The 134,053-nt window shown below is 31.1% G+C and overlaps 9 protein-coding genes, 1 non-coding gene and 1 pseudogene across 21 annotated transcripts; 4 read left to right on the forward strand and 7 right to left on the reverse strand.

Annotated features, from left to right (window-relative positions):
- Positions 1–2,848: 2,848 nt before the first annotated feature.
- TRNAM-CAU (transfer RNA methionine (anticodon CAU)) lies at positions 2,849–2,933 on the reverse strand. Its single transcript is given in 2 exon segments — positions 2,849–2,884; positions 2,896–2,933. It is a non-coding gene; the product is annotated as a tRNA-Met (tRNA).
- A 76-nt stretch (positions 2,934–3,009) lies between these two features.
- Positions 3,010–6,909, forward strand: LOC114173690 (FAM50A-like protein). 10 transcript variants are annotated; one of them, XM_028058220.2, is made up of 5 exons: positions 3,011–3,166; positions 3,613–3,726; positions 3,846–3,958; positions 5,121–5,340; positions 5,959–6,909. In XM_028058220.2, the coding sequence occupies exon 5, from the start codon at positions 5,979–5,981 to the stop codon at positions 6,471–6,473; it is 495 nt and encodes a 164-aa protein (XP_027914021.1). In that variant the 5' UTR covers positions 3,011–3,166; positions 3,613–3,726; positions 3,846–3,958; positions 5,121–5,340; positions 5,959–5,978; the 3' UTR covers positions 6,474–6,909. The 10 variants fall into 10 exon arrangements, with proteins under 10 accessions (XP_027914027.1, XP_027914021.1, XP_027914023.1 ...); XM_028058222.2 differs by having other exon boundaries at positions 5,151–5,340; XM_085669959.1 differs by having other exon boundaries at positions 3,012–3,166; positions 3,846–5,340; positions 5,959–6,502; positions 6,591–6,909.
- A 1,503-nt stretch (positions 6,910–8,412) lies between these two features.
- LOC114166390 (uncharacterized) lies at positions 8,413–9,408 on the reverse strand. The gene has a single exon (XM_028051118.2). It carries the CDS (start codon positions 9,040–9,042, stop codon positions 8,653–8,655), a length of 390 nt encoding a protein of 129 aa, XP_027906919.1. The 5' UTR covers positions 9,043–9,408; the 3' UTR covers positions 8,413–8,652.
- Positions 9,409–27,542: 18,134 nt separating this feature from the next.
- Positions 27,543–30,066, reverse strand: LOC114169516 (transcription factor MYC2-like). Its single transcript, XM_028054703.2, has one exon. The coding sequence runs from the start codon at positions 29,871–29,873 to the stop codon at positions 27,909–27,911; it is 1,965 nt and encodes a 654-aa protein (XP_027910504.1). The 5' UTR covers positions 29,874–30,066; the 3' UTR covers positions 27,543–27,908.
- A 13,291-nt stretch (positions 30,067–43,357) lies between these two features.
- LOC114174737 (putative ADP-ribosylation factor GTPase-activating protein AGD9) lies at positions 43,358–46,942 on the forward strand. 2 transcript variants are annotated; one of them, XM_085670149.1, is made up of 7 exons: positions 43,359–43,750; positions 43,830–43,948; positions 44,047–44,476; positions 44,652–44,903; positions 46,023–46,145; positions 46,491–46,595; positions 46,694–46,942. In XM_085670149.1, the coding sequence occupies exons 1-7, from the start codon at positions 43,682–43,684 to the stop codon at positions 46,799–46,801; spliced, it is 1,206 nt and encodes a 401-aa protein (XP_085526275.1). In that variant the 5' UTR covers positions 43,359–43,681; the 3' UTR covers positions 46,802–46,942. The 2 variants fall into 2 exon arrangements, with proteins under 2 accessions (XP_085526274.1, XP_085526275.1); XM_085670148.1 differs by having other exon boundaries at positions 43,358–43,948.
- A 7,538-nt stretch (positions 46,943–54,480) lies between these two features.
- On the forward strand, positions 54,481–58,999 carry LOC114173926 (ubiquitin carboxyl-terminal hydrolase 20). Of its 2 annotated transcripts, XM_085669456.1 has the most exons (9): positions 54,481–55,158; positions 55,247–55,367; positions 55,654–55,764; positions 55,976–56,142; positions 56,307–56,636; positions 56,754–56,876; positions 57,334–57,913; positions 58,006–58,203; positions 58,739–58,999. In XM_085669456.1, exons 1-9 carry the CDS (start codon positions 54,772–54,774, stop codon positions 58,744–58,746), a joined length of 2,025 nt encoding a protein of 674 aa, XP_085525582.1. In that variant the 5' UTR covers positions 54,481–54,771; the 3' UTR covers positions 58,747–58,999. The 2 variants fall into 2 exon arrangements, with proteins under 2 accessions (XP_085525582.1, XP_027914408.1); XM_028058607.2 differs by lacking the exon at positions 58,739–58,999 and having other exon boundaries at positions 54,484–55,158; positions 58,006–58,527.
- Positions 59,000–65,207: 6,208 nt separating this feature from the next.
- Positions 65,208–66,964, reverse strand: LOC114174586 (uncharacterized). Its single transcript, XM_028059419.2, has one exon. It carries the CDS (start codon positions 66,765–66,767, stop codon positions 65,433–65,435), a length of 1,335 nt encoding a protein of 444 aa, XP_027915220.1. The 5' UTR covers positions 66,768–66,964; the 3' UTR covers positions 65,208–65,432.
- Positions 66,965–68,618: 1,654 nt separating this feature from the next.
- Positions 68,619–69,478, reverse strand: LOC114174587 (uncharacterized). Its single transcript, XM_028059420.2, has one exon. It carries the CDS (start codon positions 69,447–69,449, stop codon positions 68,700–68,702), a length of 750 nt encoding a protein of 249 aa, XP_027915221.2. The 5' UTR covers positions 69,450–69,478; the 3' UTR covers positions 68,619–68,699.
- A 7,222-nt stretch (positions 69,479–76,700) lies between these two features.
- On the forward strand, positions 76,701–77,641 carry LOC114171972 (uncharacterized). The gene is made up of 3 exons (XM_028056729.2): positions 76,701–76,843; positions 77,060–77,212; positions 77,329–77,641. Exons 1-3 carry the CDS (start codon positions 76,797–76,799, stop codon positions 77,531–77,533), a joined length of 405 nt encoding a protein of 134 aa, XP_027912530.1. The 5' UTR covers positions 76,701–76,796; the 3' UTR covers positions 77,534–77,641.
- Positions 77,642–77,758: 117 nt separating this feature from the next.
- LOC114174588 (putative gamma-glutamylcyclotransferase At3g02910 pseudogene) lies at positions 77,759–78,277 on the reverse strand (annotated as a pseudogene).
- A 14,621-nt stretch (positions 78,278–92,898) lies between these two features.
- LOC114169480 (DUF740 family protein) lies at positions 92,899–93,926 on the reverse strand. The gene has a single exon (XM_028054646.2). It carries the CDS (start codon positions 93,801–93,803, stop codon positions 93,120–93,122), a length of 684 nt encoding a protein of 227 aa, XP_027910447.1. The 5' UTR covers positions 93,804–93,926; the 3' UTR covers positions 92,899–93,119.
- Between the last annotated feature and the right edge of the window lie 40,127 nt (positions 93,927–134,053).

The raw sequence follows: 134,053 nt of genomic DNA on the forward strand, positions 1-134,053 counted from the left end.
AAAAATAATAAAATTATATGTGGCGACAAATTAACAAGTAACATAAGAAAATAACCATCCAGTCATTTAACACATCACTAAGTTAATAAAAAATGCAAAAGAATGTTAAAAGTGATAGAAAATTAAAGTTATGGAAGACTCGAAATTTATTAGAAATACAAATAAAAGTCTTCAAATTTATCAGGTGACTTCCAGCATAATTAAACTAGGGTTAAATATGTTTTTGTCCCTCAAGTTTGAGCGAAAATTGGGTTTAGTCCTCATCAAAACTTTTGATCAATTTAGTCCTTCATCTTCTAAAATGCGTGAATTTAGTTCTTTTAACCAAATTTTATTAAGTTTATCTGACATTTCAAGCGCATTTCATGATAGTATTTAAATTATTTATACTGTTTAACACATTTTTGCTTCAATGTTAACTTAAATACTATCATGAAATGCGCTTGAAACGTTAGATAAACTTAACAAAATTTGGTTAAAAGGACTAAATTCACGCATTTTGAAAGATGAAGGACTAAATTGGTCAAAAGTTTTGATGAGGGACTAATTCCAAATTTCGCTGAAACTTGAGGGACCAAAAACATATTTAACCCATTAAACTATTACGTATAATTCTAGATTAGTATAGTATTATCATCAACATTGATTAAAAATATATATTTAATAATCAAATTATTGAAATAAAATTAGAAAATGATAATAATAGTGGAAGAAAAAACATGTAATAGAAAAATATTGTTGAAATTTATAATGGAAATAACAAAGAAATGATGAATATAAAATACCCCACCAAGTGAAAGTTTGAATAATTGATTATGAATATCATTAATATCTCTATAAGTAGTGAATCTTTTTTCATTCAGCTTGTTTCCTATAATATTTCACTCCTTCGAGTTTAAGTTATTTATGCTATCTAAATTGACATTAATGTTATTATTGGCTTCATTAACTATAATGTTAAACAATAAATTTGTTCTCTTCTTTAATGAATGATCTCTTCGAACGATTTCTCAGTTATGATTACTGCCAAGTCTTTTGGTCTATTTATAAGAAACATATAACAATTTCTTGCAAAAAGATAAAACTTAAAAAGATCTTAAAAATAAAATCACAGTTTAAATATTTTCTATTAATATTTAGATAATCAATAAAGATAGAAAAATACTTTCTAAATATTTAGATAATAAACAACGGTTAATATAATAAAAAATATATTAAGATGATAAGTCTAGATACTAATTTTTAAAATAAATAAATATTTGAATTTTAACTTTTTTTTATGTGAATTTTCTTAAAAACAATTTTAGCTATTAAAATTGACTTATAGATATATTATTTATCTCAATATTCCAAAAACATTAAATTCAATTAAATTTAAATTATATACATTTTATCTTATTTTAAATTTTCAAATCCCACATTCTATATCTTATTTTAAATTCTACATCCCACATTCTTATAAACAGGTACAAAAATATTTTGTAGTATTTATTTTATTTTAAACTACTTATATAAAAAAATTACTGCAATTATTATTCTCTAACATATATAAAATTTTGAACATAAAAATAATTACGATATATCTATAATTCTCTATAGTGGTAGAAAATCACTAAAACCATGTGTTATAAAATAAGACTTTAATTAATATAGTTTTACTTTTTTTTTTATTAATTAGTGTCTCATTTGAACTGAGAGGTTGGATTAAAAATTATTGTTTCTTGCATTTTGTTTTTATGAAATTATGAAAATTTTTAAATTTACGGAGAGAAAAGATGTCAAAATCCCAAGAAATATGAAACCGCTATTTATAAATAAAATATTTTAGTTTTACAAAATATACTTAGTTAAAAATAGCTACTATTTAGTATTATTATATATTAAATCATGCGTGACAGAAAATATATTACTTTTAATTATTACATTTAACTTATATATTTTTATTTTAATTATATTAGCCATTCAAAAATAATTATTGAGAAAACTGAAATTTTATATATGTTTTGTTGGATATAGAATGAGCAACGAACTTGTGAATTAGATAATTATTAGCTGTGATTGTTTTTTTTAATGTGATTTTTGAAACCTTTGGAACTTGTGTAAAACATGAGATGTATCATTAGTATGGTTAACATGGGTATTTTGTAGGTTTGTATTATTTGCACATCAATTTTGTTTGTTAATCAATTCCACTCTACTTGTAATTTGTTACCTAAAAATCGTGTTATCTGCAAGAAATTGGTTTTGACAACCAATTTGAGTTTGTTGGTAATTGATTATTAGTCGGAGAGTTGAGTTTTTCTATTTTTAATACTCTACAGATCTTATTTTAAAAATAAAATTTTCTTTGGTATCTTGAAAGGTTTATGGTTGCATTAATTTGTGAAATAATAGCCTCTACTTTTAAAGACTTATTATTGTTGTAAATTAATTGTGAAATAAAGTTGTTCCGAAGTTGACCAGGGCTTCAATGAAAAGTTTTGTAGGTAACATTGTGTAATTCATTTATGGGTTTTTCTATAGACAAAAATGTCAACAATCCTTTCAGTGTGGAAATATTGTTGTTTGATGGTAAGTAAAATCATTATATTTGAAAAATTAGTATTGTATCTATGAATTTTTGTTAAATACTTTTTTTCTGTACTTTCTACCTGACAGTATGAAAAATATTCATATATGTGTGAGGATACTTTTAATTCCAAAGTTTTTAGAGCTTGCTCGAAAAATGATATATTAAACATGCTATATTCTTTAAAGGAAAACTTTCTGTTTTGGTAGTTTTTTATTCGTCATAATAACAATGATAAATTTTACAAAGTATATGTTTATAAAAAAATGAAAAAAGAATTGGGGTGAGAGAGGCTCGAACTCTCGACCTCAGGATCACTCAGAATCTATGAGACCTACGCGCTAGCCAACTGCGCCACCACCCCGTTTTGTTACTTGGAAAGAATCTTTATACTAATTAATTTATTAATTTGAACAGTGATTTCTGTTCCGAAAACTCTGTAACCTGAACAAGACCAACTTTGTGTGTTCAGTCATCTTTTCTTCTGTCTTTGACGAACCTAACTACTCATTCATCACTGTTTCCAACACTTATTCTTCTGCTGTCGTTTCGGCGGTTTCTTTATCTGTGGATTGGTGTGGATCTTTACCCACCAAGGTAATTAACACAACTTTTTTCTCTTCTGCATTTTCTTCCACCTTTCAGCCACTCTTTAAATACACATCTATAGCCATTTCACCTAGGAATCTCAAAGATCAAAGCTTCTATGTTTCAGAGCCACCTGTGCCAAACCTGTGTTTGTGTGTTTTAAAATCTATTCTATAATCAAATTCGAGGATGACACCCATGTCACTTTAACCCCTCTGGATGACTAAATTTAGAGGGTTCAATTGCAATCTATTTAGCTGAATGACCCCATGACTGCAACGCTGTTGTCACTAATTAAAGTTCCTATTTTTCTTTAGTGGTTTATTACCGGTGCCACATTATACTGTTACTGGGGTAATTTATAGTTCACATAATTTGACTCAGATTCTTTGTTTTTTTTTTCTCTGTGATCTGGGTTTCTGTGACAGTTTACTTGTTGATTACTGAAATTGCAGGGAATGCATTCTGTGTTTTTTTTTTCATAAAAAAAAACTGACTTGCAGGAGCTGCATCTCAATTTGCACTGCGTCTTGGGAATTGTACTGTCCAAATCTCATTGGAAAGTTTTGGTCTGTACTTTAGTTAACTCTCACTGTCCCTCCATATAAGAACTTGTAAACCTCCTTTGAAGGTTTTATTTAATTGTGGTGGTTGTCATAGTCGTTATATTGTAATCCCTGACATGCAGAAATTTGCGCACAAATGCAGCGGATGTGGCTGCAATTACAGTCATAAACGGTTAATTTGAAACCTTGCCTCCTTTATAACTGGAAAAGGGGGAAATCTTAAAATTGGTCGACGGTATGTTTGCAGGTGGTCGTATTTACTTGTTCAAGTGTGCCTTGTTTTTTGGTTTTTTTATTTTCCTGTTCAGAAGGGAATACAAAATGGCAGCTACTTGCACATATGTGATAAAGTATTTGGATGGATTTATATTCAAATGCTTGTTTATTTGTTTTTTTTTTTTTGTATATTTATGTCGAATGAAAACCTCTATGGGTAAGATGAGTGGTTGATGAGATATGAAGATCTCATGTCAGTTGAGTGTATGACCAATGTTGTCCTTGAGCTGTTATTTGTGGCTGAATTAGGTCTATTCCTTTCTCATCTAATACAATCTTTTGAAAGTATTTCAATTTTGCCATAGTTAACAAATGTTTGGTTAAGAAGAAATATTGTGGAGGGAGAGGAAATGAGGGAAGAGTGACAAGCAGCAAAATTGGAGCTGTTTGGTAGCGTGAAAAGGGCAATGAAATACTAACAAGCAGTGGATCCCGCAGTTTTGAAGTTCCATGATTTGCATGCAATCTTTGGTGTAATTCTCATTCGACAAAACTGGCACTGCACGAGTTGCTACTGGAGCTCAGCGGCACTGCTGGTGGTCGTCATCTTTGTGGAGTCAATTTTCAATGTTTTTGGTTGAAGGCATAATCCATTATGGTGCCACCTCATCAATTATACGTTCAACAAAAATTGGTTATGAAATAGTTGTTGGGTTTCTTGAGAGAAGATCACCGGAGAGATACAACAATGAGACATTAGTCCAATCCATACATAAAGGATTGACACCATCTTTAAACCAAAACCTTAAGACAATGGGTTTTCATCCTTATATGGTGTTAAACTTTCTTATTTTTACTCAACTTGAGACTTAGACGTACACTTAGATTTCCAACCGTACTATACCAATAGATTCCTACCATAATGTTAGCTACATGTTGGATCTTGGTTAAGTTTGATTTGTTTCATTTTCTTTTTTATTTTACCTGTCAATAAGTTTCAATTCTTTAAATCATGCATTTCATTCGATTCTGATTTTTCATTCCTTGTAAATTAAATGACACTAAGAAACATTAGGTCTATCCTTTCTACAACTTTAATTGGTAATTTCACTTATCTACAAAGTCAGTGGACTCAGGATGCATACTTGTTAAGAGCCTAAGTGATTGTTATGAAATTGCAGTTCCAGATTCTGATATTAATCTTCCATCAGATACACATACGATCAGACGAGAGGTGGTCAAAGGCAGAAGCACCCTTAAGGCACTGGAGGGGTTTTAAAACCTTGAAGCAAGGCGTGTTAGAAAGTACATGCCATACCAAAGAAAGGCATATTAACATTAGAAAAAGAAAACAGAAAAATATCTTACTGTTTCAGTATTCAGCATTGGTTTTCATAAAAGGTAATTACCAAGCATAAAATTCGTTGTAAAAATAGTTCTTTTACAAACGGTGTAAGTTCTAAGTTAGAAAGTCAGGTGGCTAGTTCTAAGTTCTTTTAATATTCTGGTTATTTGCACCTTTTAGCATCACAATTAGCCAGTTAGAGATGCTTCCAAAGTTATTTCTTGCATGAACTAGAAAGGCTGTGACTCTTTTGGTGCTGTGTGCCTTTTCATGCCTTTAACTACCCTTTTATGGTGTTAGGAAAGTTACATAAAAAAGAGGGATGAAAGACATTAAAGAGGACAGAACCATGAGTTTAGGCAGGATAGTTTGTGCATTTGTTTTCTAATTTTATGCTTGTTTACTTAGTTTTGTTTTTGTTTTATTCCATGTCTCAAATAAACAAATCTGTTATTGACATTTCTCTGGCATTTATAACTTGGCACATTTATTTAAAATTTCACCATATCCATTTTTCTTGAGGTTATTGATGATGCTCTGCCAGGAAAGAGGCCTTTCAGTGAAGTACAGAAACAGACTAAAAGGCTTGCTCACTCTAACAAAAGTATCACATGCATGCATCACAAGAAGAGTGATTTTCTAGATTCCTTTCTAACCTGAAATGAATACTGCAGATGCTAGTCCTAATCTGAAAATGGAAAACGATCAGAGAGCTGGTGGTACACAAGATAGTTCAATAATGAAATCTGTTGATCAAAGAGTGCGCTCTAAGGGGCGCAATGACATAATGACTCGCCGGCTGAAGAATCGAGAGAGGCAACGAAGGTACAGGGCACGGAAGCGGCTAGAAGCTGAAACAAAGAAGTCATTTGTTGTCGAAGAGACACCAACTGTGAAAGTTGAACAACCACCAAATGGGAACCACAACAACAACTTCATGACCCGAATATATTGCAAACGAGATTGGAAGAAGGATGCTAGACGTGCCCATGTGTTAAAACATCAACAAATGAATACCATAACTGGCATGCCTGAGATGTCTTGCTTAGCCATTGGAAATAAGTCAGAAACAGTGCCAGAGAAGAAGGAAATTCAGTCTGAATCTTCTAGTGTTGTTAGTACTGAAACTCCTAGAGTGGTGTTGAGTCGAAGAAATTGGAAAGCAGAAGCTAGAAGAAAGAAAAACTAGTTGACTCTTCATTTCGCGTTTTGAAAAGAGTACTTATCCTATTGGACTTTCTGTTCTATGATAGACATTATTATATAATGCTAGAATGCTGGATAACCACTGTTTCATTAATGGCAGGCTTTGAAATTATCAGCACTGGAGAAAATCTGCTTCATTTTCTACGTTATTCATTCATATATTTCATCACAGACGTAGAAAGGCCATTAAAGAAGATACCTGGCTGAGTCTATCTCATTGCTTGATCTTTGTCACAGAGTTAATCAGAAGATCATCTCCACAGTGAAACGGATTTTTTATGACACGTTGAGTATGCAGGTAGAGTTTTCAACTTTAGTGCAATGTATGCTTGAGAAACAAACTATCAATCCTATTTATGAATTTGTAATATATAAATCTTGATTTACGAAATAAGATGCTCTTAGAAGTCAATCTCATACTTTTTGTCTCTTACCATTCTCACTCACTCATCTTTACAGATAATGCGTTGTTGCCTTTCCATCTTTTTTTCATAGCCATTGAAACTAAGGAACCAATGGATTGTTAAAGGAACTGGTTGAGTATCGTACCATTTTTGCAATTTATGTTATTATTGTCACAATGACATCAACACTCTAATATTACACCCTATGAATAGAAATCGATGTTGAACAGACAATAAAACATAATCTAAACTCATTCTTTCTCAGATGAAATTAACAAGGTTCATTTCAACGATTCCCACTCATTTTAAATGACAATGCCAGCTCCTAGATCATAAGACATAAAAAATTTATAGATCATAAATCAAGAGAAGTATATCCAAATTACTAAAAGCTCATTACACATTGACTGTTTTTCCTTTTGCAAGCATGTTGGCTTATCCTTTAATAACTTTTCAATTGCATTCCTCTGGCCTTTGTTTTGACTTCAAACAAAATAGTATTCATAACATTTACTAAAGTTAAACACTATTTTTAGAAAACTGTGTAAAAAACTGAGATAACATCCAGACAAATTTTTAGACGCTATTTCGAGTCATATCCTTATTCTGCACATTTTTTAAATTCTAAGTCTATTAAATTTATGAAATTTACAAATATGGAAAATAAAGTTACTTTTGCGACTCAAGTTGTAATATTGTTATACCTACTATAATATTTGAAAAAGGTGTAAAGTGAATATTAAAAAAGGAAAACTTTTGTCTTTAAAAATTTGATTAAACTTATATTGATATTAAATTCCTCACAGACCACGGGTCTTTTAGTCGATTGGGTCTATTATCACTAGGGGTGGCAAAACGGGCTGGGCCCAACGGGCCAGCCCGTCAGCCCGTGCTAAAAGGAACGGGCTGGGTTGAAGATTTCAACCCGTCAGCCCGTTCTGGCCCGTCCCGTCCAGTCCGTCAACTTGACGGGCCAAAGTACGGGCTGGCCTGTCCTGGCCCGTTGGCCCGTTTTAAAAAAATAAAATAAAATAAAAATAATTAAAAAGATTAACTTTTTAGATTATATATTTTAAATGTAGAAATATATAATAGTATTGTAATTTAAATCATTAACACCTACAAATTAAGTTTGAATTATTAGTTATAATTGAATAATTTAATATGTAAATTTAATAATTATTTTACCTTATCTAATTAAAAACATTAACTAATCAATTAAAATTTAAAATAATATTTTATTTGATTAAATATGACTTTAATAATAATTTATATGTATATATAAACAAATTTAAAAAATAAAACAAATTAAAAAATTTGAAAACTAATTAAAAAAATTAAAAAAAAAAAACTAGACGGGCCAGCCCGGCCCGGCCCGTTAGCCCGTCCTATACGGGACGGGTTGTGATTATTGGCCCGTTTCTATTTGACGGGCTGGCCCGTCCCGGCCCGTTTTTTGACGGGCCACATACAAGCCGGGCCAAAACGGGCCGGGCTGGCCCGTTTGCCACCCCTAATTATCACTTTCGGCTAGAACAAATATAAAATGTGATAAATAAATAAATAGAACCAGGAATTACAAAGAATTCATTGGAGAAAATGTAAATAAAAAGAGTACAAGGGATGTGAATCATCATTCTTTAATAATGTATGGCCCTTGTACAATCTTTACAACATTCCTCACAAAGAATGTATAGAAAAGGCAGAAAAGTGGGAAATGCATAGAAAAGGAGACATAGAAGAATGATGTGAAGAATCTCAGCGGAACCTCACACTATGCTCTGGTTTTTCAGCCAGATCTTCAAAAGTCCAGTTTCTTCTCATTCCACTGCTCCTCATCAGCTTTGGCCCTGAGGTTCCAGGAGGATAAGGAACATCTCCTGTACTATAATTGCGGCGGTGATCACCCTTAAGCTTGGCCACAGCACCAACTTTTGGTAGCTCATGTTTTGGTAGCTCACGTTTTGGTGATGATGGTAACTTCTTGTTTGACCAGCTTCTATCAACCTCTTTGCATGTTTCCTTGGATTCCTTGTGTTCCTTGTATTCCTTGTATTCCTTTTCTGGAAAGAACTTTTCTGGAAATAACTCGTCAAATGAGTCTGTCCTTTGAAGAAACTGGCTGCAGGTAAGGCAGTTGAGACTCATTGTGTTGGTAGTTTCTTGAGTCTCAAGCAACCAAAACCTGCTTTGCCTGTGTTGGTAGGAATATTGGTGCAATGAAGTGGGAAGAAGGTGAGTTTATTATATAGATTAGGCCAGAGGGAATGAACTGGGATGAAGACATGGTGTAGGGTTGCATGGTTGGATTTGACAATGGAATTCATTAGTACAAGCTGTTTTTGCTCTATTTTGGCATGGATTCTCACCAATTTTTGTTTCTAATTGTGGCGTTTGTTGTTGCATGAGCTATTCACCAATGAATAATCACTCATTGATTCCGAAAGCTTTTTACTGCAAGGGAGTTATTCTGGCATTTATGACATGTCAAATGTATGATTATTCATTTTTATCTTTTTTTTTTTATCTTTCATCATGATTTTCCGACTAATTTTATATTTTTAGCAAAAAAGAAGTTTGGAATTGTTGTCACCAACTCAATAATGCTCTATAGAATTGGCGTCTGTTGTGTTATTGTTACCCTTAAAATGGAACTATGTTTTTGTTCTCTGTTTTAACTGGTTTTAACACTAACAATGTTTGTAGCATATGGCAGTTTTTTAATATAAGAATGATGAAATTAAGTGTCTGTTCTAAACGTATATTTTACTTAAGTAAAAAAAAATATATTTTGATACCGATTATTTAAAATATTGTAAAGCAGACACTTCTCATGATTATCGCATAATTTATACTGAAAACAAATTTATTCAAATGTAAGATTGGCCACTATCTTCGGCCTGTAGTGTTGAACTACGAGGTTCCGACAATTTCTTTCTAAACTTCTATAATTTCAATATGCATCGTCGTAAGTTTATGTATTTTGGATGATAAAATTTAAAGTATATTTTGTATTTTAAAATATACAATTTAAAATATATTTTTTATTTTGTATTTTAAAGTTATTTTTTATATTGAATATATAATTCAAAATATTAAAAATTGTATTTTTGATTGTATTACAAAATTTTTTGAAAATGCATGTTGAAATTATGGAGGTACAAGTGGATATTATGGAAGTATAGGAAGAAATGACCAAAGCTTGGTCCTCATTGTTTTTCACGGTTAATAGATGGTCAAAACTATTTCTACCCAACTTGACATAATTTCATCTTACACTCCCACAACTTCTTCGTCACACCTAATAAATTTTAAACTTTTCACTTTCTCATTTAATTTTTAAACGAGAATAAAGCTTTCATTGCTCCATTTTTATTCCTTCTTTCTTCATTGAAATTGTTGGAAGTGTTTGAGATCAACATTTCGGCCCGTTAATTAACTGACGATCAATATATTATGAAGTTTAAAGGTGATTAACTCTTTGAGTAAGCATATTATGATTATATTTTAAATTTTTGAACATAATCGAGTTTCTAGGTTGATTTTTTTTTCTGATTTTTTAGATTGAGTAATCTGTAAGAGGAAAAAGCAAATTAACGGTTTTCTTTCAAATTATTCAATCAAAAATTTGAAAACAATATTATAAATTACATAATGTGGAATACTAATCTGACTTTTGAATTGTATTGTAATTGCATAATCTGTAACACAGATTTGAAATTTCATATTACGTAATTCGGAAGTCAAAACTATTATTGGACATAAGTGATTCAGTGTTAATGCTAATTACTTTTTACAAAAGTGGATTCCAGATTTTGGAGTGAAATATTACATGAAGTTTTGAGTGAAATATTTGTTGTTCGGAAAATGATTTTTTTTATACCACTTATACCGGTTGACAATTCATTTTTAGAAGTATTGTGGATATTAAATAATTTATTTTTTGTATTTGTAAAAAAATTAAAAGATAAAATAATATATGTAAAATATGTGTAAAGATTTGTTTAGTGTCAAAATAATACTACCATGGATAACAGGGCTAAGGGTAATTTTACATGCAAGAGAAGGAAAAAGGGACTGAATTTAGCATGTACGGAGTTTAGTAACAGCCCAAAATACACCTTTTTCTATTTATAAAATATAAGCGAATTTCTCTTTGCAACACCTTTTCTAATTATTCCCACCCCCATTATTTTTTTTTCTTAAAAAGCACTCAGAAATTGAATCTGGGTATATAAAGGTTGCAATTAGCGCCTTCTCCATGCACCTTCAAAGACTTTCTTTTGTACCCCCAACTTTTTTTCGAATTAACTTACCTACTCTCTCCAATCTCTTATTTAATTCCTTTTAACATACCTCACATAGACATGTCAAAGTGAGTCAACTTGACTCATATGGGTTGGCTCACCACGAGCTGGGTTAAAATTGAGTGAACCCAACCCGATTCATTTTATGGTGAGTCAAAAATTTTACAACCTGACTCAATCCACCACAGTTTGGTGGGTTAGGTGGGTTGGCTCATCATCCCACATAAAAATAGTTTTTTTTTTAAATATTTAAATGTTTAAATAATTTTTTAAGCAATCCATGAGATGACAATCACAATAAAGTCAAATGTCTTTATCATGCTTACCACCAATATGGTATGAATTGTTTCCAAAAAAAAAATGTCCATATAGTTCAAGAAAATATGGCTAATATTACACACTTTCTGTTATGCTATTCAACAAAATATAAATAAAAAAACTACACATTTTTGTCATGCTGATTTATAAAAATTTGTTTGTAAAACAGTTGTTTGAGTAATTTACTATAAAGATTATAGTTAAATATTAAAGTATCAACGTGTATAACTTGACAATCAAATTAATTAAATATTCAAACTATTTAAATATTATTGAGAAACATTTTAGCATTTAAAAATATGAAATTGTGAGCCTATATAATTAGGAGTAGTAAATAATTATTAAAAAAAATTAAAAAAATGTTGGTGGGTTAAGTGGGTCAACCCACCTTCAACTCAACTCGAACCCGTTTAACTCGTAGGTTAAGTGAGCCGGGTTGAAATCAACCCACATTTGAAAAATCTAAAATTTTCTCAACCCAACCCGGCTCGAACCCATGGTGAGTCGGGTTGGCTCACGGGTTGAAACCCATTTTGACATCTCTACATATTAGAGATGTCAAAATGGGTTCCAATCTATGAGCCAATCCGACTCACCACAAGTTCAAACGGGGTTGGATTGAGAAAAATTCAGTTTTTTCAAAAGTGGGTTGAACTCAACCCAACTCATTTAACTCACGGATTAAATGAGTTCGAGTTGGGTTGAAATTGGGTTGACTCACTTAATCTTGAATAGCTTGAATGTTTAATTAATTTGATTGTCAAGTTATTTACGTTGATACTTGAATCTTTAACTATAATCTTTATAGTAAATTTTACTCAAATAATCGTCTTATAAACAATTTTTTCTAAATTAGCATGACAAAAATGTCTTGTTTTTTCATTTATATTTTGTTGAATAGCATGACAGAAAATGTGTAATATTAGTCATGCTTTATTAGACTATATGGACACTTTCTTGGAAATAATTCATCATATATTAACGATGAACATGATGAAGATATTGATTATTGATTTTACTGTGATTATCATCTCATGCTTAAAAAATTATTTAAATATTTGAATACTTAAAAATAAATAAATAAATAATTTTTTTATGTGAGTTAGTGAGTCAATTCATTTAATCCACTAACCCATAGTGAATTGAACCAGATTATAAATTTTGTAGCTCATCATAAAGTGAGTCGAGTTAGACTCATTTATTTTTAACTCAACTTGTGATGATGAGCCACAGTCTAATTTATAAGGTTATTGATTTTGAAGTCTAACATTACCGATAAACATATTTCACAGTAATTATCGAATTCTGAAATCTATTGACAACCATTTTCTTTATGTATACCAGATTTTTAAATTTTATTAACATTTTTATTGAATTTTCAAAATCTGGTTATGTAGTTTATGTCGACATGTAGTTAATTTTATTTATATTTTAACTTTTTTTAAATCTTACATAAAATAAAAATAAAAATAAGAAATTATTTATATATATATATATATATAAACAAGCAAAATAATTATGTATTAAAAAAAATTAGAATTAAAAGAGATAATTAAAAACTCAAACGTTCATCCTTTCAAATCCTAATCCTTAAAAATCGGGGGAGTGGGTGAGATAGACAAAAAGAGAGATTAAATAAATTATATTTTAACTGGTCAGTGGGGTCAGACTGGGAATTCGAAAAAAAGTTGGGGTAGAAGAAGTTTTTGGAGGCGGTGGGAGAAGGCCCTTCTGATTATTCAGTGTTGTGTCCAAAAACGAAAAGAGAGTCTGTCTCATGTTATAAGCAAGATGCAAGCAGTGAAAAAAAATAAATGAAATATGAAATTTATAGAGAAAAATACAGAAATTTATATCGTTGCAAAACACTTCCAAAAGTAGATAGATAATAAGTTCAATTCAACACAACTCATCTTCAAAACACTCACGAAATAAAGAAAGAGACGGCAGTAATAAAAATTAAGTTTATCTTTTTGTGAAATTAATTTCTAGACATACTATAAATTTTAGTTTCACAATTTAATTTCATGAAATATGTAAACTTTTCGTATTTTAAAATTTAAGGTTCAAAGTTATACTAATCATCATGTTAATAAATACATTATTTAGGCTTTAAAAAAAAATCTAGCAACATGTTTGAACTTGAATTTCACGGCTTCTCTTATTACCCAAGCTAGAAAAAAGAATGCATATTATATGCGATATCAATTTTTTATTTTATTTTATATTTAAAAGTAAAAAAAAATCAATGTAGTAAAATAATTAATTGTTAAATTATTACACCTAAACATTTATGATCTTTGTGCATTGAATAAAGGATTAAATATGTTTTTGTCTTTAAAGTTTCAATAAATTTTGAAATTAGTCTCTCTTTAAAATTTTATACTAATTTAGTTATTTATTTTTAAAAGTGCGTAAATTTAGTATTTCTTACCAAATTTTGTTAAGTTTATTTGAGATTTTAAACGTGTTTTATGATAATATTTAAATTAACATTGAAGCGAAAATATGTCAGACGGTGTAAACAATTTAAATACTATCATAAAATGTGTTTGAGACGTTAAATAAACTTAACATGATTTGGTTAAAAAGACTAAATTCACATATTTTGAAAGATTTTGATTAAATTAATTAAATTTTTTTAAAAAAACTAATTCTAAAATTCACTAAATCTTAAATGATAAAAAACATATTTAACCTTTAAATAAATTATCACGTACTAATTTCAATATTGCAAACTATAACTATTATACTTATTTGAGAATTTTATGTTAAAGTAAATTTAATAAAGCAACACATAGTCTGCAATAAGTATAAACTGATGAGTGTAGATCAGACGCAGCCCAAAAACATAACTGTATGGAATCCAAACAATCCTCCATAAATGAAGAATTTAATTAGCATTAACTACAAGCTTTTTATACTCTTATGTAGTATATGGCTATTAATTTTTAAATAATTATTTTACATGTACATAGAATGATTTTTAATTAATTAATTAATAATGTCAAAGTTTATACTTACAATTTCTGAAAATTAAAATAATTGATCAGTGGCGGATCTTCACCAAAAATTTTGGGGGAGCCAAAATAATATACTCAAAATTTATATATTTAATATTATTGTGACTAATTCAATAAAAATGAATACATAATCTAGTACATATATAATTATCAAAGAAATTACACAATCTAAAAAAATGTCTATCGTTTTTTCATATTTTTGAACTCATGGAAATTGAATTATAATTACATTTCTCAGTTAACTTTTTTCAATGTAAATAATCATATTATCTGCAAAATATTTATCTTCCGTTTTATTAACATACATTTGATTCAAAAAATATTCACAAGCTTTCATTTCATTATGCGATAAATAACCATATTATCATGTTTTCATCTTCACCAGTAGTTTCTCTATCAATTTTAAAAAATAAATTTATTATTTTGTTTTTCATTAATATACCTATTTAAAAAATAAGTTTAAGACTAAAAAATAATTTATCATAATCTAATCAAAAGTTAAGAGACATAATTACTAAAAAAAACTATGATAATTAAGTTACAATTAAAAATTGACTATGAAAAATCACATAGTACACTGTTTCTTCTTCTATATTAATAAAAAATTAATATACAAAAAGGTCATGAGATAAAAAATAATACTAAATGTTAAGCAAATAATTCACTATCAAGTGAGACAAGAGAAAGTTACCTTATTTATTTATTTAACAATGAAAGAGAAAATATAAAAAGATGAGGATAGAAATATTGAGTTTATGCCTAACTTTTTTTAGTAACAAAAGAAAATAAATAAACATAAAAGAAGAATACAACATATGAAAAACTCAAAAGATAATAAAAGAGAAAATAAAAAATATCTTAATAATTTTGTTTTCTTATATATTTAATTTTATATTTTATTATTTATTATTGTACTTTATAAAATAAATAAAAAAATACTTAATTTAATTTTTATTAATTTTAAATATAATATTATTTAATTTAAAAAAAATTAAAAAATTTTAAAAAAATAAATGAAAAAGAATGAAAAAAAAGAATTGGGGGAGGGTGGCACCCGCCTGCCCCTTGCATCCTCCGCCACTGGATACGTCGATATGTTTATTTTTAAAATAATAGGATACGATACGTGATAGATACGTTATATATGAATAATGAAAAGTGTACAATAATTCTTACAAACATAGTAAATATACGATTGTTAATGTGTGAATCAAATTTTCTAATTAGAAACCAATTATTTTGGTAGTCAAAACCTTGTAGCTAATGTTAGTGACCAATTTAAAAACCAATTTATCATTAAAACTATTTTAATTATCAATTTAGAGACCAATTATAATTTTTTTAAACTATTTTAGTTGTCAATTTGGTTACTATATAGTGACTAATTATTTTTTGTCACTAAAATTGGTCACTATTCAAAGATTTTATTGTAGTGCAGTACTACTTTGTAAATTAGATACTTCATTGATAAATATCGTTAAGGTATCCTAAAGTATCGGACACGATATGTGTCAGATACGGATACGTGACCCAAATTGAAGTATCAGTGCATCATAGGTTATGAACATTATAAATAATTTAATGTTTTACTTCGTTTATTTATTTAAAAAATCATAATAAATATTATAGCTTGTCTATAAATTTATCATAAATTTAATATGATCTATCATATTTTGTATTTTTGTATTTTTAGTTTTAAGTTTTAAAATTTTATATAATAGTAAATTATTGATGAATTTTGGAGTACCAAGTTGACATTTTAAAGTTGATGGTGATGTTTAATGTGATAAGAATGTATAAAAAGATTTAATTTATAAAATTTAGTATATATATATATATATATATATATATATATATATATATATATATATATATATATAAAGAATGATTCAAACTTTCAAAGAAAAAAAGCATTCCTTATTGAAATATTTATAGGATTATATTTATTTCGAAGATTTACTAAAAGCAACATATTAAAAGAATTTTTTAGACAACATAATTAATTATGCAGTATTGAAAGCACACGGTTGACAAGTTGGTGTAAATATTTATGAATAATATTTTTGCATTTTATGTTCCTAAAGTTTTTCTTATCAAAATAACTCGTCTAAACAACTCTTCTTTCTTCTGTATATTCTTTGAAAATATACTCTTCCATGTTTCTTCTTTTTCATGCCTTCCATATGAAGGCTAAGTAAAATGTTCAGTAAACAATTTTATTTTATTTTATCGAAAGTGCTGAAACTGATTTAGCATATTTGTGTCCAGGACCAGCGTATTTCGACAATAACTTCAACTTTACTCCCTTAAAACTCAGTCTTTATATTTGTCAACTCTCATTCTTAATACATGCATCATAAAAAAACGCTGTGTAGGTTTCATTATTTAGAGATGATTATTTTTCATTATAACATTCTAACTACAAGAGTCTTAATCAATATTTTAAATTTAAGATGGTTGAAATGTATTAATAAAATAGTTAATAACCACATTCAATGTCTGTATTAAGGATCGGACTTTTGCTACCGTTTTGTTTTTAAAATACTTTTGAAATAATTAAATGAAAGAGAGAGAAAAGCGTATTTAAATTATTCATAATTAATATAAGATTAATGTATACAAAATAAATAAATAAAAATATTTTATATTAACATGTATATAATTATTAGAAAAAATAAACATAAATTTATACCCATCATGTTCTTTCTCTCTAAAGTAATAAAATTCTATTGACTTTTTGTATATATAAGTGTGTAGCCTCCTTTTATAAGTTTGTTGCGTTTGGACATGACAAGTTCTCCTATAATACTAATGTTTAGTGCTTCTAAAGTTATAATCACACATCAGAGTCCATACTAACTAAAACAAAAAGAAAAAGGTTATGCTAATTGCACGCACATTTCAATCGTGTTTAGACAGCCATCGTGCTTAATGTTTTTTTAGCAGATAACTAATATTATTTATACATCATCACAAGTACTTATTTAATATTTATTTAAAAAAAATGGCTTATACGAATGTTATTATATTAGTATTACTTATTTAACTATTTATTTTAAAAAATATTGGCTTATACGAATGTTATTATATTAGTATTATTGTTATTACAAAAAAAAAATTAGTTGTGTATAAAATAAAATTGTGAAAACAACATTTTTTATCATATTTTCTTTTTCTAAAATTTGACAACAGATCATATTAGGATAACTACTAATAAAAATTCCACTCTTTTGAATTGAGGTTATCGATTTGTGATTCAAAATTAAAATTCAAGATTTTATTTAGGAATGTATTATTTGATTCGTTTTTAATTTTAAATTTTAAAACACATATAACACAAAAGAATAAAAAAAAAATCTCTACTCACTTAAGACTTAAAGTTAAAAAAAAAAATCAAAAGTTAATTTTTTAGTCAACTTCAACCCTGCTCTTATATAAGTCTAGCCTGGAAATTGAATTTTCATAGCACCAAAACCACATTTTAAAAATTTGAATCGAATTTGTTTAATGTGTTCAAAGTAAAATATTTTAAGGAAAAAATTAAATTTAAAATTACTTTAGCAATAACCATCATATTTTATAATAAAATAAATATTTTAATATTAATTTATTTTCTATATTTAAATATATGATTAACTTTGTTTCTTTTTATTATTTTATTAAGTCTTAATATTTGTTAAATAAAATTATTCTTTTTAAAATTAATATCAACGATTATCTAAAAGGGTCAGTTGTCAAAATTTGAATTATCTTTTACCTTAAAAACTTTTTATTTAATTTTTTCTCCTTCTACCTTAATTCATCTCTATATATACACCTTCCTCCACCCTAATCACTTTCCTTTATCTTCCTCCAGTTTTCATAAAAGTTTTATGTTGAAAATGTATGCTTTTTTGTGTGTTTTATGGTCAATTCTTACATGGAGTGAAAATTTCGGATGAAGAATATTTAGAATCTTGAATGAGAAAAACAAAATAATATTTTGATGTGGTGGTGTTAATTGTAAATAAATATTTTATGGCAAATGGAGGGAGTGGATGAAGGTGAAAGGAGGTGGAGAAAGGTAAAGAGAAAAAAAATAATAGAAAGTTCTAAAATAAACTAAACTTAATTTAACAAATATAAACTTAATTAAGTAAAAAAAATAGAAATCTCATTTGAATTAAATTATTTATAAATTTGGTCTCTTTTTATGAGTCCTAATCCCAAACTAACAAGTTAAATGTTTGTTAGAAGTAGACTTTAAGCCTAACTCAACCCTACAAAATTGGCTTATAAGGTGAAGTTTGCACCTCACTTATATATTATGAATTGGCCTTATCTCTGATCGATGTGAGACTTTCAACAATGTTAGCTTCCACTTTGCTTTTGGAACAACAATTAAATAAGAACAATTTTTAATTAAACCATGATTAAGTCCGGAAAAAGTCCCCCGTATATCCAAGTTTGTACCTTATGTTGGAAACCTAAGCTAAATATGATTTTTTTTTTACTAACTTTCTATTAATTAACTCGATATCATATCATTGAACAAATCAAATGCATACCTAGAACTTAAAAAAAATAAAGTTAAACATTTTTTGAGATGAAAGCTTTTGGAACATAATTATATATTATCCCTTTTGATGCGGTGTTCGTTTAAGGATCTTCAAATTCACTCGTTTGTGTGGATAGATAGTTAATTTTTGTCAAGTTCTTCTGCAATAATTTAAGAGAAAATGAAGAATGAATTTGTGAAATAGTATACAAAATCCATTCCTCATAAACTGCGAAGATTTACAATAATAAACAATGTTTTTACAGTTATAACCTCATCCTCTCTGTACTTTACTACTATTCACGATGTTTCAAATATTCATCATAATATACATTTTTTTTTCTTTTCTTCAAATATTTATATATATTATTAAAAATTATATATTATATATTATTATTATTATTTTATTTTAATTTTATAGTAACCGGTTACATAACAGTATAATCATTAATAATAATAACATATACAATACAATAATTAATAATAATAGTATGTAATAATTAATTATGTATATAATTATTATTTTTAATATATATATATATATATATATATATATAATGATAATAAATAATATATAGTAATTAGACATAATAATAAATAATAATAAAATTTATCTATATAATAATTATTAATAATAAAATAAATTATTAATAATTATTATAAGTAATATATTTTTTATAAAAATAATAATACTAATTTAATATAAATTAAATTTTTATTAAATTTTTAAAATTTATCAAATAATAGTTTTTAAATTTTTAAATTTTGACTAATTTAAAAATTACTTCATATATTTATAAGAGTATTTTAGTAATTTTTAATTTTGATCTATTATAATTTTTTATTTTATCTATCATATTACTCAAATCATTCACCAACTCTCATAAAATTCATTATTAAATTCATTCACTTTATCTTCTAAATCCACAAAAAAAACACACATATCTATTCGCACAAATTCATCCTCATTCTCTCTCCCAGATCAAAGCCTGAAAGTGTAATAAATCATATAACAATATAGTCATTTTTTGTCATAAATATAATTTTCATAAAAAATAATTAGTTTCTTTTAGACATAAACTACCCGACTGTTCATAAAACATCAATGGTGAATGTTACCTATTTATAGATAATTACTTATCAAATTCTAACAAAAATAATAGATTACAAATATTATTATTGATAAAACAATTTAATGTATCTTTAGAATTTAAAAAATGAGAGATTTTAAATTTATTTCTAATAATTTTTTTGAAGGCAATGATCATGTAATTTTATTTATCATGACATGAAAAGTAATAAAGATGAGTGTTGATTGAGCGAAGGAGAGATTTTCAACAAATATTTTAAGAGTATCAAAATACAGATGTATAAAATTTTAGAGATATCAAATATATTAAAAATATATTTAAATTAAAAAATAATTTAAATTATATACTAATTTATATAAATATATATAATTAGGGGATAAGGTCTTCATGTGTCATTATGAAAGTTGATCTCTTGATTAAACGCTTACCATCAGATAAAAACTATCAATTAGGATACAATTGTTTTTAGATTAAATTATTTTATTAGTCTCCATTTTTCGTAAAAAAATTTCAAATAGGTTTCATTTTTTTGTCTCAATTAGGTCCATGTTTTAAAAAATTTGTTACAATTAGGTTATTTTCATTAATAGATTAACTACGTTAATTATGTGTCACATATCAGCACGTGATTTTTTTATTTTTTTTTCTTTTAATTACCTCGAATTTTTCCAAAATAGAAAGCTAATGGAGAAAAAAAAAATAAAGAGACTTACTTTATATATTTTTTTTTAAAAAAATTGAGACAAATAAAATAATTTATTTATTTTTATTTAAAAGCTTAACTGTTCAAATTCGATTGTAATTCTATTCATTTAACTTCCACCACATGAATATTGATGTCTCATGTAACAATAGAGGATAGTTATTTTATAGCCAACTCCGAAATCATCATATTATTAAAAAAATGTGGCTAAAACTTGATTTTGATATTAAAGAATATAAGTGGAATGTAGCAGGAAGACAAGAACAGGTATGAATCAGTTTTCCATGGGTCCATGGGATGTCAGCACTGTAATGACAAAACCAACTTGTTTGTGGATTTTATTGAGCTGTTGTTAAAACAAATACTTAATTAAGTGCCACATTTGGTGGCATGTCATATGCTCTGCTCCACTTCTTTAATTTAGAATCAATTCTTCTCCAATAAACGGTTTCTTTCAAATCAATCATTCATTATACAAAACTAATTTTTGATGTGATGTAAATTACACAGGTTCAATGTTTTAATTCTCCGGTTAAAAAAGTTATTTTCAGTCCACTTTTTTAAATTTGCTCAAAATTCACGTGTTATCATGGAAATTTTAAATTATTTGCGGAGATTCTTAGATAGTCTTTGATGTATTTTGAAGTATAATACAAGTAAAATGTTATATAGCACAAGTATAATACAACTTGAAGTAATCTATTCACGATATAAATTTTTAGGGTTAAATATGTTTTTGTCCCTTAACTCTGAATTTTGAAATTAGTTTGTTTTAAAATTTTAGACAAATTTAGTCTTTTTTCTTTCGAAATACGTGAATTTAGTTTTTTTAATTAAACTTTGTTAGTTTTATTTGATGTTTCGTACGCACTTCACGATTGTATTTGAGTTGTTTATACTATTTGACACATTTTTGTTTTAATGTTAAGTCAAATACTAATATGAAACACGCTTAAAATGTCAAATAAACTTAGCAAAATTTGATTAAAATGACTAAATTTGCGTATTTCAAAAAATGAAAACTAAATTGGTTTAAAGTTTTGAAATGGATTAATTCTAAAATTTACTGAAAATCAAGGGATAAAAACATATTTAACCCTAAATTTTAACATATCATAAGAATGAAGATGTAAATATATAATAATTATTAACCAATATTAAAGTAACTTATTTGATATCTAATTATAACAAATATATAATAAAATATATAATTGAAAAACTATTTAACGCTTATGTAATCTATAAAAAAAAAATACAATTACAGTTCTCTTAATAATTGTGGGTATGTCTTACCGGGACATTATATTACACTCTATTTTTTATCATTTTTATAAATAGTCAATATGATACACACAACATAAATTAATGTTTCACGCTAATATAAAAAATCTAAAAATTATTATCATTACTTAAATTAAAAATTACCATTATTATTTTCTTAATAATGGAATTCTCCAATCTCTCCTTAAATTATAAGTCAAGTAACCAAATATCAATATTTGATTGAATGTAAATATGTAAAAATATAAATGATTTTAATTACTTTAATCTTCTGCTCTTTTGAGTTTCAAGTTTATTAATACAGAAGTCTCTAAACTTATTTATGATGTGTATCCATAGACTTATTTAAAACATCAAAATGAAATATATTTTTAAATAGACTAAGTGGGTGTTTAGAATTTTGATGAACGTGTCATATAAATCATTAGGTATAGTTTTCGCAAATATCATATAAAACTTTATATGAATTTTAGTGTGAATTATTTCCAAGCACGCTAAATATGCCGTGACAAACTTAAACAAAAGCCTAACTAATTTGGCCAACTTCCATAGGAAATTAGCTATACACACATTAATTAGATTTAGACTTATTAATTGTTCTCTGAATATTTATAGAGGATTTGATAAAATCGATCGACACTTTTGACCATTAATTATAATATTATGTATAAAAAAATCAGGTTGTCTATCATACGGAAAAATATTAAGATTTCTATTTTTCAATTTATTGTTTATTTACCTTATTAATCTTTTTTATTTTACATGAGATTGTTTTTTTAATCCTTCATGTTTATTATTCTATCAAATGTGTACTCATAGACTAGATTTGGATTTAATATGAATGTAAAGGGTAGTCATTTGAATTCTTGTCGGTTGTTCTTCTTTTTGTGCTTTGTCATCTACACTCTACAGTCCATCATTTAGTGATTTTATTTAAATAATTAAGGTTTCTCAAAATTTTATTCACATTAAACATTGAACAACTCTTATTACGTACTAGTTATTAAAGAGCCATGTGTTGATGCTTTCAACACATGGAAGCACCTAACCAGAAATTCAAGTTATGTATCACACATGAAGAATGTATATAATTATATAACCCTATTTTCGCAATACAATTTCTCCTATGAGAATTTATTTGGTCTACTAAATTGCAACTGAAGTCTTATTCTTTGTTCCATGTATTTAATTTTGAAAATAGTGAGACTTGTACAGAAATTTCAATTTCAATTAAGAATAAAGAGTGTATATTAAAAATAGTTAATTTGAAAGTATAAGCATTCCTTTAATAATAAATATCTAATCATTTAATAAATGTCTTATTAGTTGTTGTGGTAGTCTCATATCCAACTTGTTTTAGTCTAACTAATTTGTGTTAGATTGCAACAGATAGGATTTTTTAAGAAATTGATTAAAAAGAGTTTACTTAACCTAATTTGTTTTCTAAAACTAATTGATTGATTTTTCTTTTTGGAAAGTGAAATTACCAAATTTGGAGTTGATAAGTTGTTTATATTTATAGATATATTAACATTGTCTCTCTCATCTAATCTATTGTTTCTTAATTACTTTTTATATATTTTTTAACTAAAGAAACTCATTTAAATTATTAATTGAACTCGAGGATTTAATTTACTAGAAAAAGTAAATAGATGGGTTCATAACTATTAGTACTAATTTGATTCATTTAAATATTTTAATTTAGTCATATTTGTATTTAATGTGAGATGTTTAATATATTTTCTTCTTACATTCAGGACATCAAGCGTGAAAATAAAAATAATCTAATAAGAGACAAAACGGTAAATCCAACGAACTTAGTTAAGATAAACTTGTTGTAAAATCTGACAAGAAGACGAATTATATGATTTTTTGATATGTGTAGAATCATCGCCCTTAAAGATTTACCTGCGTTGTATGTGCAAATTCTTCGGGATATAACAGAAACTTTTTAGATATTTCCAAGGATTCAGAATTGGCAAGAAGGATCCCAATCTTTAGCAATGAATAACCCCCTTCATTCATAGACAAATATTTGTTGTGGGGTGAACAAGTCAAAGGATGGTCACTTTTTGAAAACAAGCAAATGCACAGTTTAAACTCACTCCTAAAATGTGGGGTACCTTTAACTTTGAAATACAATAATTTACAACAACCCCCACATATATCAAAAAGTTAAAGGATAGAAAGAATAAAAGTAGAAAATTTCTGGGTCTCATAAAATATGTAATGCATTAGAGTTGGTATAACAAGTTATATGAATCAATCATATATTGATAAACTTAACACACATAATAGTTTATGTAAATGGTTATATGAACCAAAGAAACTTTATGTGTGTTAGTGGTTTATCAATCGAAATACACCCCCCCCCCCCCCCCCAATTCTTGTTCGTATTGTTATGTTGTGCTTATTAGGTTATGCACATGAGTGCTTACAAATCATGTCAAAATCTTATACAAACAACCTCTCTCGACACTCATATAAATGATTTCATCAAGTGTATGCTACAAATCATACACCACCCGTAAGTGATATGAAAATCACAAAAAACTTTGTTTAAACTAAAATCATCACCCTAAATAGAATTCTAATTACAAAGTTTAACCTCTCAATAATGCAGTCTCTAGTACTTTCACATACACACACTATAAAAATGGACTTAGTTGATTTAAAATAAATTTAGTGTTATTAGAACTAACAAGTGACTTATTTTTAACCATATAAACTTTATTCACATAATCTCCACTCACTAAGGTGGGATTATCATCACTCATTTGTTTCCAAATGACTTAAGTCTCATTTCCTTCGATGTTTCTAAGATCATGTTTCTTATCTTATCAATAATTCAATCAATCATTAGATCTATCAGTGATAAGATCGGTCTTTGAATCTATAACCACACAACTCCAAATTTTAGCGTTAAGAAGCATGAGACTTTGTAATTCAGCCATATTATATTCCACCGGTAATCAAATGGACCATTGTGCCTATCACACAATTTGCTATTCGACTCCAAATTCAGAATAGTCGGAATGTTAATTTGCATTATTGTGGTGTACGTTGCAAATGCCTACCAGATTATCACATAACTTCTATTCTTTATAATAATTAGTCACTGGACACTTTTTCTAGCTTTGTGTTTGCTCACATGTGATAATCAACTTTATAATAATTGTGGTGGCACTACCCATTGATTGCATGCACTCGATAATCTTAAAAGTGGTATTGGGACAATTCTCATCAAGTCATTACACTTGAAAGATTTCCTGGTGATGTAATCCGACATTAGTCTTTGTGCAAATGCCTCCGATTGGAGAAGACCATGATAAACACAGAAAACAATAATGTACCTGAATTTTTATCTTGGTCATTTTCTGTCCTACTTGTAATGTTATATTTTATGGTCACTGTGTTTATAATATTAACATATTGTAACCTGCTCTTACCAGTTCAACTAACTTTAATCATTCAGCTTGGATCAACACAAACCAAATTGAACCCCACATAAATTAAATATGATACACCTCAATCTCATCATATTAAATGAACAAAAAAGGGAAAAAACGAAGCACCTCAATTTTCTCCGGAACACGCAATCTTTTGCATCAGCTAATGAAAATTTCCCTTGCTTGACAATGGCATCTATTCATTTATAATCCTGAAAGATAAATTAATTTAGTAATCAAATGGTGAGAACATTTGTATTTTTGTGTGTATTTCACTGAACATTGATGAGGATAGCTTATCTTTCCATTTTTCTGCAGACAGCTACCACTATCTACTTCCCATCCTCCCCTAGCATATCTCTACATTCTACTCCTTCAATTTTAATATATAATGTTTTAAAATTAATAATTTTTTTTTATATACCTAATTCCAAAATTTGTCACTAGGAAACTTACTAATGGGAAAAATGATACAAAATGTACACTAGTTTTTTTAAAATATTTGGTATGATAGGAGTGGCTTAAATTGAAACCCTAGAAGTTTGGTAGAACTCATGATGATTTAAGAAATTTTGGAAAATTAATTATTAGAAGGAAGAAACATAAAGGAACCCATTGCTGAGTTGTTATTCCAACCCTTCAAAACCAACTGTACAATTCCAATGATAGACGTATAGCGGTTCGGTTGTTGAGTATCCATACGGAATTGTATCATGCATCTTGTCTCTGTTTGGTTTTGTCAAAGCCAGATGGATAACTTTTTGCTTCAACGTTTTGTACACTTGTGTTCAAAAAGCATTTATCACTTTTTTTCCCTTTTCTAGGTCATCAAAAGGAAATCCTGGATTTTACAACTATTCCAATATCATTACCAAAGAACTGTAAAATTTACAGTTGTGAAGTGTGTTTTAAGTTAAGTTGGGATGGATTTATTTGCTTGTTTAAGTTGAGAATTCCATAATTACTACACATACAATTCAATTGAATGGAACAATAACTTATAACAGTTAAAGCTTCTCGGATGTTTAGAAGTAGTAAGTTTTACTTAAAAATATATTTTTATCCAATTCTGCTTGTATCCCATGATTCCTGAAATGCCAAAAAGTTGAACTGTGCACAAGTACATACCCATACTGCTATAAACCCCATTTATAACCATTTAAGTTTAACATAGCAAAAATAGTTGCTAAATGAAACAAATTCCATGTTTTTTAATGCAGCTTAAGAGAAAGAGTCATTCATTTGGGTCTCTTTCTAAGGGTGAACTTCTGGCTATTCCCGTGCATTAGCACCGATTCAGATTCCACAAACACATATATGTCATAGCCTCGTACACAGACAACTTGGGACTAAAGTAGCATTCGATACCCATTTATTCCCCTCGATTCTACCATGCATGTCGGTAGACATTTTCATTGTCAAAGTTGGTAGTAGGGTCAGAACATTAGTTAGCAGAATACCTGATCAGGAAAATCGCTAACCAGATGGAAAAAAATAAGAGAGGATCTAATACAGCGCGAGCAAGTCAAAAACTTCAAAACGTAGCATAGATGTAGACGCTCAAAAAGAAAAGACAGAGAAGCACGACCTTATTTCTGTTGGTATGCATTTTTCACATGGCTTAAAGGAACATCAACTCAAAGCTGCAGGGAAATTTTGGTTCCAATGACAACCAAGCTATCAAAAGCTATCAGCTCAATCACACCCATCAACACAAAATTCACCTTGTTCCCATGATAGATCAAACAGCAAAAGCACAACGACTCCATGATATCAACAAAAATTAAAATATTCTTCAAAACACTGTAAAAGGTAGACATGCTCTCTTGAAAAAGAATAGCTTTAACTTACGATCTCTTGAAAAAGGCCGAAACAAACAACCAAAAACTGGAATGGCAGCCATGACCGGGAGTGAAACTCGTAAGATGAAGAATAAGAATATTGAGAACTTGCATGATGTTCGTTCACATTTATGATTATTAATATATACATGATCTAGACAGTAAAAATACCCTATTTTACTTGGCTCCTATCTCCACTCCTCCACCCACAGATTTGGTGAGAATTGTGCCTAGCTGGTTCTACAACTCCATGAAGCTTCCCAACTTGATTATCTCAAAATTCATACTGAGCTACTACCCAAAAAGAAAAGACATTATCATTATTTTACAGAAACAGCTACCGGGAAGGCTTAAAATATCCCAGAGCAGCACAACTTACACAGAGCTAGCTAGCTAGCTAACATGCATAACCACAATTCATATAATCTCAACTCAACTCAACGCCGCAAAGTGCACACCCGTTATCATCGTACATCCCCAACCTTAGCCGACAGGGCCGAACGAAGCTGCTCCTGCGTGTAAAACCTACTCCCCATCTTCACCGTCGCTTGCTGGATCATCAAATCGTTAACTACCGACACGCTGGCGTGGTGAACGTCCAAGTCCAACTCCATCAGCGCCGCCATCAACCTCGCCGCGGGGTGGTTCTTCTTGCTGCATTGGATCCTTATCATCGCGTCCCATCCAATAATCTTAACGTCGATGTCCAAGTCAATCAACGCCTGATTCGACGACTTAATGTTACTATTACCCGCGTGTTTCATATGATTAGAAGAAACGTTGTCGCTTGATTTCTCGAGTTCCTTCTTCACTCCTTCAAGTTGCTTCTGCAACCCATCTTTATCTGATTCCAGAGTTTGAAGCTTGGACTTCAGCTCCGTTATGTAAGATATTGCATCACCGAGAAGCGACGCTTTGTCCATCTTGGACACGTTGGGAACCACAGCACGAAGCGCGTAGAACCTCTGATTCAGTTTCTCCCTCCTCTGCCTCTCCGCTTCCACGTGGTTCAACGGTTCCTCTCTTCCGTTCGCCGGCTTCCGCCCTCTCTTCCGGGGACGCTTCTCCGGCTCCACAACAGGGTCCTTTACCACTGACGCTTCCAGATCCGAGTGGTCGGAATCGCCGCCACCGGCAGACTTCAAATTAGTGGCCGGAAGAATCGCGCGGGAGGTGAACGAAAGCATTCCGTCGTCGTTGCTGCCTCGCGAATTCGGTGACCTTCGCTTCCCGTTGTTGTTATTGTTGTTATCATCCGCAACAGCAACAAACGGTGATTGACCAGAGAAGAAATTTGAATTTGAATTGGAATTACCATTGACGCCCCCGCCCCCGCCCCCGCCGCCGTAAGAGGTTCTCTTGCTATCGCTGAAGCTGAGAATCTCGCAGGATTCGGGCTTCAAGGAATTCTGATTGTTAGTATTGGCACTCTTGGGGTCAAAACCGTACTCAGAGAAGTTCAATTCTCTGGAGAACACGCTCTGGTTCTGTGGAACAGCGTGGATAGAGCTTGGGGTTTCGGTTAAGGTACTGGAACCGGGGGTTTGAATAGAACTCTCCAACTGCATCGTCTTTGAAATCCCGTGAGTACTGTTATGAGGGGGAACAGAAACGGATACAGAAGGGGTAGCTGCGACAGTGTTAATGGAATCCCTAACTTCAGGATCGTTGAGCCAGAGCGTGGAGGGGTCGTTTTCTCCTTGATCGGCGCTGTTAGCAGGCCAAGAAGAACCCATATCGAAGTTGTTGTTGCTAAAATTGAAGAGCACCTTGACCTTGTTCATCAGATCCGGGTTCTGGTAAATTAACTCGGTAGACCCCAGCTCAACGACGCCGTTTGCGGAGGGTATGCAGACTAGGGTTTGGAGGCCAAAGACTTGTCCTTGGCGGGCTCTCTCGCAGGGGGAGGCGGAGAGGCGGTCGCAGCCGGTGACCCAGACGGGGTTGGAATTGAAGAAGGCCTGGCCGGGCAAGCCGGCGCCGTTGACGAAGGACTGGGTCATGGAGACAAGGAAGAACCACTCGGTGTCTGTGACCTCCTCGTCTACGTCGTCGGAGGCGGTGGCGGAAGAGCCGGAGATGAGGGAGTTGAGCTCGCGGAGGACCTTCTTGCGGTGGTCCTGCTCGGCGGCGGAGGTGGCTTTAGCTTTGGCCTTGGCCTTGGCCTTGTCATCGTCGCCTTTGTAGTAACCGTCGCCCCAGCCAAGGAGCGTAGAGCCTGAATAGTCGTAAGAGGACTGCCAAAAGATAGCGTAGGTCCAGCTCTCCCTGGCGCCCTCGATGAGGGCCTGGAGGCGGTGCTGGAGCGTGTCCTGGTTGAAGACGGCGGCGGATTGCGGCGGCGCTGGTGGAGGCCATATGGAGGAGAGATCGGAGGAGGACATGAAAGCCTCCATAACAGAGGAGTTATCGTCCGTCCAGAGATTCATCCACTCGCTGACGCTGAGTTGTTGTTGATGATGTTGGTGATGGAGTAGTAGTGATTGGGGTTTGGCGTTTGGAGAATTGAAATTGGGTTGGATTGAGAAGGCAGAAGTGGAGAGAAAAAAGGAAGAGAAAAGGGGATAAACACAGAAAGCTAGCTGCTACCCAACAAGAGAGAATGCATTTGGGTTTCGAATTTATTTGGAGTGCATTTAGGGTGAATTTTAGTAGTGTTTCGTTTCGAGAGGACTAACTGAGAGTGAGCAAGTGCGAGCCTTCCGCGAAACCCAAACGCCCACACCGAGTTTTTCGTAAACACGCCGCGTTCTTTTTTACTGCTTTAATATAAATTTATTTACTAATTATTTTTTTTATTATTAATACATAATTCTTCCACACTATTAACTTCTTTTAAAGTAATTTCTTTAAACAAGTTATATCGAATTACCAAATTCAAATACTCCCTTATCATTACACCACCAAACTTAAAGATAGTGTTGTTTTAAGAGCTATGAGTCTTAAATGCGTATCCTATGGATTACTTTTATATCAAAATACTTTTATTTAAAAGAGAGTTTTAGAAAAAAAAATATTACATATAAGGATAATTTTAAAAAATTAATACATATTTATTGTTATCAATTGAATTAGCATTGTTTAACCCCGATGAATTAAGCAACTGAGTCTTATATTTAATAATAACTGAAGTATTAAAATATATTTCAATCTAATTTTAGACAAGTGTTATCTTAATGAATATTAAAAAACACCTGGTTAAGAGGTTTAATATCTTTCATTAAATAATCTTAGTTGATAAATAGTAAATATTAATTATATTTACCACAATAAACATTTTATTTTATCTGTACGGAAATAATTTTAAAGAATTTAAGATTATAGTTGTATAACAAAAAGAATAGTGGGGGGTGGGGTAAAGTAGGACCTGCTTCATCTTGATTTTCACAATTATTTTTGTTTTGTCTTGTTTTTCTTATAATTTTGTGGACGACACAAAAGTCTGCATTCCACCTGTAAATTGTCTTTCTCTCTGGTGCTTCGTGGGATTGACAACCCACACATCAATTCAAAAGTGATGTGGCTTTAAAACCATATAATAATAATATATTAAAAAAATATCTCCATCACATATATATCTTTTATATTTTATTTTACCTTTGTATTTTAAAAATAAAAGATATATATATATATATATTTCTATATTACTTTTAATTATATTTTATAATTGAAAAAGTAAACAGAAATAATTCAAATGATATATATATATATATATATATAGGACGTAACTCATTTTACTTAAGAGTGTAACACAAGTCTCAGCGTCACTTTTGTGACCTGGCCTACTTGGTCTCTACCCATGAACAATTGATACAACTTGCAACAATCTCCCCCTCAATAATTGTCCTACTAAGAATTCTACTTGGATTATGACTTGACCCACCTGGCCTCCGTCACGGGACAAATTGTGCAACTTACAACAATTAATGTTGGGCTGATAAAAATAATATGTCTTGAAAAGTCTCACATCGCTTAGGATAATGGATTCTAAGTCCATGATGTTTTTTGCCCGGATTCAAAGAAACTCCAAGCTTGTATTTGACTATTCTTTCTCTTTCTTATTTCTTATACTCTTGTAATAAGAACGTTGTGTGAGTGTAATTGGGGTCAAAGGACATGAGAGAGTTGTTTATATGTTTTCTTGTGTTTATTTTATTTCAGCAGCTTTAAAGAATTCAACAACTTCTACAAAGATTAAGGCATTGTTAGACATTATGTTGTCCTTATGCTTCACAAAATAATAGGGTAACTAAAAGGATGAATAACATCCCATTAGAGAGAGCAAGGAGTATATTGTCTTGTTCTAGATTGGATTAAAAACATTAGATTGAGATTTTCCAGCACAACATCCTTCTTTGGCAATCAATCTTCATATACAACTAATGGTTTCAATACTCCTATATTAAGGTGTGATTTGGTAAACCAATAAATTGTTTGATGTTAAAGGTGTTTTGTTGTTCAATATAATAATATCTCGAAAACAATGGTGTTCCTGCGGAGAACAAATAAGAGATGTCAGACATAAGTGTTACCTTACTTCAATCCGCAATCTTCTCAGTAGGCTTCCTTCCAGTTGACATATATTATCTGCTGGTGTCTCGGCTTGGACCAATTTGAACCCAAGAGGGGTTACCTGTGGAGAAGGCTACGACGCTCAAGTCAACAAAGAATTCTCAAGAAAGTCAAATCTCGTGATTAAGGGATTAATGAATGTGTACCTTTAATTCGTGAGATCCATGTATATTTATAGATTATTTATGTCTAACCACGTCGTAGGTTGGGCTTTTGATTGGCCCACAGATGGGCCCAGGCCCTACAGTTTGATTATTGTGGGCCCTAAGGGCCTGGTTAGTAGTGTTTTAGGTCTATCAAGTTCTTGTTTGATTTTCTTAAGTTAGCGGCTTAGGCCGCTTACTCTCGCTTGTTCAACATACATGATGATTGTTTGCATCCTTGAGGGGTTATGTAGGCGGATCTCATGGTTATAGTTAGGTTAGGCCGCCTAGGTGTAGTACACCAGTCCCCCAGCCTGTGTCGGTGTATCTATAGCGGCAAAGGATGAGAAGTGTTGGTGTGTTGTGTTAGGCCGCCTAGGTGTAGTATACCAGTCCCCCAACCTTTAAGTGTGATGAACAGTGTTAAGGCTTGGAATATAAATAGGTTTGTGGGAGGTGGAGGGGTGGCAAATGTCAGAGGTCTTTTGCGCGTACAATAAAAGTGTAACCTATTTTACTAAACATTTTTATAAAGATAGTAGTTGAAACTACATAACTTAGCAAACAAATAAATCAAATATCCAAACTATTAAAACATTATTAAACACATTCAAATAAATTAATTGTCAACCTACATTATTATAAGTAATAAGAGATTATAATAAAAAAATTGTGAAAATTTATATGAAAAACTAATAAAGCATTGGATCAACTCACCTTCAATCTGGCTCAAACATGTTTAACTTGTATGTTAAGTGATTCAAGTTCAATTTGACTTACATTTAAAAATCACTCTATTTTTTCAACCCAACTCAGCTCAAACTCGTGGTGGACAAGGTCAGTTCACATGTTATAACTCATTTTGGCATCTCCAATGGATTGAAAGTGAAATTATTCAAACTCTTACTATTGTACATAAATAGTAATTTGTGAGTACGAATGTGACTTTTGATGAATGTTCTCTGCTAAGTTGTGAAGAAAGTTCAAGTCCAAAAAGTGATTCAAAATGTGAAGAACATTAAAACATTTCAACATTCTCTTGTTATGGTTAAGAGTAATTACATTGGTAGCTATAAAAGTCAAAAACAATATAATGTTGATTCTTATATTACTTCTTTGATGTGACATAAATGATCACTATGAGAAAATATTTCGTAACAATCAATATTAGTGGTAAAAAGTTGTTAGTCAGTATAGTGATCAATCTATATACAAATTTACAAAATAAAAAATTATTGGTTACTAAAATATTCACTATTATAAATAAAAATTTATAATTGGTCACTATTAATTAGAGACTAATTTAGAAATGAATTCCTTTGGTAGCAGAAACCTTATTAGCTAATGTTTAGTGACTAATTTTCTTTGGTTGCTAAATTTTATAAACAAAATTAGAGACCAATTATAATTTTTTATTCATAATGGTATTATTTTAATAACCAATAATTTTGTTAGATTATAAATTGGTATCTAAATTGATCACTATAATGACGAATAACTTTTGATCTATAAAATTAGTTGTTAATGAGACATTTTCGTATGGTAGATTATAGTAATATATTTTTAGTAAATAAGTTCATAAATGTTCTTCTTTCATAAATTTTGAAAGATATATAACACAAATTACTACAATGTTTCATAATTTTCATTATAAGAAAGAAGAAGAGATGAAAGAGACTGAATTGTCAAAAAATATCATATACAAAAAAGAAAATGAGAAATATAAAAAAAAATTGAAAAAATAAATAGAACTATAGAAAGAAAATTGTAAGTAATGGAAATTAAATTAAAATAAAATTGAATTTTTTATTTATAATAAAAAGTAAAATTTAACTGAATTTATTATTATAATTATTATACATATTTTCTTATATTAATTTTGGATAGATGGATATATTAATTATTGTTGTTGCTATTATTAGTGTTATTAATATAAGTGATGTTGGTTTAGTGAAAATTGTATAATTAAGTCATAGAAAACAAATTAAAATTAGTCCACATACAAGGCATAAGGGAATTTACTGCTTGCAGACAAGGAAAAAAAAACATTTTTTCAAATTGAAATGAGGACATTTTCGTTATTTTGCATAAAATGAACAGGAAACACTCTTGAATCTTGGCATAATGAACGGATGCATCTACCTCCCTCTCACGGAAATTTGCACTCTCAAATTTTTTCACAATCATAGATCCAAACGGAAGTGTTAATTGCAAATTCATCCTTCCACAACAACATAGACGGTACCACCATGACTAGAAACAAACATACCCTTTAAGAGTGAGAGTGTGTGTCGTAACTTATAATTCTCCTTATACCAACACACCTTTTGAAAGTTCTCTCTAGGTTTGGGTTACCCTAGGTTTTACAGGTTTTTTTTTAGGGTTTGGCATGAATTTAGTTTCCTGTTTGATGATGGAGACATGGGGTCTCCTTTTAGAATTCTATCTTCATGGTATGCCTCTACTTTGGTATGATCTCTTTGGTATACAATTAATATAATTACAGCATCCAAGTTAAGAATTTATTTTACTTTACTTCAATTTTATATGAACAGACAGTAATTGGGTATGAAATTATTATATAATTAATTGTTTTAATAATTTTTTTTCTAAAATTAAAAAAAACACTTATGGAATATTTATAAAGCATATATGATTGAATATTCTATAGAAACATTGATTCCACAATTATTTTATCCAAGTTCCATCAGGAAAAGGTTGGCCATGACAAATAAAAGGTGGGGTCGTAATCTACCAATAAATAAGAATAGTCATCTCCAAATAGTCTCTCTCAAACACAAAAATAAAAAAAAATAAAAAATCTTTTTTATTCTCACATGTTTGGGTGAAAAACTAAAATTAGGAGCAGAAAAAAGAATGATGAAAAAGGACTTGACAAAGAAAAAGTTAGGGTCTTGGTAGTATTGTAGTAAACTGTTGTATTAAAAAAAAACTTATTTGCATACTAATATATATATATATATATATATATATATATATATATATGACTAAATAAGTAGACAATTTTTTCAAAGATTCATTTATGTAAAAATTTTCATCTTAGTTGATGCACTCATTTATTTTAGTTTAAATCAGAACGAAGAAAGCCACGGATAAAAAGAATATGGCTAAAAAATAAAAAATTTAAATAACAAAAAAATAAAATGTTAAAACTTGTTTTGGATAAAGAAATTTAGAAAAAACATATACAAACTTTTTAAAAATGTCACCTGCACAAAAAATATACTAAAATGAAAATAAATTATAGTTTTTATATATATTAGTGTACAGACACGCGTTATCATGTCTATGTGTACATATTTTTTTAATATACGTAATATCATATTAATAGGTAATGATAATGTAATGTTATTAAGTTAATATATAAAATAAAATTATATATATTTATTAAAAATAAAGTGAAATATATAAGAAAAGATGAGAGAATAACGTTGATAAATAGAAAAAAAGAAAATAGTAGAGATAAATGATTTTATAAAAAAAATTGTAAAAGCAACGATCAATTTTCAAAAATTTAATAAATAATTATATTTTAAAGGGTAAAATTGATATTTTGAAATATAGACACAAAAGAGGAAATCTCTTTATATATTACTAGCGTCCACACAGGCGCGATATAACGTCTGTGTGTACGCAATTTTTAGATATGAATGATTGTATGTTAATAGGTGATAATAGTGTAATATTATTAAGTTAATATATAAAATAAATTTGTATTTATTAAAAATAAAGTGAAATGAATAGAGAAATTAATTGTTGATGAATAAAAAAAAGATAAACAGTTTTATAGAAAATAAGTAAAAATAACCATTAATTTTAAAAAATTTAATAAATAATTATATTGTAAAGGATAAAATTGGTATTATGAAATAAAGAGGGAACCATCTTTATATATTGTTATAGATTATAGATTAAACAAAAATTGGGCGACAAAATCATTTCATAATCAAGAAAATATATATATATATATATATATATATATATATATATATATATATATATATATATATTATGTTTTAATAACTTTATATTTTATTATTAATCATCAAAATCTTATAAATATATGCTTTATATTTTCATGAAATAAATAATTAAATAAATAGTTTTGGTATTTTGTGAAAATATTTTAATTAATTTTTATTTCGAAATACACTTTTTATGATTTCTAATGATTTTTTATTTTAATTTATATTTATATTTATATTTTTTAAATTACTTTTTATATTAAACTATTTTATAATTTTTTAGTTGGTTTCATTAATTAATTTTTTTTTTAATTCCACACCTTCTTACTTTCTCAAATCTATCTCCCATCTAGTGCTTATTTGTTCTGTTTCTTTTTCTTTTACTTCCTAAATTTCCTTTATAGTTTTGTAAGTTTTAAAATTTCAATATATCACCTAAAAGGATTTTATTGTAGCTTTGAGACTTGAACAGAAATCTGGAAGACGTCCCAGAAAATTATTTAGTTCATGAATCAAACAACACTTTAATACTAATCACTGTATATACCTAAAAAATTGAAGTTGTATTATTACACAATATAAATTTATATTTTTTTAGATAAACTCCAAATAATTTCATAAGTATTTTTATGAAAAAAGTAAAGTAAAAAATAATAGTTTTTTTCACAATTAGTTCAATTTATTCACAAAAATAATAATTAAGATTTTGTTATTTTTTTTCTCTGATGTTTATTAAATTTTATTTGATTTTGTGAGTAAAGAGGAAAGAGTAAGGAATAGGATCCGGTACCAACGAGTATCCATAAATGGGTAGTTGTGAAGAGGATGAACACTCAAAATGGCATAAGCGTGACGCACAGTGTCAGACACAGTCTCACACTGACTTAAAGAGGCCAATCATTTCTCACTTTTAATTACACGCAAATTTGAAAAAAAAAAAACACACACACACACACAGCTGCACCCACGCACCTCACGTGTTTCATATTTTCACCCCCCTTCCCTTTATTCTCATCTTGCACGCGGAACATCTTCTTAATTTCTTTTATTATATTAAGTTGTTTTCAGCCGCCGCGTGTGTTCCATTCCGTTGCCAAAAGTCAAAGCATTCCAACTTGGCGGTGCTGTGCCCAATGAATGTGGACTTCTCCGTACACTTTCTCTTTCTTCTCGTTTCCTCAAACTTCAAACCACACGCATTAGTTGCCCCGTCACTTCACGCCTCCCAACACACCCCATAATATATAATAATATAAAAATAATACATAATTTCAGATATTTCTTCATTTCTACGAATCCTCATACTTCACACCAATTATTTAATATCTTAATCCATCTTATCGTTAACATAATCTAACACTAAGCTATTTTGTTTTAATAAATTATTGTCTAAGACCAGTTTATGACTGGAATTATTCCATGCAGTATCCATGTTTTAATTGTGTTCCATTCTTACACAGTCGATGATCATCAGCAGCATTAAGAAAGTAAATAAATAGAAAGGTTAAAAAGGTTGTCTTTCTGTGTAGCTGAGTCACCATTTTCTGTAGTTACTACTATAATATAAAACTATTAAAATTTACTGTTTCTGTACTTGTATTATTTTTCTAAATAATCTGAAACTTTCAAAGAAGACAGTTGCACCAATTATGCAAAATATCCACTTTTGGATCGTCATTTTCTTTCAGACATGAGTGTCTGGAGGTCTGTCTTCTAAATCCAAGTTTGATGCTTGAGTCATGTGTGTTTGTTGCTATACCATAACATGATTAAAGTTTTAAGGTTTGATTTGTTTAAGATTCTACACTAACCAAAGATAAAATATTTATAGTATAATTGAATGAAAATATATTTTATAAATCAATAATATAAGATTGAATAAGACTTATAGTCCACTTTTTAACACCATATCACAATTATGAGTTAGAGTATATACTACTAGTGAGTTTTTGTTTGTTTAGTTTACTGTCTCATCTATTATCGAAATATTTGTTATTTGTTAAGATTTATCATATCACTCATTATCGAACTATCCATTAATATCTAATTTTATACTTAATATCATATGATTCAGTACAAGAAGAGTATGTTGATCGAAAATTTCACATTAAGTATAAATAAAACGATTTTGTAATATATATATATATATATATATATATATATATATGTGTGTGTGTGTGATCCTTATTATAAAATTAAGACTTTTTTATATATAAACTAATACATAAAAAAAAAAAAAACTAAGACAAAAACAATAAAAAGGTACGAGTGGACGGTGTCGATTAGAAATAGTACATTGAGGGTGAGGGGTGATATTGCATGTCTCCCACGTTTGAGTTAGTAGGAACATATGGGGAAGAGGTTGATGTAGCAGGGTGAAGTTGAAGAGAGAAAGTAACACAAAATTTGGGTCAACCACGTGAAGGGTGCTGATGGTTCCCTACAATGTGTTAAAAAATGCGACCCCGCGTAAGACTTAGTGGTCACTAACTACACACTACATTTTTTTTTTTCATATAAAAAGAAACACACAAACTAATCAATTTTCTTTGTCCCTGAAAATAGTTTTGCCATGTTTTTGACATCATATTACCTCTTCTTCAACTTTAGAAATAATAAACAAGAAAAAAGGGTACACTTGAAAAAAAAATGAATTGATTAATTATTGTTAAAGGTAAAAAATACAATGTGGTACTTTTATAACAGATCTACGTCAAGTTCGAACCGAGTAAGACATTTTGAGAAAGTGCACGGGCGAAGGGAACCGTGACATGGCTTAATGCACGTGACCTTTTGAGTAAAAATATAAATAATATTTTTTTGTTTGAATTAAATTTGTTATAGTGTATCAAAATCATATTTTTTTTATTAAGCATGTTTTGATACGTGTAAAAATTAATGAAATTATGAAAATATAAATTTATACTTTAGTTAAAATCTTTATAATTTTTTTTATAAATAAGTATTTAAAATGATACATACATTACATAATAATATAAAAAAAATTGCAATTCTTAATCATCCTATTTAAGCTGATAATACAATGAAGCTACCTATAATTTAAAATTCTTATAATAAAATATCTTTTAAATAGGCTTTCATGTAATACAGGCTAAATCTTTAAGAAAATGTCTATAACAAGTAATTGACCAGATTCATGCATTGTTTATTTAAAACATGTCGAACTTAGGTATACTAAAATTTGACTCCGTTTCTTCTGTTTTTCACCAGTAGTTATAACAACCAAAATGCTAGAAATAAAATATGGTAAATCTCACGCCTAAAACTTAATTAATCCTTCTCTTAATTTAAAGTGTTCAAGCAATGGTAGCATTAAATGTTTCATTTAAATAAACTATAAAGCTTTCTTGAAGGGAAAGCGATCCACGTGAGTTTAAAATTCTAACTTAAAAATTGCAGTCTTAATTAAAAAAAAAAAAAACTAAAATATTTCTCTCGTTATTTTTTTTAATTATGTTCATAAATTTGTAGTAATTAATAGTAACAAATTTAGACATAAATATAATGATATATTTGCACACCCCTCAACAAAATTATATTTCTTTGATATAATTTATGTGATATTTAATTATTGTTGTTACTACTATGAAGTAAGACATTGTTCTAAGAAGCCTATTGTTAGATTTAATAGAAGAAGTTTTATTGATAAGATACAACACTAATGAGACCTATACAATCAGTTTATGGGTCTTTATTTTTATATAGTGTTCTATTTTTTTATTTTTAGCAAATGTGAGACTTAGACTCATATTTGAATTCCTAACAATCTTTCCTTCAAGAGTGAATTCTTTCAACCAACATTGGTATTTCTCTCTCTTGAGCTAATCGAGTACCCCTTTTTTTGTATCGCCGTTATTCTTAACGGGACTCACTTACCTAATCCACTATCATAAAGATTTTTGATACAAGATCTCGTTTAAATCGGTTACTACACGAACCTGACTCTGATAATCTAAAGGAACTAATTGTCCTATGATTATAAGTTACTATGCTTCTTGCGTCTCCCCAACAAACCTTGGTTAACACCTATATCATAATAAGAAAAAAAAGTCCAATCTGACACATTGCCATGAACGAAACAATGCATAAAAAGTGGTGTAAGGAAGGAAAAAGGGCTAAAAGATGTGATTAGTGAGATTTGACACTAAATTGTTTGGGAAATGGTGGTTAGTGAAGATAAAGAGTGATAATAAAGTTAGATAATATGTGAAATGTGAAAGAGATGTTTGAGGAGGTGAGTCAAGATGAGTCGATAATGGCGATGTGTGGTGCGCAGTTAGACACGTGGACCCCCACGTTCTTCACGCATTCAATTCTGTCGCTACTTAAACCATCAACTTCTCCTCCAACCTCCTTCATTAATACTCTTAATTATCCCTCTTACTTAAATTAAGCCTCATAATTTTTAATATTAATGCTTCTCTGTTTCAAATCCAAGTCATTTTTTAGTGAAGATTTTCTTTCTAATTGTTTTTTTTTTCAAATAAAATTGACTCAAAACGTAGTGCGGAATTTATTCCATTCCATTTCATGGTTTGTGCTAATGATAGTGATATCGTTGCTGTCTTCTCAACAAGGACTGCACAGATTTCAATTGATTCATGTCTAAAAAATATAAAGAATAATTTCTTGTAGAAAAAATACATTAACAAATAAGTCCCAATGTAGAACACACAATAAATTTAAAATGTAATTTAATCCCTGAAATACTAATCAGAAAGTTTCTTATGACAGATAACTTCTCATATTTCCCATACACCTAAAAAATTATTAAATTATGGCCACAATATGTAAATCAAATTTTCATTTTTATACTTTTTATATATTATACAAATTTTAGGTGAATATCTAATTGAAAAGAATAACTCTATATAACAGGTATGACATATGAAATGTTAGGTCCAAAGATTTGCAGCATAACGTAAACCACAAATATACAGCATCAAGTGTAAATACGTGGATTCAGATGTATCACCAAAAATATGCTATTAAAGTACAATCACATTATTTTTTTCAATTACATTTGATACAAGGACAATATCACTACGGTGGGTGTCATCTAAATAGACGCAATGAAAGTGCAAAACATGTCTTTTCTAGCTTAAGAGAGGACCAGACATGTTAACTAACATCAATTGTGTGGCTCAGCTTCACTGGATCCAAACTGTTTTAGATTAAATTGTGATTTTAGTTTTTTATGTTAAAAAATTAATTTTAGTTCCTTTCTTATTTCATATATGTTTATTTCTTTTTGTTTTTAATTAATTAAATATTTCAATTAAAAGAGCACACTTACTTCAAATTATCCACTTTTAACTTTTAGTTTTTACCTGATTTTGTAATTCATAGCCAAATGATAACTTAACTTGGGTACTAAACACGCCTAATATTTTAATATTTCACTTTAAGGCGTTTACAATTTGCCCAATAAGCTGGAGGACGCTCGCTCACTGCTCGTAATATTTTTTTTTTTTTACTGATCAACGACTAAAAAACAAAACAGGTCCGAGAAATTAGGCCCATGTCCAATAAAGAGCAAGCTAATGCCTAACATGACACAGACTTATATGCCTGCTACTTACGGTTTTTTTTTTTCAATAGGTATAAGCGTTTTGGTGTTTAGGTAAGTTGTGTTTGTTCTTGGGTCTTTCTTTCTGCACCTTTAAAATTTCTTCTACACCTCCCAACAAAAGTTTAAATAAAAAAATATCCTTTGACCATTTATGTAAAGTCACACACATCACACCTAAAAAATTATTTTCCAATGTTGACTTCTGGTGAAGAATATTTCTGAAAGTCAAAATATATAATCGGAAGTCGACTTCCAAAAGTCAAAATATATAACTCAAAATCGACTTTCGAAAGTCAAAATATATTATCAGAAGTTGACTTTTGGAAGTCAAAATATATTATCAGAAATCGACTTTCGGAAGTTAAAATACATTATTGAAAATCGATTTTCGGAAGTCAAGATATATTACCGGAGTCAAAATTAAATTAAAAAAATTAATTTTTCGTTTTTTTATTTAAAATTTAATAATATTTTATTTTTATTTACTTTTATATGTCTATTTATTTTTTCAGTAAAAATAAAATTATATATATTATTTTATTTTTCAAATATATATTAAAAAATATGAAAACATAAAAAATAAATAAAATAAAAAATAATAAACTAAAAAAAATATTTAGAAAACATAAACTTTAAATAAAATTAAAAATAGTTAAAACAAAATTAATATATTTTTAATATAAAGTTTAAGTATTTTTAATTTAATTTATTTTTTAATTATTTTTAATATATATTTAAAAAATAAAAAATAAGATATATATATATATATTAAACTAAAAAATAAAATTTAAAATCAAAACTTTAAATTAAAAAAATTAAATGAAAGAGAAAGAATATATACATATATATATATATATATATATTGGAAGTCGACTTTGGTAATATATTTTAACTTCTGGAAGTTAATTTTCAGTAATATATTTTGACTTTCGAAAGTTGACTTTGAATAATATATTTTGACTTTTGAAAATTGACTTAGGATTATATATTTTTGGGATGTGATGTCATGAACTTAAATGGTCAAAAGATATTTTTGAGATTTGAAAAAATGATCGAAGATATAGAAGAAATTTTTGCTGTGCAGAAAGAAAGATCCTTTGTTCTTTTATTAAGCTCAATAAAAAAAACCAGCCCGTCAATAAACACAATCTTCAATTTGTTTGCAGAAAAGTTGAGGAGAAAAATTCAAGGAAAAACTAGGAGTGTTCAAAATTTTCAAGATTAATTCAATTGTGTGAAAACTAAATTTGATTCAAAGAACATTTTGCCTGAACTGCATTGATCTGTAAAGCGACAGTTTTGTTAGAATTTTTAAAATATTAAATAAAAGAATATAACACTAACATATTAGGTGAATGTAAGAAGATACTAAAATTATTTGAAAATAATTTTGAGAAAACGTTGTATTTCATTTTTATCATTTCTTTTCTTCTAATTTAAGATTTTAAAGTCAACTCATTTATAAAGTAGAAGGTGAATGGTAGAAACAAAAACAACTATTTTAAAGTTAACTTAACTCCTTCTCTAAAAAGTAATTTAATAGACATTACACTATAAATTCTTTATCACTAAATAATTAAAAATAAACATGACATACAAAAATACCTGAGTCCGAGTTTAAAAGGGACAGCATTTGACACTATAACAAGTTGGTGGACTCAAATAAAACCAAGAGAATACAGAAATTCCATGTCATTTTCTGATTAAAAAAAAGAAGACATAATGAAAGATTTAGTTTTTAACAAAGAAGAAGAAGAAGGAATGACTATAAAAGATGATTGGTTATTTTTGCTCAAAGGAGGAACGTGCTTTCATTCACCAAAACCAAGCAACCCCGTTTACTTGAGAAAGTCACAACCCCCAATTAATTCATTCCATAAATAAACTACTTATCTAAATACCCATTTCCGTTCCCATTTTCTTCATTTCTCTTTCACGTTCCCATGGCCTCGGATGCTTCCTACGACAAGAACAATGTGTTTCGGAAACTCAAGGCAAAGTCTGAAAACAAGGTTAATAATCATCATCCATGTCTTTTCTTATTCCTCATGTGTGTTTCTACTTCACATCCTTCTCTGCATTTTGTTTCAGATGTGTTTCGATTGTAATGCCAAAAATCCAACTTGGGCCTCCGTCACCTATGGGATCTTCCTCTGCATCGATTGTTCCGCTGCACATCGTAGTCTCGGTGTCCATGTCAGTTTTGTCAGGCAAGTTAATGTACATGGATTGTCGTTTTTGCATCTAACGGACATACAATACAACGTTAAAGGGAATTAAGAACATTGATTATGTGTTTGTTTTGTAGATCTACAAACTTAGACATGTGGACTCCAGAGCAATTGAAAACCATGAGCCTGGGAGGAAACAACCGTGCGCGAAATTTCTTTAAGCAGCATGGTTGGACTGATGGTGGTAAAATAGAGGCAAAATATACATCGAGAGGTGCAGAGTTATACAGACAAATTCTTTCTAAGGAAGTAGCAAAAAGTATGACAGATAAGGAGGTAGATTCGCCATCATCACCTACTGCTTCTCCGTTTGAACAAGTTGTTGAAGGAATTTCTCAAGTAAAGACTAATGAATCACCAAATGCTTCGCAAAGTCCTGGGATTCCAGAGAGCCCTTCTTCGCCCAAAGCTTCACACACAACAGTTTCTAATACTGTCAAAAAACCTGTTTCTGTTAAGAAAACAAAAAAAGCTGCGGGACTTGGTGCTAGAAAGCTTTCTGGAAAGGTATACTTTTTATTTGCATTTACATTTCAATAAGGATAATGATATTTTGATTGTTTATTCATATTTCAGGGTTCGTGTTTGTGTGTCTGTGTCGTATTCGTGTACGTACTTCATGGGTTTTATATAATTTGAAAATGTGTTTTTTCTTATTTAAAATTATGCCTATGATACACAGTCATGTGAGTCTCTGTATGAGCAAAAGCCAGAAGAACCACCAACAGCAGCAAAGAAGCATACACTTTCAGGGTCTTCATCTACATCTCGATTTGAGTATGTAGAAAATGACCAATCATTTGATTTGAATTCTAAAGCTAAGGCTCGCTTAGTAAGGCATGTATCCTTGCCAGAGTCATCAAGCGTCTTTGCAGACTTCGTAATGGATAACGGTTCTCCAAAGGAATTTGGGTCAAATTCATCAAAAGACAAAGTAAGACATTCTTAGAAAACTTAACTTTTAGCTACAAAGAATATTTGGTTTGATCTATATAATTTATTTTTTCTCATAACACTTGCATGCATTATCATAAGTATTACTACTAGGAACAATGATACTATGACTTCCATTTTTTGATTTACATTATTTATTCTTTGACGCAACTGAATGTGAACCATTGATTAATGTATCATTATCCTTTTTTATGAAAGAATCAATAATTCATACTAAGTCACTTTAAAAAATAAAAATAAAGGACACGAAGAAAAAAATAGGAGTCATGGTGTAATTTTTCTATTATTAGTGTTGTTTGTTTAATTATAATATTATATTTTTTATTTTATCATGTACATTGTATATGGTAAAACTTTAGGTAAGATTGGAAAACGGCACCATCTACATTTTTTTAAATGTCTTTAACATTTTATTCCTAATTTAGTGTTTTTTATTTTGTTTTGATATTTTTTTTACTTGTTTTAGTCTTATAATATTTTATTATATTGAGTTAACCCCTTTAAAAGTATTTTAGATGGACAAGAAACAATTAATCTACTTTTTATAGGGACAAAAACAATAAATAAAATGTGCTTTAGAGAGACCATGAAATAAAATGGAGAAAGACTAACAAAATAAATTTTGTACTAACAAAAAGTTAAAAAAATGATAAAAACCAAAATATGACCATTCTATAGGGACAAAAACCTATTTAAAGCATCATATTTTATTTTTGGAATCTATAATTTTGATTACACATCAAACATTAACATTTACCTCAAATATTATGACATTGAAGGAAATTACACTCTTCAATGTCCATAAACGCATTATACTTCTTTACTCTCATAAACATTTAGTAATTTTTGTGGACTCTAATTTCATTGAATTTATGACAAAAAACCATATTGAATTTTAGTAACTAAAATATTTTATGTTTAAGGATATATTGTGTTTATAATGCATGATCCCATGACATATCCCGTAGACACTAAATATAATTTTTGTATAAGTATCTCATTTTATCTCAAAGCCATGATTAATGTTCGTATATATTTTTTGGTTATTTTCATTTTAATTCGTTTCTTATGTTTTGTCTTGGATTATCACCCTTACTAGATTGAGGAGTCCAATGAAGCAAGAAGGAAATTCTCAAATGCTAGATCAATTTCTTCCTCTCAGTTTTTTGGAAATCAAAACAAAGATGCAAATGATTCAAAAGTTATCCTGTCAAAATTTTCAGTAAGTGTCTCTATTATAATGAATGATTGAAACATCGTCTGAAATTGTTAGAAAAATTAATTGTGAGTTTAAATTTTATATTCGATAGAAATGAAAAAATTGAACATTTAAAAAACAAAACTTACAAAATATTTTTTTTTTTAAGTTTTAGATAAAAATTGATATCAATTCCTTATACATGTTCCATTGTTTTTAAATTTCCATATCTAACTCGAAATATTCATCACAATTTAGATAAAACATGAACATTTATTCCGCTGACATGGAAATGGAACAAAATTAGATAATTTATTTTTCATTTCTTTCATCTTTTAAACGTCATAATGGATACTCTTGTATTTTCAGTCTTCAACTTCCATTTCTAGTGCTGATCTTTTTGGTAACTCGAGAAACAACTCTTCCAATAATGATGCTGATGCTAATGACCTCCTTAATCGACTATCTTTCCGTGTATGTTTTCTGGATTTATAAACTTTATTGTTCATGTCACTAATAATGTTTCTTATGTTCACATCACATATTTCTCTTCTTTTTGTGCTATTTTGTAGGCTTATGAAGACATTTCTTCTCTGAAAAATATTGCTGGTGAGACTGGAAAGAAACTCAGTTTCTTGGCCTCCAATCTGATAACAGATATTCAAGATAGAATAATCTAAGAGTATAAGTTTTGTATATAAACTATCCATTAAATTTGGTGTAGGTGACAACCACCTATGTATCAAATGTAATTATTGTACAACATATAACAATTAAATATTTTTTAACAAGGTGTTTTACATCATTAATGAGGAATTATTTCCAACACAGACTGAAATGTTATCTTGGGAAAATTCTTAATGACATTTAGAAAATTATAATACCCCGCTTTGATTGTTTCCAATTAAAAAAAATAGTATTAACGAAAATTTAAAAGATGAGTAAACTATATATATATATAGTCTATAATAACAAGTTATAATCCATAATTTTACAATTTCCTTTATAAGATAATAAATGTTGTCTTTTTTATTTATTTTTAATTTGTTTGTCGTAGTTTATATTTTATCTTTATATGCATTCATATGTATATTACTTTCACAACTAATAGTTTGTTTTTCATGAACTAGTGATATTTTGACACCACAAAAGACCAAATCATTTGATAATTTCAAATAAGAGTTAATATGTTTTTAGTTTTTTTAACTTATATATGCAAAATTGAAATTTGGTTCCTTTCGAAAACTTCATATAAAATTGATCTAGATACTTTAGTAATACATGGAATAGATCCTCTTTGACTACCGAAAAGTTAATATATAATTTCATTTGAAAAGTTTTTTTTTTTACATGTGTAACAATGATGTTGACGTGGACGTACTTTATTTGACACATGGATTTTTTTTATTAAAAGAAAAACTTTGTGCACATGTGGGAGGTTAAAGAATTTTTTACTAGTGAAGGAACTTTCATTTTTGCCTTGATTAAAATAAAAGTTGAAACTCTAATATTAAATTTGTTGTTGACAATGTCAATGTGCATTTTGAAAGTTTGTCTTGGGTTCGTGTTGTTGCCCTTTAGGTGCAACTTTTGTGGTGAGAGCAGTTAATAATAATTTCACCAATTGTGGACAACATTGTTCAATTGAGAAAGGTAGATTTTTTTTTGTGTGTGAATTTTTGTAGAAAAAATGGACTTCAAATATGGTGGTGAGTTCAAATTGTGGTGGAAGCCGAGGAAGGGAAACATGAACAAAAATTTAAAACTACTTAATCTTGTTACAAATGTTGTAAAGTTAACAAATTTAAAGAGACAGTGTGAAAATAAAAAAGAAAAACACGAAAAACAAGATGTGCAGTTCACCTTTTTCTTTCTTCACATGTTTGAACAAATTTGTATAGAAAATGTGTGAAATGTCTTAAAAATATTTATATTATATCATAAAACTTTATATAATAATACTTACAATAATGATAATATTTATGTGTATATTTATATTACATTTATCATCAAGGGTAAAATAGTAATCATATAATTTTATCTATTAAATTTGTTTTTTAATTTATCACACCTATTACATCATACACACACTTTGATCTTAAATCACAACATCTTTTTCTTAATCCAAGCATCTTTCTTTTAATTCAAACAATTCCAGACACGGACAACATTAATCATATGAAATTCACTCTCTCAAATTCATCTCTTAATCCAGATACAGACAACATTAATCATATGAAATCTCATCAAATCAGTGGTAGCAACACATGCAAAATTATATTTTTGCATTTTCTAAGCCCACAACCTCAAATTCATGTTTCTTTTAAAGATTGTTTCTCTTACATAATTTAAATTTCTCTCTCCCATTTTTTTACATTAAATATTTATTATACTAACCATATATTATTACTTCAACTCAACCTCTAGCCATGGTTCATATTCTTTGTATTTCTTTTCCCTTGACATATAAGAAAGGATGGTAGTGGGATATTTTTCCGAAATGGCTCGAGGTGGCCTATTTGGCTTTGGGTTAATTTAAGCACAACAAAAATTGCCTTTATTATTTTTAAGACTTTGCCAACAAAGTGATAAAAAAATGAAGGAATCAAGCAATACCGGTTGCAAACAAGAAGTAATGACACTCAACTAAACCGTTTCGGACACTCTACTCCCTTATACTGTACCTTGCTTCTTCAAATAAGTTACTTTCTAGTTTCCAATGTTAATTTCTTTATATGTGAAATAAACACATTTTTTTTGTGCTTAGAATTCTCATTTAAGATTTTTATTTTGTGCTAGATTAAAATTCAAAACATTCAATGAAACCTCAAAATTTATAAAGCACAAACTAGTATACTATACATGATAATTTCCACTAATGAATCCTCAAATCATTACATGCTCTAGTGGATGTAAGATGTAATATGAGCAATATGAGCGAGAACCATTTAAAATGATTTCAGTCTCAATTCAACGACCTTTTACAATAAAATTAGATCATTACGAGGAACAAAATTAGAGGAATAAATATATGATGAGTGAGAGGACAAAATAATTTATTTTTAAATATTTGATAAAAATGTTTAAAAATCAGGAGGTGAGATTGTCCACTCTCATATACACATAGGTCCACCACCAAGATAATCGTGCTTCGTATATTAAGTATCTTGAAGAAGCTTGGTCTTCAACGACAGATCTTGATAAAAAATATTGGAGGGGCCAAAATGATATACTCAAATTTTATATATTTAATCATTGTCATTGATATAACAATAACAAAAGTATATATAATTTAGTATTGAAATGTCCTTGTATGTTCTTCCTTACAAAAATTATAGTTTTGAGGTTGTATTTGATTTGAAACCCATTTTAATTAAGTTTTTCTAATTTCATCTCTTTATAGTTGAGAACGTTTTCCTATAACAAGTTCAAAATAATTAATATGAAACTTTCCACCTATAATTCTTTGAATCTTAAGAAATTATTACTCTAATACAACAATAGAATAGTATCATGCTTATAGGTGAAAAAGTGAATTTGTATTGTTTTGGTATCTTTCATGTTATCACCTAAAAAATTAATCTATGGTTTTATTTTTCATCAATATACCTATTTAAAAAAAATTAAGATAAAAAAATAATTTATCAAAATCTAATAAAAAATTGAGAGACGTAATTACTAATAAAATTTACGATAATGAAGTCACATTTAAAGAGTGATTATGAAAAAACATACAGTACATAACTTTTTTTCTATATTCATAAAAAAATAAATACACAAAAAACTAATAAGATGGAAAAAAAAATACTAAATATCAAACTAATATTCTACCATCAAGAAACAAAAGAGAGTTACATTTTTTTATCTTAAATAATAAAAAAAGATAATCAATAAAAGACGAGAGAGAAGAAAAATTTGTGTCTAACTTTCTATTTCCTTTTTTTTAAAAAAAAAAATGCAAGCGTAGATAAATATAATGCGTGAAAAACTTAAAATGAGAAAGAACAAGAATAATATCTCAATAAATTTTATTGTTTTTAATTATATTTAATTTGATATATTATTATTTATTATATTTTATAAAAACAAAATAAAAAACAATCTGAATTATTTTTTAAATAATTTAAATAATATTTCAAAGAAAAATTATTTTTTTTGGAGGGTCATGCTTCTACAAGCCATCTAAGTTCCGCTGTTGTTGGTCTTGCTAGCGAACATGAGGTAAATTTGTTCTATCTTTTTGCTAAAGTTAATTAGTATGTGACCCGTGCATACGCATAGATCTTTTTTTCTTCTGTTTTATATAAAATATAATATAATATTTATTATATTTAATTAAATAAATTTAAAAAATATATATTTAATAATTAAAAACACAAATAATAATATTATAAATAATTATAAATTATAATTTTTTTAAAGATTCAAAATTTATTTAATAAAATTATGTAGTACAATAACATTTTTTATAATTAAAAAAAATACTTATAATAATAACAACATTATTGATAATAATAATAATAAAAAAATTTATGCTGAAATTATTAATATAAATATTAATATTAAGACTAATATGAACCACAATAATTTATAACTATATATAACAAATATACATATTTTTGTGTTCTCTTTTCATTTTTTAAATTTATCTTCTTAACTATTATTTTTAAATTGAAATAATTATTTTTATAAAAAACTTACTTTTTAGTTTTATTATTTTACTAATTCTAGTAATTAATTTTTTATTTCAAATAATTATTTCAATATTAAGATAAATCATCAACATTGAAACGATATTATCTATATTTCAGAAACTAATTAGTTTTTGTGATTTATAAAATTCTTATTATTTAGATCTTGTTTTAAGTTTTTTTTTATATATATAAAAATTTATTCGTATTTAAGTATGTTAGTTAACACCAGACTGTTAGTTCATAACAAACTTAAACTTTTACTGATTTAAGTTTCTTCGATAATAGAGTTAAAAGACTCTAAATAACGGATTTTAAAAACCTGTTCTGCATTGATGAGAATTAAATATTTTTTAACAAGTGTTTCACATCATTAATAAGGATTTATTTCTAACACAAACTCAAATCCAATATTTCGAAATTTCTTAATCAGATGCAGTAATTCTACTATTCCGCTTTAATTATTTCCAATAAAAAAATCTAATTAGTATCTCAAAAAATAACTAAAATGTAAGGTTTAAATACTTTAATTATTTCCAATAAAAAAATGTAGTGTTTAATTACTATTTTAAACAATTTAAAATAATAATATGGTTAGACAGATTGAAGATAAATATGGTTTGGATAGATTGAAGTTTGTTTATGTTGAGAGATACCTGTAGATCACACTGATGGTTAGATATTATTTAATATTTCGCTACAAAATGTTTAAGCGTAAAATGTAAGTAAAAAGATACATTAAAAAAAAAATCATGTATTTGTAATCTTGATTGAGTTCAGTTAGATGATACTCATATTAACAACGCTTAAATTAATAAAATCAAATATGTAACTCAATGTAGTAAATTACAAAATTACTCTAATTAAAAATAACTTAATATATGTATATTTTACACTTAAAGATAAAACTTGATGTTTATAATATAAAACTTTTTATCAATATTTTTAAAATAAGCTCTTCTAGAAAAACTAGAAAAGATTGATTGAAAGAAAAATAGAAAAGACATTTTACATATTTAAAATGTTTTAAAATTTGGGTTAAATATGTTTTTGGTCCCTCAAGTTTCAGCGAAATTTGGAATTAGTCACTAATCAAAACTTTTGACAAATTTAGTCTTTCATCTTTCAAAATGCATGAATTTAGTCATTTTAACCAAATTTTGTTAAGTTTATTTGACGTTTCAAGCGCATTTCATGATAGTATTTAAATTATTTACACTGTTTGACACATTTTTGCTTCAATGTTAACTTAAATACTATCATGAAATGTGTTTGAAACGTCAAATAAACTTAACAAAATTTGGTTAAAATGACTAAATTCACGCATTTTGAAAGATGAAGAACTAAATTGATATAAAATTTTAATGAGGGACTAATTCCAAAATTCACTAAACTTGAAGGACCAAAAACATATTTAACCCTTAAAATTTCAATGATTAGTGTAGGTGATAAACTTTAATATTATTTAGTATGAGTTGAGTGAAACTAAAAATGTTAAATTTAAAATATAAGTTCTTTATCATAATAACACTTTTATAGTCTGCAATTTATGCATTTATATGATATGATTTTAATCTTTTTACTGTAAAATGCTTAAAGGAGCTTTATGAATTTGTAAATTTTAAAACACTTCAATTAAATTTAGAAAAATATTCAAAATCATTGTGGCGAATGAAAGATAATAAAAGAATATAAAATTTAGATAAATATTATTATCTTTTCATTATCACGATGTGTTACCGCAAGAAACTATGGAAAATCTTTAGAATCGCAAGATTTATACAATGATCTTTTATCTATTATCATATATCTTTTCTTATTATCATATAATTTAGATTATGATGATCTTTTATTCCGGTGAAGCAGCAAAAATAAAAAATATGATATTTAGTTAACTAATATTTTTTGTTTTCATTATGACAATCTATTAATGCACGCTAAAAGATCATTTGATAAACAATATTTGTTTATTTTTATTTTCCCGATTTTTAATCTTTCATCCAAATAAAATTATATTAGATATCACACTCAACTTTGACATCTTAATTATATTGATATCCTAAAGTTCATCGTTTGTTATTATATGAAAATTTATTAAAGAAAAATTTAAAGAATACAAAACAAGAGAACCATACCAAATTCATGATAAAAAATTACACCAATTATATTATTCTCTATGAACAAAACTCAAATTTATGAGCATAATGATTTTTCTTTTACGAAAATCATGAAATTTTTTGAATTGCATATATGTACAAATTAAATAATAATTACTATCCAACCAAAGTTGTAAAAAGTTCTCATTTTAAATATGTTTTCAAGCATAAATAACCCATAAACTTAATATAAGAAAAAATTTATACATCTAAAAAGATTAAAAAACTACCAACATATTCGTCCATACTTCCTTTAAAGATATCAACACATGAGGCCAAAATAAGACAACTCTTAGATACATAATCAATATTCAACTTAAGTCAATTAACATATGAAACTTGCCATATTTCATTCATATATGAAACCACCACAGTCTTCTTAGTTTGAATATTTATATGTTCCTTAAATCTATTTTTCAGTCACAAATATTAATTTCTTAATTAAAAAAAATAACGAGGAAAAGTTAGATATTAAAATCTACTATATGCTTTTTCTCATATTCTAAATCATCTAAATAATTCCAACAAATAAAACCATTTTAATTACTTTAAGAAAAAAATTGCAATTCATAAACTGAATAACAAAATTCAAAGAAAATTCGCAAAACTTGAAAAATTTCCTTCAACCATTTTTAGATACATAAAGGAATTGAATAGTACAATAACAAATAAGATAAATATTTAATATTATTATTACACAACAAAACACATAAAACATAAAATAATTTTCTTTTAACTTCTAAACCGATAGGAAAACGATCTTATTAAAATTTTCAAATAACCAAAATTTTAGTTAATAACATCATGTTCGACCAAATCAAATTTTACCGATCCACATGTTTCAGACCAGAAAAATAAAACTTTTTCGCTAATTTCTTGAGCACAATCTTTCGTTGCACAGTGTTAGATTAGTGTAAAACAATCAAAATCACAATAGTTAGTTATTCATTATTTTCTTTTTGGTACGAGAATTGTTTGATAACCGGTCACTGTATTTTACTAAATTATATTTGCTAGAAAATAAAAACTAAATATTATATATTTTTTTTGAAAAGTACTTTTTTAAAATATTTCTAAATGTTAAATAATTAATTGTTCAAAGTCCACTGTAATTAACATATTTGAACTCCAGCTTGTCATTTCTTTTAATTTAACTATTATTTTATTAGGAAATAATTGTCATAATAATATTGAAAATTTTCGTGTGTATATAAAGATAAATAATGTAAAATAACTTAAGAATATTTATTGCATTAAATAGAAAACAGTTAGCTTTTTTGTGTAATTTAATTTAATAAATGCATTTAATTTTAATTGGCAACGCACTTTGACAGATAATTAATCATTAATTATACATTCATATTATTATAAATAAATATCTCAGAGGCTTGTGTTTGTATTAAGATTAAGAAGAGTGTTGGTTTAGTTAATGTATTGTCTTTGGCACAAAACCAAACACTATACATGTACAGTATCAGAGAGAGAGAGAGAAAGAGAGAAAGCATACCCGCGATGTCACTTTCACTAAAATGATTTTGGTGCCAAAATCTCAAAACATTGAACCCCTTTTCCCTCTCATTTCAAACGAATTTCACCTTCCCTCCTCTTCTTCTTCGTATCAAAACCCTAACCCCCAAACCCCGCTTTCCCAATTTGTTATCCTTTGATTTATAATCCAAATTCCCCCCAATTTTTTCCAGTTCAAAAGCCCCCGCCTTCATTCGTAGTCATTGTTCAATTGTTCAACATCATTTAAACCCCCAATCTTTTCAACCCTAACTTTACTCCGCGTCGCGAAATTCAATGTGTTTCTCACTCCCTTCACCGGCTAGGTCCGCAGAGGGTCCAATGGAGGTTTCTCCCGCTACCAATTTCGTTTCCGAAACTCTATGTCCCTCTGAATCGGTCGGCGATGGTTGCGATCATTCTGGTCGGTTATCGGCCATCGGCGAATCTACCCTTCCGGGGGTTTACGGAGTTTGCGGCGAGGAAGCTGCGCAAGAGAATTGTAATACGGACACGCAGTTCCGGCAGCTCAACAACGATTCGACTTTGCTGTTGACTTCTTGTTCACCCGTCTCGGCGGTGGCGCCGGAATCGTGGGTTACTACCCAAGGGAACTGGCTCTTAGATGAGAACGAGGGTTCAATAGGTGCAGAATCCTTCTATGCAATTGGGCCTTCTAACATGGTTGTGGTCGTTGTTTTCTTTGGCTTTATTTTTTTAATGGTTTTTTCTCTTAATTTTTATACTGATGATATTGTGTTCCGTTTAACAGGGAGCAGGACTTTCGAATCTCGGCAATACGTGTTTTCTCAATGCTATACTGCAATGCTTTACACATACAGTGCCTCTAGTGCAGGGTATTCGTGCGTGTACTCATAATTTCCCTTGCGCTGGTGAGTTATGCTTGTTTGAATTTTAAATTTGGTGTTGCTTATACATGTTTACTTCTAGTGTATAGGGTGATCTGTAGTATTGTTGAGGGACCTGTCAGTTACTGATGATCAGCTGTTTGTTCATTACTTTTGTGGTTGACTGACTGAGTGGGTGGATTATCTTTAGGATTGAAATTTGTAAAGCAGCGCCTTTACAGCTGTTTGCTCCTTGCTCTTGTGTGTATGTTTTGAGTGTCTGTCTGTTTCTCTTGTATAGTTTCTGATTTTTAAGATTTGGAAATTTCAGGTCATATGGATTGCTTCTGTGTTATATGCACTTTTCGTGACCAGGTTGAACGTTCCCTGGCCGCATGTGGACGGACTCTCTCACCTTTGAAATTTGTGAACAATTTGAGTTGTATCCTTCTTTTATGACTTTCATGATGATTGTTTAACTACCTTGTAGTCTAATCTGGATCTGTGCCCACTCATTGGGTTGGAATAATTAAGGATTGTCACTAGTAGTAACTTTTGCATGATTAGCTTGTGAAATATAACCTTTGAATACTGCAAGATTGATTTATTTTTTCACTAATGACTGTTGTAATCCATAACTATCATCTTTATAGATTTTTCTTCTGGATTTAGAAGATATCAGCAGGAGGATGCCCATGAATTCATGCAGTGTGCTTTAGATAAACTGGAAAGGTGTTTCCTAGATTTGAAGAAGACTGATTTAAATTTTGAAGATGATAATCTTGTACAGAAAGTATTTGGTGGTCGTCTCATTAGCAAAGTATGGCAGTGAAGTACATTGTTCAACACTTTGGGTTTTGACTCCTTTATTTGTCTTGTGTTCGCATAGTTATCTTTTGTTGAAATTTTTGTTTTGGTTTCGATTAACAGTGTTGTGTTTGGTAAATTGCTAATATTTAGCTGTTCATTGTGTTTGTGTTTTAGCTTCGATGTTGTAGCTGTGGTCGCACTTCTGACACTTATGAGCCATTGATTGACATGAGTTTAGAGATAGAAAGTGTAGATTCTCTTCCGAGTGCTTTGGACTCTTTTACTAAGGTGGAAAAGATTGACGCAAACTTTAGATGTGATAACTGCAAGGAAGAAGTGTCCATGGAGAAGCAGCTTATGTTGGATATGACACCATCAATTGCAACATTTCATTTAAAAAGATTTAAGACAGATGGGATACTTGTTGAGAAGATTGATAAGCATATTGATTTCCCGTTGGAGTTAGACTTGCAGCCTTACACCATTTCTAATCAAAACAATGATGTGAGTTGTGGTTTTATTGCCGAACTTACATTTACTAGATCTTTGCACGTGTGTAGTTTTTGAGTTCTCTTGTTTCCCTCGTGAATTCTGTTTTCTGACTCATTTTTACGCTGATAGGTACTGATGAAATATGATTTATATGCCATTGTTGTGCATACTGGATTTTCTTCTACTTCAGGGCATTACTTCTGCTTTGTGCGCTCTGGTCCAGACACATGGCACAAGTTGGATGATTCGATGGTATTATTGTTTCCCCTTTAGATGCTTTTAGATATTTTGCATATTTGTTCGATGATAAAATGTTAGTTCTTCCTAATGTTTCTTCATGGGACTAGATAATTCATTGGCTATTGTGTTATTAAGTTGAAGAAATATATTTGAATTTTGTTTGATAGTTCATGCCTTTTGGTTTGGCATGTTCAGTAAACAGTTGCCTATAGTTAAAAGTGATACTATCATAGATAGTTTTGTTTAGTTTAGTTTAATATTACCTTATTTCCTATATAAGCATGTGGAATTGCTATGGTTGAACTCTGTTAAGATTCCATGTTCTATTCTCCCAACATTTTGTCTTCCATATCTTAAATAAGTTCGTTTCTTCTGAAGTTTCTTTTCATTTGGTTTGTGCTTTTGTAATTATTGTGTTGGTTAATGTTCTCTAAAGTTAAAACATGTTGTATCTGGGGGTTTTCTTCAGGTTACTGAGGTATCAGGAGACTCTGTACGGTCTCAGGAAGCATATATACTGTTTTATGCAAGACAGGGTACTCCATGGTTTTCTAGTATCATGGAATCTCAAAAGCAATGTTTGGATCCAAATATTTCAAGTACATCTCCTACGTCTGTTTTAGACGTTGGTGATGACATATCTAAATCTAATCCCAATTTGGTTCCAAGTACTGAGGAAGGCGGGGCTGCTGTATCCAAAGGATGTTCTGATCCTCCGTTTGATTATTTTTGTCCAGACGAACTTGCTTTTTCTGAACCAAATGACTCTAAAGATGCTACTCATGGCTGTGGACAATTTCTCTACGGGTCAAATCAGGAAAGCGTTTCTCTCCATAGCAGCTCTAAAGACGTTGAAACCCAAAAGTTGTTCAGGAACAGGGTGACCTTGGATTGTCGTTCCGTATTTGATGGAAAATCATATACTGAGAATTCTAGTCTTGATAATAACTATGACTGTGAGGAAGAAGTTGATTTTAGAGAGAATTTTGGTGCTTGTTCACCATCTCTGCCTTCGCCTCCGCCCACCTCCCCTCTTGAAGATGCTTCAGGTAGCTGAATATAATTATGCTAATTGCCTTCTTTTTCAGCATTATTTGTATGAATGATTTGTTTTTTAATAAGCTTGAGTTGGATTTGTCAGATAAATTTCATGTCTCACGTGATAAATCGGAGAGTAAGCAGAGCCGTAAAAGATCACTCAATCAGTGTAACGAGAATCCTGAACGACGAGAAGCTGTGAAATATCTGAACAAGACTGGTTCAAGGAGAGGGGCACTTTTGAAATATGTTACTCAAGATGAAGCTTCAAACAAGAGAAAAAAAGTGGATTCATTGCAGTGTAAGAAAACCACCTCTCTTGATCGCAAAAAATCAAACCAAACATCTGTCAGCCGCCCTGTGGCAGCTGGAATTTCACAGTGAATGGTGTTTTGTTTATGTACTTGAAGTCTTGTGGTGTAAAGCCTGAAGCAGTGATATATATGTTAAGACTTCTTAATATCACCACCGAATTGTATAGTTTCACACTCGAGCGAGAGTGCATGGATGTACTGGTTATCCGTATATGTTCCCTTTCTGCACCGGTGTAAAACATGTAGCCAGTGAGGACAAGAATGTATAATAAATAGTAACATGATAAATAAGATAATCTTGACGTTGGTTATGTCTGTTGGTGATTATATCCGGTCTAGAGATATGCATATATATAAGTGAGGGCAAAGTTCATGTTATAAATCAATTGAGGCATTCTGTGAGGCATGCTTAATTTCTATTTCGCAGCTGAGTTCCTCTAAACAAAAACTCGGAACTCGAGTTAGTTGTTCTTTTGTTGTCTAATTATCTAATTCATTGTTGTCATTATTTGGTTGTTACAGATGCCTAGGCTTCTTATTGTCTTGATTTCATCCCTAGACGCAATGTCCATGGCTTTTCTCAAGCGCATTATCATCGACATTTTCGCGGTGCACCGGCCTCTACTCTTTTTAGCTGCACTGGTCTCGACATTTTTGAGATGCATCAGTAGCAGCATTTCCAAGGCGCACTTGCTAATCATTTTTTAGGATTTTCTGACCTCAAATTTATTTAATTTTTCTTTTATCTTTTTTCAGGCTAAATAAATTGTTTCCTTCTAACAAGCTAATGTTTAGCAATATCTTCAAATATTATCAGAGTTATAGGATTTATTTTTCTTTTATACTTTTATCTATTACAAGTTTTATAAACACATCATATAATGTATATTATTATTTTTTCTATAATTATTTGTTGTTATTGTATGTACTATATATAAAGTGGACTCAATTGCGTAGTCTAAACATAAGTTTTGAGCATCTCTTCCAAACATTTTTATCTGAAACTAGAGTTTAATATATATATATATATATATATATATATATATATATATATATATATATATATATATATATATATATATACACAAACACACGTTGATTATGTACGAAATCAAATACATATTCACTAAGAATTTGATTAAATTGTAGAATTCATGTGTGAATATTATTTTACAAGTTGCTCTCGTGAGAAATTAAACTTTTAAATTTATTTTTTTAAAATATCTTCAAAATTAGTAATTGATTTCTTGATCTATCCTTCCCATCTGTGGATGACATTTGTATACGAGATTTGAGTGAATTCTTATTAGCTTGTCATTTAAGTATAGTAAACATGTTTAAGTTTACATTCATTTAAATTTGCATTCCGTTTAAATTCGCATTTGATAAGAAAAAAAAATTCTCGGATCAATAATTTTATGACTTATTTTCAGAAAAAAAATCTTGTAAAAGTCATTTGACTATATATTTTATTACATATAGGAATAAAATAAAATCAGAAGTTTCTCTTGTAACATATCTCTTGTATTTATCATATATTTTATATTTTTATAATTTTTACAAATTTTCAACACTCATACTATTTTATAATGTAATTATATGACTTATAATACTTATAATATTTCATATTGTAATATAACTATTAAAATTTCATAAGTCCGCATCCCAATTAAGTCCACATTAAATGTTCAAGATCAAAATGCGGACTTAAGAGAATATTTATTGTATTTGTCTAAAATTAACACTGTTCATGTTTAAGGTAGTAATTACCAAGAAATTTTCTTAATCAATGTAACATTAAAGATGTGAATTGGTAACTAGTTCTTGATTATGTCAAGCACTCTTTTATTTTGATTGCTTTCTGTCTTTATAAAATGGAGGGATGTCAAATAAATATGTTCACATAATTATTGTTCGAATATAAATATTGATGAAAACTATTTGCATTGATAATATATGATTATGAGTAACATTGAAAGTTTTAATGAAGATATGGATAAGTATGTCTATCTTCATTTCCTTAGATCTGTCAAATTATTAAAATATTCATATTTTTTTATGTTACTTAACAAATTTGTCTTTAATGATATTTTTTCTTATTACTTTCATTTAATTTGAAAAATCTTTATTTATTTCTTTGTCACATAATTTTTTATTCTCTAACCTAAAAGTTTTTCGACTTGTTTAATATGTACTAACTTCACTTATGCTTAAACTTTTTTATTTTGTATTAAAATTTTGATTACACCTTTTTTTAGCTTTGTTCAAATGATATTCCATTTGAGAAAATAAAAATCTCATTTTTATTAAATCAAATAATATTTAGAACACAATGTGATTGTTTTATACTCCTTTTTAATACTTTTATTTTAATTTTTTTTCACATCAATTCCAAGTGTTCAATGGTATACACTTTTATAATTTAAGTCATTTTGATATTTTCTTTATGGTTATTTAATTTTTTTTTAATTATTTAATATATTTGAAATAGTAAAGGTAAATGTACGAGAATACCCGTTATACCAAATGGAAATTGGATTGCGACAACAGTTTTATATCATTTGAGTATGAAATTTGAGATAACAATAAATTTTACTTCAAGATGAGAATATGACACTTTTATCTATTTGGTGAAATTATCAAAATGGACAAATTTTGAAAAAATTACCAATATGGGAAATCGTACCAACCAAGGATGACTTCATTAGGAAGAAGTAATATGGCATGTGAACGATTTACATAAACAGGAAGAATTTGTATATGAGGCCGACGACTTCACTTTACTTTGATTAACGTTAATCAACCAATTATTTTTTTTATTATAAAAAATTGAAGTTGTATTTGGTATTTGTCTTTGAAGACTTCATAATATAAAGAAGTCGTACTTCAATGTTTTTCTTACTTCTTTTGAAGTTTCTATTGGTTATACAATGCTTTTTTGTACTTTTTTGAAACCTTTGTTGTTTGATATGATTTTAGTGTTTTTTGTACTCTTCTTTAGTACCTAATAAAATTTTCAATATTTTTCCTATTATTTTGAAGTATCGACTGTCTCATACAATTTCATTATTCTGAAGTTTCTATTGTTTAATATGACTTTAGTATATGTTTATTTTTAAGTTTTAATTTGATTGCGACTAATTTTTTTAAATACATTGTTTTAAAGTCATTAAATATTAATAAATAAATTAGCGGACAAGGTGTTACTAAAAGAAATTAAAGAGAGAAATCATTGGATCCAAAACTAATACACAATAAAAGTTTGAGTAATAATATAATTGTACTAAAACATTTATCTATGAGACAACTTTCCACAAGAAGACATTCCTTTTTGTTTTCTTGATCTTGATTGAGAATGTGGAATAGGATATCATCCTTCTCTTGTTGTTTTTCCATCTGTTCAACATTTTTTTAATAACACCTTGTCTATTAATTAATTTATTTGTGTTTAACTATTTTAAAAAAATATATTTTAAAAAATTTGTATTAATCAAACTAAAACCTAAACATAAACTTATACTAAAGTCATATTCCACAATGAATACCTTAGAACAATAAAGTCGTACGTATGAGACACCAGAGACTTTAGAATGATATAGAATGACTTAAATACCTTTTTTGTCTTCATTTTCGTAGTGTTAGTTGCGGATGGTCCTCATTTTGACAGAATGTTTAAAATGGTCTTCATTTTCACAATGCGTATTTTATTTGGTCATTTTCTGTAACGCCGTTTAAGTCAGTAACAGAGTATTGTATATGTGACATTGTTTATATTACATTGCATTGGGGTGTGTTACGTGTACTGTACAAATGGTTCCGTTACTGATTTAAATGGCGTCACAGAAAATGATCAAATAAAATACGAATTGCGAAAATGAGGACCATTTTAAACATTCGGTAAAAATGAGGACTATTTTAAACATTCTGTCAAAATGAGGACCATCCACAACAAACACTACGAAAATGAGGACGAAACAAGTATTTAAGTCATATAGAATAATAGGAAAAACAGTAAAATCATATTAGGCAATATAAACTCCAGAATAGTACAAAATACAGTGAAGTCGTATCAAATAATGATACCTGAAAAGAATATATATATATATATATATATATATATATATATATATATATATTAATTTTTATTATAAAGGCAAAATAGTAATTTTATAATTTAATTTATTAAGTTTTTTAATCTATCATATCAATCAAAACTTACAAATTTTTACGAATTTGACCTTTAAATTCACTTATTTTCACCTCCAAATCTCTTATGGTGTATTTGGTTATGTGAATGAAAGCTAGATATTCGAGGCAAAATTTTACAAAAATCAAGATGAATATTCTGATTCAACTTTCTTTGCTCGTATGCAAAGATTAAAGATTCAAGCGGGAAGTGTGTTTTTTTTTTCTACTTTTATAATAAAAATCAATTTCATAATTATTAGATAAATAAATTTATTTCATTAGAATCAAATAGAATATACTAAATCAAAAAATAATAATAATAATAATAATAATGTTAACGAAATAAATAACAATAAATTAAAAAAATGATTAAAAAAATATTATAATAATAATAATAATAATAATAATAATAATTTTTCATTTTTATCAATTAAAATGTTTTTTTAATCTATTAAATCTATCACACTATTTACTAACTTTTCTAAACTTTTTTTTTAAATCTCTTAATCCAAACAATTTCATTCTCACCTCTTTTTTCTCTTAAATCCATTCATTTCCACACCCTCAAATCTACTCTTCCATTCAAACACAACAATAAAAAAACAATATAAATTTGTCCTTCAAATCCACTCAAATCAATCTAATCACTCTCCTTCAAATTCATTTTTTTAAAAGAACACACTTTAAATTCAGGCATCTTTAAGTTTATCAATAAATAATATTACTAATAATTTAATTTTATCTATTTTTGTCCCCCATTTATCGTGAATTTGAGAAAAAATAGACTCGATCTGATTTATTTGATGTTTAAGAGAAATTTATATATATAAAAGTTTAAGAATATTTTAAATTAAGCATTGAGAAAGAATAGAATTGGTCCAACATGCCAAATGATACATCGAAAATTGAATTTCATAAACTAAATTTATTGGTATTAGGAATATATTTAAAAATTAAATTGTAAATATATTATATGAAACATCTTCGCATATTAAAAAAGACATCATGTAAATATAAAATGTAATCCAGGGTAATTTGTGTTGGGTTTTTTTTTTTATATATGGTTATAGTCATCTGACACCACTTTTATCCCAAAATCTTAAAGCATTGAACTACTCCTAACAATCTCCTCTTAAGGTGAGTCTTTTTTTTTTCATATGGTATATTTCTCCTCAGATGTATGATGACTCCTTTTTGGTATGATTATGCGGTCAATCACTTCGGTGACCTCTTTTTTATGTTTATGATTATGTAGTTAATCATTCCGAACCATCAGTTCTGATATTAGTGATGAGATATATATAGAACCACAATCTCTCAATAACTATATGTAGTTAATCACACACACACACACACACACACACACACACACACACACACACACACACACACACACACACACACACACACACACACACACACACACACACACACACACACACACACACACACACACACACACACACACACACACACACACACACACACACACACACACACACACACACACACACACACACACACACACACACACACACACACACACACACACACACACACACACACACACACACACACACACACACACACACACACACACACACACACACACACACACACACACACACACACACACACACACACACACACACACACACACACACACACACACACACACACACACACACACACACACACACACACACACACACACACACACACACACACACACACACACACACACACACACACACACACACACAACGATCTGATTGAAGAATTTAAGAAGTCCGACAACTAAAATTTAAATTGCATATAAATAAATAAATAAAATATCCAAAGAAATTTTGATTCAAGAATTTAACATCATCGAAGACAAAACGCACAACATTCAATATTAAACCACTCTCTACTTTAAGTTATTCAAAATATTAGAATTAAACAATGTAACAAGTAAAAAGAAAATGTAAATATAAACTCTAGAGTTTTACATCAAACTAAAATACAATTAGGGCAACAATGACCTTAACTTCTTGTAAAACTTCTTGACAAAGAAGTTTATAATTCTTACAAATAAAAAATACAAAAATAATATGTATAAATTACCGGTCAAAGGTGTTCAAGAATAAATGTATTGAAATGGAAAATGGTTTTTGACAAACATTTTGTTGATATAATTTAAAAAATTATTAAATAGAGTAGTTTTTTATGAAAATTATAAAAATAAAATAATAAAATTTCATGATTTTTTTTAAAAAATAATTGTTTGTGTAACAAATTTTTTTCAAAATATCATTTTCCTGATCCTATTGAAATAACATGAGCGGAGTATATCCCATATCAGTTTGTGTACTCAAATCATGTGTACTCAAAGTCATATGATTACACTAATAAGGAAAGACAGTGTACGATGGAAAACAAGTGCTTACACTAGTAAGAACTTTCTTGCTCACTACTACTCAAACTTATAATGGAAAATATCAAAGTAAATGATCAGTATAATCTTTTCTATATATTTGAATGTAGTTGGTATAATTTTCTTAATTAGTTAAAATGTTTGTGATGAATTGTTTATCTCTACTTTTGCTGAATCATTTCTATATAACAAATAAATAACCATTCATTATATTATCTGTTCCTGGTATAGTGTGATTTGGTAGGAGTAGATCCGGTGGAGTACTGTTTAGAGATTAGACCAACTAATCTTTTTTCTAGTAGGGAAATGTTATTTTAACTCCCAAATTTTGTTTGTTTGTAATTAATTGAACGTGTTTGTTTGCACCAAGATAGAGACAGAAAGAGATTCTCAAACTCAACATATTTCTTCCATATATATATAGTTATGAATAATAGAAAAACAAGTACAAGAAGAGAATAGTTTTACCATAATGCAATTAATAATTATAGAAATATTTGCGTACATAAAAATCTTGAGTTTATAAAAGGTGCTTGTTAAGTTATTATTATCATCATGCTTATTCTTTCGTAGGCTTCACTTCGATATCTATTGTGCTTTGTAGACAAATTCTCAGGGAACATAGCCACCATGGCCCCCGCCACTTCCACTACCTCCTCCATAAGCACCACCATGTGCTCCACCTGCCCCATACCCAGCTCCTCCACCGGCTCCGCCACCATATCCACCTCCATGGGCTCCTCCATCACCATAACCTCCTCCACTCCCACCCCCACTTCCACCGCCTCCTCCATACCCAATGCCATGTTCCCCACCGGCACCATACCCTCCACCAGCTCCACCTCCTTCACCACCTCCATAGCCAGCAGCACCATGATCTCCACCAGCACCATAGCCTCCTCCACCTCCTTGACCTCCTCCATAACCTCCACCATGCTCTCCACCATACCCTCCGCCTGCTCCACCTCCTTGACCACCACCATATCCCCCACCATGCTCTCCACCAGTACCGTACCCTCCACCAGCTCCACCTCCTTGACCACCCCCTGATCCACCACCATGCTCTCCACCTGCACCATATCCTCCACCAGCTCCTCCTCCTTCTCCACCACCATATCCACCTCCATGTTCTCCACCCGCACCATACCCTCCACCAGCTCCACCTCCCTGACCACCCCCTGATCCACCACCATGCTCTCCACCCGCACCATATCCTCCACCAGCTCCACCTCCTTGCCCACCACCATATCCACCTCCATGCTCTCCACCACCACCATACCCTCCACCTGCTCCACCTCCACTTCCTTGACCACTACCAGCATAACCACCACCATGTACTCCACCTTCACCATACCCTCCACCTGCTCCCCCTCCACCTCCTTGACCACCCCCGTAACCGCCCCCTTGCTGTCCTCCTGCACCACCGCCACCACCAGCTCCTCCACCCGTACCATACCCACCACCCTGTGCTCCTCCTGCACCATATCCACCTCCACCACCAGCACCACTTCCGCCACCTCCTCCATACCCAATGCCGTGTTCCCCACCGGCTCCATATCCCCCTCCTGCTCCACCTCCTTGACCTCCACCATAACCACCACCATGCTCTCCCCCACCACCATAAGCCACACCGCCACCACCACCACTTCCACCACCACCACCACCATATCCACCATCATATCCTACTCCCCCACCCTGTCCTCCGCCACTACCACCTCCATACCCAACAACTCCATGCTCCCCACCATATCCACCGCCACCACCCGAGCCGCCACCAGCACCACCTCCATAACTTCCAGCAGTAGCAGCACCACCATAACCAGCACCAATGCCGTGGCCTACACCATATCCACCATCAAAGGTGAGAAGGGCCCTTCTAGCAGAACATGCACCTAGAGCCAATAGTACTAAGAAAACAACACTGGGAAATCTGTGAATAGTAGCCATGGGATTGAAGTGAAGATGAAATCCCAGAAGGTAGGTTGGGTTTGAAGTGACGAAGATCGGAGGTATTTATAGGAATTGGGAAGGCGCGTTGAGAGCAAAGAGTGGTTGAAGCACATGGATATGAAAGTTGGATGTCCCCACAGTGTGGTCCATTAAGGCAACATACAAAGATACACTGAAAGCACTCATATATGAAGCTACCCTCACACCATTCTCATTGTGTGCTTCTGCTGTCTTCCACATCCAACGGAATATGCAGTATCCATAGCTACTCCAACAAACCTACGCTTTTTTCTTTTCTTTTTTCAACTTCACCCTTTTCTATATGCCTACCAAGCTATTTTACTGCCTACCTTATCCCCCTTTTCTAGCTCCCACCGCCACTCACCACTATTTTACATTCATTTTACTTTCCTTTCCCGATCAAATTCATTTCTTTTATTGCCACCACATTCACACAAAGAACAGTGTGAGCATCTAATAATGAGTTAGATAGATGAGAGGCATTTGATAGTGTTTGCAAATTCTTAAACTCAAATTTTCACTTCTTACCATGCTTATCAATATACCTCATGGATTTTAGGAGAACTACATACATAGGAGGGATATTCAATAGAGTACCACCATAACATGTAATTTGGTGATTTCAACATAACATGTAAATTCAAAATAATTAAATATATATATCGCAAACAATTATAAATAGGTGATATAATATAGGATTATTAATAATTTTCAGCTTATATCAGATTTCCGTCAGAAGGGATAATATCGCTCTAAATTATATGATTTGGAGAAAACCATGTTTATAGCTATGTATTTCCCAATCTAATAATTGTTGCACCATTAAGAGAAAATATATCTCCTTACCTCTTTCTGATAGCCATGACCCAACTTCCTAATAATCATTTTTCTATAAAAAATGTCACTTTAAAAATAATTTTATTTCTCATCACTCACTTGTAATTAAGGACAAACTTTATACTGTGACATACTATTATTTTGTCTTGTCACTTTTTTTTTATAGTATTATTTTTCTCTTATTGTCTTTTCATTACATTAATAATCTCGTTTTACAATTTTTTTACTGTAAAAAATATTGTATGTCATAAACATACGTGAATAGTTAAGGATCATATAAACATTTTCTTCCCAGCATTATATTTATGCGAACTGGTTGAAGATTTATATTAAAACTCCCCAAACAATGATTGTATCCAAAAAAGAGTAATATTAATTTTCTATCACAGTTTCGCTTATACAAATAAATGAACATTATTCATATTTAAGATCAATATTGAACTCCAATACCGAACTATATATAACTGCAACATTACAATGACTTCATATACCTATTATCATATAATCTATATTTTTATAATAAGTATTTGATTAAAATGATAGTGTAAAAGGTTTTTTGACAGCCGATCTCTGCAAATTCTCAATCACATGGAAGATTTATCTCGTCTTAATTTAGAATACACTAAATATGTTATATACTAACAGTAGAATAGTCTCTCTCTCTCTCTCTCTTTTTTTTTTTTTTTTAATTTTCATGCTACGATAAATATATTTTGCAACTTCATTTTCGTAGTGAAATATATTCCTGTACAGTTCTTTTTCTTTATTTCATTTTATCTTTTTTTTTTTCATTTCGTACTTTTTCTTCTATGTTACGTTTTAAATAATACACAATAGTAATTTATTAATCGATACAAGTTCCTATTTATTTTGTATAGCAAAGTCTTCAAGTTGGCATGTTTTCCATCATGGCTTCTTTAACCTAGTTTCTCGACAGAGAGAAACACATAACAGAAGTTCATGGAATATAGGACAATGTAGTCTTCCATGTATATGATTAATAAAGACTTCACCATTCAAATATCGTAAAGAGCATGTATACATCAATATCAGTGTAAATCTTGCAGAGCTTCAACCCATTCGACTTATATATGTGAAACCACCACCTCCATATCCACCCCCACGTGCACCTCCACCACCATAGCCTCCACCGCCACCACCACCAGAGCCACCCCCACCCCCACCAGCTGCTCCACCACCATATCCTCCACCAGCTCCTTGTCCAGCTCCCTCACCACCACCATATCCTCCTCCACTTGCTCCGCCAGCACCTCCTCCACCACCCCCGCCACTTCCACCACCTCCTCCTCCACCATTCGCTCCACCGTAGCCACCACCAGCCCCACTCCCTTCCCCGCCTCCATAACCACCACCAGCACCCCCTGCACCACCTCCTCCTCCTCCTCCACTTCCACCTCCACCTCCACCACCATAACCACCCCCATTTGCTCCACCTCCACCATATCCTTCACCACCACCCTTACCAGCCCCTCCTCCATATCCACCTCCATCAGCACCACCGCCACCACCGCCTCCGTTTCCTCCACCACCACCGTGTCCACCACCTGCAGCCCCATATCCAGCACCGGCACCTTCACCTCCTCCAGCTCCTTCTCCGTGGCCACCAGCACCGTGCTCTACCCCAGCACTTCCTCCTCCGCCGCCGCCGCCACTTCCTCCACCACCGCCATATCCACCAACAACAGTGCCAACATGCAAGTTCACACGGTCCTCTAGAGTGAGGAGTGTTCTAGCAGCAGAGCAAATGCCTAAACAAACAAACACAAATAGAATGTTACCGATTACTTTAGAAGTTGCCATTGCAAAGTGTGATTTTGGAATGCAAAGTGCTTGTGTATATATAGTAATGGGCCTGACCCATTACACAAATAGAGGGGCCTAAAGTGTGTTTTAATTTCTCGAAGTGTGGCCCACTGCACATGAAGAAGTTGGTTGGGTCAAGTACAGAAAATCGCACTATAAGACCCACTGGTGTGCTTTTGCTGTCAACCACCACAACCATTTCATTGATCTCGTTCTCATTTCTCACTGAGCTACCTACGCAAGACCGTGTTCTAAACCTATTCTCCTCTCTGATAAAACCTATATCCGTTTTCTCTTGAGAATGTCGGAATCATTCATCTTGGATGTTCACACTTAAGACCATTAATGACCACTGAAACTAATTTTCTTTTTCTTTCAAATTTCCAGCAGCAGTTCAGCAACTTGTTCATGATGTGGATTTATCATGATACATCACTTGGCTTATGAAAATGTATTTTCTTTTAGATAATGGAATCCATTTTCAGTTGAATCTGGAAAGGATTGAAGACATTGTGATTATTAGTTGTACCAAATTTATAGTGTTTTGGAGGTACACATATATACTATATCATAGTATTAATGTGCTGTACATTGGAACATAAGGTTTTAATTGAACCGGTAGAATGAGATGACATTAGAATTCAATATAAATTACGGAGTGCAAAGATTTGGTGTTTTCTTAAGTAGTAAGGAGCATTATTGTTAACTATGGAAATGTATTCAAATTACTGCTACGAAGAAGAAGACAGAGAGCAGTATGTAAAAGAAAACAATTTTTGTTTGCATAAGAAGAGGCTTTTCTGCATGTGGGCATGTGTGAAGTGGAAGCATGAAAATGTTTAGCTAACTCCAGCTATATATCACTAAGATTGAAAATGGGGGAAGGAAGCTGTGGAGTAGCAGTAGATGAAATTGAAAGTATGGTATAGTGGATGATCACATGAAAATTGGAAGATTGCGGGATCCACCCATCATCTTCTGCTTCTGTAGTGGATTGTCCTTTTCCCTTTCACTCTTATCTTCCAGCAGAAATGTTTGACTCTAGCAGCAATGTATGTTGCCCACTACTTCATCACAGAAGAGTTACCAAGTAAAATAAACAGAAGAACAAGCTACCATGTAAAATAAATAACAACAACAACACTACCATAACTAAGCACTTGGAGTCTCCAGGATAGTGCGTTGTATTTTCGTTATCTGATATAGCCTTCTTCGATCATGTTTAATATATTAATTCAAACTAAATTATGAATCTATTTAAAGTTTGGAAGTAGCTTATATATTCACTGGAACATGGAGTTTTGTTTGATACGCATTGCTAACCTCCTCTTTATTTTAGGTAACCTTACCATGTTTAAAGATTTTTGAGTTTATGCATTCTTAAAATTTCCAGCTTTCAACCAATTTGAAGTCCTAGTGTGAATATTTGGCTTAATATGATGTTCTAAGAGGTTTTTAGAGGATTGACATGGTTAAACGATTAAGTAATTGTATTAGGACCTTATAGCCTTTGTATATATAGAACCTCACAGCCTTTGTATTAGGTTAATCCCGAGTTGTAATGTTTGAGTTGCCTTCATGAACGAGAAGTTTGTTGAGTGAGAGAAAACTGTGTGTTGTAATATCTAGTTTGGTGAACTTTCTATGTGGATGCAGATGGAAATTCGTTAACACTTCATTCAAATTACGTTAATTCTTGCGTGAATACTTGTTTTTTGTTTCCTCTCGATTACCTCATGCTCTTTTCAGCACTTAGGTGTGCTGTGCTTATGAGTTTGTATGATAGTAAGTTCAGATTGTATGTGTTTCCAGCTGAGTTTTGGTTGGGTTGGATAGGAGTCGATTCTCACCGATCCAATATAATTCGAATTTAATATTTTAAATTTGTATCCAACCATTTAATTCATTGAGTTTCACGAACTCGGTTGTTTAGGTGGTTGATTCATTCGGTCAAGTTTTTTAATTACAAATTTATATTAAATTAATTTTTTTAATAAAAATATTATTATTGAATCTTTAAAAAAAAATAAAAATAACATGTATAATTCTAATAATAATTACTACAAAAATAACCTTATTAACTATTAAATTTTGCGTTCAAAATTTGTTAGTCACTATAACAAACAATTTATATATCAATTTATAAAATAAAAAGTTATTAATTACTAAAATAATCATTATTATGAATAAAAAATAAATTTCGTTCTTAAATTAATCACTAATTAATTACAGACTAATTTAGAAATGAATTTCTTTGGTAAAAAATACTTTGATAATTAATGATTAATAACCAATTTTCTTTGGTAACTAAATTTTAGAAATCAAGTCCGAAATCAATTATAATTTTTTATTCATAGTCAAGTAACCAATATTTTTTTTAAATTGGTATCTAAATTGATTATTATAGTCACTAACAACTTTTGATCAATAAAATTAGTTGTTAATGTGACATTTTTTTTGTAAATACTAATAAAATTAAATGAAAGTATGAATTTCTTTGAATGGGAAAAACATTGTAATTGTGAATATACAAAAACCTTCTGTTATGCGTTTAAACTCCTCCATAACCTATAAATATAAATAGCTTCCTTGCTTAAGAGCCACCATATAAACTTAGCTTCTATAGCAGATATACAACTTTAACCAGCCTGTCATCCAATATAAATTTTATTTTATTAATATTAACAATAAAATCTGAAATGAAGTAATCCTTGACAACAAATTATCTATTAGGGTCTCCTATTATTTTTTTGATTTCTTATTCCCTACTTAATATTTGGTCTTTGGTCTTGTACATATCATATTATACATATAACACTTTTCTTATATAAATATTTGAGAAATTTCAATTCTTCCTACTTCATTATTAAGAGGCATGCCCGATGATAAGTTATCTTGAAATATAAAGATACAAACTGACTAACACTTTTTCGTATTGTATACCATAAGATGTTCCGTAATTAATTCTTTTTTAAATTCAAATCTTTCTAATTTTTTTATGTCAATAAATGGTATAAATTTTGTCAATAAATTTGTGTAAATTTTGTATATAATAATAATCAAGTTAAAAAGATGTGTGTGGATTGAGGGTCGACTTTGATAGAAGAAAAAAAGTAAAGCACTGTCAAAGTTGGAAGGTAAATTAATACGCGAAAAAAAAAATAGAGATAAAGTGGTGAGTTAGTGTAACTTTGATGACAAAAACGTATAATGGAATTTGTATTCCTTCTTCAACAATATGTAAATTACCATTTTAATTGATAAGTTTAAAATTAAACACTCAGACTTAATTACTGTTTTAAGAGACTAAATTTTAAATTAGTAATTTGATTGAAATACAGATTTATAAAAAATTTTCAATTGTGTTTTGTGGATGTAAACATGCGGTTGGTTACTAGGGGCTTCTCTCGGCACCTCTAATAGATTCTTCTCTACTTCCAAAACATATGTTAATTCTCATATTGCCCATAGTAAATACTAAAAATAATTTTTCTTTTTCCTATTTAATGCAGCAGCCTCACCTATTTAATGCACCAGCACGCCCAATTTGATCTAATTGTGTGCGTTGCTAGTGTGAGATCCGTAAATCCCCTTTATATGCACATCTGGTCCAGCTTTTTTCTTCTCTCCAGGTCCTGCCAAGCACGCGATTTTGTTTTCTTCTCCACATCCGCAACATAGCAATACTTCTTCTCCACATCAGTTATATTTATCTGTTCGCAACACTTACTTAGATTTACTTAGATGTAATTTTACTTTACACTGCTGGCTTACATGCAGATTCACGTTAGAAAATAGGAACAAAAATTTTATTTTTATGGTTTTTTTTTTCCTGAAATGACATCCATAAACTCATTTTTTATAACTTTTTTTATTACGGATATCAATATTCGGTATAGTTTTTTTATGTTATGGATGTCAACATACGAAAATCATATTTTTACAATTTTTTTTTGTGTTGCGGATGTTGACATCCGGTATGTGAGTTGCAAACATTCAATGATTTTTTTTTTCTTTATTTTATGTTGGATTAATTATGTTTTTGGTCCTTAAACTATTAAGCGATTTTGGTTTTGGTCTCTCTTTTAAAGTTTGGTCTGTTTAGGTCCTCATCCTTTTAAAATTTATGGAATTAGTCTAAAAAATTGACGCGTTAGCATTTGTTTAGAGGTGACAAACAGAATATTATGTCAGCTGCTCATTTATGACACGTAACATTATTTAATTTAAAAAATTAAATTAAATTTCCTCTTCATCATCTTTCTTCTTTGTTGGTGAACTTCTTCATTCTCTAACTTCATGATCTTCTTCTTTATTAACGAACATCTTCATTACAAACAGAGAGCCAAAACAACAATCAAAACCCCTTTTCCATTTCCACCTTTAACATCTATTCTCCATTATCAACCTCACAACATTTTCGATCCAACCATTCAATTACATTCGACTCAACTTTAACTTCTTCTTCCAGGTATAAAAATCCATAAAATCACAGATTATGGGATTTCAAACATCAAATTCACAGAAAACATAAAATCACTTTAATTACTTCGTTGTTAACTTTTTCAACTGTTTTGAAGGGTTGATGAAAAATGACACGGGGAAAAGGATAAAAAACTCGGTATTTCCATTATTTTCCACTCAACTTTAACTTCATTTTCCAACTATAAAAAATTCCAACCTAAAAATTATTTGGAACAAAAAATTACAGAGAACCCATGGAAATTAATAGACAATTACAGAGAATCCAAAGAATTAGAGAACTTCATTTTCCACTCTGCTTAATTTTCAATTTTCTTCACTCGTAGACACAATCAGAGAACCTGTTACCACTTGTTTTCTTTTGCAAGTCTGATTTAAAAAAAAAAAAAATCTTCCAACAGTCACTATTAACACACTCAACACTCACAAAACCCAACCAAAATCCCTAATTGCATGTGTTGGTGAAGAAAGGGAAAAGCGACAATGCAGGTGACGTTTATGGCCGATGTCACACTCCAGCAACCTCTCTTAATCGCGTTGATGTTAGAAAATGTTGTGGTTGGGTGGTGCTTGGTGCAGGGTAAAAAAGGATGGGAAACATCTTGCAATTCACGTTAAAGGAAGAAAATATGGTCGCCAATGACAACCTCGATAAACGACGCAACAGTGAACAACATAGCTTCGTTGGCCTCTCATGGTGAATCTAGATCTGAAACACACCAACAGGAAGAAGCGAACGTCGTCAATCCTAGTTGCAGCAAAAAAGCAAATGACACCATTTCGAGCTTATCGAAAACGGGAGCATCTATGGTGGGAGGAAGAAGAATGCTCTTGTATTCAAAATGAAGAAGGAGGAGGTGGGGACACTTGGGTTTAGTCTGGATGGAGTTTGTGGGAGATGAGTAGAAAAAAACAAAAACAAAGAAGGAGAAGCGTACAAATCAAAATAAATAAATAAAAACACTAATATATGTAATTTAAACATTGACACATGTCTAAAAGTGAATGGATGACGTGGTACTCCATTTGCCACGTTTAAAAAAAGCTAACGGCGTCAACTTTTGAGGTCTAATTCCATAAATTTTAAATGGACGAAGACCTAAATAGAGTAAACTTTAAAAGAGGGACCAAAATCAAAATCGCTTAATAATTTAGAGACAAAAAACATAGTTAACCCTTTTATGTTTTGTGGATGTCGACATCCGGTATACTGGTTTATAATGTAGAAGCTCACATTTGGTAAGACTTTTGTTTTAAAATTTTTTGTTTGTTACAAAGATTGATATCCGGTATAGTGGTTTGTATTACAAACGTCGACATCCGATAATTTTTTATGTCCTATACTTATGAATTTGGACATCCAATATCTTTTTATTGTTCTTTTTTTATTTTTCTGTTGTTCTTTTTTGGTTTTTGTTGTTTTTTGTTGTTTTTTGTTATTTTATTTTTCTCTGTTGCTCATGTGGACATCTCATCTAGTTTATTATATTGGTTGACATCAAATTTATTCAAATTTGTTTTTTAATTTATAGTCATGTGTTCAAGCTCACCAGAGGCACAACAATGATGCAGAAAAAAAAAACACTGTTAGAAATGTTGGTGAACAGAGGTTGGAGTGTTTTTTCAAAGTGAGCAGAGATTTGAGTGTTTTTTTCGAAACAAAAAAGCTTTGGAGATGCAGGATTTCACTTAAAAATTATCTGAGGACATAACTATTTTAATTACCTCACCTACTTTAATTGGTAAGGACATAAATATAATCAATGCAGGGACTTAGAAATAGAGAAGAATCTATTGGAGATGTAGGGAGAAGTCCCGAATATATATTAAGTATCATGGAACTTGGATGCGCATTGTACATTCTAGGCCTAAGTGTCCTTTGAAGCCCAAGTATGAACATTGGATCTTCAAGGCCCATTTTGTGTGTGCGACCCCAACCTGAAAAGAGATTTATAAAAATGCATTCAGTGATGTTTTCACGTGTGTCCCTTGTTTTGTTTTTGTTTACTGAAAAGGTAGCTCAAAAGGATTCATAGTCGTGACACTTTTTAATAAAATTTATATAATGCATTCAATCATGCAAAATATATTAAAAGAGTATATTGCTCGTATTCTTTTTCTTCTTTTCCCTAATAACAGATAGGGTCTGGGCCACACAGAATTGGACGCTACTGGGATATTTTAAAACATCAAAACATTAATTATTTTTGTTAAAAAATTATCTTTTTTCTCAATTATATCTAACAGAATTTTCAATTAATTTATAAATTTACCACGAGAGTGAAAAAAAAACAGTAATATGTATTTATTGCAGAATACAAATGGAAATATTAAAATAAAAACTTTATATCTATTTATTAACAGTGAAAAAAGAAATGTGGAGACAAATATTAAAAGGTATTGAAAAACCTGATGTATTGTTAATTTGTTAGTTTGGTCGTTTCCTGATCATAGCTTGCTGATAAGGTTCAAATAACTGGAAGGTGCGTTGTAATCGTAACTGATGCAAACCGCAATAAGTGAAGATAGCATTGTTTTCCATCATAATATATATATATATATATATATATATATATATATATATATATATATATAAATTCAATTTAATTAATTTAATTTTTATACTTTTACTAAAAAATAAAAATACCTTTATAATTAAATCGCTAATTTTGAGAGTCTGTAAGCGTATACAATAAGTAATAACATGTTAAGTGAATCTAATTAATTTTTTGTTCACTGTGAATTAATTATTTGAACTTTTTAATTATTTTCTAATGTGCCAAATCTCCATTCATTCGTCATACATAGGATAGTACTCCATCCGAGTAACAAAAGCCAAATTCTTATCATCACTAAGACACGATGGAGAGCCAGAGCTCCACCCATGAGAAGAAGTCTCTCCATCTCAGGTTTCTCACTACTCTAATTGCAGTTTTGTTCCCTCTTATAATTCACCTTTTTCACCCCTCTATGGTTTTAATTAAATTCAGTAACTTGTGTCACCAATACTGTTGCTCTGTTTTCAACCATCCTTTAAATATATCACTGATGCTGCGAGTTTATACATACCTGAAATCTGAATAAAATCGTTTAGTGTGTTGTTGCGCTTACAACTCTTTCTGCAGGGAAATCCCAGCCCCGGATAAAACCTTGGGCATGAGCAAGGGCAGTGCTTTCTGCAAGATGGGTGAGGGTTGGACATGCATCATAACCAAGACTGAGGGACCTGATGCAGGCAAAGCTTTCGTTAAATGTGGTGAAAACTGCTCATGTACCATGTACGCTAAACACACCTCTTTTCTATATAAATTGATGGCAAAAAATTATACATATATTTTTTATTTTCTTTTTGTATAAATATTTAGTATTTGATTTGATCCAATGTGTGGTGCAGTGAGGGCGAGGCAGTGTCCCAAGAATTAATTCTGGCTGCTGATGCTGTGAGTAGCAGTGACAGTGGCAGCGGCAGCGGAGCCTTCTGCAAGTGCGGTGAAGGGTGGAGTTGTGTTATTTTCAGAACTGAAGGCCCTGATGCAGGCTCTGGCAAAGGCTTTGCTGAATGCGCTGGACACTGTTCTTGTACTGTTAATGATAAATAGGCCAAAGATAAATGATTCTGGAGAGAGAAGATGTGATGAAGTGGATGTATGATATAAATAATTCCATCAATCTCTTCTTCAAGAAATGGACAAACAAGTTGTACAGAATTTATATATGCAACACATGGTTCCTACAATGAGAAATAACACCAATCACTAAAAAAAACAAGATTGGGCGCGCAATGGTCCCAGATTATTTGATGACCCAACAAACAAACACAGAAACTAAGGAACAAGGTCAAGAATAGTGTTTCTGCCACCCGGTCTGTTCTCCTTCCTTACGTACTCCTTTGCTTCTTTCTCCCCATACTCCTTCAACCCCACCTCCCCCTTCGTCTTCCACAGCACCTCCGCGAACCTCCTGTGTCCCCAATACGCCTCCGCCTCCACCCTTCCCCCACCCTCCTCCTCCGCCGCCGCCGCCACCGTCACCGATAAGCGCTCGTAGCACCCGACACTCACACCTTCGAACTCGTCCAGCTTAGCCACCGCGCTCTCCGACACAGCATAAACCTCGCCCTTCACCCGGTGCCCCGACCCGGGGAGGTTGATCAGGTAAGGGATGCCGTGAGGTCCACACACCAGCGGGTAATAATCCTCAGTCAAGTACACTCCAACCAAAACGGCGTCGTCCTGCCTCATCAGCTCCTCCATCAGATAGTGGTTGGGGAATCCTCGCTTCAACGTGCCATACGCGAATATCAAGTGGGTTTTCAGTTTCGCCTTTTCGATCTCTCTCTCCATCACTACTACACATTCGCTTCCTCCTCTCTTCATCTGTTTCTTATTCTTTAATCTTTTAACTCTATTTTAGGCCCATTTCTGTTTTCTGTGGGCCTGGGCCGCAACGGATTTTGGCCCATATAAATGACAATTTTGTAAGTAAAAACGAAAAGAGGAAATAAAAAGAAAGAAATGGGAAGAGAAAGAGATCCTAATTTGACAAGGGAACCCCACCGCGATGAAATATTGGCAAAACTAGAATAAAAATGAGAAAAGTGCAACGAACTTGGGTGGATTAAACATAGCATGTGGTGGGTGGCATGCAGAGGTAGGTAAAGAGGTGTGCATTAATGGAGAATAGATAATGATTTTTCATGGATGAAGTTTCTGTGCCGAAAAATGAACAGTAATGTCATTTCATATATATTATGGTAGCACAACAAACATTGTAGGTTTGTTTGGAGAAGCAATGTGGTGTTCGAAAGTTGTGTTGTGTGTGGTGATCTAGGTTAGCACGCGTACACAAAAGGTTGAGAGAAAAGGATTGGCATGTGGATAACTCGGCTACTCTTCTTTCTCTGTCTCCTTCGATTCACTGCTTCTTGTCTGATTTGATGGCATCGCAGAGGAATTATTGAGTCCAAGAGCTCTGTCATGTTACCGTTAATGGCAGGACATTTTTGGTGGTTTTCTTCTTGGTACAAAAAAGTTAATAACAGCAACTGATTTTGGAAGCAACATACCAAACTCAACAATAATGCAGATATGCGAGTGCCACAATAATTTTAGTATTTGCTACCAAGATTTTTTGATAGAATCTAGGATTTACATGATCTTTTAGATATATTCAAGTATAATCATCAATTTGGTATTCCAATTTTTTTTTAAGTTCAATTGGTCTCCATATAAACATATATATATATATATATATATATATATATATATATATATATATATAAAAGTTATAATTAAATTTAGTTACTAATCTGGTCTCAAAGGACGAAATTGGATTATTTTAAAAAATTGGGGTATTAAATTGAACCAAAAAATTAAATAGAGGACTAAATTGAAAATAACTATTACCATTGTCACGTGTCATGATTGTAAGCTGCCACCACGTGACACGATGGTAAACTGACACATGGTAGTTTTTTTTTTTAAATTAAAAATTTCATGGCTTGACACGTGTCCTGCATGGACACGGTGTTAACTCAAACTCAACGGAGAAGACCAAATTGAATCTTTTTAGATAATTGGGATACTAAATTGAACAAACCAAAAGTACGAGGACCAAATTGAACTTAATCAAAAAATTGTGGTATCAAATTAGTAATTATACCTAATATTTATTAAAGTAGTTTTCTATAATTATAAAATTTATAAAAGTTTTGTTCATAATAATAGAATGTGTACTAGAATGACCAATCTAATAAATTTTTGGTAATAATTACATATAACTAATAATAAATTATATTTATCACATAAAGATATAAAAAAAATTATTGGGTAGAGTAGTTGCTCAAACAAAAAGAAAGAAGTTACTCTTAGATTCTATTTTTCCTTGAGTGAAATTATTCAAGCGAAACTGAAAAGTTGTTCTCACCTTATTTTTGTTTGAGTGAAAAAAAAAAAGAAAAACTTAATTTTTTAATTGATTCAATATAAATGTGAAAGATAAATTTTAAATATAATATTGAATTTAGTATTTAATTGAGATGCATGGTTGTTTAAATGAAATATGTATTATGAGAAAGGTCGTTGATAAGAGTAAGAAATGCATGTATTTTGTAGTCATAAATTTGGAATGATTTCTTCACCTTTGACCACCTTCATCTACATTCCTCCACCTCCCTTCACATCCTTCTACCTTTTTCCCTCTTCTTTCTTCTCCATGATCCATCACTTCACATCCTTCTACCTTTTTCCCTCTTCTTTCTTCTCCATGATCCATATTTCAGCATCCTTTTTCTCCTTCTTCCTCTCTTTCCATCATCAGTTTTTCCTTTCTTCCTCTCTTCTTCGCCATCCACCTTCCACCACCATTTTTCCCTTTTTTTATTTCTTCTTCACCATTCTTTTATTTCTTTTCTCCCACCTAGAGTCAAATTAATTTAATAAAATAGAATAATATACGTGATTTAACAAAATCAAAACTACAAATCCATATCAAAATCCCTATTTTACATGGTTACACATAATATGTATATTTTAATATATCATTGACATAAAACATATTCATCTCTAATATATGCGTAGTGTATAATATTGGTATTTGAATATCTTCATTCACATTTCTATAACAATTACTATGTAAAATCTATATGATAATAAATGTTCATCATACACTCATCACATATACATTCTATAATACAAAAAAAATGATTTTTTATAATCATGCATAATATAAACATTAGAAATGCATATTTTAAATCAATATAATAAAAATACTATAGAAAATTTACCTTAATTAAATTATAGTAAAAGTAAATTATAAACTTCATCACTTAGAGATATCTTTTGCCATTTTATGAAAAGAAAGAAAAATTAACACTCTCATCACTGGTGAGGTGATCAATGCTTCCATTCAGTTTAGCAAAGAAAATAACAACAATATCAAACGACATGTATATAGTCATAATCAAAATCACCATCTTCATAAGCAAGATGTGTTTGCATGTGTTTTCATAGCTTAGTTGGTTAGAGTGTTTGTTCTGAATACAAATGTAAATGTTATAGTTGGCTTTCATAGCTCAGTTGGGTTTTCTGTGTTCTAGGTGATTTTTAATCGGTGGAAAGGGTCTTAGATCAGTAATTGATAAGGGAAAAATTGAATGGTCATGGCATATTCCCATTCTAGGGTTGAACATTTGGGGATTTTGAGTTTTGGATGAAATTTTATAAGTAAAGGTAATATAATTTAGGGTATTAATAATAGGACCCATAAGTGTATAATAAAAGTGTATTGGATGTATAACTGGAGAGACGGTTCGAAATGGGGAAGTAGAATTCTTGCAGATACGACAAAATTTTGGGTTTCCCAAGACTGATGGCTAGGTGCCATTACTATAACTAATTTTTTTGTCACTAAAATTAGTTATTTAAAAGTTTTATTGTAGTGAATTTGTTGACGTGATTACTTTTGTTTATTGATTACTTTTGTTTATTTTGATTTTAACTAAAAATTCTTTTATTGATTGAATACATGTATAAATAATATCTGATTTTTTTTTAATTTAGGTGTAGAGAATCATTGTTTGATATTATTGAAGAAAAGAAGATCTTGGTCATTCTAAATTAAATACTTAATAATATCTTGGTTTTAAGTTGTGATTTTTATTATTTATTAAAATATTTAATTAATATTTAGAATTGTAGAGGACAGAGTATGGATTGGAATGAAGATAACATAAAAGTTTTATATTTTTATAATTTTGAAGTTGAAGATGAATGTTTATTTTGAGAATATAATGTGATAGTTAAACTCACACTCATGGCATTGTCCACTCTAATTAAACTATTGAACAATTATAATTTTTTTTTTCATTTCTTGTTGAAAGGTATAGAAAAATTGGATTGAAAATTCATTCAATTTTGTCAAAGAAATTGGTGTTCCTATAAAGACCCATATTAATCATACAAAACAAACAATTCGATGAAAGATGAAAGTATTGAATTTGATATTATAAAATCCAATTTTCTGTGTTAAAGAGTTGAGTTAGCTTTGGTAAAAAGGTCCAGGGTAGTTCATCTTCTTTTTCAAGATCCTTCAGTTGGCCACATGCTTCCATTCTATCTCATCCATCCAAAACAGTCTACCCACCTTCTGCTAGGTCTGAAACAATTTAAGGAGCTGAAAACAGAACATATAAAAATAAAAATGAGACCATGATTGAGACCAACAAGAAACTAGAGCTTAGAAAAAAAAAGGAACATAAAGAATCTTGACAGTAAAATCTCTTCAAACATTTAATATTGATTACATTTTATACATCATGAAACAATTATCGCACTTTAAAATAAATTTTAATAATTTAAAACATATAAAGATATTATTTATTAATTAGTGTTAACTAATAAAGTTCTTATATGATATAATTTCGGAAGATATACCTAAATGTTAAAAAATATTTAAAAACTGTTGATTTTTAAATATTAAATGGAGTTATTTTCAAAAATAAATATCTTAGAAATTATAAGACTTAAAATTGATAAATTAATTGACATTTTCAATTATATATAAATATAAAAGGTACAACTTATTTAAGAAAAATACACTTTATAGAATAATATTAACCATTTGGTAAGTTAAAATGAATTATTAAATATAAAATTAATAAAAAGTTACTTAAGATTAACTCTATATCGAAGATTAAAGGACATGAACTAATTATTTAAAAAAGTTAAATAAAATTAATTCTGAAGAAAAAACACTTTTAGTTTGCCTTACGCGTAAAAAAAATCCTTGAGGCCGTCGTTGCAAAACTCATAAGCTGGGTTGGGAGCATCACGTGAGAGTCTTGTCATATTCTCCGCAACGAATAAAGACAGTTTGTATGATAGTTGTGGTGAAGAAAACATATATATCACGTTTTTTTACTGCAATATTTAATTCTAAGACCAGAACTAGACAAACACAAACACAAACTTAAACATTATCTGTCCCTTTGTGGATGAACTTGCCAAACAAAATTCAGAACTCAATCAGTCATAGAGGTAACTACGACATTTATTACGTTATTGTAACGATATATATATTGAATACGCTGAACCCAAGCATCTTTCATTCAAATCAAAATAAGCACCTAGGGTTTAAAAAGAAAAAAAAAATCCTTTATAATCGAACCGGTCTTAAAAAAAATATTTTTTTAATAACTAAATTTTAAATAATTTTTTATTTTTTATTTTTTTATATTTTAAAATTATTTAGAAAATGTCAACTCATAAAAAGTTATCAAATTTTAATTATTAAAATATCATTTTCTTTGCTAGAAATAGTTGAGCCAATATACTCTTAAACGGGTGCAATAACAAAAGGTTCATGTGAGTGAGTGTAGTTTCAAAAGAAGTGATTGTTTTGCAGAGTCTGGAATATGGAGGTAATAATGTAATCCAGAAAATAAGAACGTAAGGGGTATACATGCATTCTCCAATCCAGCGTGGACAGCTTCACGTGTTGGAGTAAGATAGGTAAGAAAGCACATGAGATGTTCTGGTTTAATGTGGCCCCAAATGACGGCGTGGGGACAAAAACTTGGATTTGGGGTAACATAAAATCATAACCTTATTTCTCACGCCTTCTACCTATGTTCCTGCATCTTCCCTTCACCTTTCCCTCCCCTTCTCTACCCCCATAACTAATCTATTCATTTAAATCAGTTTATATGTATATATAATATATGACGATCATGATCATAGTTTTTCTTTGTTACTTGGTCTCGTTGGAAGTTTTATGCCGATTAAAGATAAAACAATTTTATAGTATATAATTATGTGTAAATTTTATTTTACAAATCGATTTTGTAGAGTTAAATTAAATTTAAAGTCTATTTCTTAACATAATATCAGAGTCATAGTCTACTCTATCGAAATTTGTGTTTCTTAAACATATAATTTCATCCGCTATCAAATCGTTCATTAATGTCTACTATAATATTTTAGACTCACTTCATATATATGTCACCATCTAATAATGATGGTTGAAAGTTATGTGGAACACTTCCCATGTTGTGGTGTTTCATTCAGTGCCTATCTAATAATTTACGTAGGTAGATTTTGCTTAACCTATCATTGAAGATATTTCTAGCATATTATAGACACTTCTCTCGTCTAAACAAAAGATTAAGTTTGTATCGTACTGATACTTCTGGTTTTGGATTTTGAAAACACGCATAAGTGTTGGTACGACCAAACATTATGGTTACGATTTTGCTTTGTCCTAGATATTTTATGGTCTTCCTTGCGGGAGAAAAACTTGTGGGTGGGGGTGTTGGGTGAAGGTAACTTGGACAATTATCCCAAAGAGAGAAAAAAAAAATTGTAAACGAAATCATGAGTGCTTCGCATTCCAAAAGTATGATGAATACAATCTGGTCAGGGTATATGGGATCCACTACTTACCTTAAAAAGAAAACAAAATAATTGCCTCAGAACAAAACCAAGAAGATCTCCTCTTCATTCTCTTATCTTATTACTATCGCGAGAGAGAAATTATTGATGAAGTTTTTCTTTTTTTCATTTTTATGGGCATTAATTATTCCTCAACTTGAACAGCTGTATGCATACATTGTATGTCAACGCCCACCAGAACAACTTTATCTTAAAAATAGCTAAGAGCATAGACAGAAGAGGTATGTGTATGTGACCCGAATCATCTCTGTCTATTTGCTGTCTCTTAAATTAAAAAAATACCATCTTATAAAAACTAACAATTATTAATTCAGAAAGGGAAACTTATCCTCTCTTCAATAATTTCTTGTTTTTTAGTGAGAAAAGAAAAAAAGGAAACTGAAAAACAAGTTTAATGAGAGAAGTGATTTGAATCCATGTGTAAATAATGTGAGGAATTTCAGACTTGGACGTATGAATATAGAAACTGGCCGACACAAAGACTGAAAGTAATTGACTATGAAATAAGACATTTTTCTGCCTTTCCCTTAAAATCAAAGACATATACTAATAGTTTATTTTCCTTTTCCACGCCATGTGGTGTGTAATGTTCAAAACGAAAAATTCAATTCAAACCCAAGAAATATATAGCCATTGTTTGCTTGGTTATTATTTAATAGACAATTCTGCTGCAATTGATATTGGATCTCCAAGTAAACTTGTGATATTGAAATTTAATCAAACATTCTGAAAGCATGTAATAATATCGAAGTGAAATAATGCATGTCATATTAGTGAATAATGAGAAAAAAAGAATTGAAGAGTTCTTGTAATAATTTGGTGGACAAAATAATAATATAAGAATACAACAAATTAATTATCAAATTGTAACGTTTGTTTTGTTTTAAATATTATGAAAGAAATGATTAAGGTGACGCTACATATTTTTAATTTAATTACATTTTGAGTAAGTAAAATTGTTTGCATTCATGAAATTGACGCTAATTTTTTAAGAAAAAAAAAACTGCTTTTATATACATAGATGTCAGTGTCGAACCAATAGACGCAATATTTTTTAATTTGTTTATATATATATATATATATATATATATATATATATATATATATATATATATATGATTAATAATTAAGTTATAAAATGTTAAATTTTTCATTTAATTTTAGTATTTATATTCGTATAAGTTACATTCAATTGAATTGATCTTATTTTATTTATTTTAATGTTTATTTAAATTAATTTTAATATAATATATTTTTAATATTTATTTAAGTTTTTTGCTAAACTGACATTAGTATAACACATTTTTAATTTTATTATGTAATTTGTATTCATTTTATTTATATGTTGTTAATTTAAGTATGTCCATGACAGAATATGAATGATGGTGAATCATTATTGAAATATGGCAAAAATTTTGTGATTCATATGCAGGGGTGGACGAATACAGGGACGGGAAAAACAGTGATCATCCAAAAGTTTTAGAATTCACTGAATAAAATAATGAGATTTAAGTATGGAGAATTTATAATTTATTTTATAATCCATTTTTATTTAATTTTAATAAATATTATTAATTAAAATTAAAATAATAAATGTAATAAAAAATAATGTGTAGAGTGCAAAATTTATATAACTTTTTTTGATTAATTATTGATTTATTCCTCTAATTTGTTGGTTTGGTTGATTTTGATCTTCTTATTGTTTTTGGGTTCAATTTAGACTTTCAAGTTTTTTGAAAAGTTCAATTTGATTATTTTCGTCAAGTTGACTTTAAAGTCGTGTTTGGACATGTTACGTGTTAATTCGTAGAATTTTCATTTTTTTTTTAATTTAAAAAAAAAAATTACCAATCATGTGTTAGGCTAGGTGTGTCATGTGACAATGTCACGTGTTATTGTTATCGCCACATGGTATTATTTATTCTCAATTTAATCTCTTTATTTAAAATTTTAATTAAATTTAGTCTCACTATTTTTAAAACGGTCGAATTTAATTCCCTCTAATTTAAATTTGTGACAAAATAGTAGTTAAACTTAATTACAACTTATGTATACATGTCAAATACATTTTTAGAATCTTTACATAAAAGCACTCCACATAAATATTTAAATTATTTTATTTTTGACAAGTCTAAAAAAAGTTGAAGTATAAAAAATTACAAGTGAAAAAATGAGAAAAAAAAGAATATTTAAGTGGAGTGATTTGATGTATAAATTATAAAAAATTATTTTAACATGAATATATAAGTTGTAATTAAGCTTAATTACTAATTTGATCTCAAATTAGAGAGGACAAAATTTGATCGTTTTAAAAGAAATAAAAGGACTAAATTGAATCAAATTTGTATATAGAAGGATTAAATTGAAAAGAATCATTGTCATGTGACAATAATACTAACATGTGTCACTGCACTGTCATGTCAGAGTGTTTATACTACGTGGCACGATCATGATCTGACACATTGTAGTTTATGTATTTTTGTTCAAAATTAAAAAAAAAATTCACAAATTGACATGTAACATGTACGGGCACATTAACTTCAACTTAACAGAAATAACCAAATCGAATCTTTTTAGAAAATTAAAAGACTAAAATGAATTCAAAAATAATAAGAAAATCAAAATGAACCAAATCAACAAATTAGAGGACTAAATCACTAATTAAGCCTATTTTTTTATATTCTTTTTACTGGTTTAGTTCATCCGATTTTCAATGATAAAATAAAAATTCAGTTTTTATTCCCATGTAAGACATGTTATATATATTTTTAGTAGGAAAAACAATTGGAAGTAAAACCTAAACTTGTTGAAATATTGATTTTATAGTATAGTATAGCTTATACACGAGGTATTTTTTTTTTTTTCATATAAAACATTTGTTTTGTATTTTTTTTATATTTGAAATATTACCGTAGGGAAACGATCCTTTACATGTACTATATTAAATTATATATTATATACATGGACAGATTCAAAAATTTAAGAAAGGGTCGAAAGGAAATAAAATTTAAATCACAATAAATAAATTCATAATATCTTTTAGTTAAGTTGTGCATGTTGGTTTACAACTTATTGACAAAAGATTTATATTTGGCTTGTCAGGGAGTAAATGGTTGATCTTAACAATGTTCCTAAACAGGCTTGGATCAGGTTGAAACAATAATATAAAAGTTTCTTTCACTTATATATCAAAAATTAACATTATTTATATACAATGTTGGACTTCCAAATATAATATATAAATTAGATGAAAATTTGATCTTATAATACGTGAAAGATGAAGTTAAAATAAAAAAAATGGCACTGTTTGATGTTGGCTTGGACATTACGTTTCACTCTAGAAACACTGAAAATCAATTTCTAAACTCAATTCATGCTAATAAATTGTATGGAAACATCCAAAATCAATTTCTAAAATCAATCGTAGATAAAAAATTCACATAAAAGATAAACAACCCTTTCTAATTTCTCCATCAATCAAAATTGATTTTCTTACCTCATATAAAATCAATTTTCTGAGCGTGTTTCCAAACACACCCTACATATTAATTGATTCAGGCTTATGGTGCAGAAGGGCAACATGTATACACCTTTTGATGGAGCTATTTGGTAGATTGGGGCATGACCTATCGTATTCTCCATCCTACATTTTCGTGTCTACACCTATTTCTCACCACACACTTCTTCCACACGTGTCAGACCCCAAGATTCTCTTCCCACGCCTACTTTTCTATACTTAGCCCCCTATGCCCATTCTTTAATATATCTTCATCTATTTAAGCAATTGCTTCATCTTTAATATTATTTTCTCATTTCGCAACAGATAGCAAGGATGCAAAACAGACCATTTAACACTTTGTAACATCACAGTGAAAATGTAACATTTTTTTTGTTTGTTAGAGCCTCAAACAAAATGATGAAGAAGTTCTGTTCATTAATTATTCTCTGCAACAAAGAAAAAGGCTGAAAAAAAGGTTCAGACCTTGGCATTTTGCTCAATTATTTGTTTGGTAATGCAGAAAAAAATCAGCAGTAATAATTGAGAAACTTCTCTTGTTGAACTGAAAACGATTACGGAATTCAAGCTCAGTTTCCTTTTCATGGAGTTGCTTTCTTGTCTTTGTTTTCTTCAGCAGCAGTATCCTCTCATAATCTTCCCAATCAAATACCGCAGCTTTTCTAATACATTACATTTTTTCATATATTTCGAAATCTCACATCTTGGTCGCTCAAATTATTCATACGTATTTACCTCGTGCCAAATGTTTCTTTTTCATTTTACTTTTACAGTTTGAGCTTTTTCTTTTTCTTATATTAGTTCTGCTTTTTTTTCTTGTAAAAAAACTAATTTTATTTGTAGTTATGCGATTATTATTGAATCAACAAGTTTTCATACAACATAAAATTAAACACGATATCTTTATTTGAAAATCTTCTGCATAATGTATGAATATATATATTATCATATATTGTCTGACAAAATCTAACTTTATAGTGTCAGAATTACTCACTTCAAGAGATCCTAATCCTCATGGCTTTAACCTCTACCTCTACCTTCTTTCAACACTTTTAAAATGTTATTGAGTTGAACATCACTGTCAATATTCCTATCAGATTAAGCAACAGAAGTTATTATAGCTTGTATTGTACATTTTGTTCATAAGCTTAAAATATCCATTGCCACACTTCAATGTTTTTCTACCACCCTAGGCCAAGGTAATGCTACACCTATAAATGATTTGTCCTATTATCAGCTCCATCATTAGGATTAATCAATAACACCTTTAAAAAAGAGCGGATCGGTTTAACTGCTCAATTGTCCTCTCTTAAATTTTAGGTTTAATTAATCGAATGGTACCCACTCTCCACTTTTGTTGAGATGTATCAGTTTAGTACCCATTTTTAAAGATATGTCAATCTAATCCCAACTTTTAAAAAAATGTCTTTTTAATCAGGTCCCTTTCAGACAAAAATTACTAAAGTCGTTAACTTAATTCATGACTTTTATCACTAAATTTTGATATAAATATCAATACTTGATTTTGTAAGTCATTTTAAATATCAATATGGTTAACAATGTTAATAATTTTTTTCTGAAAATGATCTAATTGATGCATCTTTTCAAAAGTTGAAACTTAATTAACATCTTTTAAGAGCGGATATCAAATTGACACATATAAATAAAGTTGAGTACCATTCGACTAATTAAACCTAAATTCTATTATGTCCAAATTCTAGGAGAAAAAAAATATACAATAATCGATTTTACCAAAACAGAAATGAAATAATCAAATCAATTAAATCAATTAGAAGCATTAGTTGAAAAATAAAAGCAGTAGAAATTTAACTCAAGGAAAAAAAATATCTCAAAAACGTTTTCATGATCCAATTCATGTGCACAGTTTCCAAATAATTGCATAGAATATTGTGGCAGCTTGTGTTACTCGAAGGGATGGAAATCCACTTAAAGATTCGCAATTTTGAAACCCAATTAAAAATATTGCGATCCCACGTGATAAAAGGTAAAATAAGTGACTCTAGACATTTATTTATTTCTAAGTTTTTCCTTTAGAGTATAGAGATGAGCACAACATGCATATCAAATTACTTTGTTTTTCTCAAGGAATCTTTATAGAATGTCGTATATTGCTGTGAGTGGATCTTTCCATGTTCTATTCGTACTTTTTATACAAACTTTGCATGTAATTTTCAAAAGAAAATCAGTGTAGTATATTGCTAGGAAAATATTGATGAATATCAATTCTAAGTAGTTGAAGGACGTTTCATTTGGACTTGTATGAGAGGAATCAACGAATCAATCAATCATGTATGCATTTATTACCAAAAGATACAAACTTTTCAGTGGAGAAAACCAGAGGTGGGTCGTTCGTTGTTGAAACATGATCCAAACCGAGTTAGAAGCATTCTACCACATTGAGAAACCAAACCAGAGAAAAAACATCGCTGACACTACGAAATTAAAAAGGTTTAAATACTTTTTTTTTTCTCTCTTTCTATGGATTACAGACATTCTATCTGGTCCCTTGTTTTAAAGAAATTGTTATATAATCTTTGTCTTTGTTTAATTACTTAGAGGCACTATATTAGTTTTTAACTCGTTTATTTTATTCCTGAAGTTCCATTTTTGTTCATTGGATTTTTTTTAACGTTGTATCAAGTTTCTACATTCATTTTATCTCTCTATATAACTAATGCATTCTTTTTCATTTAATTATTTTGAGTATCAGGGGTTTTATTTTACTGTACCATTTTTGAAGTAAAAAAGTAATAATAAAAACACGGAAAACGGGCAAAGATGCTGCTATATAAAAATAGTGACCAATTTATTAGTAAATTACTTTCTAAAACAAAAGAACGAAATAAGAAAATTCTTGATATTTATTTAGATTGATCTGATACAAATTTTGTTTAATACTTTTTTTAAAGTGATTGGAGTATAAACTAATTCTGTAATGAAATATAAATTAAAAAAATTGCAATCATATCATACAAATTTTCCATGATATTTATTAGTATGTAGAAAGTAGGGTTTAGGACTAGCAATGTACTAGCTTACCAAAAACTAAATCAAATCCAGTTGTAGTTTTCATCATGCTTCGTGAAAATTCTAGCATAATTTGACATAATAACTTTGATAATCGGTTCATGATTATGTTTTTTTCTTTTTCCTTTTTAGATACAGTTATTCTAGTAATCTTCAGTTATATAACCATTATATCAGTTTAGGCATAATTCTAAACTAACATTCACAAGTTTTCTATAGTTATTTTGACTTAACTACGATAAAATGACGGTTACATTAATCATAGGAGTACTTAGTTCTCCGTGGTTAAAACTATTAATCAAATCTTTAAACATAAAAAATTTGTCATTGAACCCTTCAGACATTTAATCTATGTAATTAAGTTGGCAAAAATAATTTATGGTGGACGGCAACTCCAAAGAATAGGAAATTGTAGAATTTTCAAAAATACATATCCTTTTAATTTCTTGAAATAAGACCTTTGGTTTTGTCTCTAAAAACATGAACATTTTAAGAAATGTGATCTGTTAATTCACGTGGTACTCTATGCAAACACCTAAATTAACAGAATAATGAAAAAGGGATCATAAAGAGAGAAAAAAAGAAAGAAAATAAAAATAAGAAAAGGGAAGAATGAAAAGAAGAAATGAAAAAAAAAAGGAAAGGAGGAAGGAAGAAGAAGAAAAAGAAGACGCTTACCATAAAGAATTAAGTTTTTATATTGAATCTTATAATCTGTTATATAAAAGAAAACGTAAAAGTTGAGATATCACTTAACCTTACCGTAACAAACAAAAAATTTGGATACAATTAGGTCCAAACAGTTTTCATGTTTGTAGGAACTAAATAGTTAAACTTTGAAAGACGTAACAGTATTCATCCACTTAAAGAAAGTTAATTACAATAGTTTTACCAATTCAAAATTTGTAGGAGCAAGCGTTGTCAGTTTAAAAACCTAATTCAAAATTTCTAAACAATTCAAGCACCTAGTGGATTTAATAGGACCTAGAATCATTTATCGTTTGTCTTGTACTATTTTTCTGCAGAATCTTTGAAAAAAAATAGCTCACTTGATACTGCTGCAGAAGTGCATGACAGTGCCAAAAAAATTAAAACAAGTTTAAAATTATTTCACTTCAATTTGATATGATGTTATTCATTTTAGAATGACAGCATAGAAGAGTCAACATTGTCTCCTATTGTTGTAATAAACAACAATCATAAAAAAAGGTTCAGGACCAAACAATGGTATTAAAATCCCTTACATTTTCAACGCTCACAGAATCAAAAGCATTATGTACCGATCCTTGGGTGTGATGGGCTGATTCAATGATAAAATAAAACAGAGGGACTGGTTATTACGCAGAGGAAAGTCAAAACTATTACCATTAGAAGCATGAATAAATGTTAATGAGATGTACGTAATAAAAGAGAAAGAAGAAGAAAGGAGGAAAAAGAAGAGGGACAGACCGTACTGAAGCACATTAAGGCTAAACCTGCCTATAACACAAACCCAAAAACTAAAAAACAAGGTGAAGAGATAGATAGATAGGCATGAAAAGAAAAAACACTAAGCCTAAACCACTGTGTGATTGATTAATCAGCTTGGAACCACATGTTACGTGGGACCAAACATATCAAAAATCGATCATTTGCATGAATCGTAAGGCAGTTAACGCTTCACAACCAGATCGTACAACACACCCTAATCACGCCCTCACAAGAGTTGGTGCTATCATATAATACACATATCATATCATTTCATAAATCTTATCACACATTATAATAATGCACTAACCCAAATAATAGTAAACAAAAATATAGCCAAATTTTCCACACACAAAAAAAAAAGAGCTTTGTTTGCATAATCTCCTACGAACATCCACTAGAACTCAGAAATCACAAATGATATTACATAAGCAAATAGATTAGAAGCTAAACAATAACGATAGTGATAATGATAATAATGATATCAATAATAATACACATTCTGCCATTGTATTTGTATTGCTAATTGCAAATTCAACATTCCCAGCAGCCAAATCATAGGCATATATGACGCACTACAATCACCATGATGAAGATTATAATCAAGACCATACTAAAACAAAATAAAACTTTAATATTTTGGTTAATATAAACTTATATAAAGTATTTGTAATTGTTATTATTATTTTTTTAATCTACAAAATTTCAACCTCTATACAAAGGAGACCGTTCCTGGACCACTTTAGAAACCTTCGATTGCCGGAAAGCCTTCATCGGGCTTGGAAAGAACCACCCTCTCCCCTTCGTCCGCGGTCTTAATTCTCTGTCGCCGGAAACCGCAGTAACCGCCACTGACTTCGACCGCACCATCACCGGATTTACGCTCCCTTCACCGTCACGTTCCTCCGCCAAAATCTTCTTTGCCTCCCACTCCTGCTCCGGCGCGCCGCCTCTCGTGCTCTTCTGCGACTTGAACATTGACCAGAAGGACCTCGCCGACCTGCTTCCGTTCAACGCCGGCGAGTCCCTCGCGCTGTCGAGATCCAAACCCCGGTCGCCGCCGCCGGAGAACCGGGACCGCGACCGGAGAAACGGAATCGCCATGGAGCGCGAGCGCCGGAGTCCTGGCTCCTGGTCGATGAGGTTGTGGACGCGCCCGACGCCGCCGACGCTGCCGGCGCCGCCAGGCAATCGAGAGAAGGAGGAGGAGGAAGACGAAGACGAGGAGGAGCTAGTGGCATAGCAGGAACAAGGGCGCACGTTAGCACAATCAGGGCACAGAGTTGCGAGACGGTCGCGAAGACAGATTGGGCAAATTCCGCTTCTTCTTCGCTTGGATGGATGCTTCGGACACTTCCAAACTTCTTCTTCGTCCAGGTACAACGCCATTTTCTTTCTCTTGAAGTTTTTTTTTCTCTCTCTCTCTAGTTTTCCGCTTAATTTTCTTGTTCTATGTTTCTCTGGTGAATTTTCTTTCTATCTCTGTTTTTTTTCTCTCTCGCTTTCATTGAGGGTGAGGGGATTTAAAAGGAGTGCAGTTAACCATGGTTAGCGTTTCGAGGGGCGCGCTTTAACCAGGGTCAGTGACTGTTGGGGGAACCAAACGCCCCGTTTTGGGTAACGGTTCGGGTTTGTCGAATCGAGTTAGTGGGTTAGCGGCGTTTTTATGATTCGGTCCTTACTTGGGGATATGATTAACGGGAAAGCCATTGGCATTGATGAGTAACTTTTTTACGAAAAAAAAAGAAAAAAAAAATGGTTTGTGGTGTGTGCGTTTCAAAAACTGAAAAGGTGAATGTGATTGCTGAGAGTGGATGTGTGTTGACACCTTCTAAGTCGTAAAAAGTAATGCAGCGTTGCAGACACAACGAATGCATTTTCACATCTGAGATGGGACTACAAAGCAACCCAACAACTCAGGACTGGTCCCACCCCCAACAAGATTATTACTTAATAATGCACACTTACATTTTCACATTTTTCTTCTGTCAAATATTTTTAACTCATTTTAATACACTTACTATCTATAAATTACATAGATGAACTAGTATTTTACACTCCGCGTTTACTTTCTCAAATATAAAAAAAATCTATTTTAAATTGTATCTTATATTACCAAAATATATATTTGTTTATAATTGAACAAATTGGAAAGTAAACGAAAATTAGTTTAGATGCCTTTTTCATGAAAATTAATAATTAAACCAAAGTTGCGAGGTTCTTTACACGTGTATACACTGTTTTGATGAAAGTTGTCCTTTTGTTAATTCACAAGTGATGATGATTTGGATTATTTAAAATTTGATTGTTATGAATGCAACAAATAAGTGTCGAGGAAAGTTTGACTTAGTGCTGGTCTTCTTCCTCACTGATTTGAATCAATTTTTTTAAGAAGAACAGCTCTGAATTAAAAACAGAATTTGGTGTGTTAGATGAAAATTATTTAAAGCACAAGTTGTTTATTGTAGAATAAGAGCATTTAAAAGCATACGGAGTCCTCTAAGGTCAAAAAGATAACACGAAAATTCTGATGAGTGAAACCATCCCTATGAAATTCAATATAGTACGTCTCATCGCCAAAATGGTCAAAGCCATTGAATAACCGTGTCTCTTAATTGCTCGGTTTGAGCGTGTCAACGTGCACGTGCACGTGCAAAGACAAGAAGAAACGGAGCCACGAAAGAGCAACATTTCTCGCAACAATTTTATTACTTTTGCGTTGTGTCTGTCACCAATAATTATGATTACATTGGTAAGAGAAGGAAAATTTTCAAAGGCGTAGTTGAAATATTTGGAAATTGAAACGTAATACTAGAAATAAGTGGTGTACGTGTACCTATAAATATTTATAGGTGGAGATATATGAAAAGAATTATGGTGCCCCCACATGGTGATGGATGGACATTAATTGGGAAGATGGAAGCTTTTTTGTTGTTGCTATTTTTCGACAAGGATTTTGTTTAATGTTTTGTTGGGTGGTCTTTTCAGAGGGACGGTTAGGGTAAAGGGTTTAATAGTTTACATTTGCCTGCTTTTAATAGATATTGTTACTTGGGCGTTGTGAGCATGTCCCACCCAAAGTACACCTTCTCCTGGTACTTCTGTAGGACTCCTCTGTTTAACGCTTCTACAAAACCTAAATTAACAAGGGTTAAACTTTATCTAACCACAAACCAAAACTATGTATGTATGCCTTTAGTCCCATGCACAGGTCACTCTCTACCCTACTGATGCAAAAAACACACTGACACCTCTCCACCCCTCCAAACCAATACGGGATTCTGTCGGCACGTGTTCAAAATACTTCAAATTTCAAACCCCAAATTACACTTTTATTTTCACTTATACATCACTCTCACACCACTTCAAATTATCTTTGCACATCAACAATATCTCTCTCTTTATTTTTACATCACTATTATTCATTGAGCCTGACTTTCTTGGAAGAAACCGTTTGCTTTCGTATTTTAAATAAAAGATTAAATATGTTTTTAAATTTTAAATTTTGTTTTTATTCTTGAATGTAATTTGATCCTTGAATTTCAAAAATAATATATAATCCTTATAGTATGAAGAGTTAAAGTTCTTTTACATATCAACCGACCTTTTTAGACTGAAATTTAAGATATATTTATACTGTTTGTTACGTTATAACTTAAATTCAGTTTAAAATATTATTTAACATGTAATAAAATATTATTAGATTAAAAAGACTATATTTATTTATTTTAAAAATTTGGAAATAAATATATATTAAAATTTGAAGCATGAACAAATTCTAATCTAATATATAATTTTAAAAACCACAAATATATTTAACCTATAAATAAAAAAAATTATAACTTCAAATATATGTAAAATTAAAATTATATAACTCAGAATTATAATAATATGATTATTGAAAGATAAAAAGTACTAGATTTTTAATCGATGTAAAACATTGCAGGCAATGTCATATACTGTACGCACACTTGCTACTGATTTTTTTTTTTCTAGGGTCAAAGCATTCACACGGAACCAGGATGGGCTTAGGTCACTTGGACCTGAACGTTGGTACTTGGGCTTTAGCCCGAAAGTTGGACGCTAGAATTCTTGAACAAGTGTTGATTAAAATTAGTTCCCTAAATTTGACTGTTGAGTTTTTCAAAACAAATAAAATAATTTCTAAATCTTATAATCAACCATTCATTTTCAAAGGTTTGACATTGATGAAATGGTCCGAGTAACGACATTTTTCTCTTTTTTTGGTTTAGTGGCATCCGATTGAACCATCATATCATTGAATAATTCTAAAGCTCTTAAGAATTTTATACATAGCAGTCAAAATTTCATTAAAAAGAAGTATATATATATGATTGCATTTATAAATATTATTATATAATATAGTGTTATGTTATTTTATGAATAATCGTGAGCAAAACCAAAAATTAATCTAATTAAATTTATTTTTCGTCTTTTATAGTTTCTGATATTAAATCTAATTAATCTAATGTTATTATATAATATAGTGTTATGATATTTTATGAATAATCAGATCCGTAAACACATAAGAGTCACTAGTTGTGCGATTTATCACTAATTTTTTTCTTAAAATCTGAACAGTTCAATAATCTCTAAGTACACGGTGCATGGTTTAGGAATTTATTTCTTAAAATTTATTAGCCACTGCGAAACTGGGTTTGGATATGTTAAAAACAAGAGGAAAAATAACTTTTTTCTTTTTTTAAAGTAATTAATAGTATTTAATTTTTACATTTTTTTTATAAAATTTTAAACGCATATTTAGTTTTTCAGTTTTTTCAAAACAATATTTTTGGTCGTTGTGATTAGATAGTATATTTATGTTAGATAAAAATAATAATTGGTTTTAGAAAACTGACAAATGTGTCATGAAAATGTATACAATGATTAAAGATACATATAAAACATTATGGGACAAAAAAGTGGATTTAAGAAAGAAAAAAATCTGTACCCTGAAATGGGAAACTGTCCTAAGCAATTTAGTTTCATATTTTACTTCACCATCTAATTGCTCACTATAATTAAATTGCAAGATGAACATCTGAAACTCTTCAGCGTATGGACTTAGGTACTTTACATGTCATCCATTTTATTTTTTTTTCATCTCTTCTCAGGTATGAAAATAGTTGGAATGGGTTTCAGAAGAACCTTATACGTTAAACTATTAACTATTTAAGTTTTGTTTTGCCTTGTGTTTAAACTCTTCATTTATAATTAATTATTTTTCTCAGAATTATAATTAGGTCTAAATTGAGAATTTATATTTTTTATCTGATGTAAATTTGTTAATTGTATCAATTATATAAAGTTTATTTAGTTATAATAAAACCAGTAACCAATGGTGTTTTTTGGATTCAATGTGATTATCTCTTGAAAAAATATTATATTTTTTCAAATAACTCTGTTAGTGATGCTGTACAAGGTTTAAGGAGTATGTTATGTGGTTTTATGGTCACACTTAAGGGTAGGTAAGCTAAATTAACATAATATCATCCAAGTCAAATTTTGGGAAGAAAACATGATTAACATCCAAGTTCCGTATTGTTAATGAGATATTTTTTTGTAGTGAGAATTGCCTCATGGCCAATGACGAATTTTAATCAAAAAGTTTGAACCGGCCAAAATACTATACTCAAATTTTATATATTTAATCATTATTACTAATATAACAAAAATATATATAATTTAGTATTGAATTTTTTGATGTTTTTCCTTAAAAAAATTATAGTTTTATAGTTGTATTTGATATGATATTTATTTTAAATAAGTTTTTTTAATTTCATCTCTTTCCTCGAATATTCTCATATTTGAGAACATTTTATTATCATAAGTTCTAAAGAATTAATATGAAACATTCCGCCTATAATTTAAAAGAATTTATATGAAACTTTCCACTTATAAGTCTTTGAATCTTAAGAAATTATTCTCTAATTCAACAATTGAATTCTTAGTATCATTCTTGAAAAAATGTAAAGTAAATTTGTATTGTGTTTATCTTCAAAGATATATTCCCTTTTATCACTTTAAAAAAATAAATCTGTTATTTTATTTTTCATCAATATACATATTTAAAAATTAAGACTAAAAAATAATTTATCAAAATCTACTCAAAAATTAAGAGACATAATTACTAAAAAAATGATAATTTATGATACTTATATGAAAAAACATATAGTACATAACTTTTTTTTATATTCATAAAAAAAAATATACAAAAAACTCATAAGATGAACAAAAAAAAAACTAAATATCAAACTAATATTTTCCTATCAAAAGAAAGGAGGGAGTTACATTTTTTTTATCTTAGAAGAGAAAGAATGAGAACTAAGAGCGAGAGAATAAATTTATATCGAACTTTCTATTTCTTTTTTTAAACAAAAAACAAAAAGAAGAGATACAAGACTAATAAATGAATACAATACGTGAAAAACTTAAAATGAGACAGAACAAAAAAAAAATCTCAATAAATTTTATTGTAATATTTCACTACTTTGAAGGTTTAAACTTTATTTACTTTAACTTATAAACAATGTTTCTTGTTTTATGATTGTTATATATTTATAAACAAATACCAAAATTTTAGAATTTTTGTTTTTTATATCATAATGTTTTAGGAATTGTGCATTACAAAAGTGTAATAAATAAAATTAAAGGAATTTGAAACATCAATAAATAATGAATTGTGTTGGAGAGGTAAAATACACTAAGAAGAGTTTTCACTACTGTCACAATACAAAGAATTTAAAATCGCTAACCACTACCAGAACTATGTGTAAATAAAATACCAAGAGTTTCATAACTGTCGGCAAATAACAGGGGTTCCAAAATTGCCAGTAAATAACATGGGTTCCAAAACCACCGAGAAATAATAGCAGTTCCAGAATTGTCAGTAAATATTGCTTTATCAGGGAGTTAGTCAAAATCTCTGGTAATTTGTTAACACAATGGTTTTTTCAAGAAAAAAAAAAAAGGAAGCAAATTGCAGGTAACTCTCTTAGCAGGGTTTAAAACCTCCGATAATACCAAAAAGTAACCTGCGATAAAAATTATTTATCTTGTAGTGACGTATGATTGTAGCATAGCATATTACATGAATAAAAATATTTTATATTAATTTTGAATTTTATAGAAAGAAAATGATACAAAGATTATTTTGATATTATTTTCGAATTCTAATATATTTTAATTAAATATTTATTGAAAATGCAATGCACATTTTTACTTTTTTCTTTAAAAAAATTGTTTTATAATGTGTGAAAAAAATAAATGTTTTTATTTTACACTATTTTTGGGTCAGCAAGAATAAATAATTTTATTATCATTCAAAATTTTAATATCAAAATTGGTATGTAAAACATAAATGGTAACAAATTGTGTTGCTAATGTCTTTCTGAATAAATGAGAAAGAAAAGTGTAACTATTGATCATACTAATGTGAGTATATAGCTATATATGTTACTAAATAATAACAACTATGCAGCTAGAATAAGAAACATATAATTGGTCTAAAAAAATCTAATAATAAAGTGAAATGTACAATTTATTTAAAATTGAAGCTCTTACAAAAGGAATTAAAATTAGATTGAAAAATCCCTCTAAATCAAACTTTAAGATGCTTCCAAGAAATTACTAAAATTGACTCTTAAACGATCAGTGGTCAACACTGATCTTATTTATTTCGATATCAAAATACTAATATTATATTTCACATAATAAAAATAAAAAAAAAAAAGAGAAAAAGAGGATGTTATATTTATCACCACTAACTTAGTTGATAGAAAGAGAAAATTTTAGGGTCTTAGATTGCACCAGCTACACATCTTGGACATTATACTAGGAATAGTCACCGTACAACATTTTCCACATTCAGAAGTTGTTAATGTCTCCTTAATCAGCCAAAAATTTGATGTTATGAAAACGAAAAGCCAAATGTTGTTTTGGTTTGAAGATGGCTTAAAATGTCCTTGATTTTGCACATAAACTTTTGTAAACAATAAATTTGTTATTCCTTGGTGGGATTTAGTTTGATCACGTGCAATATCTACTTAGTAATAATAATGAAAGGATGAAACTTCTCCTATTGTTGTCATATGGTGACAAAAAATAAGGAAAATATTCTCTCTAGACGCAAAATATTGAATGAGATACTGACCATTCATTGCTTTTAATATTTCTTAAATTTAAAAAGTAGAAGAAAAATATATATCAGGACATTTATTAGACACTTTTTATTTTTACCGATAGGAATACCACTGAAGGTTTTAATAGTTTCTTCTTGAGATTAGGCTTGAGTATAGTAAAAATAATACAGTATGTAACAGTTTTTTTTTTTTATTAATTATTTACACTTGAGACTGAGGGTTATAATTTTTCAGAAATTATTCGGATCTCTTGAATATTTTGTAAGTGAATATAAACTATTATTGACATCATATTTGAGTTATTGTTTTAAAATAACTAAATCAAAATAATAGTTAATATAATTAATAAATCAAGAGTTAGAAGACAATCAGGATTGTAGAACCAGATTTAGATTATCAGAGAATAAACTATTATAAATAGGGTTTGAGCATAAGTAAAGATAGAGTTGTCAAAACGGATAATTCGACCCGATTCGACTCGACCCATTATGGATTAATGATTTAGTAAATCAACCTAACCCGGCTTACTTTTTATCGAACCAAAAAGATTCGAATCCGGTTCGGTCCATCACGAGTTCACTTAATTAAAAGAAAATATAATTTTTTTTCAGTCAAAACTAAATTGTAATTCTAATTAAAATCTAAATAAACTTTAATACAATCCAAATATAAACCAAAATAAAAAATATAAGTTATTTATGTGTTGGCTAAAAAAAAACAACCTAACATAACTCAAATGTAAAGTCCAACTTAATAAAAAACACTTGTGTGACCCTTTTATCTGTGGGTTGATGAACCAACGGGTTCAATCCAGACGAGTCGGGTTCTAAATGAACCAGGTAAAAAATCAACCTATATTAAAATTTGTAAAAAAATTTCTATCCAATCCACCCTGAACCCATGGTGAGCCGGGTTAACTCGCAAGTTACAACCTATTTTAACAACTCTAAGTAAACACAAGATTCACATACTTAATATTCTAGTTTGAAAATTTCCTAAAACTCTTAAGTACAACATTTTGATGTCAATGGAAGCGTCCATTTTAACGTCTTTTTAAACTCATGATAAACAAAATAGTAACCGAAATAATAATAAGTTATTATTGAAATATGATTGAGATATTATTATTATTATCATAATTTATTTTATTATTGATTAGGAGATATATTCTTAACTTATTTATTGACATAATGATGATTATGATTTTATTTATATCATAAACGATGTTTGTAATATGTATTTATATTTATACGGTTGACTTTATGAATAATGGGAATGAGTTTTCTTGTTCGAAAAACTTATTAGTTATAGAAAAAACTTGTGATTTATTTTTTTCTATTGATGTCTTTGTCGTCAATTAGAATTATTATAATATTGGGTGGATACATGTTTAATAAGTTTGTGGTGAAATAAATCAACTCGATGCGAATTACCTCTCAACAAGGTTAGCAAACTAATATTTTTAAATTTAAATTAAAATATGATGATGTCTATTCCACAATTAATATAAAATTAATGTGAAAGTGGACTCAATTCACTAAATTCTATTTTTATTGCAATCAGGAATTTATACATTTCTTTTTTAACAAATATATTTTTTGTATTTTTTGTGTATGAAGAAGGAATAACGCGTGATGAAAAAGAAAAAAAAAAGGAGAAGATGCAAGTGAAGATGAAAATGTAACTTGGACAACTGGTAATGTATATTGCAAGAATGTAAATTTGTTAGAAACTAAATTACCAACGGTAAGAGACACTCTGATAAAGAAAATATGCACATGACTAAACAAATACATCATTATATGTGTTTCAAATCATATGATTTTCTCTTCCAATATACAACAACCCGTTAGATCGATCAAATGCAGCAAAAGATCTCTGAACCTTATGAACATCAATGTCTTAAAGATAATATAAAAAAGAAAAGAAGAACACATAAGATAAAACTCTAATGTTTGTTATTCTTTGTCGTTGTGTCTTTTCCCATGCACCTAGGTGGTATTTATAGGTAGAAAAGGAAGACAAAGAAATAAATTGTAATAAAAATATAGCCGTTAGCCATACAAAACATTAACCTATAAATTAAAGGTCTATAAAAACATAAGTAACAATAAGTTTTTTTATTTTAATTATTTATTTTTTAAATTATATTAAAATATTTCTAACACTGATTTAGTCCTTTTAATCAAGATTTGTTATGTTTATTTGATGTTTTAAATGCGTCTCATGATAGTTTTTTAGCTAAAATTGAAGCAAAAATGTGTTAAACGGTGTAAATATATCAAATACTATCATGAAATGTGTTTGAAGCGTTAAATAAAGTTAACAAAATTGGGTTAAAAGGAATAAATCCATGCAGTTCTAAAGTTGGAGGAATAAATTGTGCCAACGTTTTGAATATGGACTAATTCCAATTTTGACTAAAAATTGAGGGATCAAAAACATATTTAACCCTTTAAATTATACATAGACAAATAATAGAATTGGTTCAACATGTCAAATGATACATAGTAAAATGAATTCTATAAACTAAACTTTGTTGGTATTAGGAATGTATTTGAAAATTAAATTGTAAATATTATACAAAACATTTTCACATATTAAAATAGATATACGGTAAACATAAAACTCTTATCCAAGCTAATTTAATATAAAAATTTAAATTTAATTATCAAACTTAACATTAAACAAATATTCTCGGTCAATTGAAAATCCTTCTAGATCTAAGAATAATCTGATTGAAGAATTCAACAAGTCTAACGACTAATATTTAAATATCATACTGGTTGTGTATAAAATAAATAAATAAAATCTTCAAAGTAACTTTGATTCAACGGTTTAACATCGTTAAAGGAAAAACACATCAAGTTCAATATTAGACCATTCTCTACTTTAAGTTTCCATCTCCAAAATGTTAGAATGAAATAACATAACAAGACAAAAAGAAAATGTAAATATAAACCCTAGAGTTTCATGTCAAACAAAAATATAATTATGATAACCATCACTGTTAACTTCTTATAAAACTCCTTGATAGAGAAATTTATAATTCTCACAAATAAAAAGGATAAAAGAATAATATGTCGTCTATCTTGTTCTTAAAAACCAACTTTATAGAATCTAACCTAGCGGTTCTGAAGGATTGGTGTATCACATGCTTAAACTAATCTCATTAATATCAAGTCAAATGACACACCATATCCCACAAGCACCACTAGGATAGTTGCTTATATGATATTAGGAAGTGAAATTAATCATAAGCAATTCCTATAAAGTTGATTTATAATGTAAAAGTTTCTTTCACTTATATACCAAAAACTAACATTATTTATAAGCAATGTGGGACTTCCAAATACAATATATAAATTAGATGAAAACTTGATCTTATAATACGTGAAAGATGGAGTTAAAATAAAAAATGGTTATGTTTGGCGATGGCCCCGGATACTACATATTGATTGATTCGGGCTTGTGGTGCAGAAGGGCAACATGTATACGCCTTTTGATGAAGCTATTTGGTAGATCGGGGCATTTTCGTGTCTACACCTATTTCTAACCTATCTTCATCTTATTAAGCAATTGCTTCATCTTTATTATTCGCAATCTCTCATTTTCTTTCACATTGCTATCACAGCCAAGTCCAAGGAGGTAAGACTCGAGGATCAGTTGATTCAAGATATAGAGAAAGGAGCATCCAAGGATCACAATGAGACTTCAACAGAATCTTCATCTTCAAGAAGTGGTTCAAGCGAGCTCGTGTCACTTTCTGGTTTTGCCTTTCTAGTTTTGTGTATACTTAATACACATCACACATTTTATAGCCTTCAACGAGTTGGAAATTCATCATGATAAAGATGATGTATGAGTATGAAAGTTTGTGTTTTCCATTGCAGTTTAACAATAACCAATTTCCTTATCAGATTGCAAGACTAGTGTAAGCAAATCTACCTCTGCTAGCACCAGTAGCAACAAGAGTATGTCAAAAGCTGGAAGGAAGAAGCGATACGTTGCTTCTGCATCAAATACTTGAGATCTTTAGGTGCTCCTGCAGTGAGTGAGTGCTTCTCTCCTTGGCCATGCAAGGAATCTTTCGAGGATTCAAGGACACTTTAACTCCTTTATATGTTATTGCTAGGTTCAAATGGTCCAGTATAATAGAAACAAAGTAAAAGCATCAAAAGTTCAAAATGCATATAGTTAAGCATGCAAGTCAAATTTAAAAGGATAGACACTTTTGTATAAAATGTTAACTGGTTTCAAATGTATGAACAAGGAAAAATAGAAGGAACTCCAATTAATGGTAGATATTTGCTCTAAAGTTGTCAAATTTATCTGTGTGTGGTGGAGGGCATTAAATTCAACATTTTGGTTTTTTGTTTCTGTACTATAACTGAAATCTCACTCTCCTCTGTAATAAATAAGAACAAAAAACAGATAATTCTAGTTTAATAGTGATCAAACTCATGCTAAAGTTCATCTTCAATTTCAACGTGGCATCTTAATAAGAAACATATTTCTATAATTATAAGTAGAAAAGAATCTTAATGTGGCATGGTTCAAGTGATGAAAGGGAGTGGATGTTGACCCCTCAACAAAGGTGATAACACCAAACAAATCCATGACAGACCGCTTGGATCAAATACACAAAGTGGTTAAGGTTGTGAACTATTATTCTAATGTTTTGGTTTGGTTGAATTGGTATGGCCACATTTTTCTTCTTTATTTTATTTGTAGGACTAAAATAAGTCACTACAACAGTTAAAAGAAAACCTTTAGCTTTTAATTTTGGCCCCTTTAGTAAGAGAAATTTCAATAGGAAAGAATTGATCAATAGGAAAGAAATTTCAATACAAAAGTGTCTATCCTTTTAATTTTGGCTATTGTATTGAAATTTCAAAAAAAAAATATATATATATATATATATATATATACTATTCCAAAATTTATTAAATATTGAATAAAATGTATGAAATTTATTCCAAAATTTAATTAAGAAAACAGTTACAATAATATGTAAAATTCATTAATTTATGTCTTAAATATATTAATTCGTTGGAAACGCTTGAAACATTTTAAAATATCAAAATATTTAAACCAAACCCAACAAATGTGTTAAAAAACAAAATGAAATTAATACTACATCTCAAATTAAAATTATTAAAACAGTCTAAATTGTATGGTTTTGGTTACCTGATGGACTCCAACATTCTGAGAAGTTATGAGAGCATGACACCCTTGCTTGTAACACAGCTTTGGAAAAAATGATAAAATACAACAAATGTTTTGTATTCATAGTGCAATAAAGACTCGCGTGCGCTCGGAGTAAAAGAAAAAAAATACATGTCATTTCAATTAATGAGAGAATGAGATTCATGAGAGAGAAATGGAGATTTTGTGGTATCTCAGTTATAACAATAATAAAAAAAAAGTGTTAATAAGTATAATAATATTACCAATTAATAATTAATTTTTTTTAATACAATATATACATATTTTCTAAAATAATAATAATATTTTCTATAATTATATATAAAGAAATTTATGGTTCACATTTCATAATTTCAATTTTATGTTTGTAATATAATTATTTGTTAAATTTTTAAAAATTAACAATGTTTTTTACACAATTATTTATTTGTTTTTTTTTTATTTATCAAAGGTTATTTTCTTATTTTTTCCATTTATCACACTATATTTTTAATAAATATAATTTTATTTTGTATATTAATTTAATAATATTATAATATTATTATTTACTAATATAATATTATGCATATTTAAAAAATGTATTTATATAGAAGCTATTATTATTAACATTAAAATTAATATAAAAATACATGTATAAACAAATAGAAGAATAAAAATAAAAATTTATAAACTCAAAAAATTCATTCATAATTAAAAAGATTTACAATAAATATTGAAATCAATTAATTGATAAAAAGTATTTAAAAATTAATAATATAATTATTAGTTACAAACATATAAATTTAAAAGATTTCAAAACTAATAAAATAAAAAATAATCCATTCACGATTAAAAAATTCAAAACAATCGATGGAATTAGTTGGTTAATTAATGTAATTTTTTTTGAAACAAATTAAATAATTATTGATCGTAAAAATAAATGTTTTAATCATTCAAAAATATTTCCAATCACGTTTCAAATAAAATGGCTATTATTTCAAAAAGGTTAAATATATCCAAATTTAGAAGATACATTTACACAAAGGTAGAAGAGAAATAACCAAAAGATAAAATAACCAAATAATTTTATTAGAATGTAATGTACCATCTTCTTTGAGTTCAAAATTCATGTGCAAAATCTAAGTGCAACATAAGAATTGTTGATCTTTAAATTTTTCCAAGATTCATAATAACTCTTTAAATAACCACAAAGTAACGAAACAATTTAAATGCAAGGGTTAAATATATTTTTGGTCTCTTAAATTGTTTCAGTGAAATTTATAATTAATCCTTCTTAAAAAATTTTAACCAATTTAGTATTTCATATTTAAAAATGCGTGAATTTAGTCATTATAACTAAATTTTGTTAAGTTTATTTGACATTCTAACCAATCTTTTTTATGAAGTTTTCTTTCATCTTTGATTCTAAGACATATTGATATGGTATTAGGAGAACAATTGTTTTTTTCTACTACTTGTTTAAACATTTCTACTTTTGTTTGGTCGCTTACATCATTCATTTGTTTTAGCTTTTGGTTTTCATATGGTTAGTTCACCAAATAATCTTCCTCCAAACAAAAAATAAAATAAACAAACCATAAAAGGAGGTATGTGTCTTTGACCTTTAAAAGCTCTTCATTCATATAAACAAAAAGAAAGTTAAAAAAAGAGAGCATGAATCTATTATGTTAGAAAGAAGAAACAATAGTTAAGTAAAAATTAAAATTTTGATAAGAAAAAAAAAAGGAAACGAAAAATATATACCATTGTGATTCTTAAATGGAAAAGACCAAATCATGTGTGGTTGAGAAACTTGAATGTAGCCTTCAAGAACTTTTAAGATCTTTTCAAGAGTTCAATATCTGAAAGAAAAGAAAGCTAAAATCATAACAAACTTTATCCAGATAAAAAAAAAAAGAAAAAGAGATGAATATATTCATTTAGTAAATCGAAACTTCATTAAAGAAAAAAATATATAGAATAATAAGAAGAAGACCAAAGAGAAACAAACATGATGAACAACCAAAAAATTATAAGAATAAAACATTTCTCCTTCTTATACTCTTGAAAGCATGTGTCTTTGACCTTTAAAAACTCTTCATTCATCTAAACAGAATGAAAGTTAAAAAAAAAAATACAAATCAATTCGATTAGAAATAAGAAACAACTAAGAGTTGAGTAAAAATAAATGTTTCAAGCGTTTCCAACGAATTAATATATTTAAGACATAAATTAATGAATTTTACATATTATTGTAACTGTTTTCTTAATTAAATTTTGGAATAAATTTCATACATTTTATTCAATATTTAATAAATTTTGGAATAGTATATATATATATATATATATTTTTTTTTTTTTTGAAATTTCAATACAATAGCCAAAATTAAAAGGATAGACACTTTTGTATTGAAATTTCTTTCCTATTGATCAATTCTTTCCTATTGAAATTTCTCTTACTAAAGGGGCCAAAATTAAAAGCTAAAGGTTTTCTTTTAACTGTTGTAGTGACTTATTTTAGTCCTACAAATAAAATAAAGAAGAAAAATGTGGCCATACCAATTCAACCAAACCAAAACATTAGAATAATAGTTCACAACCTTAACCACTTTGTGTATTTGATCCAAGCGGTCTGTCATGGATTTGTTTGGTGTTATCACCTTTGTTGAGGGGTCAACATCCACTCCCTTTCATCACTTGAACCATGCCACATTAAGATTCTTTTCTACTTATAATTATAGAAATATGTTTCTTATTAAGATGCCACGTTGAAATTGAAGATGAACTTTAGCATGAGTTTGATCACTATTAAACTAGAATTATCTGTTTTTTGTTCTTATTTATTACAGAGGAGAGTGAGATTTCAGTTATAGTACAGAAACAAAAAACTAAAATGTTGAATTTAATGCCCTCCACCACACACAGATAAATTTGACAACTTTAGAGCAAATATCTACCATTAATTGGAGTTCCTTCTATTTTTCCTTGTTCATACATTTGAAACCAGTTAACATTTTATACAAAAGTGTCTATCCTTTTAAATTTGACTTGCATGCTTAACTATATGCATTTTGAACTTTTGATGCTTTTACTTTGTTTCTATTATACTGGACCATTTGAACCTAGCAATAACATATAAAGGAGTTAAAGTGTCCTTGAATCCTCGAAAGATTCCTTGCATGGCCAAGGAGAGAAGCACTCACTCACTGCAGGAGCACCTAAAGATCTCAAGTATTTGATGCAGAAGCAACGTATCGCTTCTTCCTTCCAGCTTTTGACATACTCTTGTTGCTACTGGTGCTAGCAGAGGTAGATTTGCTTACACTAGTCTTGCAATCTGATAAGGAAATTGGTTATTGTTAAACTGCAATGGAAAACACAAACTTTCATACTCATACATCATCTTTATCATGATGAATTTCCAACTCGTTGAAGGCTATAAAATGTGTGATGTGTATTAAGTATACACAAAACTAGAAAGGCAAAACCAGAAAGTGACACGAGCTCGCTTGAACCACTTCTTGAAGATGAAGATTCTGTTGAAGTCTCATTGTGATCCTTGGATGCTCCTTTCTCTATATCTTGAATCAACTGATCCTCGAGTCTTACCTCCTTGGACTTGGCTGTGATAGCAATGTGAAAGAAAATGAGAGATTGCGAATAATAAAGATGAAGCAATTGCTTAATAAGATGAAGATAGGTTAGAAATAGGTGTAGACACGAAAATGCCCCGATCTACCAAATAGCTTCATCAAAAGGCGTATACATGTTGCCCTTCTGCACCACAAGCCCGAATCAATCAATATGTAGTATCCGGGGCCATCGCCAAACATAACCATTTTTTATTTTAACTCCATCTTTCACGTATTATAAGATCAAGTTTTCATCTAATTTATATATTGTATTTGGAAGTCCCACATTGCTTATAAATAATGTTAGTTTTTGGTATATAAGTGAAAGAAACTTTTACATTATAAATCAACTTTATAGCACGTGCTTGAGGGATATGGTATGTCATTTGACTTGATATTAATGAGATTAGTTCAATCATGTGATATGGTTATCATAATTGTATTTTTGTTTGACATGAAACTCTAGGGTTTATACTTACATTTTCTTTTTGTCTTGTTATGTTATTTCATTCTAACATTTTAGAGATGGAAACTTAAAGTAGAGAATGGTCTAATATTGAACTTGATGTGTTTTTCCTTTGATGATGTTAAACCGTTGAATCAAAGTTACTTTGAAGATTTTATTTATTTATTTTATACACAACAAGTATGATATTTAAATTTTAGTCGTTAGACTTATTGAATTCTTCAATTATATTATTCTTAGATCTAGAAGGGTTTGCAATTGAGTGGGAATATTTGTTTAATGTTAAGTTTAATAATTAAATTTAAATTTTTATGTTAAATTAGCTTGGATAAGAGTTTTATATTTACTGTATATCTATTTTAATATGTGAAGATGTTTCGTATAATATTTACAATTTAATTTTCAAATACATTCCTATTACCAACAAAGTTTAGTTTATAGAATTCATTTTACTATGTATCATTTGACATGTTGGACCAATTCTATTATTTGTCTATGTCTAATTTAAAGGGTTAAATATGTTTTTGGTCCCTTAATTTTTAGTGAAAAATTTAAATTAGTCCATCTTTGAAACTTTGGCACAATTTATTTCTTTTAACCCAATTTTGTTAACTTTATTTAATGCTTCAAACACATTTCATGATAGTATTTGATATATTTACACCGTTTGACACGTTTTTGCTTCAATTTTAGCTAAAAAACTATCATGTGATGCATTTGAAACGTCAAATAAACATAACAAATCTTAGTTAAAAGGACTAAATCACGTAGTGTTAGAAATATTTTAATATAATTTAAAAAAAATAAATAAAATAAAATAAAAAACTTATTGTTACTCGTGTTTTTATACACATTCAATTTATGGGTTAATGTTTATACTTTTATTATAATTTATTCTTTTGTCTCCCTTTTCTACCTATAAATACCACCTAGGTGCATGAGGAAAGACACAATGACAAAGAATAACAAACACTAGAGTTTTATCCGATGTGTTCTTCTTTTCTTCTTTATATTATCTTTAAGACATTGGTGTTCATAAGATTCGAAGATCCTTCGCTACATTTGATCGATCTGACAGGTTGTTGTATCTTGGAAGAGAAACACATATGAGTTGAAACACATATAATTTTGTATTTGTTTAGCCCTGTGCAGTAAGTGTGTTTTCTCTATAAGGATAGCGTTATGCGTGTCTCAATCGAGGCTATTTCTACTCCTCAACCGAAACATTTTCTAACACGTAGTTCTAAAGTTGGATGACTAAATTAGACTAAAATTTTGGAGAATGACTAATTCTAATTTTTATGAAAGTTGAGGAACCAAAAACTTATTTAACACAATTTAAAATATCCCTAAACTTTTCTATATCTCAATTTCTCTTAAACATCAAATAATTCACAGCAACTCTATTTTTTCTCAAATGGGGAACAAAAATAGAGAACAAAGTTAAATTGTTAATAATGCTATTTATTGATAAGCTTAAACATGCCTGAATTTATTGTTTATGAAGAAAATAAGTCACAACGCACAAAAAAACGACATACAAAATTATGAAAAAAAAAAAAAGAAAATCATAATGAACTTTCTATCCATCAATCACAATATTTGATCAAAGTTTCTATATAATGGAGATTTTATTTATAATTATATTTTAAATAAATATCTAAAATAATAAAATATAATTAATTGATTTAAATATTTTAAATTTATTTTAATATATTTTTATTCTAATTTAAATTTGATTTTAATTTAAAATTTATTTTTAGACAAAATTATTTTTTAAAATTTATTTTATAAATTATTTTCTTAATATACTAATACACAACCGAATTTATTTTCTCTCTATTTCTGGATTTGCTTTTCTAATTGCGCTTGGGCTTTGGGCTTTGAGCTCTGAACGTTCAATTGAATATGCGGAAGAGATTTAATATGGTTTTAGTATCACCTTTGTTTGGGTCATATCTGCTTTCAGCCATTTCGTTTTGCAGCTCCATTATTTCTCTAATCTGAATTCCACTGAATACAATTTTTTATATTTTGAATTATGCATTTCGAAATAAAAAATAAAAAATATATTCTAAATTGTACAATTATAAATATAAATATATTTCTAATTGTATTAATATAAAATACAATCTTTGTATTCCGGAATAAAGAAATTGTACTTTTGGTTATAGATTCAGGAATACGAAATAAAACACACTCTGAATTATGTAGTTCAAAATACAATTTTTATATTTTAAATTTTACAATTCAAAAAATACAAAAACATTATGAGGGTGCAAGGAGAAATATATAGAGTTGCAGGAAAGAAGCTGCCTCTCCAATTTTTGGTGCAAAAAATCTGCAGAGGCCCAGTAGTTCTTGAATCATAGGTTAAACCAATACTAGTTTTTTTTTTTTTTTTTCTCGTTTAGTAACTAATTATCACCACTAAAAATAGTTCTATTTCATCAGTGAAAAACATTTATGTTTGCACTTATAACTGATCTATATATCATTAACACAGATTCATTCAATTATCATTTATGATATTATAAATAGATTTCAAAGCCTAACATGCAAATCATTTGAATAGTAATTTCAAATTTTAAAATGCTCTCCTGACTTTGATCTTCAGTTTCCGTATCTTCTACTTTCATCCACCATTGTTAAGAATTCTTCATGTGGAATTGAATAAAAAGCAATTGATGATAACAATTACACGATCAAACAATATATATTGATATTATATTTTTTTATACCTTTTTAACTCGATAAAAAGAAATACTGTTCTGATATATTTTTCTCATTCAACTACTACAAAAATTATATATTGTAAGATTCCCTCTTGGATTTTCTTTGAGAAAATTGTTAAAAATTATATAACTTTTGTAAAATCACACGAAATATATATAAAAAATGCATCAGTGAATGAAGATTAAAATTATTTAGTCCTTTGGGTACAAAATATTTTGTATGTCGAAGATTTTAATTTTTTTTAACTTGTTACTGGACTTGTGTGTTATAGGTGTTAGGATCGAACATTTACCATTAGGTCAAAAGTTATACCTAATAGTTAGGGTGTAACTCTTTTTACTTAAGGGTGTAACATCCCAAGCGTCACGATTTAATTGTGATCTGGTCTACTTAGTCTCTATCATGGGACAATTGATTTCATGTGCAATAATCTCCCCCTCAACAATTGTACAACCAAGGAATCCTTATTATTGGATTGTGACTTGACCCACATGACCTCTATCACGAGACAATTGTGCAACGCACAACAATCCCCCTTAATCCAAGTGTGAATCTAAGTCACACATTAAATAAAAATGAAAAAATTGAGCACGATATAAGGATTAAGACCCATAAAGTCATTGCCTAAGGTTTTGAGCTCATGTCTCATTGGTGCTAAATCTTTCTAGTGACCATCTCTCGAAAGACCCAACCAATAGTGGTATCAGAGTCAAGTTTGTGTGGTGACCAGCTTAGACGAGAGACCTTGTATCGAAAGTGGGTACTCTAGTTAGCTCGAAAGGGAAGTACCAATGTGAAGGAATTGACACTTGAAGGAAAGATTGTTAAAAATTCAAATATGAGTTTAAGTCTTACATTGAGTAAAAATAAAAGAGTTAAACATATGTCGAAAGTCTCCTTTTGATATAAGATAAAGAAGAAGATTATGAGAATGAGAATAAGGTGCACACCGAGACGTTTAAGGTAAATGGGAAAACTAAGGGAGAATGTGTGAAAGAAATGTGTAACACGAGTTTCTCTTAAAGTTTAGTGATATAATTCTCTAAGCTTTTTAATTGGTACAACAACCAACATTTCAAACCCATCTCCAAATAAGACAATTTTAATAATTGTTTCCAAAATAATAATAAAAAATATTCTGTCTTCCAATTTATTTTATTTTTTTTCACGTGAACAAAATTAAATGTTTTATTTTTTATCTTTTTAATTTATCCATCTTACAACTCTTAAGAGAAAGATTTGGTTGTACTTCTTGTCGGATCCATTGAGTTGGCTATATTTCATGGTCTAATGTTATAGTATTACAAGAACTCAGTCAACCGATTAAATTATCACTAAATTAATCTAAATATATTTAATATACAGAATACTAAAAGACGTATAAATTTATAAAATAAAATAATTTTATAAGATTGAGTTAGAAAAGAGAAGTTAAAATGGGTTTAAAACTGTAAGCTAATACAGTTCATCATGCATTTTGTTTCGGGGTAGGGACCAAGAGCCTACTAAAGAACTACTTCAGGCTTACTCCACTTCTCACTTCTTCTCCAAGAAAATCCACTCCTTAGCTCGATCGGCTGGGATGACGATCGGCTGGGATGACGATCGGGGTACCTGTCTAAAGGGCTCCGATGCTTAAGTCAGTAAAGAACCGATCGGTGTGTCAGTATAGCTGCTATAATAAATGCGAATTTAAGATGCTCACCAACCTACCTTTGGGCCCTATTTATAGTTTTCGGTGTGGGCCTGTGATTAAGGTTCCTTAATCACGGCCCAATGATCCTTTAATCAAGATTACTGACTTGTTTAACGTTAATTAACCCGATTGACTGGTTGTTTGACCGTGCGACCGATGGCCGCTTGACTGGGTTAGTTATACTTCGTTTTTAACAAGTGAACGATTCGTGTATGGCCGATCGACCGACGGACGCATGTGAAGGACTACGCAAGTCTAGAGATTGATCAACCGACGGTTGGTTCATTGATTGCCCTTTGTTATGGTTAGGTGCTATTCGTGCTTGTCCGATCGACCGATGTGCCATTAGGGGTCCGAGTCACTCGATTAGGTGTTACCGATGGACCGATGGGCATGAACGTGGTTGGCTTTTGACTTATTTGTTTAACCGTTTGACCGATGGTCCTACAGTTTGTTCATCAGCCGTTCGACCGATAGTCTTTTAACGATGCTACGTGGTTTGTTTGTTTGACCGATGGTCCTACAGTGTACTCACGAGCCGTTCGACCGATAGTCTTTTAAATATGCTACATGGTTTGCTTGTAGAACCGATTGACCGATGGGACGTACAGTACACAAGCCCCCCCAGCCTCGAGCGATGGGAGTGAAGCGAGGAGGTTTAGTAGGACCGTTGTGCTGATTGACCGCCGACGCCTCTCAACGGTTATCTTGCATCGTAGATCGTGCCTGACAGTTATGATTTGAAGCGTCGTGAAGTATGGGCCGTTGATCTGCGCGTGATCGTATGGTTCTGAGGCTGCCACGTGTCGCATGGTCCCCCTATAAATAGGTTTGTGTGGCTGCCATTATTTTCACGTTTTCCTCTCTCTTTCTAGCCGAGCCTCCGATCGATTTCTTCTTCTTGCAGGTAATAAAATGTCTTCGAGTGCATCGAGTTCAGATGGTTTGTCGGGTGGGACGGTCGGGGTGGCCGGGGGTGGCGGGTCGATTTCCGCCTTGTTTAGCTCTTCTGATTCGGGGACTTCGCTCGGGGGAGTGTCGAGCTCAACGAATTCTCCCATCCTTCTCAGCGACAGCCCGGAAGCCGAGCCACCGGTCGACGAGGCGGCGGATCAGGTCGTTGCTTCGGATGAGAGTGGGGACATCATCAGCATCGACGTTCGCGACGAGGGGGAACAAGCTAATCTGCCAGAGATACAAGGGTACGATTGGGCCTCTTATGAGCCACGCACGCATGCGACGAGGTTCCAGTGGGGCAATGACCTTGGTGACCTGGTCGGGCGGACCAAAATCTTTGGCGATGAAGTGGAGGACGGGCTCCTTCGGGTTAAGGTGTGTGCCAGTAACGAGAGGGTTTGCCACGGGAAGGGAGCGGCGAGGCTGGAGTTCTTCTACGTGTACGCTTGCCTCTTCCAGGACTTGGGTTTGACTGTGTCGTTCGCCGAATGGCAAATGGCGGTTCTTCGTCAGATCCAATGTGCACCAACCCAAATACACCCGAACGCCTGGGCGTCGATGCAAGCATTCGACGTTCTATGCGGCAGGTTTGACAGCAACTATGTCGTTGTTCCTTCACTTCTACAAGACTTGACCGACGGTGTCGAAAGGTTGAGTTTCTTTTCTTGGGGCGAACAAGAGCTTGTTCACCCTTTACCTTGCTTCGTACAAGGGTTTCAAGACCGGCTTTTTTAAGGTCGCGATTCCCGGTAAAGGAAGGAAGTATATTTTTGATGAGGAGAATCGGCCGAAGTTCCCCTTGTACTGGACGACGTTTCCCCCTCCTACCGATCCATGGGCCGAAGAGCGGTTACGAGACAGCAACTATGTCGTTGTTCCTTCACTTCTACAAGACTCGACCGACGGTGTCGAAAGGTTGGGTTTCTTTTCTTGGGGCGAACAAGAGCTTGTTCACCCTTTACCTTGCTTTGTATAAGGGTTTCAAGACCGGCTTTTTTAAGGTCGCGATTCCCGGTAAAGGAAGGAAGTATATTTTTGATGAGGAGAATCGGCCGAAGTTCCCCTTGTACTGGACGACGTTTCCCCCTCCTACCGATCCATGGGCCGAAGAGCGGTTGACTCCTGCCGAGTGGGCCAACCTGGCCGTCCTCAAGACCTTGCCCGACAAGATCCCCCCGCGGTCGCTGATCCAGTGCCTCCGCTCCCCGGATTTGTCGAGGGCGGTTTATGGTTAGTTGTTCTGATCTTCCCGATCGTTATATTGGTTGCAGTTAACTTATTTGTTTTGTTGTTTCGCAGATATTATGGCCCGGACGACCGTTTCTAACGCCGAGTTTCTGGCTCGTGCTAAGAGTCGACGGAGGGAAGAGGATACTGCTGAGGAGGTAGCGCCACTCCAGAGTGTCCCCGCTGCCCCTTCAACCGGTCGTGCCCCTGCCAACACCGCTCCGACTGGAGCCTCGGGTGTCGTATCCAGACCCCGTTTTATCGTGAAGCCTCCCGGCTCCGGCGCTGCTAGTGCTGCGACGGACAGGGGGAAGAAGTCTAAGAGAGACGACTCTCCCACCGGTCGGCCGTCCAAGAAAAACAGAAAAGGGGAGGCGTCCGGATCGCTGGCTGACGCCCTCCTCGGCGGCGACGTCCGACTCGACGAGGAGGTCTCCTTTCAACTGGGACCTCGGGTGACGGACATACTCAAGGATGTGTCCGAAGATGAGGCCCTTCGGACCGCCGGGGAGCTGACCCTTAGGCTTGCTGCCATATACATCAAGTTTCCTCGCCCCGACCGGAGCAGGATGGAGAGCTTGGAAAAGGAGCTCGCAGCGGCAAAGATGGAGCTCAGTGAGGTGAAGGCCTCGGCGTCGGACCTGAAGGTTCAGTTCGACCGGTTGAATGGCATCAAGGCTGAACATGCTAAGTGTGCCGGTCTGCTAAAGGCTGCCGATGATCGGGCAAAGGCGGAGCAGGCGAAGGCAAGTGAAGTCGTTGAGGAACTTCGCAAGCTCCAGCGACGTTTTGACGATCTGACGCTGGAGCACATGGTCGCCGCCGGATCAGCCTCAGATTGGCAGAAAAAAGCCAAGGAGTTCCAGGCCGAGCTGCGAGTGGCCGACGAGCAAGTATTTGCTCAGTACGAGACGAGCTTCCAAAATGCTGTTGATCAAGCTGTCTTTTATTACAAATGCTCTCCCGACCGGTTCGACGTTCATTTAGGAGTGGTTGAAGGAAAACTGGAAAGGGTCTTCGACCGGTTGGACGAGGTGAGTGATCCTCCTGCGCACACTTAATTTGTACTTTCGTCTGTGTATTTTGACATAACCGATCGAACCCGATCGACTATGCGGTTGATCGCATTCGATCGATTATTAGGCCATTTTTTGACAAACACTATGTAAATATTAAACGCCTTCTCCTTATTTCGTCTGCTAGCTTTTATCTGTTTTCGTTTGTTTATTGCTTCGCGCTGGCGATCGGCCATGTTTATTTTATCGTTCTTCGCGCTGGCGATCGGCCATGTTTCCCTAATCGTTTCTCGCTGACGATCGTCTTCGTTATTGTTTAACTTAAGTTATTAACTGCGCTTGTTATCGAAGTAGTCGGATGATCGGGACGCAATTTTCAAGTTTCTGTGCGCATTCAATTTTAATTGTTTAGATCGTAGGTATAGTACCTCGATCGAATCGGACAGCTCGTGTCACTTATGTACCCGTGGGGTTGATTAAATCGCTTGGATCAGTGCTGACCGGGCAGGAATTCCTCTTGGAATTCTGCGCCTTGATCGGTCAGGCTTTGTTCGGGTCCCGTAGGGAGCCCCGTCGGTCAGTTTGTTAGACGAAGTTGCATGAAGCGCTCATTTTATTCATAATGTCAACTATAATACATTTTGAGGTGCGAGGCGTTCCATGTGTTTGGTATTTCTCTGCCGCTCAGGTATTCCAGTCGATAGGCTCCGTTCTGCAGGCTTTCGGTTACGCGGAACGGGCCCTCCCAATTGGGCGCTAACTTTCCTTGTGCCGACTTTTTTCGCGCCTCATTGGTCTTCCTCCACACCAAGTCTCCTCGGATGAAGCTCCTTGGTTTAACCTTCGCGTTATACCTCCTTGCAACCATCCTCTTGCATGCTTCAGCTCGCACGGCCGCTTTCTCTCTACGCTCGGTCGTCCAGTCCAATTCCTCGCGCAGGCGTCCACAGTTTACCTCGAGATCTTGCATGTCCCGCCGAAGAGTTGGCTCCCCTACTTCAACCGGCAGCATGGCGTCTGTTCCGTACGTCAGATTGAAGGGAGACTCTCCCGTCGTCCCGTGCGGGGTACACCGATAGGCCCAAAGGACCTGTGGCAGCTCGTCCACCCAAGCTCCTTTGGCTTCTCCCAACCTTTTCTTCAACTCCGCCACTATGATCTTGTTCATGGCCTCGGCCTGACCATTGGTCTGGGGATGCTCGACCGAGCTGGTCAAATGGCGTATCCCCACTTGCTTATAAAAGTCCTTCAGCTTCTTGTCGATAAACTGACGGCCGTTATCGGTGATGATTGTGTGGGGAAGGCCGAAGCGGCATATGATGTTGTGCCAGACGAAGGAGTGGACCTGCCGAGCGGTAATGTTGGCTAGGGCTTCTGCTTCGACCCACTTGGTGAAATAGTCCACAGCGACAAGTATGAACTTCTTTTGCGCTCTGCCGACGGGGAAAGGCCCGACGATGTCCATTTCCCACTGTGCGAATGGCCACGGGGCTGTCAGGCTATGCAACTCGGTTGGAGCCCTCTTAATGTCATTTCCATGGGCTTGGCATCCTTCGCACTTGCGTATCATGACTTCACAGTCCTTTTCCATGGTCGGCCAATAATAACCCGCTCGGAGTATCCTTGCTTTCATCGTCCTCCAACCGGTGTGCATTCCGCAAACGCCGTTGTGGACCTCGTTCATAACGTACTCGGATTCTTCTTCCGATAGGCACTTGAGGAGCGATGCTGTGAAGCCCCTCTTATACAAATCTTCTCCGATGACCACGAATCGGAGTGCTCGTCGTCTCTCCGTCGGTCTCATCTCTTCTCCTGCCTCGCACCTCTTTAGGAGTTCTCGCACCTCTCCTATCCAGTCTCCCGACCGGTCTGCTGCAGCGCATTCTCCTGCTAAGGGTCTCATCAGGGTTTGCCAGATGATCGTTTTCAGCTGGCCCTTCTCTTTTCCTTTCGCCAGCTTAGATAGCCTGTCGGCTCTGGCATTTTCTGCTCGGGGAATGTGGTGGATAGTAATTTCTTCGAACTGCTTCATGGCTTCGACCACCTTGTGATAGTACTGGAGCAACAGGTCATCCTTAACCTGATATTCACCCTGTACCTGCCCGACCACGAGCTTCGAATCGGTGTTACACTTCAATCTTGTCGCTCCTAGGTCTTTTGCTAGCCTTAGCCTGGCGATCAGCGCTTCGTATTCTGCTTGGTTGTTCGAGGCTTTAAATTTGAACTGTAGGGAGTGCTCAACCGTGAAGCCGCTCGGCCCCTCAATGACGATTCCCGCTCAAGTGTTGCGTTTGTCCGATGATTCGTCGACAAAGAGGACCCACGCTTGCCCAGATGAGGGGATCGGTCCGTGGAGTTCGGCCGCAAAGTCCGCTAAGTGTTGTCCTTTGACAGATCCTCTGGGTTCATACTTTAGCCCGAACTCGGATAACTCGACTGACCAGGCGATCATCCTACCGGCCAGGTCGGGCTTCCGGAGTATTTTGGCTATGGGGTGATCGGTGCGGACGATCACCTGGTGACTCTGGAAGTACTGGCACAATCGGCGTGCGGCTGTCAATGGCGCCAAGGCTATCTTTTCTATCAACTGATACCTCGTTTCTGTGCTCTGCAACACCCGACTGATAAAATAAACAAGCCGTTGCTCTGGAATTTCTTGTATTAAGGTCGCGCTGATCGTCTCGTCTGACACCGACAGGTATAACTGCAGGGGCAATCCTTCTATCGATCGGCTCATTATTGGGGGGCTGCTGATCATCTCTTTTATCTGTTGAAACGCCGCCTCGCATTGATCGTCCTACTTTTCTGCAGTCTGCTTCTTCATGATCTTCAGAATCGGTCTGACCTTCTCCGTGAGCCTGGGTAAGAAACGTGCCAGAGAGGTCAACCGCCCTATCAACCGCTGGACCTCCTTCAGATTCTTGGGGCTTATCATCTCGGCAATATTGTATTTGCGCACTTGGTGAAAGACCTCCCTGAGGTTGTGCGTGTGGTCTACGGTAGTTTGCGACTTCACGACCATGTCGTCTACGTACACCTCCATGGACCGACCGATCTACCCCCTGAAGAGCCGGTCCATCAGCCTCTGATAGGTTGCCCCCGCGTTCTTCAGACTGAACGGCATGACCTCGTAGCAAAAGTTTGCTCGATCTGTAATGAACGCCGTTTTGGATCTGTCTGGGCCATACATAGGGATTTGGTTGTACCCTGAGTATGCATCCAAGAAACTCAATAAGTTGTGCCCTGAGGCTCCATCCACCAGCCGATCGATGCTGGGTAGTGGGTATGCGTCCTTCGGGCAAGCCTTGTTGAGATCGGTGAAATCTGTGCACATCCTCCATTTTCCGCTCGTCTTCTTCACCATGACTACGTTAGCCAGCCACGTAGTATACTTGATCTCTTTGATGAAACCAGCTCCCTCTAGCTTCCTGACCTCCTCCTCGACCGCTCTCCTACGCTCCTCTCCCATCTTCCTCTTCTTCTGAACAACCGGGCGGGCATCCCGGAAGATGGCCAGTTTATGGGACATCACATCAGGGTGGACGCCTGGCATGTCGGTGCTCGACCATGCGAACAGATCTCTGTTCTCTAAGATCACCGCCCTTAGGAGCTATTCTTCTTCCGCGTTCAGGGCTCCCCCAATCTTCGTGACTTGTCCAGGTTGGTTCCCGATCGGGATCTCCTTGGTTTCTCCTTCTGGCTGCAACCGATCCTCTATGTTCGTTCGGGGGTTCAAGTCTATCATGGCTACCTCCGAACGGTGTTGCTTCCGCGGACGATTATAAGGAGTGATCCTCAATCCTGCGGCATAGAACTGTCTGGCGATTTGTTGATCTGCATGCACCGTGCATATTGTCCCCTTGTCCGACGGGAACTTCATGGCCAGGTGCAGAGTGGATACGATCGCTCCGAAGGCGTTCAGACAAGGTCTTCCTAGCAATACATTATAGGAGGTGTTAGCTTCAACTAGAAGGAATCTAACCCTTACCTCCCGGCCGTCCTTCCGTGAGCTGATGCTGGTGCGAAGGTCCAGGTAGCCCCTTGTGTCGACTCGTTCGCCAGAGAAACTGACGATCTGCTCATTATAGGGGACGATCAGGTCCTCAGAGAGGTTCATCTTCCGGAAAGTCTTCCAGTACAGGATGTTGACGGAGCTTCCCTGGTCGACTAGCACCTTCCCGATTCCGTACTCGGCTACCTCGATCGAGATGACCATCGGGTCATCATGATCAGGGTCGGGCGCCTTGAAGTCTTCGTCAGTAAACGTGATGGGGGGAATCGACCGGATCTTCTTCTCTACTAGGTGAACCGATTTTAGCGCCCGAACATGCCTTTTTCGAGCAGCTGAGCTCGATCCTCCTCCGGCGAAGCCTCCGGAGATGGTATTGATATAACCCCTCAGGGGTTTATCGTGGCTCCGACTGCGGCTCCTCCTTGGGCTCTGATGTGCCCGAGACGATCCTCTCTTTCTCTACTAGGTGAACCGATTTTAGCGCCCGAACATGCCTTTTTCGAGCAGCTGAGCTCGATCCTCCTCCGGCGAAGCCTCCGGAGATGGTATTGATATAACCCCTCAGGGGTTTATCGTGGCTCCGACTGCGGCTCCTCCTTGGGCTCTGATGTGCCCGAGACGATCCTCTCTTTCGCCTCTCGGGTTCGGGCTCTCTCCGTTTCTCCCACCGGGCCGGGGGGCTCTTCTTACAGGGCTTCTGTTCCTAGCCGGGCTTCGCGGAGGGCGATCTTGCCGAATGTACTTCTTCAGATGCCCCTGCTAAATGAGCTCTTCAATTTTGTCGCGAAGCGTGTGGCACTCTTCGGTGGTGTGGCCGATCGTCCGATGGTACTGGCAGTGCTTACTACCGTCGGCATCGGGTGGTGGGGGCTTCTTTTTGGCCGCGGGGAGTGAGTCGGTGCTGAAAGCTTCTTGCAGAATCCTGGCCCGAGGAACGATCAGGGGGTGTATGTCGTGAACTTCGGTGGCTTCTTCTCGTTGGGCCGGGCCAAGGGTTTGTTCGACCGAGGTGCAGTCGGCTTCAGGACTGCGGCATCGTCTTTCTCTCTCTTTTTCAGTCGGAACTCCTGCATATCTTCCATCTGTATGAACTTGTTCGTTCGTTCCCTCATCTCCTCCATCGTCCTCGGTTTCTTGCGGCTTATCTTGTCCGCGAAAACTCCCGGCTGGAGCCCATATGAGAAGTGATGCCGAGCGATCTCGTCGCTGAGATCCTTTATCTTGACCGACATCCGATTATACCGATCAAGATAACTCCTCAGCGATTCCCCGTCTTCCTGCCAGATGTTCACCAGGTTGTCGACCGTCAGAATGGCCGGTTTCAGGGGCGCGAACTGCGTGCTAAACCTTGCCTTCAAAGTGGCAAGAGAATCAATACTACCGGCCGGCAGCTCGGAAAACCACTCCAGCACCTCTCCCGTCAAATAAGTCGAGAAAACACGGCACCAGATGGGGTCACTAACCGCGTGGAACATCATCTGATGCATGAAGACACGCATGTGGTTGTCGGGATTAGTCGTGCCGTCATACTTGTCAAATGTTGGCATTTTCCACTTCTCCGGCAGCGGTGTCTCCAGAATGTACGGGGTGAAGGGGGAGAATCCCGATGCGGGGATCGGTTGACGTGATGGGCGGCCCCCATCGTTTGCTCCCGAGCTCTCAGCCATCATGTGCGACAGATTTCCCCTTGAAGCCTGCGTCTTCTCGACCCGAGCCGGCTGTGATTGCTCCAGTCCTGTTGGTGGGGGGCGACTCTCCACCCGTTCGGCGTCTCGATGCTACTGCACCCGACTTAGCCTCAGCGGGTCGGGTACGGTAGGCGTCGACGGGATTCCTTCTTCCTTTCGCCTTAGGGTGGCATTCTCCTCCCGCAAGATCTGCATCTACACTTCATAGTTCCTTTGCATCTCATCCATCCTCTGCTGCATCGCCCTTATCATCTCCCTAGTGTCTACTTGATCATCTACCATTCTTCCTCCGTCCATGTTGCTATTCCGGTTTCTTGTGGTCACCATAAGGGTATACTGTCTTAAAAGAGACTGCTCGGCCCCACGGTGGACGCCAAAATGTTTCGGGGTAGGGACCAAGAGCCTACTAAAGAACTACTTCAGGCTTACTCCACTTCTCACTTCTTCTCCAAGAAAATCCACTCCTTAGCTCGATCGGCTGGGATGACGATCGGGGTACCTGTCTAAAGGACTATGATGCTTAAGTCAGTAAAGAACCGATCGGTGTGTCAGTATAGCTGTTGTAATAAATGCGAATTTAAGATGCTCACCAACCTACCTTTGGGCCCTATTTATAGTTTTCGGTGTGGGCCTGTGATTAAGGTTCCTTAATCACGGCCCAATGATCCTTTAATCAAGATTACTGACTCGTTTAACGTTAATTAACCCGATTGACTGGTTGTTTGACTGTGCGACCGATGGCCGCTTGACTGGGTTAGTTATACTTCATTTTTAACAAGTGAACGATTCGTGTATGGCCGATCGACCGACGGACGCATGTGAAGGACTACGCAAGTCTAGAGATTGATCAATCGACAATTGGTTCATTGATTGCCCTTTGTTATGGTTAGGTGCTATTCGTGCTTGTCCGATCGACCGATGTGCCATTAGGGGTCCGAGTCACTCGATTAGGTGTTACCGATGGACCGATGGGCATGAACGTGGTTGGCTTTTGAATTATTTGTTTAACCGTTTGACCGATGGTCCTACAGTTTGTTCATCAGCCGTTCGACCGATAGTCTTTTAACGATGCTACGTGGTTTGTTTGTTTGACCGATGGTCCTACAGTGTATTCACGAGCCGTTCGACTGATAGTCTTTTAACGATGCTACGTGGTTTGCTTGTAGAACCGATTGACCGATGGAACGTACAGTACACATTTTAATAATTATCTTTTTTTTTTCATCCAAATAGTTAAGAATGCCTTTTTTTTAACCGTTTTGTAATTTGTAAACATTTAACTATTTTCTGGCAACATTAACTACAAAAAAGAAGTGTTTTATACAAGTGTTTTATACGGTAACTGATGATTAAGGTAGAGTCTTAGAGATTTTTAAAGTAAACAATAAAATGTTGATGTTTACAATTTATCAAAATTAAATAAGAATTTACTTTACAAATTAGTCTATTTTTTTTTCTTTTGCATATAAAGTACTAGTTTAGCCCCTTCTATTTATTGCATGCATCGAACCTTGTAAAATAAAACTAATAGCACTGATAGTTCAACTAATTTAAAATCTATGGGGTCAGAGTAAAAGACAAAGTTTTGTAATGAACGACTCATTCTCGCTTTTGAAGTAATCTATTCAAATTGCATCAACAGTTCAATGACAGGGACTGAATATTTCTTGCACTCTACAGTCTTTTTAAAATAAATTTAGAAATATTAAATATAGAAAAGATATATATATATATATATATATATATATATATATATATATATATATATATATATATATACTTTTATATGTATATTAGAATTATCCAGACAATAAGATTATAAAGAGAGTCTCACTATAACTTAAGATGTAACATTGTTTTCATATTTTCAAACATATAGAATCTCAATTGGTTGATAGAAATTGTCCCTTAAGTAAGGGTCTTAAGATTAAATTATGTATAATTTTAATTTTTACTATATTTTTTATATGTTTAAATGAAAATGCATAATATTGAATGAGTAATACGTAAATGACAGAGGTGATTTAAAAGAAAGAGAGAATGGGAGAAAGTTCAAAGTTGCCTCCACCGGCCATTTGGATGAGAGCTTAAAGTCTTGCAACTTGCATGGTCCTACCAACCAACCCTAACCCATCCCTCTTCAAATCTATGTCCAAACTTCAATCCAGGTACATTCTCATTCACAAACACTGCTAATGGGAGCAGAACCTTAATTATTACATCACATAATTATATCTCACATTATCAAAAAAAGAATTTACTATTATCCATTATGCACTTTTTCAGAGTTTCTTGGAGGGAATTTTATCTCTCATGTGAGAGATACTTTACTTATTAATTAAAAAGGTTGAAATATTTTTTTACCTTCAAATTATTATAAAAATATATTTTTTAATTAAATTATAAAGTATTTAGTCCTTATATTTTATGAAAGTCATGTGATTCGAGTTGATAACAAGTCAATCATTGAATTGGTAAAAAATCCAATCAATTATCAGAAAACAAGATGATGTTCGGTTTCACTTCATCCGAGAACATGTAAAAGAGGGGAATGTGGAATTAGAGCACATAAGAAGCCGAGTACAAATTATAGATATGTTCATAATCCAAGTACATTCGAGAATAACAAGACGATGCTTGGAATGAAGGACAAGAAAAAGATTTAAATTTATGGAAAGATTTTGTTATGTAAACTTCAATGTTGGTAGTTACATTTAATAGTGTTGGTACAAGTGTTTTAGGAGATTGCAAATGAGTGCTTCTAGTAATGATTGTAGCATGCAGTGAAATTTATTAATTATGGTTTAGGTAGTGATTGTATTTAGCACAGTCATATTTTGATTCTCACAATTTGACTCCTATTTTGTACTCTCTATTGTGGCTTAGTATGGAGTATTTATTAATGTACCATTATCTTTTCATTTGAAAGAATCAATGTCTAATATTAAATCACCTCAAAAAGTACAAAATGGAAATTAAATTTTGGAAGTCAAAATATCATTATACTACAAGAATAATGAATGTAGTTGAAAGAACTTACCGAAAAGGTCTATAAATCGTCATTGTACTGTTCGTTGTATAATATAAGTTTTAATACAAAATATTTATTTAAGAAACACTTCTTTGACAACAAAAATGACACACAAAGGATTTACCATTTTACATATAAAGTTCGATAACGTATTATGATATAACCTCATGATGTTGTTTATTGAGAAGATGTTTTACATTATTTTCATATTCTACGGCGACAACAATATTTTATAATTTAGTTTAAAAACCAAAACATAACTTTTTTAGTAATTTGGAAATGAAAAAAAAAAAGTATTTAATCCTATAATTAAAAAGATCAATTAGTAAATAGTTCAATCATAAAAAATTGTAAATTTTTTAATATATTTTACTCTTTTGTATATTTTCAACCCATATGTGACTCTAGGGTAATGACATTCTACCCTTACTTAAATTGACACCATTCTTATCATGTATAAACATTGTGTTAGTGATAATATTTGGTCCAGATAAATGTACCTGTCACCTTCGCATATGTGTTGCATAGAGGCACAACCATTTTCTCTTTTTTCCTTTTCAATGTTTCAATTTGTTGACACAATAAAGAATCTCAAGTTAATGCGTCTTACATATTCGTGTAAGTAGCTTTTGTGTCACTAGTCATCGTAGTTATCCAAAGCGTGATTCACATCCATCCACCACTTGCTTTTTACCTATCTGGATCTTATAATAAAACTTATAAAGTGGTCCCTTTCACTTCTTCTATCTTATAAACATAATTACAACGCAGAGGGAATTTTTCATTATTATGCCCCCAAATAAACCCTTCATATCAACCTTCTTCTGTTCTCTAAACTGTTCATCCATGTCTTTATTTCAATTCATAATTCACCTTTTGGGTTCCACTATTCACTGCAACTTGTTTTCTATACACTATTTTGACAGTGAAAACACACACCCCTTTTTTAATCATTTTTTGCTTTATTTTCTTGTCTTTTCTAATAATAACAACATATCTGGTTTATTTTGTTATGCAGTTTTGGATTATTTCCAAGTCCAGATTGAATAGCACATCTATTATCTCATCAGTATATTTTGTTACTATTAGTCTTTTTGGTGATTCTTGTTTTTCTTTACCTTTTCGTATCTGCATTTTTGTAACTTCATTTTGGGCTTATACCTAAGATATTTGAAATTTTCTTTAACAGTAAAATCGTAAAGCAAATCCTGAGTTATACTAGAGGTAATAATGAATAAGGCGTCGATATTAATGAAATATTAATCTAAAAATCATGACAACAACAAGGTGATATTAATGGCTGGTAAAAATCTGAATAGCAAGCGATGAAAATAATAATAATAGTGACTACAATAGAAATACTGAAAGAGACAATACACAATATGAAGGTGATGTGTTAAGATTTGTAATTTCGAAAGCATGAAATGGAAAGGGAAAGTGTTATTTTAATTTTTATGAATAATTATGAATTTCAACTTTAAATTTGTAATTCTTAATTTTACGATATACATATTGCAGCACTCTCCTTAAATTCTATTTTGGGCTTTTATACGATATCTATGATGCACAGATACGATACGTGTATCGGATACGACACGTATTCGATACGTCGATATGTTTATTTTGAAAATAATAGAATATGATATGTGATAGATATGCGATATATGAATATTAAAAAAATGGGTACAATAATTCTTAAAAACATAATAAATATATGATTATTGTTGTGTTCATCCAAATTAAAACTATATGTACTAAAGTTATCAACATAAAAAATATAAATTATTGTCATGATAAAAGTACTAATATAAGAAAACTCTTAAATAATGACTAATTTTAGTAACAAAAGATATGTTAAAAACCAATTTCCTAATTAGAGATCAATTTATAGACTAATTATTTTTGTAGTCAAAACCTTGGTAGCTAATGTTAGTGACAAATTATTTTGGTAGTCAAAATCTTGGTAACTAATGTTAGTGACCAATTTAGAAATCAATTCATAATAAAAATTTGAATTATCAATTTAGACACTAATTATAATTTTTTGGAACTATTTTAGTTGCTAATAATTTTTAGTTTTTAAATTGATACTTAAATTGGTCACTATATAGTAACTAATTATTTTTGTTACTAAAATTGATTATTATTCAAATATTTACTTGTATTGTGCTACGACTTTATAAATTAGATATTCCACTGATAAATATCGATAAGGTATCCCAAAGTATTAGATACGGATACATATCGAACTCATATACGTAACCCAAATTAAAATATTTGTACATGATAATATGAGGTTAGCATGGTAGTTTTCTGTGGCACGTGATAGGAAACGTCTTAGTATTGAGCGGTCAACGCACACGTGTGAAAGAGGGTTGGAGTGCGGTCAATGGTGGTGTGCCTTGGATGGGAGAGTGTGGGGTTCATGGAGTTTTCTTTTTGACCTAAATCCAAAGCGTAATAGAGCCATTGCAGTAGCTATTGCTTCCACCACACCACACTCAGTCAAATTCAACGCCACGTCTTCTTTCACCTTTTTCTTTCCACACCTTCCTCATTGCCTCCCAATTAATTACTCAACACCCATATTTCATACCTTTTACCACCACCTACACCTATTCTTCCAACTACATTTAACCTAAAATCATTTTTAAAAACCCTTTTAGAATCAACTCTGATTTCACTTTGGACCACTGTTCTTGAGTTTTGTTTGAACCTGCAATAATTGGCTCTGCCACTCTTTACTTGGTTCCAAAAATCTTGCTACACCCTTTCTTCTACAATTGAATTAGAATAGGACATCATGTTATAACAAAATGGAGGCAACGTAGTTTATGTAATCCGACATTGAAATTGGGCATCAAGTTCAATGATAAATTTATTTGTTATCAACGATTCAGTAACATGAATCGGATAATTGATGTCCACTTCAAAATAAAAATAAGAGTACAAAATAAATTAAATAAGACTGCAGATATACATGTTATGTTCCCTAAAAAGATATTACAGAAAGGTCCGCAATGTTTATTTAACTCGATCTTTAAAAAGATAAATTTATTGTTAGAATAACTATTTTAAAATTTACTTTGTCTGGTAATACTATCGAATTGGTGTTTTGTTTTGTTAGGTAAAATGAACTTATAAAATTAACGTCCTTTAGAGATCAATCTCTTCATAGTTAATGTTTATGTAAAACTTAAAAGCAGAAATAAAAAATAAAGTAACCTTTATTTAGTCATCGGTACTTTCGTAGTTGCTTACAATTTTAAATTCTCTCTTTCTATTTGATGAATAGTAAAGAAAACAGATTTATTTATTTAAAACAAAAACATAAATGATATTTAAAAACCTATCTATATCCGATTGATTTTACACCATTAGGTAAATCACCAAGATCCGAAACTTGATTAGATGTCATTGAATCCATCTCAACCTTCATAGCATCAAGTCAAAAATTTCATTTCTTATAACTCAAGGTTTATGAGAAAAGTTCATATCACTTTCAGGTTCAATATTATTATTGTCCCTTGGGTCACCAATTTATTAGGTCTACACTGATTTAATTAAGAAAAATGAAAGGAGGTATTTTTTATGGGCTTCCAGCCCATTATGCAATTTAAATATACAACCCTTTAATCAGGCTTGAGAAGAAAAAAAAAAGAGTGAGAGACATAGAGAAAGAAGTTGTGAATGCCTCTTGTGAAAAACCATCGGGGAGAGAGTGAAGAAGAAAAAAATAGCAACCAGTGTATCACGTGTAAATCTGTGTAGAAAAGCTACCTTGGAGAAAAATTTTTATTCCTCTTCTCATATATTGGGGTTCACTCTATTGTTTATTTAAAGTACACATTGGAGTTTGTTATCCACCTTATCGGTGAATAAAATAGTGCTCTGTTGATCCTTGGAATTTCCAAGAGAACTTGTGATGTACCCATTAATTTGTTATTAGTGGAAGTTTTTACTAGACAGGTCTTGTGGGTTTTTTCTCCATATTGAGGTTTTTTCACGTTAAAAATTTTGGTGTTTGTTGGTTCCTCCCTTCTCTATTTTATGCATTTTATTGTTTTACATATTATTTATTTTAGGAAGATTTGATCTGGGTTTTGCTTCCGCGCTTGGTTATCTTTTTATTCGTATAGACTTTCTTAATGTTGCTTTATTACCTTGATGAAAGACTTGTTGTTCAACTAGTTTCTCAACAAGTTCTCCAACATTTATTAGTTGTTCCTCAACAACTTCATCTACATCTTCAACAACTAGTGGAACTTATTTAACATGTTCTTGAACTAAAAGAGGACTAACGATCTATCATTTGATTGAGAGTGTTGAACTTCAAAGTTATCCTTTTTAAAATCAATATTTTGAATTAAATTATTCTCACTAATAAAGTTATTTTTAAGAAACTTTGCATTTCTTTATTCCATAATCCTAGTGTTATGAGATGACAATAAATTTATGACCTTTGAACTTCTCAACATATCTAATAAAATATCCATTAATAATCCTTATAGATTCAGTAACTTTTTAGTGGAAAAATTCACATAACTTTAGTTCATTTTTATTTTTTTTATCATTATTTCTTTTTTAAAAATGGAAGTGGGTCATTTAGGACCTGAAAATGAAATAAAGTTATATAATTTTTCCCTTGAAAAAGTCACTAAATTCGCTCCCAATAATTTCAAGGTCTAGTTTTTTTTTATGGGTTATAAATTCTCACTTCAATCAGGCATCCCCAAATGAAGGAGGTGACAACCAACAACAAAGAAGAAGAAGGAGAAGGAGAAAGAAGAGGAGAAGGACAAGAAGGAAGAGGAGAAAAAGTACGAGCACGAAGAGCTAGGAGTGCCAATAATGACGAACACGATAATAGTGACGACGATGCAAGAAGAGGAAGAAGAGGAAGAGAAAAAAAAATCTAATTACAATATTTTCTATAAGATATATATAGACATATTTTAGTTTTGGAAATTATTGATGAATTTTTGGTTATCAATATTTATCAAGTATTGTTTAGGACTTGTCACGAAAATTCTTGAAGCTGCCTACCGCCTTTAGAAAGATGTCACATAGGATGATTTTAACATACTTTTAAGAGTGAGTGATGAGCAAACCTTTGTTTATTAGCATAATAAGCAAAACTTTACACATTCACATACTCTTTAATAATCACAACCTTCGCTGATTAACCATTTCACTTAATGGCTATGACCTTATGGATCTTGTTATTCATGATAGATTTAGTAGTAATTAAGATGATCCATTCATAATCTTCTAAGACTTTGTTCTAAAGAAATTAATGTTTCAAGTATTCATATAAAATATTATTTTATGTTATTTAACATACCAATTTCTCAATTGATCATAATTACAATACCTAAATTGTTATAACTATATCTTTATGTTTACGTATTAATTAATGAATCAAATATAACAAATGTAAAATTAAATATTTTGTATGGTGGTCATTAAAATGATACATACTACCTTATTTTAACAATAAATGTTTTTAATAACTTTATGTTTTTATTAAAAGAATTAAGTAGAGTGAGTTTCTAAGTATGTTAATAGTTATATAAGTAAATGCATAAGTTTAAAAGGTTTAATTATTTTTCATACAAATAAATTGCTTAAATTAAGGTTTATTAAGGGACTAACAAAGTCTTTTATATTCAAATTATAATACAATACTAGAATGGGTTAAATATGTTTTTGGTCTCTTAACTTTCAGTTAATTTTGGAATTAGTCCATTTCGAAATTTTAGACCAAATTTAGTCATTCATTTTTTGAAATACGTGAATTTAGTCATTTTAATCAAATTTTGTTAGGTTTATTTAATGTTTCGTATGCATTTCAGGATTGTATTTGAGTTGTTTATACTGTTTGACACATTTTTGATTTAATATTAAGTCAAATAATATTATGAAACGTGTTTGAAATGTCAAATAAACTTAACAAAATTTGATTAAACGGACTAAATCCACGTATTTCAAAAAATGAAGGACTAAATTGGTCTAAAGTTTCGAAATAGACTAATTCCAAAATTCACTGAAAGTTAAGGGACCAAAAACATATTTCACCCTATTAGAATAGTATAAAACTTGAAGATGTATTAAAAACATCATTGAAAAAAAAACACAAACCTAAAAGAAATAACCAAGAAAAATAAAAGGAAAAGAAAATAAGGTTTAGTACATAAATAAATAAATATCACTTTGTAACTTGAATTCAAAACAAAATAAGAAAAAAAAACCCTAATTCATGCTATCTGAACTTAATAAGATCGGTTTATAAAGTAATATTTGAATATCTACTTACAAGTTATGATTTTTGCCACGTCTATAGCTAATTTGAGATCTTTAACACACCATCTCATGTAAAATAGAGAGTGGCTCGGTCCAGGCCATCTCGCCCTATGGCTCAAGGCACATCATCCCAACTTTTGGCGGTCTGACCCATCTTGATTTTTTGTGGGTTGACTCGTCGTCAGTGGCGGATCTTGGTCAATAATTTTGAGCGGGTTAAAATAAATAATACACTTAAAATTTATATATTTAATTATTGTCACTAAGCACTAACGAAGGTTGACCACTTACTTGAAAGGGAATTCAAATAGAGCAAATAAAAATTAATATATAATTTAGTATAATTGTAACTAATAAGAAATCACACATATTTAAAATTGTCCTTTGTACCTTTATATTTTTTAACTCATCAATAATTGAATCAAAACTAAACCACCAAGTTTGAACTAAATAGATGGCATGCCAAACAATAAGGTGCATCATTAGTAAGAGAATACTCTTGCCAATAAGAATTTTTTTAAAACCAATTAGATAGCATGTCAAACTTTAAGCTATCTTGTTTTCATCTTTACGTGTAACTTTCCTTTTATCACTTTAAAAAAAAAAGTTTAAGATTTAAAAATAATTTATCATAATCTAATAAAATTTCAGAAAAATAATTACTAAACGAAAAGTATAATCAAGCCACAATTAAAAACTTGTTATGAAAAAATACATATAGTATATTAATTTTTATTTTATATTCATAAAAAAATCAATATACAAAAGATTCATGAGATAAAAAAAATACTAATTATTAAACTAATATTTCATTATCAAGTCAGACAAGAAAGAGTTAAATATATTTTTTTTTTCAAATAATGGAAGAGAACATATGAGAGATGATAGAAAAAGAAGAGATTTTATGCATAATTTTTTTTTCTGCAGAAACAAAAAGAAAATAGGTAAGAGTAAGAGACGAGTAAAATTATGAGAAACTTAGAAAAATAAAAGAATATCTTAATAAATATTTCTATTATTTATTATATTTGATTTAATGTTTTATTATTTATTAACATTAAATATTGGGGTTTATAAGATACGTAATTTAATTTCCATCAATTTTCAATATAAACTACATTTAATTTAAAGAATTTCAAAAAAAATTGAAAATTCCTAACATATACTACACATAATTTAGAAGTTAAAAAAAAATGGGGGAATCATGGCACCCCCTAATCCCTTAAAAGATCGCACACTGTCCATTGTGACCATTAATTTGGGTTGGTCCATCTAAACCTTTAACCATAGTTGTCCTATCATCATGACCTCGACATGGGCTACCACTTCTCAGCCTTTGGCCTGAGACAACTTTGCTCGACCTTTGAAGGTGTTGTTTTAAAAAATTAGTTGAAGTCTTGTAATGAGGTCAAAGTCACCTTAGTCTAGATCCTAACCCACTCTTAGAGAATCTTAAGAGACTGAAGTGATTTTTTTACCCCTTGATTTAGGGGTCCCCTAAAAGAAAGACTTATTCAAAGGTGGAT

The sequence above is a fragment of the Vigna unguiculata genome, chromosome 2 (genome assembly GCF_037176805.1).
Source record: "Vigna unguiculata cultivar grain cowpea cultivar isolate G323 ecotype 2 chromosome 2, ASM3717680v1, whole genome shotgun sequence".
In the NCBI taxonomy this organism is placed as follows: domain Eukaryota; kingdom Viridiplantae; phylum Streptophyta; class Magnoliopsida; order Fabales; family Fabaceae; genus Vigna; species Vigna unguiculata.

Coding starts and splice junctions, on each gene's coding strand:
- LOC114174587 (XM_028059420.2), bottom strand. CDS start 69,449: ATGGCAACTTCTAAAGTAATCGGTAACATTCTATTTGTGTTTGTTTGT.
- LOC114169480 (XM_028054646.2), bottom strand. CDS start 93,803: ATGGCGTTGTACCTGGACGAAGAAGAAGTTTGGAAGTGTCCGAAGCAT.
- LOC114166390 (XM_028051118.2), bottom strand. CDS start 9,042: ATGAGTCTCAACTGCCTTACCTGCAGCCAGTTTCTTCAAAGGACAGAC.
- LOC114173926 (XM_028058607.2), top strand. CDS start 54,772: ATGTGTTTCTCACTCCCTTCACCGGCTAGGTCCGCAGAGGGTCCAATG. Junction 55,368..55,653: donor TCATAATTTCCCTTGCGCTG/GTGAGTTATGCT, acceptor TGGAAATTTCAG/GTCATATGGATTGCTTCTGT. Junction 56,143..56,306: donor GTGGTCGTCTCATTAGCAAA/GTATGGCAGTGA, acceptor TTTGTGTTTTAG/CTTCGATGTTGTAGCTGTGG.
- LOC114169516 (XM_028054703.2), bottom strand. CDS start 29,873: ATGAATCTCTGGACGGACGATAACTCCTCTGTTATGGAGGCTTTCATG.
- LOC114174737 (XM_085670148.1), top strand. CDS start 43,692: ATGCTTCCTACGACAAGAACAATGTGTTTCGGAAACTCAAGGCAAAGT. Junction 43,949..44,046: donor GTCCATGTCAGTTTTGTCAG/GCAAGTTAATGT, acceptor TTTGTTTTGTAG/ATCTACAAACTTAGACATGT. Junction 46,146..46,490: donor TTATCCTGTCAAAATTTTCA/GTAAGTGTCTCT, acceptor TTGTATTTTCAG/TCTTCAACTTCCATTTCTAG.
- LOC114171972 (XM_028056729.2), top strand. CDS start 76,797: ATGGAGAGCCAGAGCTCCACCCATGAGAAGAAGTCTCTCCATCTCAG. Junction 76,844..77,059: donor AAGAAGTCTCTCCATCTCAG/GTTTCTCACTAC, acceptor CTCTTTCTGCAG/GGAAATCCCAGCCCCGGATA. Junction 77,213..77,328: donor GAAAACTGCTCATGTACCAT/GTACGCTAAACA, acceptor TGTGTGGTGCAG/TGAGGGCGAGGCAGTGTCCC.
- LOC114174586 (XM_028059419.2), bottom strand. CDS start 66,767: ATGGCTACTATTCACAGATTTCCCAGTGTTGTTTTCTTAGTACTATTG.
- LOC114173690 (XM_085669958.1), top strand. CDS start 5,109: ATGAAATTGCAGTTCCAGATTCTGATATTAATCTTCCATCAGATACAC. Junction 5,341..5,958: donor AGCATTGGTTTTCATAAAAG/GTAATTACCAAG, acceptor TGAATACTGCAG/ATGCTAGTCCTAATCTGAAA.